General features: G+C 42.3%; 1 protein-coding gene across 1 annotated transcript; it reads left to right on the top strand.

Moving 5' to 3' along the window:
* The first annotated feature begins 47,908 nt into the window (after positions 1–47,908).
* Positions 47,909–117,455, top strand: Jmy (junction mediating and regulatory protein, p53 cofactor). Its single transcript, XM_038323211.2, has 11 exons — positions 47,909–49,331; positions 66,053–66,226; positions 75,934–76,084; positions 81,676–81,845; positions 100,185–100,350; positions 100,725–100,912; positions 101,449–101,535; positions 109,527–109,622; positions 110,509–111,103; positions 112,644–112,954; positions 116,044–117,455. The coding sequence occupies exons 1-10, from the start codon at positions 48,339–48,341 to the stop codon at positions 112,949–112,951; spliced, it is 2,928 nt and encodes a 975-aa protein (XP_038179139.1). The 5' UTR covers positions 47,909–48,338; the 3' UTR covers positions 112,952–112,954; positions 116,044–117,455.
* Positions 117,456–139,971: the final 22,516 nt, after the last annotated feature.

The following is a 139,971-nucleotide window of genomic DNA, read 5'->3' on the forward strand; positions in this document are numbered from 1 at the left end:
TGTAAGGGCACAGTGTGGGGGGGGCGGAGATCAATGGCAGGTGTCATTTTTCTCCATCTTATCTTTTGATACAAGCCTCTCATTGGGTTCAGGGGCTCACCAATTAGCACAGTGAGTCCCAGGTAGTCTATTCTCTCTGCCTGACTGGCACCGGAATTACAGGCAAAGGGCACCATGAACAGCTTTTTCTGTGGGTGCTGAGACTCAGACTTCAATCTCTGTGCTTGCCAGGCAAGCATTTCCCCCCACGGACTGTCTCGCCAGCCTCTTGGCCATCGTTTCTATTAGGCTCTAGTTGGGCAGCTGAGAACACCACAGTGAAGACATCAGGCGGCATACGGATGGCAGTTTCAATACCATTGTCAGATCACTACAAGAATCAATCTCTTTGCCCCAAGTCTTTACTATTTCTTGCATGTTTGCTATTCAGTTAGCTTTGCATGCTAGCTTTGCATATTGGTCTATTTTTAAACAGATTGCATTCCAGAATTCTTTTCAGTGTCTGGTTTATTTTGAATTTGGAATCAAAATTATGGCTTCTTCCTAAGAAATACTGCTATTATTATAGTGTACTATTAAACAAAATTATCCAGTATTAACCCAAAGATGGCAAAAGTATATTTGGAAAACAGTATATCATAAAAATGTATCAAAATTCATAGAACAGGGCTAGGTCTGGCGACAAATTCTTGTGATCCTAGTTTTCAGGAGACTGAAGCAGGATTGCCACAAGCTGAGGCCAGCAGGAGCTGCATAGTGAGTTCCCTTACAGCAAGGCTCTGTTTCAAAACGTAAACTAATATTAGCCATTAACATCGATATATTGGCTTAACCATAAAAATATAAGATATAAAAATGCATCTAAGCCATGGAGTCTCTACTTGACCTACAAATTAGAGTCCCAGGGCTCTCCAAGCTGAAATATCCAGGGGCACTCTGCTATCAACAGCGCAAAGAACCTGGCACGTGCATTATGCAAGAGAGGAAACCGAGCCCAAACGGAGCAGGGAAACAGTGCTGTTTAAATTGTCACACCAGCAGCAACACCGCTGAAAATGACACCCCCGCAGTATTGTTCTCCCCGTAGCGTGAGTTTCACAAGCCCTCTGCACCGCACCATGCCTATGCTTGTGGATTCCTCGGCCCCCGGGCCTCTTCTGACTGTAACAAAGGAAAAGGGAGAGAAGCCCATGTGTTGACAGGCTTGTTGGATTTCCATGGTGTCTGGCCAGCGGATACATCCGCAGGCTCACCCTGTGAGCCAGCAAGGAAGAGAATCAGCTATCTGCGGAGGCCGGCTGCTCCGAAGATGTGCTTGAAGTCACGAGCAGTTGCCGGGGAGGCTGCGGTGGCCTGTGCCTTACACACAGGGTCCGTGAGTGGGTCCCTCCACCCATTAGCTAGCTGTTGGCCCTCCGTGGCTTTCCTCTTGGGCACCTGACCATGGACTTGTCTTTGGGTTTCCTCTCCCACGTTTTCTACAGAAACCAAAACAAAGAGACACACTTAGGAAGAGAGAAAGAAACACAGGGATTTGGGGTTTTTGAAATCAAGTTTTACTCTGTAGCTTAGGCTATCCTGAAAGTTACTCTATTGCCTAGGCTAGCCTCCAACCCAAGTCATCTGCCTGCCTCGGCCTCCCAGCTGTGGATTACAGGCATGAACTACCACAACTGGCTAAACAAACCTTTCCTGGAGGAGGGGAGGGTAGGGTCTTAACATAGTTCCTGACTGATCTTAAAGTCAATATAGACCAGGATGACCTTGAACTTGCTTCAATCTCCCAGCCTCTGCTTCCAGAATGTTAGGATTACAGGCATGTGCCACGACACTCAGCAAGAAGGGGTTTTTATAGCAGAAAATAATAAAACAAAATACATTGTATATTATACATATACACACATACATATATATAGTACATTATGAGTGTTCACATCCATATGGATACATATACATAAATGCACATACACACACACATACACACACTTATAATTGGGTGGTTTTATAGAACACAGGAGAACTAGCAGCTCCCGGTTCCACTGGGGACTAAGTTTCCCATGGGGAGCCCCTGAAATTTCAGACCACACATTCAGTTCTTTGGGTTCCCTCTCTCCACTTCCATGCTAGGAAGTAGCAATATTTTTTATGAAGAGCCTGAGAAGTCCACTGAGCCACAAAGCTTAGCCACAGAATGACAAGGCGAGGAGAAGTAACATATGGAATAGAAACATCATTGCTGATATTCACTTTATATTAAAGAACCAGGCCCGGCTTCGGGGCAGATGCCTTTAATCCCAGCAGTCAGGAGGCAGCGTCAGGGGCATCTCTGCCAGTTAAAGGCTAGCTTGTCTACATAGTGAGTTTCAGGACAGTCAGGACTACTTAGAGAAACTATCTTAAAAAACAAAACAAGCAATAATATTTTTTTAAAAAAAGAGCCAAAATGTATAGACCTTTGTTCTTTGGGTACTGATGAAACCTTGGGCCAGGGAAGCCTCCTACTACTAGACCACACCTCCCAGCCCGCAAGGTTGTTCACTTCCGATAGTCCGGTAAAATATTCAGACGATGGAGGAGACTAAAGAAGCCTTGGGTTTTTTGTTTTGTTTTGGTTTTGGTTTTGGTTTGGTTTTTCGAGACAAGGTTTTCCCATAGCTTAGAGTCTGTTCTGTAACTAGCTCTTGTAGAACAGGCTGTCCTTGAACTCACAGAGATCCACCCGCCTCTGCCTCCCAAGTGCTGGGATTAAAGGTGTGTGCCACCAACAAGAAGCCTTGTTAATAAACAATGGCTGCTTTTCCTCGGAGCCTTTTTCTTAATCAACTGCTGGTTCCTTTGCCCCTTTGTCAGAAAACTCATTGGTAAATTCTTAGAGAAAAGGCCTCTGCACACCGTCTAGACCAGAGGAGCAGTGATGAATACTGGGACATCCCGGATGGGTGTACTGTAAACAAATGTGGGCAGAAGCGGGAAGGGTAAGAAATGCCACCACTGTTATTATTATTATTATGCCCGTCATCCAGAGCTAATCATCCCAGCATCCAAAACAAAAGGTGAGAAGAAAACTCCCTTCCAAGAATCATTTTGATATTAATTAAATTGACAGATACAATCAAAAGTGACAAACAAAAGTAAAACAAAGCCATTTCAGCTCTACTGGAAAGTCAGGGCTCACCAGATAGACACGCCCTCCGTCAAAGCAGAAAAATGCTGCTCAGCCTGTCAAAGGTACTAGACGTGACGACCAAAGACAAACTTCTGCTCCGAGGAGCAACGCGAAGAAAGCAATTTGTAGTTCTAATAAACACTGTTGTCATTTTGAAAGAGAAAAAAATTTTTAATGGTTCATGCTTGCTAGCGATTTTCTGAAATGATGCGCAAATGTCTAACAAGAATATTTCTCAGACTCAGTCACCGGGCAATGGTTGAGCAAGACTGCAAGCACTTCTGCTGCCTGCTGTCTCCAGAGGCCAAGACCAGTCTGACCAGTTTGTAGACAGGAATAAAAAGAAATGAGAAAGAACAGATCAGAGGGCTGTGCAGAGCGGCCCCGCCTGTCAACAGAGAAAGCGGATAATTCCCAGTCCAGGTGAAGCAGAAAAAAAGAAGTCAATTAAAGCTGGGCGGTGGTGGCGCACACCTTTAACCCCAGCACTCGGGTTGCAGAGGCAGGCGGATCTCTGTGAGTTCGAGGCCAGCCTGGTCTACAGAGCTAGTTCCAGAATAGCTAGGGCTGTTGTTACACAGAGAAAACCTGTTTGGGAGGGGTCAGTTAAAATCTCAGCAAAGCAGACAAATTAAACCAACCCATTATTAACCAAGGGTCTACATAGACCTCTTGCGGAGATCACTCCGGATTAGAACTTTAACATTTCCTTCATATCAAGATGTACAGTGTCTTGAGACATTATTTCATTAATCTATTACCACTGTGAAGGATGGGGGTGGGCAGGGGCGAACAGGCAGGTGGGTGATGAAGAGCAACACTTGAGGTGCTAGTTGCTGACGTAAATGCTTCATCGGAGTACGGCTGAGCCAAAATTTGGGAGAATTAAAGTTGGTGAAAAGGGAGAAAAACTGAGTGTTTTATCAGAGATAAACACATGCTTTCCAGAATATTGTTTTCTAAATTCGGGGTTAGTCTGAGGTCAAAGGCTATGTTCAAGTTGTCTTCGTTTGAGGAAATGAACACATCCATGTTTGGTTTTGTTTGTTTTTTTGGAACAGGGTCTGTGTAGCTCTGACTGTCCCGACTGTCCTGGAACCCATTATGTAGCTCAGGCTAGCCTGTAACTGACAGACTTCCCTGACTCTTTATTCAAGGTGTGTGCCATCACACCCAGCTCCTAAATATATCTCCTACATGATCATTATAGTGCAGACTTTATTTTTTTTTAATTATTTTTCTTTTTGGAGACAGGAACTTTGTATTTCGTTTTCTTTTGTTTGTTTGGTTGGTTTTGGTTTTTTGAGACAGGGTTTCTCTGTAGCTTTGGAGCCTGTCCTGGAGCTAGCTCTTGTACACAAGGCTGGCCTCGAACTCACAGAGATCCTCCTGGTTCTGCCTCCTGAGTGCTGGGATTAAAGGCGTGCGCCACCACCGCCCGGCCAGGAACTTTGTATTTCAAAGCCTGGCCTTGAATTTAACATTCTCCTTGCTCTACCTCCGAAGGGCTGTGATTACAGTTATACACCACCGCGCTAGAGTGGGAGTCCCCTTTTGATATTCCTTCCCCCACAGTGTCATGGTATCAATGGGGATTTCATCCTAGTGATGGTGTCTGTGAATGCAGGTTTCTGGTTGTATTATCTTTTGTTTCTATTTTGTTTTGGGACAGGACTCCTCCCTAACCCTCTCTGCCATCTTGATTCATTAATAACTTTAAGGGGTGGCTGGGGAGGGACAGTGACCAGACCCTTCCATTGCCACCATTTCCGACAGAAAAGGCGGTTTTACAAGGCCAGTCAGATGATGACCTCCAACCAATTCCATACCAAACTCTGCAGATACCATCACTCATTGTTTACAATTGCTTCTTTTCCCGACTTTTCCCAATGCTGGGCTGAATGTGGGAATGTTTCTGAGCATGAATCATGACCAGAGCTCCATCCTCAGAGTGACAGGATCATGCCTCTGGGCTGAGGGGCAGAGGGTTGGGTCAGAAACAGAATTCTGACTTCTCCAAGTCTTAAGGCTGGAAGGACCTTAAGAAGAATCCAAGATATAGACATTTCCAATACTTCAAACCTGGCAAAGCTGGAGACTAAAAATCACATTAGATTCCCACAGTGTGTCTTTCAGAACTAACAGTTAACAACGATTGAGTGCCAAAACCCACCAGTTCCCTTCTGGTGGAGCGTGACACTGTAGGCATATCCATACATCTGTAACCAGGTTGATTATGATATCATAGGTGATACAACTTCCCCAGACCCAGACTCGGTCCCTAACACCGTGCTGCTGAATCGCCAGTCTTCACAGTCTAAACCCTCCACAGAGGCAGCGAGGACCATAGAAGGAAATACAAAATCCATGATGGAATTCTGTGTTGGTCTCAGCTCCGCTAATTAGCCCTGCAGTAAAGACACATGTCTTGGCATGACCACCACACAGTCCCCCATCTAAAACCTGTTGACATGACATTGAAGGGTCACAAAGTCAGGCCAGCCTGGGTAGCACACGCTTGTCAACCCGGGACTTGATAGGCTAAGGCAGGAGGATTTTTGAGTTCAAAGGCAACCTTGGCTATACAACATATCCAAGGCCAGCTTGGGCTACACACTGAAGGCCTATTTCAAAAAAGTTTAAGCCCATGTGGTAGTGCTTCACTTTAATTTCAACACTTGGGGCACCCCCCAAGTTCAAAGGCAACCTGGTCTACAGAGTCAGTTCTAGGCCAGATGGGGCTACGGAGTGAGAATCCGTCTCAAATATATATAATTTTTCAGTATGTGTTCTAAAGAGTGTTTTAATTTAGTTTTTAAATTTTTATGTGTAGGCTGGGTGGTGGTGGCGCATGCCTTTAATCCCAGCACTCAGGAGGCAGAGGCAGGCAGATCTCTATGAGTTCGTGGCTAGCCTCATCTACAAGAGTTTATTCCAAGCCGGGCGGTGGTGGCGCACGCCTTTAATCCCAGCACTTGGGAGGCAGAGGCAGGCAGATCTCTGTGAGTTCGAGAACAGCCTGGTCTACAAGAGCTAGTTCCAGGACAGGCTCCAAAGCCACAGAGAAACCCTGTCTCGAAAAAACCAAAAAAAAAAAGAGTTTATTCCAGGATAGACCCCAAAGTTACAGAGAAACCCTATCTCCAAATGCCAAAAAAAAAAAAAAATGTGTATAGGTATTTTTGCCTACATGAATCTCTGCAGCACTTGCATGCCTGCCCACAGGGTCCAGAAGGAGTCAAACCTAGGCCTTCTACAAGAACGAGTGCTCTGAGCCATCTCTCCAGCCCTGGAATTCTGACTTCTCAAGGCTCTCGAGCTTGTGAAAGAACAAGAGCTGGGCTTCAGGTGCACTGGCAGCTCTACATATTCCGCTGTGCGAAACTGAACACTGGGATTGTAGATAGCGTGATACCAGAAGCTAACATTATCCAAACCTGCTGGTACATACCTATAGTCTCAGCACTCAGGATGCTGAGGCAGAAGGATCACAAGTTTGAGGTCACCTTGGGCTGTAAGGCAGATCCTGTCTCAAAAGCCAAAACAAAGTCAAACACTAAAAGCTAACATTGCCAAGTGTTTCCTGCTGGGCTCTGTTCTACAATATCCTATGAATTTATGTTGTCTTATCTCATATGGGGATTATTAACTCGGCTGTACAGGTGAGGAATGGGCACACTGATAAGGCAGTATTCCACAAGGCTTAAGGGAGAACTGGAGATACAAATCAAGGGGTCTTGTTTCAGACTCAAATAGCTCCTCACTGTCAACCCTTTCGGTCTTAACATACAGGTTGTTTTCTGAAACTCAAATTCCATCTTATAGATGGCGAACCCAAAGACCAGAAATGTTGAAACCCGCCCACATCCAGACAACCACAGAATCACCAAAGGAGCCCATCTCCTCAGATTTGTAATAGAAATTCTTCCACCTTTTGCGGACCCTGACTCTGACCCAGATGAGGACAGAGGACCTGAAGGGATGGTGTTCTCATTCTCTTCTTCCTGAAAGCCGTCCCAGGTCCTTACAGTTTTGCTGCTCTTCTCTGTGTGATTCTGGCTTTCCTGTGTTGAGTAACTTAGAACATTCTACAGTTGAACACCTACATCAGTCTAATTCTAGTCAAAGGTTCTCTGTCCTGCCTAAAACAGTTTTTCGGAGGCTGGAGAGATGGCTCAGTGGTTAAGAGCATTGCCTGCTCTTCCAAGAATCCTGAGTTCAATTCCCGGCAACCACATGGTGGCTCACAACCATCTGTAATAAGGTCTAGTGCCCTCTTCTGGCCTGCAGACATACACACAGACAGAATATTGTATACATAATAAATAAATAAATAAATAAAAACTAGTTTGTTGGCTTGGAGGATACTAGTTCAATGGCAGCAATGCGGGGCAGCAACGTCAGACTCTCACAGACGACTGTAAATCCAACTCCAGAGGGTCTGATGCCCTCTCCTGGCCTTTCTGGGCAACTGCACACACACACACACACACACACACACACAGGATCCTGTTGTCAGCTCTATCAACTATCACTGAAAAGCTACCTAACTTTTCCATGCACTGGCTTCTGGCTTACTTAAGATTATTGGCTATATAGAATCATTGTGAGAACCATCCTAAATCAAAAATAACCAACATGCAATGCTAACTGTTATTATAGGTAACAAATATTCTGCAAAATTAACCCACCCTGGTAGACAATTTATAGTTGCACCACTGGGGAAAGATGAGAAACCTCTCCAGCTGGATCAGCGTGTGGCAACAATACATTTGAGAGTTTACTCAGTGAGCGTCAGGCGCCCAAGAATGGAGCTGCTCTGCATTGGGCTCAGGGTAGTCTGAGGATGACGCCTGGCTTTGCTGACGCATCATGGGGTGTGTGATAAGCAGTGCACAGAGCCTGTATCTTCTGAGGATAAGGCACAGTGGCCCACAGGTAAGATGACACGCAGAGACTCAGCTCCCTTGGAGACGACAGGTCACGTCCTCGCTTAGCCATATTCCCTTATGTTTACTGTCCTAGTTCCAAGCTTCTGAATGTTCCCAGCTTATTACCCATGAGCATATTAAGCAAAAAAAAACTGAAATTTTAGTCTCTTCTTGATTCTGCAGCAACACACCTCTCATTTCCTGTGTTAGTTTCTGCAAGGATTGCAAACATGAGGCTGCACTGATTTGTGGCCAGTTGCCAAGGAGCAGGGATGGAGGGGAGAGAGCTGACTAAAGGTATACTAATAGCGACGTATTTGACTGTCATTAACTTTCTTTCGATATGTTTTGTTTTAGTCAAACAAGACATTTACACATCACTATTCTCCTGTGTATTGGTTGATTCATTAAACATAATCATAAATATACCAAATAAAAAGCTGTTGACTCAGAAGTGATTAAAATCCCTCAGTGAACTCACAACTATTCATTTTAACTGCTTTATTTTTCTGATTAAACAGCAGAAATAATTTGATAAATAATCCAAACAATTTGCCACTTGAAATGAATAGGGTGGGTCTTCCAGAAATGAAGCTATGTTTATTTATGAGTGGAAAACAGTAGACGGCTAAATTAAATAAGAGATAGGAAGCTGAAGTCAAACTTATTACATTCCCTCTCCCTCCCTTCCTGAGCGGTAATCTAAATTTAAATAAATTTTATTTAAATCAATTCCATCTAAACTGCCTACATCAGTGCAATCATCTTGAATAGTGGATGGAGGAGAACGGAAAAAAAAAACCCACACACTCAAGAGATTCATAGGATGAATGAAAAAATTAAAAAAAAAAAACACATCATCTTGTTCTAATTAGAAGAAACGCCAAGGATAAAGTACCCATTTAGGGAATGTATGATATCAAAATGAACTCTATGACCCCACAAAAGGGACACAATAGGAAAAGAGCCTTCAGATTAATGTCTCAAAACCACCCAGATTCCCTGGACTTTTTGTTATCAGTTTATTGACACTTATCAATTAAAATTCTTAAAGGGATTACATATGGAACGTGAAAAGATTAAGCTCTGGGATGTTAAGAGGATTGTCAATCGGCATGTTAAAATTTCATGTTGTTCCCACCTCATCAGCCTACCGCATTTAAAAGTCATACGCGCCTTACCGTACGTTGCAGTCTTTTATTCTAAACGCTGCATCGTGCAAATCACTAGTTAATCTGTGTGAAATCGTCACATGAAGTTCTATCTCACAGGACACATTCATGGAGTGACTGATGGAGCCTCACACGTGCCGAATCCCAGAACTTGGAAGGTGGAGGCAGAAGAAACAGAAATTCAAAGCCAATCGTGGCTACTATCCAGAGTCAAAAGCCAGCCTGGGGTACAACAGTTCCCGTCTATAAAAAAAAAAAAAAAAAGTTCCCGTCTACAAAGAAGAGAGGGAGAGAGGGAAAGAAGGAGGAAGGAGGGGGGATGGTGGAAGATGGAGGGGAAAAAAGAGAGAGGGACATACAGAGAGAAACAGAGGCAGAGAGAAGCAGAGACAGGGAGATTAATAGTGAAATGGAGGATATGAAGCCACCACTCTCTTTGGAGGTAAGAGAAGCACGGGTATTTATAAGGCTAAACTAATACGACGTCATTTTTTATCATCAGCACCAGAACCTCACGTCATTAAATTTATTTCCATTCTCCTACTGGCCTGTGACCCTGATCACTCTCTGATGCAGACTCTTTTGTTTGCTCAGGGAGTGGTGTCATATTGAGCCGGAGCAAAGCAGGATGCAGGTGTCTGACTGGACGGAGGACTGCGAGCCGGTCTATGGGTGTCATACCCTGCGTGCTTCATCCTGATTTCCTGTGATTTGGAGCTTTAGAGCTGAACTTCTCCGTTGCATTAGCCAGCAGCTGAAGATCGTGCAGGCCAGTCACGCGCTGAGTCAGTTTCTCCCTCCTGAGGCCACTGTGCACATCTGGAACAAAAGTGGAGCCAGCCTTTATGGACGGATTGCTTGATAAAGAAATGGGTCCTCCTCGGTGAGACACAGGCACTAATAGTTCCTCTGGGTACTTTATTAGAAACTCATGTTTTTGGGGGTGTGGGGGCAGGGTGAGCAGGTTCTCAGTATGTGGCCCAGGCTAGAAGAAAACAGGTTCTCTTGCTTCAGCCTCCCAAGTGCTGATGTTACGAGGTGTCCACCACCACACTAGACTAGAAAGACAGTGCTGGGTCCTTCACCGTAGCTACTGACTCAGAAACTCCAAGAGGCCCAGCAACTGATTAAGAACAAACTCTCCATGTGATTCCCACATACACTGAAGTTCAAGAACTACTGGGTTCTCTCTCTCTCTCTCTCTCTCTCTCTCTCTCTCTCTCTCTCTCTCTCTCTCTCTCTCTCTCTCTCTCTCTCTCCTTTTGGTTTTTCAAGACAGAGCTTCTCTGTGGTTTTGGAGCCTGTTCTGGAACTAGCTCTTGTAGACCAGGCTGGCCTCGAACTCAGAGATCCGCCTGCCTCTGCCTCCTGAGTGCTGGGATGAAAGGCGTGCGCCACCACTGCCTGGCTAACCATTGGGTTCTCAGTGTTAGAATTTATTTTGTGTGTGAGAGAGACTTCATTCTATCACAGCGCTGCCAAAGCCACAACTCCATGTTCCTATTACTTTGTCTCAAGCATGCTTGTTAATTTAGAGGGAGTGAATCTGAAGGAGGGTTTGTGGGACTAACACAGAGCACATTTAACAAAAACCATCATTATGATTCTCGGTAAAGAGTCTTAGTGGACAAGGCCACAAATCTTTTCAATGCAGCTTGCTGAGAAAGAACAGCTTTCTTGGCCACTGCAGGCGTCCCATGATCACTCTTGTGGGCCTTCCTGTTGTCATTGCTGTCTAACTATCAAGACAGTTTCATGTCAGGAAAGGTCCTGAGTCTCAGGGGCAAAGTCACAAGCTTCTAGGTCTGTGGGACACCTGTCCCTTCCCATGCTGGCATCTTGGTCTCTCCTTCTCACCGTGGTCATACCCTTTAGCCAGAACCGCAGCCAAGGAGCACCATACGCCTTCCCCTCTTCACCTTCCACCCTGTCAAATGTTCTCAGCTTCTCCCTCTGCCCTACCTGCGAGCTCCTATCTTCTTCTGGGCAGGGCCAGGTGAGCACAGCACAGTCTCCAGGCCACCTTCAGCAAGACTACCTGTTCCCTCTTGTTCTCCACTGTCTGCCTCTCCTCAGACAAGGAACTGAACAACAGGACCTCAGAGACTGTGGCTAATTGCAGGCCTGCAATTCTACAGGTTCTCTAGAACTCGCTCCTGTAGCCTGCATCCTCCAACTCCCTCCTCCAGAGCCTTCCTGGCTACTCTGCTCCTATCTCCCACTCCTCTCATACTCTCCGCTCCAGAGTTCTGTCCATTAGAAACTTCTAGAAGTTGAGGTTGCTCTGTGCTCTGTGTTGGAGTCTAGGTTGAAGGTGACCACCACAGAGCAGCAGGGATACTGGATATAGGAAGTTATACATTGAATTTCTCGCCTTTGTCGATGTATTCTGGGCACAATTTAGCTCTCCTGTTGGAGAGGTCTCATCAGCCATGTCAGGACTGCCCCTCTGTGTGGGATTTGCATTTAGGGATCCTGGTTTTGGTGGGGTCAGAGTTCCAAGGGAAATGTTTGCCTCAAATTTTCTGGCATTCATTCCCTCTCTGCCTCTTACTCTCCCGCAAGCAAAAGGCTGTTATGATCTTCCCATCACCAGAAGAGAGCTTGACAGAATGAGCCACAGCCAGGACTTCCAGTTGGGCAATTTATACATTCTGAGCTTTGATTACATCTGCCAAGTCCCTCCCAGCAGTATCTAAACTCATATTTGATTGCTTCCACTAAAGAGGATGTGTCCAGTCCTAGCTAGGGCAGGAATAGCCGAGGATTCTGAGTCTCCAGGTTCCACCTGCAGAACAAGAGTCTACAAACAGCAGCCACACTTCTGGATTTCTTTTCCATGACCCTCAAACCCACAAGCAGAGGGAATGCTGGCTGGGCATGGTGGTACACGTAACCCAGCGCTCCAAGTCAGAAACCTGAATAAAGCCAGAGCATCTGAAGAATGTAAGCCCAGGCTACAAACAAGTCAGCCTGCTGCACAGCAATGATGCCCTGTGCCCGACCCCCAAAACAGTGTGGAGGACAAAGTCCCATGATACATAACTGATTTTTGGCTTGGAAGATATTTTCTTCTGCCCGGAGTTAGAGTAATTCAGGCATTAAGGCAATTTCAGTTTTACCAAATGAGACTAGGAATGTAGCTCCAAGGATGAGCCCCTGAAGTATGTTTTATGTGGGTGCCGAAGGCACTAACTTAGCTATGCTTAGAGCATGCACTTCACCCATGGAGCCATTCCCCAGCACCATGAACTGAGACAGGGTCTTATCATGTAGCCTTGGTTACCCTGGAACTCACCATGTAGATGAGGCTGACATTGAACTCACAAAGATTCTCCTGTCTCTGCTTCCTGAGGGCTGTAATTAAAGCACACACACACACACACACACACACACACACACACATATATATATATATATATATACATTTATTTATTTATGGGCCTGATGGAGCATAACTGTAATTATTCCAGCTAATCTGGAGACCAAGGTGGGAAGAGCATAGGTTCTAAGACTGCTTGGGATATAGAACAAGTTCCAGGCCAGCCAACATCATCAAGAAAGGCTCTAATCCCCCTCAAAAGAAAAAGTGAAAATAAGGGCCCGGTTCTATCTCTCAGTGATAGAGCCTGCATGTGGTTCTAGATTTAGATCCTCAGCACTGGAACCATAAGTGTATATATTTGTTCATTCTTACAAATGTTGGGATTAGGTGACTGAGGAAGGACAGAGGATCTAGAACAGGGAGAAAAAGAGTCCATTTGTGCCCAGATTTGGGTATGAAGAAGGCTCCTGTGTGGAACTCTAAAAGGCCTATGTATTGAATCCGAAAGGAGCTGTTAGGAAGTCTGCCTGTATTGGATGTCAAGACCCGCATGAATTTTGAAAAATTTACTTTGCTTTTATTTTAAGACAGGGTTATTTTGTGATGTTACCCAGACTGTTCTCCATATCAAAGATCTCCCTGCCCCAACCTCCCGAGCACCAGAATAGGTCTTTCAACTAACCAGAATACACCGTTACTCTTACAGCTTGGATAAAGTTTTTAGTCTGTCCCAGAAGTAGAGAAAACGAAGCAAATAGAGAAGTGGTTTGTTGGGAATGATGGCATTGGCAGCACTGTGACTCTGGGGGAAGAAAGATGGTGTGTAAATACAGTCATGAGCGAAAAACCCATGGAACTGTGCACAAGGGAATCTGTGAGGCAGCTGGCTCTCGGTCAAATGGCCACACTCCCAGAGACAGGCCCAACCCAAACCTTTCAATCAGCCTCTGTCCTCTGGCCCTGCTTACGCTGCTTTCTCCATACATAAAATCGGGGCAGTGGGCTTTGCTAGTTTCACATGCCAAGGCTCACGGTGAGGCTTGATTAGTGCTTCAAAGTACTGCCCTCTGAGTTTGGGTTCTGTGTTTTCTCAGGACAAAGGCCAGGTCGTGATGGAGTGCTAGGAGCTCGGGGTTGTTGGATGTCTCGAGATGTGCCACAAGGAGAGGGAGAGCTGGGGCTGTGGGGCTGTTGGAGGCATCAAGAAGAACCACACCCCCAAACAAGCAGTAGAACTCCCCAAAGTAGAGAAGGAGGAAGCCTAAAACTTCTGAAAATTCACAAACAGAAAAGTGGGGGGGGGGAGACTCCATGAGGGAGGGCAGAGATCATCCACAAGCAAGGAAAACTGACAAGCTGCAAAAGGCAAATGTGGTTAGCACAATGCACCATCTGCCAACATCTGTAAAACCAGCTCCCGGGATGAGAAGGGAAGCATTTGGCTGAGAAGGCAGGGTCCACGGGTTTGAGTGCTGGTGACAGGGAAGTACAGTGGCACATTGGCCTCTCTGACTTATAGGACAGACGGACAGACACACAGCCGCCACCCACATACACACACAAAGTGTCCAAAGTATCACAGTTTTTTGTTTGTTTGTTTGTTTGTTTTGAGACAGGGTTTCTCTGTGTAGGTAGCCCTGGCTGTCCTGGAATTAGCCTTGTAGACCAGGCTGGCCTTGAACTCACAGAGATCCACCTGCTTCTGCCTCCCAAGTGGTGGCATTATAGGCATGTCCCATCACTGCCTGGCAAAATGTCATAGCTTTTTTAGCAAGATCTCCATGAAGTCCTTGCATGGCTACTAAGTTAAATCTTAATCCAGTGAAGTCATGTGTGCTCATTTACTAGCATTTAAAACTGGAGGCATACAGGTAAAAGCTCAGCTTCTCCAACCTTCTCCGGTTCCAGCAGCTACAGGATAACTGCTGTCTGTGACAGATTGGCATATTTGCAAGAGATCTATTATTGTCCCCAATTTATAGGCAATGAAACAGATGACCGGGAACACTCACTGTTATTGGGATGACTGTCATTGAAGTCTGGGTGCCCTTTTCCCATCAAACAACTATGGGAGAGAGGTGAAACAAGGGAGCTCTGGTGTGACGGCTATTCCTGGTGGTCAGCTTGACTATATCTGGAATGAACTCTAATCCAGAAATGGAGGGCACATTTACGATCCGGATATTGAGACAAGACAACAACGTACCTTTGATCCAGTTCTTGAGGCTGGAAGACACAGGCTTTTAATCCAGACCTTGAGGCTGGAAGGCACACCTTTAATCTTGGCCACACCCTCTGCTGGAGGGACAGTGGAGAAGGAAAAGGGTGTGTTCCTTCTTCCCTTGCTTGTTCTCTTCTTGTCAACACACCCATGCCTTCACTGGCATTGGAGCCTGCATTGTGTTGTCAGGATTCCTGCTTTTACAGAAGACCCCCGAGACTCCCAGTTAGCCATTTTTGGACTCAGCCTGGAAGCTATTCCAATAAATTCATGTGTGTGTGTGTCTGTGTGTGTGTGTATGTGTGTGTGTGTGTGTGTGTGTGAGAGAGAGAGAGAGAGAGAGAGAGAGAGAGAGAGAGAGAGAGAGAGAGAGAGTTCTGTCACTCTAGAGAATCCCGACTAATATCTAATATTCCTGGAATCTGTGGAACAGGACACAGACATGCAAGACCTGGTCAGGGAACTCTAACCTTCACACTTCTGATGCTCACCGCTATGGGTTCAATGCCTCATTTTCTTCCATTGATTTAGGAAGATGGAAGACTAACTGAACACCCCACACTGTTAGCTCCTGGCATAACATTGTATAACACTGAACAAAATATAGCTGTTGAGCTTCAGTACCCCACCCCACCTGACTACTCATTTTCTATCTGCCAATAGAGTCAATTCAAGCTGAACCAGAAAGAGATCTTCCCAAGTATGCCCAGAAAGAATGAAAGTGAATTTGAAGCAACCCCAGTCATGTAGATGAATTTACAGCTCCCGACGTGGAGGCAGGGGAGTTTGAATGGTTACATTAGAAAACAATAAGAACTTGGTGTTGTCATGGAATGATACTTTTGTACACTGGGAAGATTTGTCACTAGGACTGGTTTAATAAAAAGCTGACTGGCCTGTAACCAGGCAGGGAGTATAGGCAGGACAACCAAACTAAGGATGCTGGGATGAAGGAGGGTGGAGTCAAAAGAGATACCAGCAGAGGCAGAGGAAGCAAGACATGTAGAAAATGAGCCATGAGACATGTAGCAAAGTGTAGATAAGAAATATGGGTTAATCTAAAGTGTAAGAGTTAGGTAGTGGGGGCTTAACTTAAGTTAAGTTAAGTGGTTAAGAGCATTGACTGATCTTCCAGAAGTCCTGAGTTCAATTCCCAGTGACCACACGGTGGCTCAAAACCATCTATAATGAGCCGGGTAGTGGTGGTGCATGCCTTTAATCCCAGCACTCGGGAAGCAGAGGCAGGTGGATCTCTGTGAGTTCAAGGCCAGCTTGGTCTACAAGAGCTAGTTCCAGGACAGGCTCCAAAGCCATAGAAAAACCAAAAAAAAAAAAAAAAACTATAATGGGATCTGATGCCCTCTTCTGCCATGCAGACATAAATGTAAGTAGAGCACTCAAATACATAAATAAATCTTTTTTTAAAAAAAAGAGCTAGCTAGTAACGAGCCTGAGCTATTGACCAAGCATTTATAATTAATATTAAGACTCTATATAGTAGCTGCTGGCACAGGAAAGCTCTGCTTACATGGTGTCCCACAAAGCTCCTGAGAAACTCAGGGACTGAAGTTCTGAAACATCAAGAATGGCTTCCTGGACAAATGGGAGGTCAACAGAGCACTAAAGAAGGGACTGAGACCGTTGGACCTGGTGGTGCATTCCTTTAATCCAGCACTCAGGAGGCAGAGGCAGGAGGATCTTTGAGTTCAAGGCAGCCTGGTCTGTGCAAAATGAGTTCCAGGACATGTAGGGCTGTTATACTGAGAAACCTTGTCTCAAAAACCAAAACCAAAAAAAAAAAAAAAAAAAAAAAAAGACGAAGAAGGGACTGAGAAGCAGAAGATGAGGGTATCTAAACAAGGCCATACTGGCAGAGTGACCAAAGCTGTGGGAGGCGGGCTCTGTCCTTGACTGTGAGCTGCTGGGACCCCTGACAGCCTCTGTGTGGACAGAGCTGTACCAACAACTCTTCTAGGTTACCTCTAGCAAAATCAAAGTCTGCTGATCCCTAATCCTGAGACACGTCCACTGGTTTGTACAGGATAGATGACCTTGGATATATGCTACAACATGAAGCAGTAAATCTGAACATTGCTCTGAGGCACCAGGGCAGCTCCAGCAGTTCTAGTCTCCAGCAGATTTGGTGACATTATTTGCTACCTTTCTTGCTCCTGAGACAGAGTGCCTTACAGAAATACAACCATTTTCTTTTGGCTCACAGATTCCAGTGCTTTGTTCCATCACAATGTGGAAAGCGTGGAAGAGCCCTAGGATGCAGGAGAGGGTGATATTGGTGCTCGCGGGGCAGGAACTAGGAAACAGAGAACTCAGATTGGAACCAGGGCTGGGTTATACCTTCAAAGATCAGTGACCTACCTCCACTTACCAGGATCACTTACTAAAGGCTCCACAGCTTCCCTGAAGAGCATCATCAGCTCAGGACATGTCCCAGTCAAACCATAACAGCAGCCATACTACAGGAAATGCACGTGAGAGGGAAGAAGCAGACTTGCTTCATTCACCCTGTAATCATGAGCTGGAAGGGATAGCATCCTTTATGACCATAAAAGAGAAGAGGCCTTTTGTAAGAGGTCATAATGACACAGACGGAGTAGTCAGAAGCCTGGGCTTTTGGTGGCGTGCATCATGCCAACTTCTCTTAGCTCCTCACCTATAGGCAGATGGCCTCTGCCAGTAGAATCAGAGGCTCGCGTGTGCTTGTGTGTGCTGCAGAGATACAGAACTTCCAAGATTCTGACTTCCAAGGCAAACTGTGGCACCTAGCAGAGAGGATCATCACGAGGAACAGCAAAAATCAACCTGGCAAATGGTTCTCCCTTAAGTCTCACTGATATGGGCTGAATCCTAAGACAAGTGTGAAGTTCGGCACTAGAGCAGCCTTGGATCTATGCAAAGTTGAATTCAGATATTCTGGGATCATGGTCTGCTGTGGGATGTCTTCCTGTATATTGTGGATATCCATTGCACATGTGAATACGGTTGATAACTAAAGCTGCTTTGGCTTACGGCAAGGCAGAATAGAGCCAGGTTGGTAATTCAAGCAGAGATACAGGAGAAGAAGGGCAGAGTCGGAGAGATGTCATCTAGTTGCTCAAGGAACATTATGCCAGCAGACTGATAATGCCATGATCGCATGGTAATACTTAGGTCAACAGAAATGGGTTAATTTAAATGTAAGAGCTAGCTAGCAATAAACCCAAGCCATCAGTGAAACATTTATAATTAGTATACACCTCTTGTCAGGAACTGGTGGATGGGAGAGAAATATCCAGTTACAGTGGTCATTCTAGATGTCCCAGATTTGCCATAACTCGGTCTGAATGGTGCCATCTCACTCCCTAGGCCTCTTGCTGGCTATTATTACCCACACCCATCCTGCTGAGGAAAGACACCATGTCTAGATCAGCCAACTAAACAGATTTTTTAGATCATTTTACTTGTTTTATTTTGTACTTTTTGGGTTTTTTTGTTTTTATTGAGCTATACATTTTTCTCCACTTTCCTTACTTCCTCTCCTCTCCCAACTAAACAGATTTTAAAGATTAGGGAATAAGTAATTATCAGAATGTTTCAGAGACAAGAAAGAGGGGAAATTCAAGGTACTGCCTGAAGGTGACCTGATGCTTCAAGGTGATTTGAGAACATAGCTTCCAAAGGGAATCAAATTACCTCAATGCACACAGGAAAACATCTATATCCCTCTCATCTGATACTGGCCACTGTAGGTGGGGAACAAAAGCAGAGCCAGATTTGGGGCATCGAGAGAACCAGTGGCCAAAGAAACTGTGAAAGAGGCTTTCCCAGGAAAGTGTTTTATTTTTTTTTTTTGGTTTTTCGAGACAGGGTTTCTCTGCATCTTTAGAGCCTGTCCTGGAACTAGCTCTTGTAGACCAGGCTGGTCTCGAACTCACAGAGATCCGCCTGCCTCTGCCTCCCGAGTGCTGGGATTAAAGGCGTGCGCCACCACAGCCCGGCTAGGAAAGTGTTTTAAAAAGAGAGCTGGGGCTGGGCAGTAATGGTACAAACCTTTAATCCCAGCACTTGGGAGGCAGAGAGGCAGGCTTTGTGAGTTTGAGGCCGGCCTGGACTACAGAGCGAGTTCCAGGATAGGCTCCAATGCTACAGAGAAACCTTGTCTCAAAAACCCAAAAGAGAGAGAGAAGGAGAGCTGGGGTTGGAATGGAAGGTTGTCCGGATTGGAGGTGGGAGGGGGGAGCAGGAGAGGGGCAGGGACAGCCTGGCAAGGAGCCTGAGCCCCACAGGAAGGCAGGCCAAGCTAGCTAGTAATAGGACTTCGCTAATCATCTTTGCCTGGGAGAGTAAAGGGAATGAATAAAAACAGGCAGGAGAACCACAGCCCCTGGGTTTTCAGTGCAGGGGATCAGAGGGTGGCATGGTCACGGGCTAGACAGTCACAAACAGCAGCGTGCCAACTAGAAGATGAGGAAGAATGACTTGTCTGGGAAGTTAGCTTTGTTTAGGGCCCAAATGAGGATGTGCCAAGGCTTCAGGGAGGATCAACAGGTTGGGTGTGCTGATGCTCACCTTTAATTCCAGCACGTGGAAGGCAGGTGGGTCTCTGAGAGTTTGAGTAGTGTGGTGTACATGAGTTCTAAGCCAGCCAGAGCTGTGGTGAGCGAGACCCTGGAGAAAGAGAGGGAGGAGGAGCAGGAGAGGACAGCCTACTGTCTGAAGGTGCTTTAGGACTAGAAAAGGCTGTACGATGAATAAACTCTTCAGCAGCTTTCTGAGTTTGACTATTTCACTCTCTAAACATATTTCAACATCTCTGCTCTTTGGCCCCACGGTATGCTTCCTTTAGCACGCCTGTTTGAAGGTTAGCTATTTTCTTTCCTGCTATCTGGGAGGTCAGACAAACAGCTTCACTCTGGCTAGATGACATGGATCGTTTCTTTCTTTTTGGTCCAGTGTAGGTTAGTACAAAGCAAGGGCCACAGTTGTTTTTTACTGCCTTTCCTAGTGAGCTATCATTTATAGTTTTAAATACTTTTAATTATTACTTTCTATTTAATGTGTAGGGGTGTTCTGCATGCATATGCATCTGTGTACCGTGTGTATGTCAGATGTCTGAGGAGTCCAGGAGATGGTCAGATCCCTGATAACTGGAATAATAGGTGGTTGTGTCCTGCTGGGAACTGAACCTAGGTGGTCTAGAAGGGCAGCCAATGCTCTTAAATGCTGAGTAATCTCTCCAGCTTCAAATTTTCAAATTTTAAACAATAGTTTCCATTTAAAAATTTTGTTTTTATTTTATGCACATTTGGTGTTTTGCCATAAGTGTTGGGTCCCCTGGAACTAGAATTACAAATGGTTATGAACTGCCATGTGGGTGCTGAGATTTTAACCTGGGTCCTCTGGAAGAACAACCAGTGCTCTTAACCATCTCTCTAGGCCCCAATAGTTTCAAATTTCAAACAATACTCCCCATATATTTATTTTTCCCAGTTAATAAGTCTTAAAGGTCAATTAAGAATTCTTTCATTTCTTTATGTACTTTCTCATGGCATCATAAAAATGAATTAATTATATTCATTTGAAAACTGTTTTTATACTGCCAGTAGATTAATAGCAAAACTAGACAGAAACTGCCTGGTCCCCACATTCGTTCACTGACCACCCAGCCTCCTCCACCATCAGCATTCTGTGCACGTTTTATAACCCATGGACCAGGGCACTGGCAGCCAGAGTTTATGGCTAGTAGTGTTAACAGCTCACTCTTTTTCCTAGAACTTACCATGTAGACCAGGCTGACTTCAAAATCACCTCTGCCTCTCAACTACTGAGATTAAAGGCATGTGCCGCCACATCCAGTATATTAAGGGGACTTGCTCACATTGATCAAGTCATGGATTTTTAACAAATGTAATGTCATGTATTTACCATTCGGTATGGGAGAAATACTTTTGCATTTAATCTTTCAATTAGAATATTTTGAATTCCTTCACTCATTCACTAGAGACAGGTTTTTAGTTTTGTTTGTTTGTTTGGTTGGTTGGTTTTTCAAGACAGGGTTTCTATGTAGCTTTGGAACCTGTCCCAGAACTAGCTCTTGTAGACCAGGCTGGCCTCGAACTCCCAGAGATCTGCCTGTCTCTGCCTCCCGAGCACTGGGATGAAAGGTGTAAGCCACCACCGCCTGGCGTGTCTCTGTTTCAGAGTGTGTGTCTAGTATGCTCAGGGCACTGGGTTCAATCTCTCAAGCACATGCTCACAAAAACTTCAGTCCTGGAGTGGGAACAGCACGTCATCTACTCTTTCTCCTTCCTTGCTGATACACCTTGAAAATGTTTTCATTTGAGATTAGTGAAATTTAAGATTTCTGGGCTATTTTCCAGGCTAAGGAAAAATTCAACATTGTCAGCCTCGCCTTTGTTCCAAATGAATGGTGTCAGCTGTGACTGCGCAACTCAGAGTCATAAAGCTAAGCTGGGTGACATACAGGGGAAAATATAGTTTCCCGGTGACTCCAGCTGCTTTTGTTTCTTTCAAAATCAGTGGGACCATCTCTTAAGGGATGATGGGAAAGGTCAGTTGAGTTAGGGTTAGACGGCTTAAAGAGGGATGCTTAAATGGTTAAGAGCTCATTGGTAGAGATTTGCCTAGTAAAGGCCCTCAGTTCAATTCGTTGTTTCAGAAAAGGGGGCAGTATTTATAAAGTACTCAGTCATCTTCAAAATGAGGTACTGTCTCACAGCTTCAAGGAGCAGGCTCTGTTCAGCACAAAGAAAGATAGATAGATAGATAGATAGATAGATAGATAGATAGATAGATAGATAGATAGATAGATAGACAGACAGATAGATAAAAAGTTTGAAAAAAAGGAGATAAAGAATGTAAAGGTTGTAATAAAATCTAAGAGGTCAATGGGCAAAAAACTTTGGATGATGCAATAGTGTTGGTTGAGTTCCTGGAAGTGAAGTTCTAGGAGATTTCAGCAATGCCACCTACAGTTGTGGAAGTGATGTCTCAGATAAGGAAGGCATGACCAGAACTCCTTGGTGGCCCTACAGTGGCAGCTCCACAGAGAAACCAGGCCCACACAGAGGCTTGCATCTTTTTCCATTTCTGCGTACTTTTTCTTCCCTTCTGATTCCGTGTCTGGCTGTGTAGTTGGGTGGCTGGCCCCTTCTTTCCTTGCTCCTTGCTCTTTCTTGCTTCCTGAGCCCTCTTTCTCTCCTCCTGGTTCTCTCTTCTACCGCTCGTCTCCCGACTCGACTCTCTCCTCTCCTCTCTCTTCTACTCTCTACCTCCCATCCTCGTCTCTATCTCTCTCTCTCTCTCTCTCTCTCTCTCTCTCTCTCTCTCTCTCTCTCTCTCTCTCTCTCTCTCTCTCTCTCCTCTCTCTCTGTCTCTCTCTCTCTGCCTTCCAGCCCCACCCATCCTTTCTCCTGCCTCACTATTGGCTGATCAACTCTTTATTAGACCATCAGGTGATAGGACAGGCAAAGTAACACCGTTGCACAGAGTAACATAAACAGTTGTAACATAAAAGAAAGCAACACATCTTTGCATCATTAAACAAATGTTCCACGGGATAAACAAATGTAGCACATCTTAAACTAATATCCTGCAACAGTAGAGGTTGAGAGCTCTTCTGACAGACTCATCCCTTCCCCAGACTTTAACTCTTGGTGCTCTTTTTGGATCCTGGAGAAAGGCCAACTACACGGCAACCAGGACTTCGTGGCTAATCTGAACAGTGTAAGTACATGACATCCTGTCAGGAAGGAGGTAGAACTGGAAACATTATTTTGGAGGACAATGGCTAGGAGGTAGCAAAGAACTATGGAAATGAATTGAAAATCCGCTATGAACTGGCAGTGGATAAACGATAATGGGATTCAGCCCAGTTTATGAATAGGCATCGCATCTGGAGATAGATGTCCTTCCCATTCATTTGTCATTTGCAGTAAACAAAGGGGTGCTGTAGCGCTCGAACACTACAAATAGGGCAGATCCAGACAGCCCACAATTGTGCCAGTTAGCTTTCTCTGGAATACAAAATACTCATTTCTTAGCAGCCACTCCCTTTCAGTGAACGAGTATCCCGGGAGACTATTAGTTTTTGGATTAAGATGTGAACATTTGTGTCTGATAGCCTAGTTATAAACATCAGGGCAGATTTTCAGAATTCAGCAGCAGCAGCAGCATGGCACAGTCACCTACAGCCTCAGCAGGGCATTGTGAACTCACTAGCAAAAAGGGGGAAAGTGGGGGAGAGACGTGGATCAAGTAAAAAGGATCAGAGATGTAATAATCTATGTTTCCTAAACTCAAACAAACCATTATGATTCCATTAATTTAGAAGAGAAATCTCTCTCTCTCTCTAATTTTTTATTATTTTTAAATTTTTTTTTAGCATCTTTGTGTGTAGACTATGCACATACACCATAGTTTACCTGTGGGAGTCAGAGGGAAACCTTCCAGGCTGGTCCTTGCCTTCCATCTTGTCTAGAGACAAGGTCTCTTGTTTGCTACTGCTATACCAGGCTAGCTGACACACAGCTTCCAGGAGTCCACCTGCTTCTGTCTCTTGTCTAGCAGTGCAGGGCTTACAGGCACATACACCCATGTCCAGCTGATGTGGGCCACCCCCTTACACCTACACAGCAAGCACCTCATCCACTAACCCACTGGTTCTCAACCCTCCTAATGCTGCGACCCTTTAATACGGTTCCCTAGGTAACTCCAACCACAAAATTATTTTTGTTGCTACTTCACAACTGTAATTTTGCTACTGTTATGAATCATAATATAAATATCTTTAAAGATAGAGGTTTGGCAAAGGGGTTGAGACCCACAGGTTGGGAACCACTGTGACTGAGCCATCTCCTTGCCCAGGAAAGAGTTCCTATTGGGTAAAAGACTAAGCAATGTTCTGTGAATCATTTTATTTAGAAGTCTAGGTTATCTTTGTTAATTGTTCTCTAAATCTGCATTCAGCAAATTGAATTTAGGTTTGATTTGTTTTGTTGATGTTGTTTTTCTGAGATGAGTAGCCCTGCTTGTTCTGGAACTCACTCTGTAGACCAGGCTGGCCTCTGCCTACCTAGTGTTGGAATGAAAGACACATGCCACCACCACCCGGCTTATTTTTGTTTTTTGAGACAGGTTCTAGGTACTCCTGGTTATCCTGGAGCTCACTGTATAGTCCAGGCTGGCCTCAAACTCACAGAGATCCATCTACTCTATCCCCTGAGTGGTAGAATTCAAAGTATGTACTACCACACCTGGCTCTGAATAGAATTGTTATTGTCTTCAAACTCACAGCAATCCTTCTGTCTCAGCATGCAGCGTGGGGGCCAGGATTGCAGGCCTGTGTTCTCTCGGCTGCCTCCTGGCCTGGCTTAGATGACACATGTTTGTAGCAGATGCTTCCAGTCTGAAAGAGAGAGAAAAACCACAGTTTCTGCCAGACAAAGGCGCCTCCTTCTGACCAGGCCCACTCTCATGGATTTGTCCTCATCATCGCAGTAATAAATATTTACCATAGTAGGCTTAATTTTTTTTTCAGCTTGTTTTGCAGGAAGTTCCCTTAGGAAACCTGGGAATCAGCTTCCTACCTCATACCTACGTCACATCCTGGACCTTGTAGACATAGCCCTTGTTCCTCTGAGGATAGACTTTTATCTAGAAGTTTAATTTTGAGTTAACATAGGAAGACACAAGCTCCCTTGCTGCTTTCATACATATGTCATTTTATTAGTACTTTGTTTATATTTGTCCTATGACCCATGCCACATACCTTAGAGTGGGTTTTTTTTAATTGTTTTTATTGAGCTTTTTTTCTCTGCTCCCCAGCCTACCTCTCCCCTCCCCTTCTACCCTCTCCCATGATTCCCTTTGCTTCCAATTTATAGAGTGGGCTTTTAAAAGGCAACCCAAAGCATGGAGGCTTCACCAAGAGCTAGACTTCATCTGTAGTACTTTTAGATTTGTATGATGTTCTTTCTTCTGTGTAGGGGTGTGGGGGTGTGTTTTATTTTTTATTTGAGGTAGGGTCTTTTATGTAGTCCTGACTGTCCTGGAGCTCGTTCTATAGACCAGACTGGCCTCGAACTCACAGACATCCTCCTGCCTCTGCTACCTGAATATTGGGATTTAAGGCAAACACCACCATGCCTGACCTAGTTCTGTCTTCTTAAGGTCCCCAAAATATCATAAAGATCCTCCGCATGCCAGAATGTGACCTTCCTTCCTCACCTTTGAGGCTGGGGGCTCTGGAAGCCAGTATCCCATCGTGCCTTTCCTTTGAAAGATTAAAGAAATGTCTGTTTATGCCTGACAGAGAAGGAACCAAGAGACAAAGAAAGGATTCTAGTTGAGTCTAGGCTGGTGAACCATGGAGTTTATTGGGGTTACTTACAGGAGCGTGGGTGACTCAGAAGCAGCTGCACCACCAAAGAGTTCCACCCCCAGTCCATTGTTTACCTCTTACACAAAACTGAAGACAGGTGTTATGGTCTGAATGCAAAGGCTCGGGTATTTGAAGCCTTGGTTCCCCGTCAGTGATGTTTGGGGAGGTGGTGCAGCCTTCCTCGAGGAGGTACATCACCGGGTGCAGCTTTGAGAATTCATCACCTCATGTCACTTCCAGTTTGCACAATCTGCTTCATGTTTGGGCTTGAAGATCTGATTGCTCAGCTTCCTGAGCTGGCTGCCTGCTACCATGTCTTCTTGAACCATAAAAAACTCATAATATGCCAAAATTAACTCTCTCTTTTAGGCTGCCTTGACCTTGGTTTTTTATCACAGCAACAAAAAGCAAAATAAATAAATAAATAAATAAATAAATAAATAAATAAATAAATAAATAATACAGGCCAGGTGGTGGTGGTGCACGCCTTTCATCCCAGCACTCAGGAGGCAGAGGCAGGTGGATCTCTGTAAATTCGAGGCCAGCCTGATCTACAAGAGCTAGTTCCAGGGCAGGCTCCAAAGCTACAGAGAAACACTGTCTCAAAGAAAAAAAAAAGTAACTATACAGGAGCCTCCTCATAGAGCTTTGTGAGTCAGCCGGCTCTCTCCAGGAAGGAAATGTTAACAGGCTCAGCTTCTCAAAGGTAAGAGTCGCCTGTTGGTGGTCACAACTGCTCTGATTCAAGATGCCCATAGTCTGGAAACTGGTGTGCAATAGCCAGGTACTCATCAGATAACCAATGTATCTTTGCTGGTGTTAGCTGCATAAGATTTACTGCAGCTCCTAAATGCGCTCGGTTGTCTTTATCTCTGATGTTACAGCTTTTTCTCAACGATGACAAATTTGTTTGATTTTGCTTTTTACTTTTTGAGACAAAGTCTTTTTTTTTCCCTGTCATCCCCGCCCTGTCCCCCAAGACAGGGTTTCTCTGTAAATTCCTGAAACTCACTTGTAGACCAGGCTGACCTTGAACTCACAGAGAACCACCTGCCTCTGTCTCTCAAGTGCTGGGATTAAAGGCGTGCACCACCACTGCCCAGACAAGGTTTTATTATATATTCATGGCTGGCCTAATACAATGTTGCCCAGGCTATCCTCAAACTTGCATCAATCTTCCTTCCTGGACCTACCCAGTGTTGGGATTATCGGCATGTGCTACCGTGCCCAGTATTAAACTATTGATTTTTTTAAAAATATCTTTAAGTTTTCTGTTCAACCTTTGAAGACTCAAATATGAAGCAAAGACTTAAGAAAAATATAACATTCAAGTGAAGACCCAGTGCCTTCAGGAAGTTGAGAGCTGTATTCGCTCTCATTGGTGACCTTGATCTGGTACTGAGAGTTAAAAATAAAATAAAAAACTTCCATAGCCACAAAGATAGGCCTGTATAAAACTAAACAATTTAACCTCAAACCAGTGAGAAGCAAAATGATAAAATCATAAAATCATGCAACTTTCCCAGAGTCCAAACAGAAGACAACAAATTTCCCTAGCATTATGCCAGAAGAAAAGGATTCAAAATATTTTGCTTTCCAGTTTCCTTTCTTAATTTTATTGTCGTTTGTTTTAGGCAGGCTTTGGCTATGCAGCTCTGGCTGACCTGGTACCATTTAATCCAGGCTTTCTCAAATTCAAAGCAATCCTCCTGCCTCAGCTTGCCAAATCGACCTCTCCTTGTTACTTTTTAAGTGTCTTTTGTGTGGTGTGTGTGTGTGTGTGTGTGTGTGTGTGTGTGTGTGTGTGTTTGGTGGGGGTAATGATATTGGAGACCAAACACAGGGCTTTGGGCATGCTAGCAGAGTATTCTACTACTGTGCTACATCTCCAGTCAATAATGTTTGTTTGTTTGTTTGTTTTTGAGACAGGGTCTCACTACGTAGTGCTGGCTGTCCTAGAAGTTGCTACGTAGCCAGGCTGGCCTCAAACACCCAGCGATCCACCTGCCTCTCCTACCAAGTGCTGAAATTAAAGGCATGCCTTATCGTGCCCGACTAATAAATATTTTTAAATTAATACTTCCCCTTCCACTTTCTTTGACAATAAAGTGGGTTTTTCAAAAAGAATGTTGTATTTGTTCAAGATGTTTTCCTACAACCTTGGTGCTCAAAAAAATTGCCTGTTACATTATATGTGTTTGTTTCTCAACATCAGACAAGAGATGTCTAATACTCAGAGGTGAAAGTTTCAAAAGCTATGTTGTAGACGGAGACTGCTTGTTCATTTCCCTGCTGCCCAGACTCGAATAATCACACAGAAACCATATCAACTACAACACTGTTTAGCCAATAGCTTAGGCGTATTCCTAGCTAGTTCTTACATCTTACATTAACCCATTTCTATTAATCTGTGTATCACAATGAGGCTGTGGCCTACCAGTAAGGTTCTGGTGCCCTCAGTAGCTACACGGTCTCTCCTTGACACCACCTACTTTCTCTCTCTCCTAACCTGGCTATATTTGGCCTTGCTATAGGCCAATGTAACTTCTTTATTAACGAAGAGTAATAAAATATATTCACGATATGCAGAAGGGAATCCCACATCACTATCTCAAGACAGCAATGAAGCTCAATGGTGGGGTGACTGCCTAGCATGTGTAAGGCCATCGTTCTTAGAATCAGGGAAAAAAGATGGTTCTTTTTGGAAAGAGCACTTGAACTATGACGATTCCTCAAGACCAGTCTAGGCAACTTGACAAGCTCTTGTCTGGTAGGAGGGGGAAGCCAGGTGTCACACAGGAGGCATGTTAAGGCAGGAGGGTCTAAAGCTCAAGGCCAGCCAAGGCTGTGCAGCAAGACTTTGTGACACAGTGGGACATCTGGTTGTAGGAGTACTGGGATTACAGCTGTGTGTCACCACATCCAGCATTGTTCTGTGGTCCTAGGGATGGAACTGCCTGGGACATAAAAGAACTGGGACAGCTGAGAATGTGGTGTTTGGACTCCAACCCACCTGCCTTCTAAGTCCCTATCCCACCGGAGGCTGAAGTCAGAGGGCTGTTGTGAGTCTGAAAACCGCCTGGGTTATACAGTGAGTACTGGCCAGTCAAAGCTTCACAGTCAGGCTCTCTCTGAAAAAAATAAAATAAAATAAAATAAAATAAAAAATAAAAAAACCAAGCAAAAAGGTAAAAGTTAAATTTTTTTAAAAAAAACTAGCCTTTAATCTCAGCACTGGGGAGGCAGAGGCAGGAGGATCTCTGTGAATTCAAGGCCAACCTGGACGAACAAATTCCAGGATGATTACCAAAGCTACAGAGAAACTCTGTCTCAACAAACAAAGAAACAAACAAACAAAAAAGTTTAAAAACTAGGGGCTTAGAATGTGGCTTAGTTGATAAAGGCCTTGCCTAGTACGTACGAGGTCCTGGACTCAGGCGTGGTGGTGAATTCCTGTAATCCCAGCACGTGAGAGACGGAAACAGGAGGGTCAGAGATTCAATTTCATCCTGGATTACGTCTCAAATTCAAGGCCAGCCTGAACTGCGTGAGACCCTTGCCCCCACCCATATCCGAGGTCAGCCACTTGGAAGTTTTGCCGCTTTCTTACCTTTAGAGCAAGAGTAAAAATGTGGCTATTCTAAATGTCTTGGCAAAGAATTGGCACTATTATGCATGAAACATCTAGACGGTGTCTACTTCTGAGTGGGCCGTTTCTTGTTATTGTTAATTACTTCACCATATAAAAGGAAGCTGGAAGAAAGAGTCAGGATAATGTTTGGAAAGCTTTCATGAAGAAGAGGAAGTAGACAGCTATAAACGTGTCCAAAACCTCAAAGAAAACGGCTGGCGTTCAAGGAATTGCCAACCCCGAACATGGCACCATGGCGTCAGAACAGCAGAAGGCGGCGTCTCGTTGCCTGTATCCTGTGAAGCAGGTCATAAAACCTTCATTCCTAGGGTGCCCTCCTCATCCTGGCAGGAAAGGAACATGTTTATCCTCAAAGACACAGAGACGCCCAGAAGAATCTGAACAAACAGGCTTGCTGAGCTCACCCTCATTACTAGCATGAGCTCACACTCTTTGCTCAAGCACACCCCTGCGCTCCCCTCCGCTCCTCATCAAACCCAGGCCGACACAGTTTTCTCTTCCTTTTGTTCTTCATGTCTGAAGGCATCCATATCACATAAAATTGGTAGTAACAAATTTGTATGTTTCTCTTTTATTAATCTGTCTTTTGTTATACGTTCCCTAAACACAAGCCTTCTTACCATGAATAAAGGAAACTTTTTCCTCCTTTGCTGAAGCAAAGGGAAGACATTGTAAAATGCATCCCTGGCCGTAGGCAAGGAGGTGTTAGGATGAGTACTTTGGCAATAAGAGTTTGAAAAGATGCCCAGAGAGCTCCTTTATCATGGGCCTCCTTTAAGTGACTAGAAAGCTTTGTGGTAAGAAGGTTGTGAATCAGAATCTAAGATCCTTTTCAAACCCGAGGTTTTTTAGTCTAGCTTCCCGGAGGTACCTCCTCTCCATACACACCACACTTTAGGAACTCAAGGACTGATATAAGTGAACGAATCGCTGAATCAACTCCACCATTCGTGTCCAGAAACGATCCATTCCTTTCTTATCTACCTTAGTTAGGCCTGTAGTCTCAAGGGGCCACTCATTACAGATGTCCACTTCTAATTCCCAGGCTTCTCCATCATTGCCTACAACACCACCTCCAAACCTTGCTACCTATTCATGAATATAGGGGGGATTTCTCCTTTATTTTAGCTTTTTGTTATTTCTTGAGACAGGTTTTGTTTGTAGCTCAGGCTTGCCTTGGCCTGATGATCCAGCTGCCTCTGCATCCTGAGCATTAGGGTTATAGACGTGTGTCACCATGCCCAACAAATACAGTATTGGCTCACCCACTTCCTCCACGACCTTTTAATTAAAAATACCAAGCTAACGAAGTCACATGCTAGACTAGGACAAAAGACTAACACTCAGTGGAGAAATAGAAATGGATATGACTGCAATATGTGTGATCATAAATATCTAAACAAGACACAGGCTGGTAGAGTAGGCCTGTAATTCCATCTACTTAGGAGGCTGAGGCAGAAGGATCAGAAGTTCAAAGCCAGACTGGAAAACTTGGTATACCCTTTAAAAAATACAAACTAAGAATAAAGCTGGGGCTATAGTCTAGTTGGTAGAGTGTTTGCCCAGCATTCGTGAAGCCCTGGGTTTGCTCCTTGGTACCGCATAAACAAACCAAGTGCAGGAGCACATCCCTGCAACTGGGAGGCAAAGGCAAAAGGATGAGAAACCCAAGGTCATCCTTGGTTACGTCAAGTTGGAGGTCAACTCCGGCTACATAAAACCCAAGGGGTGGAGGTTAAGGATGGAGCTTAATAGTGATGCACTCACCCAGCATGAGACCTTAGGTACAATTCCCATTACCTAATAGGGGGAAAAAACTGAACATGTTCCCTTGTCAGCTGTCAACTTGACATAGCCCAGAGTTACGTGAGGGAGTCCCAACTGGGATATTACGTCAATCAGACTGCCCTGCGGACAAGGCTGTAGGGATATTTTCTTGATTACTATTGGTGATTCTTCCTTGGGTTGGGGGTTGGTGCTGGGCTATGTAAGAAAGCTATCTAAAAAGAAATTAAAGAGTAACCCTGTTAACAGCGTTCCTCCATGTTTCTGTTGAAGCTCCTGCCTTGTGTTCCTATAGTGACTTCCCTCAACAATAGACTATAATCTGTAAGATGACATAAACTCCTCCCTCCCTGAGTTGTTTTTGGTCATGGTTTATCACAGCAACAGGAAATCAACCCCCAAAGACATTGGTACCAGGAGTGGGGCGTTTATCAATGCAACGGAAAGCAAGCTAGGACAAACATGCAAAGAAGCCACATCCAGTTCTACGTCATTATTTAGTAGGCTTCATCTCCCTGAGTTCGAAGTTATGCATTCATTTATTTGTGCTACAGGGATCACATCCAGGCCTTTTCTCAGTCTAGGTCAGTGTTTCTTAACCTTCCCAATGTTGTGAGACTTTAATATAGTTCCTCATGTTGTAGTGACCCTCACCCATAAAATTATCTTGTTTCTACTTCAAAGCTGTAATTTTGTACTGTTATGAATTGTGATGTAAGTATCTGATATGCAGGATATCTGATATCTGACCCCTAGAGGGGGTCAGAGCCCCTGCTCTGGTCGTTTGTTAAAATGATAGATTTTTGCGCTGACAAGATGGCTCAGTAGGTAAAACCCTTGCCTCTCAGGCCTGGTGACCCGAGTTCAGTGCCCAGAAGCCAAATAAAAGTGAAAGGAGAGAAGCGGCTCCACAGAGCCGTTCTCTGCCCTCCACCTTGTGCCTTGGCAGGCGTACCTACCCTACGCCATCTCCCAGGGCCCCGCAATTACAGTGAATATTGGGAGAGGGAGAGAGAGGGAGAGAACATTGATGTATTCCTGGCTCTTACTCTGAGGATGGTTTTCATTTCGATGTGACCTGGGAAGCACACACCCAGCAGGTCCTCCAGAGACCTCCGACACACATTGCCATCCGTAGAAAGTTCCTACTGCTGCATGACAAATTACCCGAATTCAGACACTTAAAAGAACACACATTTATTAGCTTTCAGAGTTCCTGGGGCTCAAGAATTTTGGAGAAGCTTGATCGTATGGCTCTGCCTCAGGGTTTCTCATAAGGTTCTGGTTAAACCGTCTCGGAGGATGTGTCTTCCTAGTTCATATTCACTCCTGCTGCTCAGAGGTTGCAGTCTGTCCCATGTGGGCCTCTACATAGGGCAGCTCACAACACAACACCATACTTCTTCTAGGTAAGTGAGCGTGGTGGGAGGAGACGACAGAGATAGAGCAGAGGCAGGGATGGGAGATGAGAGAGGGAGGACTCAACAACCAAGCCTCAGTCTTAAACAACCTAACGTCGAAAGGGACATACTATTACCTGGGAGAGGGCATAGTCTATTAGTCACAGAGATCTCGCAGACAGTGTAGCAAGAGACAGGACATCACTGAATAAAGGGGGCTCCAGGGGCCACCTTGGAGGCTGGCCACCACATCACATTTTGAGAAATCCCCTCCCCCACAAAATAAGATTGCCACCAGCTCACTCTAAGAGCTACTTACTCCTGCAAGAGACAGTGGATAGGAGCAGATGACCCAGTAAGGGTCCTGAGGTGGGGAGCAGGGAGCTCAGAAAGAATCGCTAGGTCAGTGAGGTGGCTCAGTGGGTAAAGACACTTGCTGTCACCCCGATGACTTGAGTTCAATCCCCTGATACCTAACTGGTAAACAAGAGACGTGACTCCTGCGAAGTGTCCTCTGCCCTCCACACATGTCCCATGGTATGCTAGGGTAGGGCGAGACGCGTGTGCACACATGCTTGCACATGTGTGCATGTGTACACACACAATTAAATGAAAATTTAATTGAAGTGGCTGGAGGGATGGCTCAGCAGTTAATAGCATTTGCTGTTTATTGCTCTTGCAGAAGACCCGGGTTCAGTTCCCAGTATCCATATCAGGAGGCCCACAACTGCCTGTACCTCCAGTTCCAGGGTATCTGAAGCCTCCTTTGGGCCTCCACGGTTACCTGCATATGTGCACACATATAGTGCACATACATAAATACACTCAGATACCTGCACAAATATGATACACATACATACACTCCACTGTCGGGAGCCACCTTTTTGGGGTGACTTCTGCTGTGATCCTAGACGCGGCAGGTTCGTACCTTCCAGGGTAGGAGTGTGAGGATTAGAAAACGTTAAGTGGGAACAACAGAGATAAGAAAGAAACACAGAGACACAGGATAGTAAGGAGAGGATAACTCAGGGGATACTGAATTCCCTCGTGTTTGTTTTCCATACACTTTTATACCCCAATACAGAAGGGGGAAGAAAGCAAAGGACCATTTTAATATGATACAAAGGACAACATACTTGAGACATGGAGCAACCATATCCTGAGTTAAGAATTCTGTTGTTTAGCCGGGCAGTGGTGGCACATGCCTTTAATTACAGCACTCGGGAGGCAGAGGCAGGCAGATCTCTGTGAGTTTGAAGTCAGCCTGGTCTACAGGAGCTAGTTCCAGGACAGAACCCAAAGCTACAGAGAAACCCTGTCTCAAAAAACCAAAAACAAACAAACAAAAAAGAGCTAGTTTCAGGGCAGCCAGGGCTATTACACAGAGAAACCTTGTCTCAAAAAACCAGAAAGAAGAAAAAAAGCTCTTGTTTAGCCAGTGAGAACACCTTAGAGCAGGTGTTCTGAAGACAGTCTCTTCCCAGGTCAAATCTATTTCAAAAGAAGGAGCAGAAGTGTGCTTGAATTCTCTGACCTTGGGTCAGGGTGGAGTGGATCTACCTCTTTGGACCATCTTAATGTCCAAAATACCAAGTAACCACACCCTAGGTCAGGGGGTGTAGCCATACTTGTTAACAACTTTGAGTTGTTGAGTGAGCAAAATAAACTCAAACTCTCTGACTTTCAGACAAGGTTGAATAGGCTCACATTTTTTGGGCTCCACACCACACACACACACACACACACACACACACACACACAGAGAGAGAGAGAGAGAGAGAGAGAGAGAGAGAGAGAGAGAGAGAGAGAGAGAGAGAGAGAATAAAATAAACATTTTAAAATGTAATTTTGGAAAAGGATATTTTGCTAAGAGCAAATTTTCCCTCACTTTATACTAGTGACAGAAGTCTGAGCTGAACTGGTATCCTTGGCATGTAATAAAACATAAACTACGTTACATAATAGGCTGGGTAGATTTCAGTATAAACAGTGGGGCTAGAGTTATGAGTGGTTATGCATCAGGCTATTAGGAAAACAGTCTATATGACATACCTTTTGACGTTGTAAGGCAGAGAGTGCACATCTGCACACAATGGCCCTTTGTGGCAGCTCGATGGGACACAGAAGTGGTGCCAGCATTGGGGCATCCTTTTTGACATTATTGATTAGAGAGGATAATGCTTTTCCCTGGGGGCATCAGAAACTTCTGGCTCTGGCCACCTTGTTCCTGCACCCTATTGAGAGATGTCTCATTCTCTTGCTCTTATTTCCTACAGGATTTTAGACAAAATGTCACTATGTGATCCAGGATGGCCTCAAACTCTAGGCAATCCTCCTGCCTGCATCAGCTTCCTGAATGCTGTCACTTTGGAGCCTGTCCTGGAACTAGCTTTTGTAGATCGGGTGGGCCTTGAATTCACAGAGATCCACCTGCCTCTGCCCCACAAGTGCTGGGATTAAAGGTGTGTGCCACCAGCGCCTGGCTTTTTGAAGAATATTTTTATGACTTATTTAACTTTATTTTATGTGCAATGGTGTGAAGATGTCAGATCACACAGGAACTGGATTTACAATCACTTATGAGCTGCCATGTGGGTGCTGGGAATTGTACCCAGGTCTTCTGGAAGAAAAGTCAGTGTTCTTAACCACCCAGCCATCTCTCCAGCCCCCCAAATCAATGATTTTTAAAAATTGTTTTATCTGCCCTTTCATCCATCCATCACCAGTCCATAATTCTAACTAATATATATTCTCTTCCACTGATTGCACATCTGTGCTCTCTTGTCCACACTTGCTCTTCCTCTCTGTGGAGAGTATATTCTGTTTTTGTGGTTTTTTTCTTTTAATCTGGACTTGCCTGCGGCTTGGTCTGACCAATAGCACAGGGCAAAGGTACTAGTCCCTAGTACAGAGCTCCAAAAGCTAGATAACTTCTTCTCTGGCTTTCAAAGACCCAGAGCCATTGTATAAAATAGTCTAGCTCCTCCACTGAGAAAGAAGGCAAAGAGGACTGGAGACATGAGACATTTTATTGAGTCCCAGTTAGTCGGTCCTTACCAACTAACTGTGAGAGCTGTGATCACCACCCACCCTTGCCCAGCCTACTACAACAAAGACAGGGTTATTGTTGTTATAAGATATTAAGTGTCCAGGGCAGTTTGCAAGGGGATAATAAATGCAGACATTAAAATGGGAAGCATAGAAACAACAAGCATGAACGGTGTAGAAAGTTACCAGAGCCAACTGGTATACCTACCACTTTTGGACTACATGGTATTGAATTGAGTCGGAGACGTTAACTGATTTCAAAAAGGCAGTGACTCTGGAGCAGAGTGTGGTGGTCGGTCACGCCTTTAATCCCAGCACCTGGGAGGCAGAGCAGGTGGATCTCTGTACATTCAAGGTCCAGCATGGTCTACAAATGGAGTTCCAGGACTGCTACGGCTGTTACACAGGGAAGCCCTGTCTTAAACAACAAAAAAGTAGTGGCTGATCCAGAAGTAGCTGCATACATTTATTTGTATTCCAAAACTAGGGAGGCTAAAACAGGAAGATTTTGAGTTGAAGGCTACATAGTGAAAGATAGACAGACAGACAGATAGATAGATAGATAGATAGAGAGATAGACAGACAGACAGATGGACAGCAGAGTCTGAGAGTGTACCCCTAGTGGTAAAATTCTACTTAGCCTGCCTGTGGTGGTTTGAATAGGAATGGCCCCCATAGGCTCATAGAGAGTGGCACTATTAGAAATTGTGGCATTGTTATCAGGAGTTGTGGCATTGTTAGAGTAGGTATGGATTTGTTGGAGGAAGTGTGGCATTAGGAGCTGGGCTATGAAATCTCAGATGTTCAAGACTGGCCAGGGTATCTCAGTCTCTTTCTGCTGCCTGAAGACCCAGATGTGGAACTCCCAGCTGCCTCTCCAGTGCTCAGTCTGTCTGCATGCTTCCATGCCTTCTGCCATAATGATTATGAACTACACCTGAACTGTGAGCCTGCCCCAGTTAAATAGTTTATTTTTTTATAAGAGTTGTCATGATCATGGTGTCTCTTCACAGCAATAGAATCCTAACTAAGACAGGGATAAAAGCCCCAAGTTTGATGCTTAGAACCCAGGGTGGGGAAAGCAGAGGACTCAGTCCAGTTTGTAGGGAATTGAGGGAAAACTGAGTCACGAAAAAAAAGAAGAATGACGGTATAGAGCAATGATCCCAGAAATTAGACTAAGTCATTTTAACTCTTGCCGCTATATTAGAATCACTAGAGTTACTTTTGACAGTACAAATCTCTCAATCCCACCCTTGATCATCCTGTCTTAAATTGTGCAGAGGGAAGAGAAGGGACCTGCAATGACCCTGAGGTGGAGAAAAAACTGTGAGGCATAATTAAGGGCTGAGGATGTGGTTCAGTTGGAAAGGTGCTTGCTATACAAGCCTAAGATCTGAATTAGAATTCTAGACGCTGCCGCGAGTCCATAGAATCCCAGCACTAGCGCTAGAGACAGAGACAAGAAGATCTCTGGGTCTTTCTGGCCATTCAGCCTGGCTGAATCAACGATCCGCAGGTTTAGTGAGAGACCCTCTGTTCTGGATAATACAGAGAATAATCTATGGTAGACATACTTTTCCTTTGAATGAATGAATTTATTAAGTATATAAGGAAGCCAAAGTAAAAGAATAGCAAATAGCAGATAGATGGATGGGTGGGTGAGAGGATGGATGGATTGATAGCCAACATCATCAAATCGGGTGCGCGAAACTCCAGTAGAAACTGACTGGGGAAGCCCCGTTGAGACACTCAGCTGGAATTCCCCATAGAGTCCTAGGCAGAGTGTCCCTTGGGTGAGGCTTCCAAGTAAAACAGCAGACAGAACAGGCTAAGATTACATCATCAAATTGGGCTCTCATGACATCTAGCAGAAGTCGAGTGGCAGGGTTGGGACATCAGCTGGTATTTCTGACTGAGCTTTCTCTCCATGGGTGAGCTTCCCAGAACTAAAACCCTGGCTTCTTTGCCCCCTACAGATACTTTTGTTATCATGGGATGAACAATAGTAACCTCTGTTGGAAACCGTTGGCCTTCCAGCAGTTCTCAAGGATACAATGTTGTTACTCTTGGGCTGTTTTACTGTTCTCTTTCCTCCCTGTCACAGAGTTAGGGGGACAGCCTAACTCCAGATAAGGGGGATACTTGACATAAACATAACATGCTTGGATCTGAGGAGACAGGGCAGCTCTGTTTCCAGAACTGCTTCTCAGTGCATTAAAACAGTATGTGATCATTACTCTTTCCTTCAGAGATGAGGGGGAGAGCTGCCCATTAGAGGCAGAGGCAGGCAGAACTCTGTTAGTTCAAGGCCAACCTGGTCTACACAGTGAGTTCTCAGCCAACCAGGGATGTCACAGTGAAACCATTTATACTACTACTACATCAGTGATTGAGGCCTTCACACACATGTGTATACATATGTGAAATGTACACACACACACACACACACGAACAAATGAAGCCAGGTAGTAGCAAGTACAGGGCTGGAAAGTTTGTATTGCCGTGAAAGAGTCAGAGAAAAGAGCTCGTAGAGGGTAGCGCAACAGATTTGCAGAGAAAAGGAATTATCAAAAAAGGAGCTTAGACAAGTGAGAAACGTAATGGGCACAGACTGCAGAATGGGCAGACTTCTCCAGAACTGCTGAATGTACCCAGTGGTTTCCAGAAAGAAACTCCCGCACGCAAGTGCAACACCATGAAGGGTTAAACTTCATGCAATGGGTTATCTTTAGGGGATGTTAGAGGGAGCTTTCTCTTGACTTCTTTCATACAGTGAGAATTAATCTTAGCTAGACAAGGAGAGTTTTTAAAAATTCAAAACCGGCTGGGCCGTGGTGGCGCACACCCTCAATCCCAGCACTTGGGAGGCAGAGGCAGGTGCATCTCTGTGAGTTCAAGGCCAGCCTGGTCTACAAGAGCTAGTTTCAGGACAGGCTTCAAAGCTACAGAGAAACCCTGTCTCGAAACAAAGCAAAGCAAAACAAAACAATTCAAAAACCAACCAAGGCTGACCACGGTGACACACACTTTTAAATCCAGCAAGTTGGGCAGCAGAAGAAGGTGGATATCTGTGAGTTCCCTCAGTCACACAACTCCCCGAAGAATACAATTATTAGGGGGTTGGAGAGCTCATAATTGTAACCCCAGTCCAGAGGAGCCAACACCTCACATTGACATACATGCAGGCCAAACACCAATGTACCTAAAACAAAAATAAATAAATCACTTAAAATGTAATTATTGTGCCATATCTAGACTTTAAAATACCTGGGTTTACTACATCAGGAAAATAAGTACAGTGGATTCTATGCAATTAAGAAAAGCCCAAAACCTATTTTGTAGTTACTTTAGAATAAAAAAAAATCATTGTGAATGGAACAATGAACAATAAACTTATATCCTGGCAGTTAGCCTTGGGATACTCTGCAAATGTGCCATTTTTAATTTCAGGAACTATGCCGCTCTAAGCCATCAGACTGGAGTTGATGACTAGATTGTACACGCCAGGATTGAGCTCACAGTTGTGTCCTCGATGTGGCAGGAATCAATGAATCAGTAGTAGAAAGCCTTTCAAAGCACAGATGGTGTTCATGGCAGCCATGAGAATGGGCCTTGGACTGCCGAACATAAGCAACAGATGCCCAGGCAGCTGCTTTAGGATCTGCCACCCTTCCCCCAGGCTCCCAGACTGTGAATAAGGCACGGGGACTAGGTAGGCCTGCTCCTGTGAGACACAGAAAGCCTCAGACCCCCACGCTGGCCTTGCCCAAAAGTAGCCACATTCTACTCTAGGAAGCTTGGTGAGACTTCAAATCTTCCCTTCTATAGTGATATATTATTTGTATTTTAATTAATAAATCATGCCTGACGACCAGAGGCAAAGCTAAAGTCACTAGCGGTCAGGTAATGGTGACACACACCTTTAACCCCAGGATTTGGGAGACAGAGTCAGATGGTCTCTGTGAGTCACCACCACCTGGATTTATTTCTACATTAATCTTTTGTAGACCAGGGTGGCCTTGAATTCACAGGGATCCACCTGCCTCTGGTCTTCAATCAAGATTTGTTTATTAAAATACAGATAATATAACCCTATACCCTTCCCTTCCCAGCAGTCAGGTGGACAGCTTGGCCTTTCAGCATTCCCTCTTCAGGGTCCTTCCTCCCCTTGTAGATGCTTTCCTTTCGAATCCCTTGCACATCTAATCCCACCTGATGTCTGTTGCCTAGAGGATTTTGAAATAACAGTGTTTAAACGTCTGAGTTCCAAAGGCTCCCCTAGACAGGACTCAAAGAAGGAAAACAGGCATGATTAAGGATGTGCTCAAATCTTAGCTACAAGGACAGGATGATAGCAATCTACATGTCCTACTCTGGGGAGGTGGGGGCGGATTCTTGTTTTGGGGAGGCTAGAGTGATGTCTCAGCAGTTAAGAGCATTTGCTATTCTTGTAGAGAACCCAGTTTGAGTTCCCAGTACCCACCACGGTAAGTTCACACGTGGCACATGGACACGTATACGCAGAGAAAACACATATACATAAAATAAATTACTTAAATAAATAAATAAATAAACATTTACTGTTTAGGGGCTAGAGAGATGGCTCAGAGGTAAAAACGGTAGAGAGTGTGCTCTTTCTTTTTCTTCCTTTTGGGACAGGGTCTCATTGTGTAGCTCTGGCTGTCCCAAACTCACCACACAGACCAGGCTGACCTTGAACTCACAGAGATAACCTGTCTCTGCTGCATCCCCCCCTCCCCCCAGTGCTGGGACTAAAGGTATGTGAGAGTTAACTAGAAAATACTGACCTTTCAAGGATGATAAGAGTTCAGCTCTCTGCCAGGCAGTGGTGGCACAAGACTAATCCTAGCACTGGGGAGGCAGAGGCGGTTGAATCTCTGTAAATTTGAGACCCAGCCTGGTCTACAAGAGCTAGTTTCAGTGCAGGCTCCAAAAAGTTAAGCTCTCAGCAACCAATTCAGTAGGCTTACAAGTTCCTGTAACCCTAGCTCCAGGGGATCCAATGCCCTTTGCTGGACTCTGCAGGCACCGGCATGTATATGGTGAATACCTACACATAGACACACACATACATATAATTTTAAATGATACAAATCTTGGGTCAGGTATGGAGTGCACACCTTTAATTCCCAGGGCTTGGGAGGCAGAGGCAGGTGGCTCTCTGTGAGTTTGAACCTGGCCTGTTCTACATAAGGACTTCTAGGACAGTCAGGGCTATGTAGAGAGACCTTGTATCAAAAACAAACAAACAAACAAACAAACATCTCTATTTATATATCTTTAAAAATAAATAACATTTTGTTTTGGTTTGCTTGTAGTTTTAAATATATTTATGTATAAGACACATTGTGTTTCGCAATACTAGATTTTTTTTAAGCTTCAAAGAAACAGTCTGATTACATATGGTGTTCACAGGCTTTTTTGGACGTCACTTTTCTGCCTTCTAATTCTCCATACTGCTGATCTCCCTAAAGGCATGGCTTGTGTCATCCCAGACTGTCCCATTGTTGTCATGGCTTGTGTCATCTCAGACGTCTCTACACAGCTTAATGGCTGCAGGCTTGGCTCAGGGAACCTCTTTGACATGGGAAGCTCCCTCTCTGACTCCCAGGCTTGGCTGAGATCCTGATCTTCAGGGCACAGACTCTGTCTTCCTGAAGGGTTAAATGTGGGCAGCCTGAAAAGATGCGCTCTTCATGGGGTGAAACTTGGCTTTGGAGAAATAGATGTAGGAAGGAAACAATAAGACACACTCTCCGTTTCTCCTCAATTCCAGTCAGTTCCCTGAGGGCGATTTTTCTGTCATTCCAGTGTCTCCTGCGAGGAGCACAGAGGAATCCCTGAGTATGTTAATTCGTGAGTGGGTGTGTGTTGTTGATGTGTGAGTTGGCCATGCCAAGACCACTGTTTCAGCCCCACAGCAGTGTCAAGAGCCAATGTTTCAGCCCTATAGGAGTGGCAAAGCCTTGCGTACATCTGAGTGTGGATGCTGACAATGTGTGCAGAAAAATGCTTTCTTCCCATGATGCACAACTAACTTTCTCCCTGGGATGCCCAGCTGTCTTCCGGAAATGCACAGCTTTCTCCCTGGGATGCCCAGCTGTCTTCCGGAAATGCACAGCTTTCTCCCTGGGATGCCCAGCATTTTCTCTGGGATGCACAGCTTTCTCCCTGGGATGCCCAGCTTGAGATGCACAGCTTTCTTCTCCTTGTGATATTTACTACTTGAAGACTGCTCCCCTACAGAGATAGCTCCTCCCGAGATTAGGTAAACCTGCCTCTTTTTTTTTCAGTTGTATAAAATGAACACATTGAACTCCCAGGGTTGCTGTGGCTTCTCCATCAGAGGGCCCAGACCTTCTGATCCTGCCTTTTCTGTGTCCGTGTGTTTGCCATTCTGCTGCTGCTTCAGTTAGGTCAGTTCCTGGAACCATGTAGAATGTGGCATTCCTACCCACGTCAGGCATCATTTTTTTCTTCTCTCATCCTGTCATTTGTTCCTCAGTGTTACTACTCAGGAGTTGTAAAATCAGCACCATGAAAGGCCATCAATCAAGGCAGATGTGGACGAGTACTGTGGAGACCTCCTTAAGAAGGCAGAAACTTGCTACTCAGTTGCATGAAGTAAGGCAAGCACTTTAGGATTGCAGGTTCATCCAAGTTCCTTCCTTTCTACTTTCTTTCCTTCCTTTCTTCCTTCCTCTTTCCCTTCTCCTCTCTGTTTCTTTCCCTTCCTTCTTTCCTGCCTTCCTTATTTTTTGATACAGAATTTTGCTATTTTGCTCAGATAGCCTCAAACTTGAGATTCTTTTGCCTCAGCCTCCTGGATTACAGATGGCCACCACTAAAAACCAGCTTGTCTCAACTTTTAGCTGAGCTCAGACTTTCTTTTTCTCTTTGTTTTGTTTTTCCAGACAGGGTTTCTGTGGCTGTCCTGGAACTCACTTGTAGACCAGGCTGACCTCGAGCTCAGAGAGATCCACCTGCCTCTGCCTCCCGAGTGCTGGAATTAAAGGCGTGCGCCACCACTGCCCAGTTAGCAAACTCTTCTTGGCCCTTGGTAAATTGTGACAAAGGCTGCCAAGGTCACATTCTTCTTGGAGTGGTCCCCTGAGAAGACTGAGTGGTGGATCATTTCCATCTAGTTTGCCTTTTCTCTAGCGATCATTGCTACAGGCCTGCCCTCTGCTTTGATTTCTTGCCTTGAGGTCTGGGTACAGGTAATTGCCTTCTCTGCTCAACCCAGTTTCCTTTTTCTTTCATAGATATTCATCTATAAATGCTTATCTTCTTCACTCTCTTGTGGCTTGCTTCCCAGAGAGCTAGCTGCCACATGTGATACTAGAAATGGTCCCAGAAAACAGGGAGGAAGATAGATTTGGGGGACTGATTATTTACCTTCTGGCTGATAGCCACAAATACCCCATTCTTTTTATTTCACTTGGGACAAGGTCACATTATATAGACTTGGCTAATACGGAACTAATTTTGTAGACCAAGCCAGCCTCAAACTCAGAGATCTGCTTGCCTTTGCCACCCAAGGGCTGGGACTAAAAGTGTGCACCACCCTAACCAGCCAAGAACAAAATTCATAACGGTAGGTGGAACATCAACATTCCTGACAAAAGATGATAGTCCCTGGTTGGCCAAAAGAGGTGGCTTCTCTTCAAGAGGCTAGAGTTTGGCTACTAGCACTCACATGGCAACTTATAACCATTTATAACTCTCATTCCAGGGGAACCTCTACCCTTTTCTGGCCTCTTTGGGTACCAGGCACAAAAGGGGCACACACACATACAAGCAGACTGAACATTTATGAAATGATAGTTGCATTTTTAAGTGTTCACTGCTGGTGAGTTGAGACGGTGTCCTAGGGAGAGGTACGCTCTGCTGTGTTGTTTTCAGGTTTTTAAGATGTAAATGGTGCCAAGTGTTGTACAGAGGCTGAGGCAGAAGGATGGCAGGCTCAAGGTCATCTTGGAAACCATAGCTAGTTCTTGTTTCAAAATAAAACTAATGAAAATCAAATTGAGGGAAGTAAGAGAAAGGACAGAGATGGAATCATGGCGTCATTGCTATTGCCCATGACTACATATTCTCCAACATGGATGTCGGTGGAAAATGTGGCCACTGGACCATGTGGTAGTCCCATATGCATCTGCTGGAGAATTTGCTCAGAACGGGTGCAACATGAGTACATTAGAATGTGTTAAGTGAATGAATTAGATGCTTTTTACATCAAACTCTTGAAGTAAATCAAGGGATGATCATGAATGACGGCATGAGTAACTGCGTGAAAGATGCCTTCCCAGCAGGCAGGGAAGTACATCCAGCTGTCTGTCCACAGTGTGAAAGGAGAAACACAGAGTCAAACTGTGTATAGATTAATGGACAGTGATGAGTGATCAGGAACCTAGAAAGAGAAAAATTAGAATATTAGAGACAAGAAGTTAGGTGCAAGGATATGAGAATGGGCACAAGTTAAAAGCTACAGAGAAATGCTGTCTCAAAAAAATAAAAAATAAACAAACAAACAAAAAATCAGTATCTCCTAAGATCTCATTGACCATGAGCAGCAGGAGGCAAGAGATTGATGGGCGCAGGGAGGAATGCATATGGAACTCAAGGGATGCACAGGGGGCTTGAGCCCTGATAAATCTTTTTTGTTTTTTTGCTTTTGATTTGTTTTGTGAAATAGAGTCTCATGAAGGTTAGACTGGACTCAAATTTACTATGTAGTTGAGAGTGACCTGAAACTCCTGATCCACTTGCCAAGTGCTAAGATTGCAGGCATATGCCACCATGCCAGCTTAATTATAACATGAATGGTAATGATATAGGAATAAAATTACCAGGATTTAGACCTCCCAAAAATAAGGATTTGGGACATCGTACCAGGTGAGCAGCTGATATTAGCAGGGGAATGATGTGGGAGGGTCTTCTGTTTGATTTGATTTCATTGGTTAATTAAGAAACTGCCTGGCCCATTTGATTGGCCAGCCCTTAGGTGGGTGGAGTAGACAGAACAGGAAGAAGGAAGTGAGGTAGACGGCTCAGGGGCAATTGCCATGCCTCTCCTCCCTCGCTGGGGCAGGTGCCATACCCCTCCTCTCTGAGACAGACGCGATGAAGCTCCGGCCCAAGATGGATGTATGCTAGTATCTTCCCGGTAAGGCACCACTTTATGGTGCTACACAGATTATTAAATATGGGTTAATCAAGATGTGAGTAAGAGGCTGAAACTAATGGGCCAGGCAGTGTTTAAATGAATACAGTTTGTGTGTTGTTATTTCTGGGGCTAAGCTAGCTGGTGGCTGGGAGCAGGGCGGCAGGAACGCAGCCCCCAGCTCCCCACTACAGGGGAACGGGGGCTCTGGATTGCAGAATGCAGGAGATAGTAAGTTAGGCATGCCCATGAAAGCCATTGAAGTCACAGATTCTGTAAATTGTCCTGACCACCCTCTTCTATGTTTCTTCTAAAAAAAGAGGCTTACCATATCCCTGGAAGAGCAGCTCCCTAAATGCTTTTAGGAGATGGAGCCACAGGGCTCACAGGGAAAACTGTGCTATAATAGATACAAAGATGTGTGAATTAAATCCTTTTAATCCCAGTACTTGGGAGGCAGAGGCCGGTGGATCTCTGTGAGTTTGTGGTTAGCCTGGTCTACATGGTGAGTTCACAGTGAGACTAAACAGGGCTACCCTGTCTCAATAATAAATAACTAGGTAAATAAGTAAATGGAATACCCATTTCCTCACAGCTACTGGATAAATATATGGTGGTTAGCATCCATAATCTCAGAAGGTTGAGGTAGGAGGTGGGTGAGTTCAAGACAAGTCTCAGTTTAAATAGTGTGACTCTGACTCAAAATGAACCAGCAAAGGTTGACCCCAGCTGTAAGACGTGAAAAACCAACAGCACTCAGCAGTTAGGGTCTTCTGGGTCAACCTTGAGTTGTCATCTCCTCTCAAGGTTTAACCATTTCTACCAGAGTTAACTCCTGAAAGATACAATCTTTGTCTGAAGTTCATCAACTTCACCCTCCGGCTCTTGTCTTTTACGTTACTTACTGTTACACACACACACACACACACACACACACACACACACACACCGCCACTGTTCTCCCAAGCCTTTATATTCCTCGTTTCGTTTTAGGGTCTCTTTCTGGGAAAATCCAGTGGGGCTGGCCGTGGATTTAGAGTCCACTTTCTGAACTTGACATTCACTCCTCCACCCTTGGGACTAACCCCAGCTATCCAGAGATCTGTTTTCTCACATGCAAAGTTAAAGTTAGCCATTCCTTTCATACCCACACTGCATGGCACTCTGAGGATGGATAGACCATGTGCGGAAATGCCCTGCTTCTTAAAGTCACAATTAAATTTCTCAAATTTCTATTAAAAGGCCTGAAGTGTTAAAGTATTTCCCAGATCACCAAACAATCCTCAACAGTTTTCAAAGCCTTTTCAAAGTTGGTATGGTGTATGTGCTTTTTCTGTGCTTTGCTTATTCCCAGGGAGTGATTTACACACTTGACAATCAGATACAGACCTAAATAAAGAACCCTAGCGTCCTATAGTAACCTGTCATGGGAATTTGGTCTGTCTCTTTTCATTTCTAGGAGAACAATGACTAAGATAGAGGTAACATGAAACATCAAGACTTCTCTTTGGAAAATGCACAGTGGCCAGAGTGTTAGGAGAAAATACTCAAAACCTCTGCAGCCACGAACCCATTTATTTCCCCTTGCTGGTTTGTGATAAGATGCAATTTTATAGCTGTAGATAAATATTACAGTTAATAAGTATACATAAAATGTTTTGTTTTGTATAAGACAGGATCTATCTCTGTAGCTCAGGCTGGCTACAGGAGGCAATCCTCCTGCACCAGTCTCCCGAATGGTGGGATTGTAGGTATGAGCCACCAAGCCTGGCATAGGTTTCTTCTAAATATACTTAGCTTGTATTCTCCAGATTCATACTTATATATAAAATGTTCTGAACAAGGAGAGCTGGTGATCCTGTCAGTAACTGTATCAGAAGAAAACTTAGCAGCTGTCTTTCTATCAAGATGAACATTTTCCTATAGTATGTTATCATTTGCATCGCTGGAGACTCCAGTTTGCAGCAGGTTTTCCTTCCTTCAGCATTGATTGATTTACTTATTTTTGTGTTGCTGGAGATTGGACTGAAGACGTCATGCATGCTCCCTAAACACACTAGCATTGAGTCATGTTCCAGACCTTACCCCACCTCCACCCCCAGGCAGCATTTAGCTAGCCTGGAGCTGTCTCTGTAGACCAGATTGCCCTTGAACTCACAGAGCTCTGACTGTCTCCAGAGTTCTGGAATTAAGGGAGTAGGCCACCACACCTAACCCTCTTTCAAAGGTATGTTTTTAATTTGCATGGGCGGGCTGACACAAATGCACATGCACGTGTTGAAAATACAGTTTCATACAAAGAACTGTACCGGGCTGAAGTCATTTTCAACTTTTTTGTGCATCTTTAATTCCCCCCACCTTTTAAAATTTGGTAGGAGGCATGAGTTTGAAAGCAAATGTATAAGGTCTAGAATGTTCAGCCAAGTGACAGGGGCTAAAACTTTTGACTATTAATTTAGATGTCAGGAAAATACAAAGCCGATTGTAGATGACAATGTGAGGGTAATCCAGACAGTATTATTCATTCATTCATTCATTCATTTATTTGGTTTCTCTCTGTCTTGAGTTTTGGAGCCTGTCCTGGAACTCCCTCTGTAGACCAGGCAGCCTTGATTTCCAGAGATTCTCCTGCCTCTGCATCTCCCAAGTGCTGGGTTTAAAGGTGTGCACCACCACAGCCCAGCTGCAGAGGTGTCTCACAAGTTTAAGAAATGTGGCCTAAAGTAAAACAACTAATTCCCATTATGCAGATGATTGACCATTGACAGGAAGGAAAAATAACATCAACAATACAAACAGGATTATAGACCTACTAGGTTAGGAATGTTTCACCGTAGTTTCATATGATTAGGGTTTTTATGAAGTTAAGGTCTTTTGTAGCCTAGGCTGGCCTTGAATTCCCAGAGCCTGTTGAAGCTACTCAACAAGTGTAGGGATTACGGTCATGCGCTGCCACGTAGGGTTGATAAAACTTTCTGTTGTTTGCGCTCTGAGGGAACTCAGATAACTGAAAACAACTTCAAGAAATCTTTATCCCTGTGTCTGCTCAAAGAGGTTCTCAGAACAGTACACAATTATGAAAGTTGAAGCAATAAAAGACGGATATATTGAGACGAACGTTCACACTCTCAGACTGAATTTTCCTGTTGTTCTAGTATCCCACTGTGTTGTCTTCTGATACTGGTCTATTTTAAATTTGATCTTAATGATGCGAGGGGAGAAGAGAACCGTTTGGTTTAGCCTTGACAGGCGGAGTTCCCGTTCTGTTTACTGGGTACTTTCTGAACACAGGTGTCCATCCAGATTCCTTCGGGCTAAGGGAAGCCAATGTGCACGTGAGGGTCCCTGGAAAAAGTCTCAGCAACCGTCTGCTTTTGCTCCTCCTGCCCAGGGTTCAAGCTCACCTGTGCCTCCCAGGAAAACAACCGGTTAGCAAGGAAGCTCCCAGCCGGGAAGGAGGAGGCGGGGCTCGGGCCAGGCGCGCGGCCGCGCGCAGGCGCTGCTGGGGGACGCGGAGGGGCGGGGCGCCGCCGCGCGAGCCCGCCGCGCGCCGCCGCCACCGCCGCGTCAGCAGCGTGCTGCACGTGCCCGTGTTTACGTCCCTCGTGGAGCCGCCGACGTCACAGCCGAATGGCAACATTGTGGCGATGCTAAGACGCAGAGTTTAGGAGTCGGCTCTCTGGTTCCGGCTGGCTCGGCGCGGTCGGCGGGAGGCAGAGCGGCGGCGGGGCGATCGGCCCCGGTGAGCGCGGACGCGCGCCTCGGCGCATCACATCACGCAGCTCCCGCGACTCAGGGCGGCCCGGCGGCCCTGGGCCCGGCACTGCAGTAGCGAGCGGCTTGTAAACAGATCCGGCCGCACGTGACTATGTGAACTACCTGCTCCGGGCCGCGTATTGTCTCTTCGGAGAGTCGCGCCACAAAGGAGGCGGTGGGAGAGCGGCCGGAGCGCTAAGATGGCTGAAGGCGCTCGGCAAGGGTGAGCTGGGGGCGCGGCCACCGCGGAGACTCGGCCGGGCGGCCCCCCTCGGCCGGCCACTGGAGCTACCATGTCGTTCGCGCTGGAGGAGACGCTGGAGTCCGACTGGGTGGCGGTGCGGCCCCATGTATTCGACGAGCGCGAGAAGCACAAGTTCGTGTTCATTGTGGCCTGGAACGAGATCGAAGGCAAGTTTGCCATAACCTGCCACAACCGGACGGCCCAGAGGCAGAGGAGCGGTTCCCGGGAACAGGCGGGGACTCCTGTGCCAGATGGGAGTCGCGGGCCCGGCAGCCCGGCGACCCGGGGCCGACCCGAGGCCGCTGCCTCTGCCACGGCGCTCCGGAGCCCTGGGCCGCGGAAGAGCCCGGCGTGGGCCGAGGGTGGCTCTCCGCGCAGCGCGCGCAGCCCGAGGGGGAATCCTCTCCGGGGTCCGGCCGGCAAAGGACCGGAGAGTCCCCTCCGTAGCCCCGCGCGGGCCAAGGCCAGCCCGCTTCGCAGAGGCGCGGAATCCCGGGATGCGGCCGCCGCTGCCACGCCAGCCCCGCCGGCGCCCCCGGTGTCGTCGGTGCGGGTGATGAGTGCCTGCGGGGCGGTCTCCGAGGAGATCGAGGTGCTGGAAATGGTGAGGGAGGACGAGGCGCCACCGCCGCACCCCGACGCGGAGCGGCCGCAGTCCGCCGCGGAGCTGGAGTCACCGGCTGAAGAGTGCAGCTGGGCCGGGCTCTTCTCCTTCCAGGATCTGCGGGCCGTGCACCAGCAGCTGTGCTCGGTGAACTCACAGCTAGAGCCGTGTCTGCCGGTGTTCCCCGAAGAGCCGTCCGGCATGTGGACGGTGCTGTTCGGGGGCGCCCCCGAGATGACCGAGCAGGAGATCGACGCTCTGTGTTACCAGCTCCAGGTTTACCTGGGCCACGGCCTGGACACGTGCGGCTGGAAGATACTTTCCCAGGTGCTCTTCACCGAGACCGACGACCCCGAGGAGTATTACGAAAGCCTCAGCGAGCTGCGGCAGAAGGGCTACGAAGAGGTGCTTCAGCGGGCAAGGAAGCGCATCCAGGAGGTGAGAGTCTAGTGCGAGCAGCCGCCCGCCCTGTGTTTGGTGTCTCACTGTCAAGGGCTGGAGGCTCGGTTTGGGCTGTGCGCCAGTGTGTAAAGGCAGAACAGGAGGGGTTTCTGAGCCGGTTCTCTTCTTTAATCATCTCAGCGAAGGATATTTAGGAAGTCTTTAGGCTTTCTCGACTCCGTTTTATTTCTTTTCCTCCTAAAAGTTTACAAAATATAGGTAGTTTACTAAATATAGGTAGAGAGATAAAAGCATTTACGAAAATAGATGTTCTGTAAAACTTGAACTAAACGACAATAACTTGCCCACACTTCAACTATTCTTCAAATACTCAAAATAGTTGTCTTAAAGGAACAAACTTGATCTACGTTTTGTTCCCCTTGTGTGCTCTGGCAACACAAGCAGGTATGAAATTTTACCTTTCAGTAAAGTGTACCACTGCTGAAAGTGTACCACTGAGCTTCACCCCAGCCCTAAATTCATTTTTAAGTGTGTTGACTTGTCTAAATAAGAAAGAACCAAATGACAATTGATAACAAAATTTTAGACTATCAAGTCTTTACAGATGGCTCAAGTTTCACTCCTGTTTTATGGAGGAGGAAGGTCATGGGCAGGAATGCTCATGTTTTTTTTTGTATGTAGTGTGAAAACTTTTCCATACTCCTTAAATAACAGGAAACAAAGGGGGAGATGCCTGGACGACCATACATAGGGAGCTCTGCAGTGTGTTTACAAAGTCAGGCCGCCTTACTGGCTTCTGTTGAAACTTACTGAAAAGAGTAATTTAAGAGCTTCTTCAAATGGACGGTATATGTAGTTAGCATTTTACTATTTCAGTATTACTATATATCAAAGCAATTTACTATTTTAATGTTATTTTATATCGTAGTTGAATTTGGGATGGAAAAAAACTGCTTTTCATGTGTCATTTGTGTGTGTGTATTATACATGTATCACACACACACACACACACACGCCTCTGCTGTTAAGTCAGGAAGCTGGGATGTTCTGGGTTTCTTCATAGAATATTAGGTGTTTCTCTTTGCTAGACTTGAGTGTTTAGGAAACACTTATTTCTCCTGTGTACCACACACAGTACATTTAAAACTTCCTTTTTCAAGAGTTCACAACTAGGTCCAAGCCTTCAACCCCAGCACTTGGGATTCACTCTGGGAGGCCGGGGAAGGTGGATCTTTGTGAGTTTGAGGCTAGCCTGGTTTGAATAGTGAGTTCCGGGACAACCAGAACCACTTAGTGACACCTTGTCTTGGAAGGAAAAAAAAGGATTCTTCAGGTTCTTCACTCCTTCCCTTTGGTTTACTGTATGGTAACATCACCCACAGTGATCTGATCCTCGAGTTCAAGGGATCTGTTTTCATTTCCCCTTCGTTATCTCGCTTCCTGGAAACTTCTACCTTGATATGTTTTGGACAGAGGTAACTAATGTGATGATATTCTTTCTAGTGTTCAAAGTTATTTCATTTTTTCCCCCTCTTCCCCAACAGCGTTTCTCTGTAGCTTTGGAGCCTGTCCTGGAACTAGCTCTTGTGGACCAGCCTGGCCTTGAACTCATAGAGATGCGCCTGCCTCTGCCTCCCGAGTGCTGGGATCAAAGGTGTGCGCCACCACCACCCGGCCCTATGTTTCTTTTATATAGGGCTTCTGAAGTGCTTTTATTAATTGTGTGTGTGTGTGTGTGTGCTAGTTTCTCAGAAAATTACAAATAGCTACTGTTTATCAAACTAGAAGCTTTTTAATCCCTTAATTTAGAGATGTCTGATTTCAACTTTAAATGATACTAAAAAAGTATCATTTCAAAATTCCCGTGGGTCAAAAATGAGCTTTTAGCTTTTTAGAATTCAATTTTGAGGGCCAATTTTTCGTAAAAGAACACATTTTCCACCGGGCGGTGGTGGCGCACTCCTTTGATCCCAGCACTCGGGAGGCAGAGGCAGGTGCATCTCTGTGAGTTCGAGGCCAGCCTGGTCTACAAGAGCTAGTTCTGGGACAAGCGCCAAACCTACTGAGAAGCCTTGTCTCAGAAAACCAAAAACCAAACCAAAACAAAACAAACAAAAAACCAACATATTTTCTTAGTTAAAATTCTGTTACCTAAGTATTTCATTCTCTTTAAGTTGCCTTTAAATTTTATGTTTGTTTGTGTGCTTGCTTGCTTGCTCATTTGTTTATTTATTCAAGGCAGAGTTTCTCTGTGTCTCTCTGGCTGTCCTGGAACTCACTCTGTAGACCAGGCTGGCCTTGAACTCACAGAGATCCGCCTGTCTCTGCCTCTTGAGTGCTAGGATTAAGGCATACACCACCACTACCCAGCAATTTTTTTTTTTTCATAATGTCTCATTCTGCAGCCTGAGTGGCTTGAAAACTCACCCATATGTGGCTCAAGTTGGCCTCAAACTCTTGATCCTTCTGACCCAACCTCCTGAGTGCTGGAATCACAGACGTGAACGTCAGTTTTATTCTCTTTAGCAGAGGAACAGAATAAAACAATTTTTAAAGAGTCTTTTTTTTGTCTTGGGAAACAAAATATTATAAATTTATTAACAAATATGTAAGCTTTGGTTCTTTCTGAAGTTGATTTGAATGGTATTTCAGGAATGGCTCCCAACAAATTTGTCTATAATACCTGCCCTGAATTATACTGGCAGATTAAATGTAGAGACTAGTAGTTAGTGATGCCTGCAGTGGACATGATGTAAGTTCACTGTATTAAGACTTCTAGCCAGGTGGAGGTGGCTCACACCTTTAATCCCAGCACTTAGGAGGCAGGGGGCAAGTGGATCTCTGTGAGTTCAAGGCCAGCCTCGTCTACGGAGCAAGTTCCAGGACAGGCTCCAAAGCTATCCAGAGAAACCCTGTCTTGAAAAAAACCAGAAAAAAAAAAAAAAGAATTTCGAAGTGACTTACTTAGGTTGTTAAGTGTTCTCCCACAGCTTAGATTCTCTTCTGTATTAGTAGTTTGTTTCTGGGGAGAGGAGTATGTGGAGTGGTTTGCAGTGTCTAATATGTCATCCCTTGATGTAACATTTGGTTGGTGAAGCAGGACTCTGGTCCAGGCTGGCCTTGAATGGCACAAGGACTCTCATGCCAGCCTCTCTAGCATGCGTTGTATGTCACTTCTATTCTGTTGAGTTTATTTTTATTCTACTTAATTTAGTGTCATCTTCCCATATCTCAATTGACATAGCTTGTGGAATTGAACTTTTTTTTTTTTTGAGACAGGGTTTCTCTGTAGCTTTGGAGCATCCCCTGGAACTTGCTTTGTAGGCGAGGCTGACCTTGAACTCAGAAATCATCTGCCTCTGCCTCCCGAGTCCTGAGATTAAAGGTTCAACCACCACTGCCTGACTGAACAAACTCTTTTATGTTGGCTATGTCTGGTAATCACATGTTTAACAGATAATACTTAAAAAATGTAGTTCTTCAGTTTTCCTGCGTCTGTTACCTGTCCCCATAGCATGACTTTCCTAGCTGTAAAGCCCATACTTGTTTTGCTCAGATGATCAGGGATCACTTAAGGAGGTTCTGTCTCCAGGATATTCAAACACAGGGTCTTGTACGCTTGTGAGTCCTCTCCTACTGAGCCAGTCTCCAGTCCTCTCCTTTAAAACAAGTGGAAAAACAACTTCGTAATGAAGGCCACTGACCTTGACTCTGTTGAATTTCCTGCTTTTCCAACCACTAGTTCAGAACACTCAATATTAGTAGATAAGACATGTCATTTTAATGTAAAGTTGTAGATAAATACAAGTTTTTTTGTGTTTTTTTGTTTTTTTGTTTGTTTTTCAAGACAAAGTTTCTCTGTAGCTTTGGAGCCTGTCCAGGAACTAGCTCTTGTAGAGTAGGCTGGCCTTAAACTCACAGAGATCCACCCCCCAAGCTCCCCCTCCCCCCGTGCTGGGAATAAAGGCGTGTACCACCACTACCTGGCTAAATACAAGTTTTATAAGTTGACAAATGTATATTCTTCAGGGAAGATTCTTTAAAATAGATGAAAACTCTCTTAAAATTGTTAGTTTTTAGATTTTAGATGGTCTCCATATGTAACCCAGACTGTCCTCAGATTTATGATCCTCCTCTCTTAGCCTCTTGACTGGAATAATGTGGGTGTCTCAACTCCTGGCTTGTTAAAGTTTTAAATACCAAAAAGGAATGGGGGCTGAAAGTGTGGTTTATGGAGTGCTTGTCTGACATGAAGTTCTGGTTTCAGTCCCCAGCCCTGGAACTTTGGTACCCACACCTGTACTCTCAGCTCTTTGGACTTGGGGGCAGGATGATCAGAAGTTCAAGGCATCCACTGTGTGGCAAGTTGAAGCCAAACGAATACATGAGACCCTGTCTCAAAAACATAAACATGAACAACATTCAAAATAAAAACCACTACTGCAAATTATTTGCTCTGCTATGTAAGGTTGTGACACTTGAATTGGAGTTTAATATTTGCAGTGTCCTTAAGGTTTAATATGGGTTACCAGGCCTGTAGTTTGAGCCACTCAGGAGGGCAGTGTGGGAGAGTCACAAGTTTAAGACCTGCCTGGGTAAATTTAAGTGAATTCCTATCAAAAAATAAAGAACTGGGGAGATAGATAGGCCACTTCTTTATTGTATGTGAGGCCTCGGTTCAGTCCCTAGTACTCCAAAGGAAAGAAGTTTGGTATGGGGAGCTGAAGAAGCCTTCCCATGTGTGTTTTCTACTGCAGGTTTTTGTCCAGATTCACACCTGTAGATTATAGTTCTTGAGGGTTTACAAGTTATACAATAATACAATATTTTTAGACGACATACACATTCTAAAATCATATACTAAAGCCTCAGTCTAAATAAAATGCAGTATTATTTGTAGTTTTGTTGGACTTTTTATATGAGTTTATTATATTATCTATTATTTATACAGCAGGCAATTTTTATATGAATACAAGTGCTTCAAGGCCTCTTTGAAGCGTGTATCGGTAGATCTTAGTTGTTGGTCAAAGCTAAGTTTGTATTACTGTGTGTGCTCATAGATAGCTTAAAGCTTAACTTTGGCCTAGATTTTCAAGTAATGGTTTCTTGTATGATGATAACTATTTTTCAAATGATTTTGGTGTTTCAGCTCATAAACCTCAATTATGACAGACTTACTGAAAATCTGCTTACTTTGGAAATTATTGTTTACATAAATATGCTGAATTCTAACTTTGGAGTTAAATTCATAGAGAGCAGAAAGTGCTTTCAAAGAGGCCACTGAGCATCTCACTAGGGTTTGGAGTCAGAACAGTCTGGATTTTGATTGTGACTCATTACTTCTAATGGCATGTTTAGCTATTTAGTCTATTAAATGAGAGGACTGAATGAAATCACAACTACCTGGCATTTACAAAGATAGATAGCTTCTAATAAGTATGGTGTAAGTATCAAGCTTTAAGTATGCTGGTGGAGCCCAGCTTGAATGCTAGGCAGTACTCTACCATTGAGTTACATCCCCAGTCCAAATGGATGTTTACCTTTTTTTTTTCCCAGACAGGGTTTCTCTACAGCTTTGGAGCCTGTCCCAGAACGAGCTCTTGTAGACCAGGCTGGCCTCAAACTCATGGAGCTCTGCCTGCCTCTGCCTCCTCAGTGCTGGAATTAAAGGCGTGCGCCACCAGCGCCAGGCTCAAGCCAAAAAAGAGGCTTAAAATGGTCTTGGGATCTTGGGTTTGACAGAATTAAACTGTTATGGAGTGACAAAATTCAGATGCAGACCCAGTCCTGTCTTACCAACCTTTTTTTTTTTTTTTGCCATAATGTGCTATTTGTTTGGTTTCTTTTTCTTGCTTCCTTTCCTTTTTCTTTTCTTGACAAAAATAAAATAATTAGAAAACAATCTCAAGTAGCCCAGGCTGTTTCTGCCTCTATTTTCCCTATTCCTACTACCACACTTGGTTCTTTTGGATTTCTTGATCTAAATCAATGGTTCTCATCCTTCCTAAGGGTCACCCCACATGTTGAGAACCATTGATCTAAATGCTTTGAAGCCATTAGAAAGGATTCAAAATTTCATAGCACCCAGTCAGATTATTTTACACATCAAATCTGGGTTTGATTCCTTCTTGCTAAAGTAGGGCCAACATGTACAAATTCCTTAGTTATGTGATGATGTGTATTTGAAAGGGAGAATAGTTATAATGGTTATAGTTGCCTCTTTTGGTTTTTCGATACAGGGTTTCTCTGTAGCTTTGGAGCCTGTCCTGGAACTAGCTCTTTTAGACCAGGCTGGCCTCGAACTCACAAAGATCCACCTGCCCCTGCCTCCTGAGTGCTGTGATTAAAGGCGTGCGCCACCACTGCCTAGCTCTTTTTTTTGACAAGATTTTTCTGTATGATAGCTCTAGCTATCTTGGAACTAACTCTCGTAGACCAGCCTGTCCTGGAATTAGCTCTGAGATGTGCCTGCCTCTGCCTCCTGAGTGCTGGGATTAAAGGCGTGCGCCACCACTGCCCTTTGCCTTCATTTCTAAAGCCTTCACCTATAATTTTATTGGTGTTACTGTTCTCCATTATTTACTTGGCCTTTTGCTGACTATAAGTACTGTTACCAACAAAAAACAAAAAGTGGGCCATCTGTTTGAATATCTGTGTACTTGTTTTCTTGTAATGAGACATTTCTTGTGGCTCTTTACTCTGTAAAAGGCTATCTGTGGTTCCTCTGAATCTGCCTAGTTCTCTGTTACTGATAGGAGGATTGCCTTCCAAGATTAAGATGAGGGCATTGAAGACTTAGTTTTTACTGTATTGCCATGAAGGATGCTTGACATAAACAACTTAAAAGGAGGAAAGCTGTTGGCTTAGTTCATGGTTAACTCTTAATCTGAACAGTCTTTCAAAGCAGAGAGGGAGTGATGGAGCTGGGTTGCCTCTAAGATGGCTGTGGACAAGATAGACCTTTCAGAGTCACACTATCAGTGACCTGCTTCCTTTGGATAGCCTTCACCTTCTCATAGCCCATCCAACTATGAACATATCCAATTAATCCTTTGTGCTCAGGTGTCTGACAAAGCCTTCAACACACTACTTGAGCTTTTAAGTGGCAGGTCATATGCATACAAGAGACCATAAATAGTTCTTGGTGATTTTTGCTTCTCTAGCATTTTGTTACATACAGTATCTAACTTCTGGAACTAGCACGGGGCCAGACATGTTGAGGTACCGGGATTCTGATGTGTGCTGGAGCAAACCACCTGTCAAAAGCGTGAGTGGATGGAGGGATTGGTTTTCTCTTACAGTATGAAGTTGCTGTTTATCATGGTAGTGAAGCCATGGCAGCATGAAACAGTTGGTAGCCCTGTTGCCCTGCAGCTGGTAAGCAGAAGGGGAACGCTGGCACCTCGCTCAGACTGGGGAGTAGAACCACCCACATTTAGGGTAGGTCTTTGTACCTCAGTTCACCTAATCTAGAAGCACCCTCACAGAGGGGCCAGAGGTTTGTTTTTGTGGTGGTTCTAAATGCTAACAAATTTTACAGTCAGGATTAACCATCACATAACTTAATGTTTCTGGAAAATCTTGATTTTTGTACATGTACTGTAATCATCTAGTCCTGGCTGTCCTGAAGCTCCTTATGAAGACCAGGTTGGCCTCACACTCACAAATTCTCCTTGCCTCTGCCTCCAGAAGCTGAGATTAAAGGCATTCTCCACCATGCCTGCCTGGCTTTTTTTTTTTAAATGTGTAATTAACTTTTATAAATAAATATAAAAGCATTCACCTTTCTGATTAGCAACTGCAGGGGAGTAATGTTACTTTTATAGTCAGTCATGGTACTGTAATTGCAGTCATACCTGTAATTGCAGAGTTTGGGAGGCTAAGGCATGAAGGAGGTTCTATGAATTTTAGGCCAGACTTGGCTACAAAATGAGACTCTGCCTCAAATAAAACTCCAACTCCCCACCCCCACCCCCGTATATGTGTGTGTGTGTCTCAATATAAAGCTATAGGAGGAATTTTTTTTTTTTTTTTTTTTTTTTTTTTTTTTTTTTTTTTTTGAGGCAGGTTTCGCTGTAGTGCTAGCTGGCTTGTAACTATGTAACCTAGGCTGGCCTCATCCTCCTGCTTCTGCCTCCTGAGGGTTCGTATTAAAGGCTCACACCACCATGCCTGACTTAATATATTCAAGTTCTGCCTTTGGTTGTTCTGGCCAGGAGTAACCACATCTGGTTTAGATATGGGGATATTTCTCTTTAAAAATTTTCACAAATACATACTATTGGGAAGAAAAAAATACCTTTGTAACAAGCATTTCCTAGTACTACTTATTAGCCTCCAAAGGAGAAGTAGGGAGTGTGCATAGTCTCGACTGCTACTTTACTCCCTTCTCCTTCACAGCTGCACTTAAGCTTGTTCCCTTTCCTAGTGTTTCTTGGTGGATCTGGAAGTGGGGAGACAGATGACCACTTCTCTTGCTTTATTTTTAGTTAGAGGTCTTCCATATTGTTTATATTAAGTATATCTTTGGTATTAGACAACTAAATAAATAGATAATACCAAGTAGGGCTAATGAAGGCTTGAAAGAGAAAATATATGAATTAAATTTCTAAAGGCAATATTGAACATTGAAAGTTTCAGGGGAATAATAGTCATTATTCTGTTAAGGAAATTATGTCTATAGTAACGCTTTTTTTTTTTTTTTTTTTAAACAATTTGTTTCACTTGGTTTCCTGGAATTCTTCAGGGTTGACACTTTTCTGTGTTAAGTTTTGTGGAACCTGGAGCTAGTTTATTAAGGATGTTTTATTTGTCTCAGGGACAATTGCCTGACACAGATTAGATAAAGGAACTTGTCTGAAGTGTCAGCATGCTTAGAGTTTATAGATTAGAACTGGGAGAAATCTAAAAGTATGCCTTTGCTCTTTTCAAATCTTAGTTAACTATGCCATTTCCCAGTTGCCCCATTCAATTTACTATTTTTCATGGAAGTTCATCATGTTTTCAGTCTCCCTAAACTCAGAAGACTATCAGGGTTCTTTGTGAGGTGTACCTGCCAATGCTTAGTATATAGAAGCTCACAGTAAATTAAAACTATTTACTTTCCCCTGAGGCACTTAATACGAGCTGGCTGTTAAAATCCAAACCTATTTCTACTGAAAACCAGGTTGCTAATTCAAAGCCATGTTTGCATTTATAGAAGTTGGTTCCACAAAGATGAATTATTCCCAGACTGATATAATTTCTAAATAAGAATAGCAGGTTGGTCTTGTCTGTGCATCAGCAGAAACTCCTCCATGACTGCTACATATGTATCTAATTATTTTGGTTGACTTTACAGGATATGGTAGTCCTTTTGGTACAGTTGGTTATAATTTTGAATCTCCCCACCCACGTCCCAGAGGTTTTCTCCTGCTAGGCATGTACTCTGCTTCTGAGCTAAGCTCTTGGTGTCCCTTTGATTGTTGGAATTTTAGTTTTTGGTACATTCTCATTGTATTGCCCAGGCTGGCTGTCTTAGTGTCCTGTTGCTGTGAAGAGACACCATGACAGCGGCAACTCTTATAAAAAAAAAAAACATTTACTTGGGGTTTGCTTACATACAGTTCAGAGGTTTAGTCCATGGCAGGAGGCATGGTGGCACACAGGCAGACATGGAGCTGGCGAGGTAGTTGAGAGTTCTAAATCCAGATCAGAAATCAGGCATCAGAAAGAGAGAAACTGGGCCTGGCCTGATCATTATAAACCTCAAAACCCACTCCCCAGTGACACACTTCCTCCAACAAGGCCACACCAACTCTGAAAAGGCCAACCTAATCCCTGTCAAGTAGGACTGTTCCCTAATGACCAACCATTCAAATTTGTGAACCTATGAAGACCATTCCAGTTCTAACCACCACACTGGCCTCGAACTCCTGGGCTCGAGATGGGACCACAGGTGTGCGCTACTGTGCCTGACAATCATTATTCTCTTATTATTCCTTATAAATCTTATCCATCTTTTCTGTATCTTACTTTTTAGTTTTTTTGAGACTCTGTAGTGGTCCTGGCTGTCCTAGAACTCACTTGATAGACGAGGCTGGCCTTAAACTCACTGAGATCTGCCTGGCTCTGCCTCCCAAATGCTGGGATTAAAGGCGTGTGCCACCACTGCCAGGCTCTTTATCTTCCTTTTACTCACAAGCATATCAGACAACTCTGATTACATTTGCAGAGCTACAATTGGAATAGCTGTTAAATTGTAAGTACTGACCTAGAAGCCTTAAATTACATACAGTAATTTATTCATTTAATAGTTTATGGGCTTACATGAGTAAGACCCTAGGTTTGACCTAGTATCTTAATCATTAATAACTAAGCAACTAAGTAATACTCAAAGAGTTCTCCTGTCAGGTATTAGACATAATATAGATGTGGCCCCTTAGCCAGGCATGGCAGTATTATGCCTCTAATTTCCAGTACTAGGAGAGGCAGAGGCAAGTAGATTTCTGTAAGTTCCAGGCCAGCCTGGTCTATATGATAAGCTCCAGACAGCCAGGACTGCATAGAGAGACCCTGTCTCAAAACAACAATTGGAAAAAAAAAAAAAAAAAAAAAAAAAAACAATGTAGCTAGGTGGTAGTGACACATGCCTTTAGTCTCAGCACTTGGGAGTCAGAGGAATGTGGATCTCTGCGTTTGAGGCCAGCCTGGTTTACAGAGCGAGTTCCAGGACAGCCAGGGCTGCACGCTGAGAAACCTTGTCTTGAAAGATCCAAAACCAAACAATCAAACAAAAGGAGCTCCTTAAACTTTACTATACATCCTTTGGGGGAGGGTCACATATTGAATATCCTGCATATCAGATATTTACAATACTTTGCATAAAAGCAACAAAATTACAGTTTTGAAGTAGCAACAAAGTAATGTTATGATTGGGTCATCAGACATGAACTGTATTAAAAGGTCACAGTGTTAGGAAGGTTGGGAACCACTACATTATACTTATCTGTTCTAATTCTTCCTACTTTTCTACTTTTTAAGTGCTGACTGTTTTGGTCAGTATTTTAATACTTGCTCTTGAAAATGTTTTTTTTCCCCATCACTTATACATGTTTACCTCGGTCTTGTGTAGCCATAGATTGTGCAGTCAAAAAAAATATTATCTTTGTGGGAGAATATCAAATGCCTCTCTGGGGTAGGACATGCCTGCTAGTTGAGAACTATTGTATTGGCTTCCTACGACCTTTACTTCATTAGGATCCTTTTCAAATGAGTTGTTTTTTTTAGAGACAGAATCTCATATAGTCAGGAGGTTTCCTGGCTCTGTAAAACTTCTGGTCCTCTTGTCTCTATTTAATTCTATTAGTCTCTAGTTGCTGCTCCACCATGCCCAGCCCAGTTTTATTACTTATGTAGTTAGTTTTCATTATATATGTATATAAGTGCTCTGTATATGTGTGTGTGTGTGTGTGTGTGTGTGTGTGTGCGCACGCGCTTGTGGAGGCCAAAGAACCGTGTTGGGTGTCTTCCTCAGTTGCTCTCCATCTTACTTTATGACACAGGGTCTCTTACTGTTCAGCTATGACTAGCCCTTGAGTTCAGGAATCTGTTGTCTTTGTCTCCCCAGCATTGGGATTATAAATGCATGCCATCATGCCCAAGGTTTTTGTCTGGGCTTTTTTATGGATGCCAGGGAGCTGGACTCAGGTCCTTTGTTTGCATGGCAAGCACTTTACTATCTTTCTCCAGCCCCCTGGAGTTTTATCCTTATGAAGTCAGTTTCTTTGAAAGTATTTATTCCTATTTGGGAAGGAGTGGAAAGTTAACCTGGCATAAGTCAGTTTCATGCACCGTCCTTACATTGATGTAGGTGTTATGGAACTGTACGCTTAAGCTACATGCTGTGATCTGTTGCTTCTAAGTTACAAGGCTGCATAACATTACTGTATGGAATGCAGTAAGCAGTTGTAACACAATGAACATTTGTACATCTAAACAGAAGAGGCACTGTAAAAACGTGTGTCTGTGTAAGGCAGTGTCAATGAATGGGTCTTGCAGGATTAAAAGTTGTGTGTGAGTCATTGATAAGTATGAGAGCTTAGGGTGTGATGGCGTTGGAGCTGTGGTAGGACTGCTGCTATCTGCCAGTTTGCTATCATAGTGACAAAGTGTATCTCATGGAGTTAGATGATCCTAGCACCCATTCGTGAAGAAAATTGGCATTTTTTTCTTTTGCTATAGCTTTTAGGGAGTACATTTGAGTACATTTATTCACAATAATCATGTTTATTAGGGCACTAGGTAATAGTTCGGTACATTTGTATGTTATATATATTGATTTAACCAGGATTCAGGTATCATCTCATATATTCAGTTCTTCAAAATCTTTGTTTTGGATCCTGTGAAGCAGTAGTAACTACATAGTAATGACCTGTGTAATATAGCACGCACTTATTCTTCTGTTACCTTGTTTCCATTTAACAGTTCCTTCCCACCCTCACCTTCTTCCTGTGCTCCTCCTCCTGGTAACCCACCTACTCTTCTGCTTACTGGGCTGTGGCTCAGCTGAAAAAGAATTTTTTTTAAGTTGTTACTGACTCCTTTAAGAAACTAAAGAAAACTATATCCTTGTGTGAGAGAAATTTTTTATTAAGCATACTTTTGTTTTAGACTTAAGGTTGAAAAATCTCTTAGGTTCAGAGCCCATTCTTACCAGGATTACATTGAGATGGAAACAAATTAAAAGATACATAGAGGAGTCTGATGCAACCTGTAATTCCAGCTCCTTAATAGGCTGAAGTAGAATTGCAAATTCAACCCCTATTTGAGCCACAGGAGTCCAAGTAATTTACAAGACTTTGTGGCAGAAAAAAAGTTGGGAAAAGCCAAAATGCCAAACATGATGGTTTGCCTTTAATCCTAGCACTGTTGAGGCAGATACAGGATCTATCTATTTAGCAAGTGCCAGGTTAGCCAGACCAACATAATGAGACCCTTTCAAAAAAAAAAGGAAACAAAGAGCTGGATGTCTCCCACAAAATGCCTTTCTACTCTGCAGAAAGTCCTGGGTTCATAAGGTCAGCATTTGGGAGGTAGGCACAGAAGGATCAGAAGTTCAACTCAAGGTCGTTGAATACTTTCTTAGAGAGTTAAAGGCTAGCCTGGGTTATGAGTTTGTCTTAAGGAAAAAGAAAAGAAGGGTTGGAAATACAGCTTGAGTAATGGAGTATTTTCCTAGCTTGTGTAAACAAGGTTCAATCCTACACACACCATTTGTTTTACTTATTAGACTTAGCGAATTATATGTAATGCTTGGTAAATTTTTACTTTGCATCGTCTATGTTTGTGAAGTAATTCCCTAAAATTGCAGAAGAGCTTTGTCAGAGTAAAAAAAAAAAAAAAAAACAACCAAAGAAACCCAAAACCATTATTATGTTTATAAGTGTTCAGCCTGCACATATGTCTGTATCCCACATGTGTTCAGTGCCTGTGGAGGCCAGAAGAGGGTACAGGTGGTTTTGAGCTACTGTGGGTGCTGGGAGTCCTTTGGGAGAGCTGCCAATATCTCCAGCCCTCTGTGTCAGATCTTGAAGCAGAAATAACACAGAACTTTATTTTCCCCGCCTCCCTTTCTCCACTTATCGCAACTGTCACTGTATTATGATGATTGGTCTTGAGCCCTTAGAAAATAGTTTGAGGGATGTTTTACTCAAATCCAGGTACATCTGCATTCTTAGTGTCTCAGTGAATGCTTTCAAATTTGTCAAGCTTGCATGGATCAGCTTCATTTAGATACGTCTCACGTTTTCTTTATCCCCGAGAGCCTCAATCCTAAATATTCTAATTGTCCTAATTTTTTCTACTCATGTATTATTTATAATAGCATCTTGTATATTTCACAGTTTATAGTCTGTTAGTGTCCAGGGAACTGTGTTTATTCTCTGAGCTTTTCAGTTTTTCCTTAGCTGCGTAGCGATTGCCTCTCTTCGCCTTCCTATGCTAGGTAGGTGGTGAGCACTCACTCCTGTGCCAGTTCCATTGAATTCCTTCATCATGAATTACAGAAAAAGATTTGAAGTCCGTTGAGTAAATTGTAATTTTAAGAACATTTCATTTAAGATTATTTCCAGAGTACTTAGATTAAAAATAGAAGTATAATTGAAATTAAAATACAGTAGTCTTTGCTTTTAAAGATATCTAGTGTTGGAAAAACATGAAACTTTATAGCAAAGACAGATTAATAAATTAGTATTGTTAGGTGAGATGCCCTGGGCTTCTGCAAGAGTATTAAGTTTAGTTGCCGCATAGTTGAGTATTGCTCTGTTGGAGAATAAATCCATGTAGGAAATACTGGATAAGTACTTTAATATTTAAAAACTTATTTCTATTTTAGTTGTTCAAATCTGTGAAACTTAATAGGCATACAGTGGCTGTTTTATTTGGCAGAAAGTAGAGCCTGCAACCATTTTACCACACTGCATTAACATTAGTGTTCTTGAAAGCAGAACTCAAGAAGCCTACTTAGTATCTGAAGTTTTCTAACCGAATTGTTCTAGATTGGTAGTTAAGTAACCATGAATGACTAAGGAGAGCTTCGTTATATGTAGAAATGTTGCTGCCATTTGTTTTTTCTCATTTCTTTTATTATTTTACTGTTTGTGAACTTATTGAATCATTTTAAAGAAAGTTTCATTTTCAAGTAGAATTAAAGATAAGGTTCATCTACTTTTTCTTGCAAGGATTTATTGCACAAATTTAGGACTCCCCCCTCCAGCAAGTCCGATCCTTCCTTACTATTGTTATTATTTCTGCTGTATGTAGCGTGCAGCATGCCTTGGAGTAGTGGGTCACTATAAAGGTGGGCACTCTTGCCTCAAATTAGAGCTCATTGCTGGGATCTGAGATCTCAATAATGAACTAACTGGTCATTTCCTTAGTGGGAGATACTGCTTTCTTTAACTTGACATTACGTGGGTTGCCAAGAGAAGACATTCATTTGCTGCTTCAGAAAAGTTGGGGCACAGGAAAAGAGGCATTTATCATTTTTAGACTCATTATGCCTCATCTCGTGGGAAAGGTATACATAGTTTGGGGTATTAGGTGAAGGGATTTAGTCGTTGTTATCCCCTCCCTCCTTTTTGTAAGCCAGAATATCTTTGGGAAGTAGAGAAAGGAATGGTCTACAAAACGTTTACTTTGTAAGTCTATACAATGTGTATGATGGTGTATACCTAGAACCCCAGCACCCAAGTAACTGAAACAGGTGGGGGGATCTGAGATCAAGGCTAGTCTGGGCTACATAATAAAATACTGGCTTAATAAGTAAACATACATATACTTGCTTGATGGCTGGTTTTTAAAAAGTATGAGTAATATATGCATCTTTGTTTCCCTTCTCTCATTCTTCTCTCTGTTCAGTTACTTCTCTTGAGGCAACCTCATGGGAGCCTTTTCCTTTAAGTAGTTACCACGATCTTAGAAACTTATTTACCCTACTCTATATGTTCTCTCTTCCTTAACAAGCTGTAGTTCTTTTAATTGCTACATATTATTCCATTTTGATATGTCTCTGTGTTATTTTCCAGATTTAAAAAACTTTATTTAAAAAAAGTTTTATATGTATGGGTGTTTTTGCTGAGTGTATGACTATTTACCATGTGTGTCTCCCCAGAGGCCCTGGAGGCCAGAAGAGGGTATGTATTCCCTATCACTGGAGTTACAGTCCTGAGCCACATGTGGGTGCTGGGAATCAGCCGAAATCAACCTGGATTCTTTGTAAGAACAGACAATACAGAGCCATCTTTCCAATCCCTAACTTAAATATTTTAGCATGTCCCAGCTATTGAAATTTCATTGTGGTTTAAGAAAAAAAAAAAAAACAAAACCTAGTTCTGGGTTTTTTTGGGTTTTGTTTTTTGTTTTTTTGTTTTTTGAGACAGGGTTTCTCTGTAGCTTTGGAGCCTGTCCTGGAACTAGCTTTTGTAGACCAGGCTGGTCTCAAATTCACAGAGATCCGCCTGCCTCTGCCTCTCAAGTGCTGGGATTAAAGGTGTGCGCCACCACCTCCTGGCTGACTTTGTTTAGTTTTTAAGACTCTTTTTATGGCCTACCATATCTGTCTGATATTTGGAGGTGGTGGGGTTTTATTGTTACTTGTTTTAGTTTTTAGTTGTGTGTGTGTGTGTGTGTGTGTGTGTGTGTCTGCCGCACTTGTCCTTGTAGTTTTTTTTGAGGCTGGATCTGAGGCATGTAGCTGAGGTAGTTTTCCCACTTACATTATTGATGAAGATGGCACTAAACTTCTCCACAGTCTACTCAGCTACCTTATAAAACCCAGGCCCACTGTCCAGGGATGGAACCACCCACAGTGGGCTGGGTCTCCTGCATCAATTAGTAATCAAGAAAATGCCCCATAGACATACAAGATAGTCTGATGATGTAATCATCAGCTGAGAGTCTTTCTTCCCAGATGCATGTAGGTTTGTGTTAGCAATTAACCAGCATAGTAATAAGTGGGGTTTTGTGGTGGTTTTGTTTCATTATATGATTGGAGAGCACCACTGGGTGACGACTTAAAGGCAGGCAGGTAATGTGTATTCCTTCACCCCTAATGATTAAATCAGGCCGTGGTCTTGTGTAGTGAAACATAAAGTATAGAGATAAGTGACCATGCAAACTGTGCTTAGTAACCTTGATTCTGGGTCAAAAGCAAGTACAGTATTTATTATCAGTTACTATATTTAGTTTTCTTAGTTTTGAAACTTTGTTGTTCACAGCTCTTAGACAAGCACAAGACTATAGAGAGCATGGTGGAGCTTTTGGACTTGTATCAGATGGAGGATGAAGCCTACAGCAGCCTTGCAGAGGCCACAACTGAACTCTACCAGTATTTACTTCAGCCATTCCGAGACATGCGAGAGCTTGCCATGCTGCGAAGACAGCAGATCAAGGTATCATTTTTTTTCTTTTTAAAGCATGAACTGTAGTGACTCTAGTTCTGAGACTGGCTAGTCACACATTTTAATTACAAAAGAAGCTTAGAAATAATGCAGATTCTTGGCCCTTCTTCTCCAAAGTCACTTGTTGGGACAATAAATACACGTATTACTGTACTCTTACTTTCACTTTTGAGAAATACTTAATTGCCAGTTACTTTATAATAAATTTGGCGCTTGGATTAAAGGGTATCAGTAACCTAAGACAGGATATTAGAAGTTACTTCTAAAAATCAACTGTAGACATTTTTGAGACTCTAACCTGAAAGGCAGAAAACTGGAGAGGGGTGTCCACAAACACTGGACTGCTTGTGGTATTTGCAGATATCACCTGTGGTTCAGCATTGACTATTTAAATTTAGGTTCATTTTCAGAGGTATACTAATTAATAACATTTGTTATAGGCTATTGCCTCTGATACCATCAACCAAAACTATTTGATTCTTTGTACTTCTTATGAATACTTGTACAGATAGGCATATATCCTAGTAATTCACTCTACCTAGTTACTGAGTTCATAGTGTATCAGATGAATGAGTATATTAAGTGGAACTATTACACAAATTACACGTCCTTGTCCTTAGCTAGTAATGGTCACCAACTTAGGTGACTGTAATTCCAAATATGTCTTAAAGTTATATTATTATTACTAGTTACTATTAAGTTAGAAAATAACACTTTTAAAAAGGAACTATAATTGGTTTGACAAAGTATTTGTTATAAGTACAACTGAAAACAATTGCTTGTTACTTGTGAATGTGACATAGTTTAGTTAGCAGCATTTCTTTTGCTGTGATAAAACACCATGGCCAAAGACAACTTGAAAGTTTTCAGCTTAAATTTCCCCATCACAGGCCATCACTGAGAGAAGTCAGAATTAAAATAGAACAACAGGACAGGAACCTGGAGGCAGGAGCTGATGCAGAGGCCATGGAGGAGTCGCTGCTTACTAGCTTGCTCAACCTGCTTTCCAGTAGAACCCAGGACCATCAACCTAGGGATGGCACTGCCCACAGTGAGCTGTGTCCTCCCATTCCAATAATCAGTCAAGAATGCACCAGAGGGCTTCCCACAGGATGATCCAGTAGAGGGCATTTTCTCAATTGAGGTTCCTTCTTCCAAAATAACTGGCTTTGTATCAAGTTGACATAAAACTAACCAGCACAATAATTGAGACTTGTATTTAAGGGATTATAGTCAAGCTAGCTATATCAATAAAATTTTAAAACCCCTTTTTACATTTTTTTTTGTTTTTTGCAGTGGTTAATTGAGCCTAAGGATTTATGTTTTAGACAGCCTCTTTGCCACCCTAATTCCTAGAAATTATTTTATCTTAGTTTATGAAGATAAATTAGTGCCTAGAGTAAAGGTAGAAACATGTTTCGCAGTGTATATTGTGTGTAGAGATAATTACCACTTGAAAAATCTTGAAGTAGGGAAAGTAGCAGAATGTATACTTACCATTTTACTATTACGAATGCTGAAATTTATTCTCCAGCTACATTTTCTTATGTATTGTGTCAGACTTGTATTGAGTTGATAGTCTTATAAATACATTTTCTAACTTAACTGTAGTCTGTAGAGATTTTTGGTTAGTCCAGTCTTTATTGCTTACGTTCCCGTGTTCCCAAAGGATTGCCTTGTAGGACCTTCTTCCACTTTAGATGGACTTATTAATGTCTCTGGCAGAACTGATTTCTCTCTGCACGCTTGACAAGACATCTGTTGTGAAACGGAAGCTCAAGAATATTAATGACATTAAGTGTTTGTTAGAGAGGTCTAAAATAACCATTGAAGGTTCTCTCTGAGGACACTGGAAAAAAAGGGTAGAGTTAAGGGATAAGACAAAATAAATTGAAAAAGATAGAGAATAAGTGGGAAACAAACAAAACTTAGACAAAAAAATAAGTGAAACCTAACCCTGGTTACATGAAAGATATGTATTTTAGAATTCATCTAAATCATTTTTCTGTTGTTCTTTTTTAGAGAAAGCAGTAAAGATAGATTGTGTATGTGTGTTGGGTAGAAATTGTTTTGTTTTATTTTATAACAGGGTCTCTCTTTATCTAATCCTGACTGTCCTTGAGCTCACTATGTAGACCAGGCATGAACTCTTTTCTCTTGAGCACTGGGACTAAAAGGGTCACTGTAACATGAATTCTAGTTGGTCTTAATAAAATCTCAGTGCCAGATATAAGGATTAATGCTGAGAAGATCAGAGAAGCAGATTGGCCAGCCACAAGAAGGACCTCCCCTCTCCCATCCCTAGGGTTTCTCCGTAGCTTTGGAGCCTGCCCAGAAACTAGCTCTTGTAGACCAGGCTGGCCTCCAACTTACAGATATTTGCCCACCTCTGCCCTCCTGAGTGCTGGGATGGACCGAAGGGGCCATCCTGTCCTCAGACTTTGTCCTCAGACTGCAGCTGTCTCAAACATGAAACTGAATCTGAGTTACTGTCTCCACCTCCCTAGTGCTGGGATTAAAGGCATGTGACCCCAAGTGTTAGGATCACCTTTGTGTGAGCTCTGCTTCTATTTTAGACCGAGTCATTTTGTGTAGCCCAGGGTGGCCTTGAACTCACAGATCCCTCTGTCTCCGGAGTCCTAGGATTAAAGGTGTGTGCCACCACTTTCTGGCCTGTTGTTGGCTTAGCTCTGCATTCTTTTTTTTTTTTTTTTTTGGTTTTTCGAGACAGGGTTTCCCTGTAGTTCCTAGAGCCTGTCCTGGAACTAGCTCGTGTAGACCAGGCTGGCCTCGAACTCAGAGATCCGCCTGCCTCTGCCTCCCGAGTGCTGGGATTAAAGGCGTGCGCCACCACCGCCCGGCTAGCTCTGCATTCTTATCTTCAGTCAAACTTCTTTTGTCAAAATATCATTACATGTCACCATTCCCAGCTTCCATTTCCATCTTTTCATTCCTTTTTCTCAATATTATTCTCCAGAGGTCTAACCAGTCCAAAAAGTCTGTAAAATAATACATAAAAGTATGATACAAAGAAGTATAATAAAAATACAAAAAGAGAAATAATACATAAATTGGAAAAACTGAAATAAGGCCCATTATTTTTTGGAAGATCACGTAGAAAATTCTAACAACTCAAGAGCTGTTAGAAAGAATATATAAGTTTAATGTATACAGTCATTATGAAAGATTTGGTTGCATATTGTCTTCTAGATGTGAACAATTGAAAATTGAATGTTTTTAAAATGCTACTTACTTTAATAGTTCTTGTACACCAAACTTTCAGTAATACAATTCTTAAGGTAATGCTGAGGTCACTGTAGTAGAGTAACTGTCTGACTGTGCCTGTTGTCTTGGGATGCCGTCCCTAGCAGCACAGGACAAATAAACACCAAAATTTGGCAGAAACTATAGAGCACCTAACTTGAGAGGTTTTACACATTAATAGGTTGAAAGACTCCCAATATTTGTAATTTTTTGTCTTTTAATAATATCCCTTTAAATAGGAGTGAGATCATACCTCATTATGGATTTGACTTAATTTCTCTGATCAGTGCTATAGAATATTTTTTATATACCAGTTAGCCACATGTCTTGTCCGCTTAGGTTCTTTGCCCAAAGAGGTCTGGTAGGGAATCATATCCAGGGTCTTTTAAAGCCACTCAGAGAGTTTCCCTCAGCTCTCTCACTGCCCATTCTGGCCTTGAATTTTGTATCTGCTTTGCTGGCACCCCAGGTAGCTGTATGTATGTATGTATGTATGTATGTATGTATGTATGAGTGCACCGCATGTACACCTGCATGCCAGAAGAGGGCATCAGATTCCACTATAGATGGTTGTGAGCCACCATGTGGTTGCTGGAAATTGAACTCAGAACCTCTGGAAGAGCAGCCAGTGTCTTAAAGTCTGAGCCATTTCTCCAGCCCCTTTTCCAAAGGATCTTTAGTTCCCAGCACCCATAATGGTGGCTCATAACCATCTGTAACTCCAACTCCAGGGCATCTACAGCCCTCTTCTGACCTCCACTGGCACCTTAACACACACACACATACACACGCACACACACACATAAATATAAAACAAATGTCTTTTAAATAGTTCTTGATAATTGCTTATCATTGTACAAGCAACCCCAGTGTCTGGAAAAGTTACATTGTACTACAGTATCAGTAACTGTTCATAAATCTGTGTTGGCATTTGCTTCACTGAAGAAGCTTAAGCTAGGTTTTCCCAGTATCTTAACAACAGATAGAAATAACATAATAAATTCATGATGTACTTTATAATAAGGAGTCTGTGCCAGAAAATTTGTATTTATAAATTAGTTTTATTCTCCTGGCTACCTAAACTAACACACACCTTTTTCCATGTTAAAACAGGCTCTGTTTTCTTTCTATCCTTGGAATTCCAAACAGAGCTGTCATTGTTTTTAAGCACACAATCCAACTGAACAGGGCTGCGACATCTTCAAGTTTCCCAAGTTAGGAAAAGAAGTTAGGAGAGGATTGTTGCTTAGAGCCTTGAGTACAGTAAAATGATGAGGCAAGGTTTTTAGCAGCGGATTGCAGCATTATATATAGCTGCTGAGTTCAAAAGTCATCCACAAAGGAGCAGAAGAAATGCGTTGCAGGAAACTGGCGCACTTGTGTGGTGTGGCGTGGTGTGGTGTGGTGTGTTGAAGCATGTGTGTGTCTGTTGTGAGTGTTGTGAGGTGGGTGGGATAGACAAGTGCTAATCCAGCAGCAGTGTGCAAGTTATCATCAGATGAGTGTTCTACTCTGTTTGACTTGTAACCTCCTCCTACAAAAGCCATAATACAGAAGTTGGGTCTTTTTGGTGTCTATCCCCTCCTTTTGTCTGTTAATGGGTGGTACACCATTTATTCATAGGTGGAAATGATTTCCGTCTTAATGTTCTGAGCTTTGAGTTTGTATGTTCTTTGTGTTTATTAAGTTTTTATTCTGTAGTTAAAATCTGTTGGGGTTTGATCAGAAAATCACGATAGTAATTTCAACAGTGCGTGTTGTAACACAAAGATCTGTTCGCTAGGCATAAAGTAAAGCAGGTAATTAAGATGGCAAGAAAGTAAGCCGCCTCGAAGGAAGCAGCACAGAATAGTCTCCACTCTTAGACATGGAAGAACATGGAAAGGGACTGGATTTATTGAGTTAAACACAGAGGGCAGGGTCCCTGGAGTTACATCCTTATAAAAAGGATGTTGCCACTCAGGAGGCAGAGGCAAATGGATCTCTGTGAGTTCGAGGCCAGCCTGGTCTAAAAGAGCTAGTTCCAGGACAGGCTCAAAAATTACAGAGAAACCCTTGATCCAGACGTCTAAAGATAGGACACTTGGTGTGCTGGTAGTGATTGTCTTAGTGAAAAAGGTAAAGTGTTAATGAGGTGCTGGGGGTGGTGGCACACACCTTTAATCCCAGCACTCCAGGAGGCAGAGGCAGGCCAATCTCTGTGTTCAAGGCCAGCCTGGTCTACAAGATCTAGTTCCAGAACTGGCACCAAAGCTACAGAGAAACTGTCTCAAAAAACCAAAAGAACAAAAGTGTTTAATGAGGCTGATAAAGCTGCAGACTTGATTTTGTTGTCAAGGAAGGAACTGTTAGTGCTGGAGTATAAAAGCAGTTCTGGGATGATGCCTGCAGGTGCAGCCTTTCCATTGACATTACCTGAAAAGGGTTTGCAGATTACAAACCTAGTATTTTTTTCTTTTTTATTATTTTTTTTAATGATATTTACTGAGCTCTACATTTCTCTCTGCTCCCCTCTCTGCCTCTCCCTCCATCATTCAATCCTCCCCCAAGGTCCCCATATTCCCAATTTACTCAGGAGATCTTGTCTTTTTCTACTTTCTACTTCCCATGTAGCTTATATCTATGTAAGTCTCTCTTTAGCATCCGCATAGTTGTCTAGGTTCTCTGGGATTGTGGATTGTAGGCTGGCTTTCTTTGATTTATGTTTAAAAACCCACCTATGAGTGAGTACACGTGATAATTGTCTTTCTGTGTCTGGGTTACCTCACTCAAAATGATGTTTTCTAGCTCCATCCATTTTCCTGCAAAATTCAAGCTGTCGTTATTTTTTTCTGCGATGTAGTACTCCATTGTGTAAATGTACCACATTTTTCCTATCCATTCTTCGATCAGGGGACATTTAGGTTGTTTCTAGGTTCTGGCTATGATAAACAATACCGCTATGAACACATGAGCACATGCCCTTGTGACACGATTGAGCATCCTTTGGATATATACCCAAAAGTGGTTATTACTTACTCTTGAGGAAGGTTTTTTCCTAATTTTCTGAGAAATCGCCACATTGACATCCAAAGGGGTTGTACCAGCTTGCATTCCCACCAGCAATGCAGAAGTGTTTCCTTTTCCCCACAACCTCTCCAGCATAAGTTGTCATCAGTGTGTTTGATCTTGGCCGTTCTTACAGGTGCAAGATGGAATCTCAGAGTTGTTTTGATTTGCATTTCTCTGATGACTAAGGATGTTGAACATTTCTTTTAAGTGTCTTTCAGCCATTTTAGATTCTTCTGTTGAGAGTTCTCTGTTTAGATCTGTGCTCCTTTTTTTGGAGTATGTGATCTTTTGGTGTCCAATTTCTTGAGTTCTTTGTATATTTTAGAGATCAGCCCTCTGTCTGATGTGGGGTTGGTAAAGATCTTTTCCCATTCTGTAGGCTGTCGTTTTGTCTTGTTGACCATGTCCTTTGCTTTACAGAAGCTTTTCAGTTTCAGGAGGTCCCATTTATTAATTGTTTCTTTAGGAAGTTGTCTCCTGTGCCAATGCATTCAAGTGTACTTCCCACTTTCTCTTCTATAAGGTTCGGTGTGGCTGTCTTTATGTTGAGGCTTTGATCCATTTGGACTTGAGTTGTGTAGCTCTGTAGTAGTGTTTGAAGTCAGGGATTGTGATGCCTCCAGAAGTTCTTTTATTATTGTACAGGATTGTTTTGGCTATCTTGGGTTTTTTGCTTTTCCAAATAAGGTTAGTACTGTTCTTTTGAGGTCTGCAAAGAATTTTGCTGGGATTTTGATGGACATTGCATTGAATCTGTAGATTACTTTTGGTAAGATTGCCATTTTTACTATGTTAATTCTGCCTACCCAGGAGCATGGGAGATCTTTCCACTTTCTGGTATCTTCTTCAATTTTTTTCTTCAAAGATTTTTAAAGTTTTTGTCATTACAAGTCTTCCACTTGTTTGGTTAGAGTTACTCTTAAGATATTTTATGCTATTTGTGGCTATCGTGAAGGGTGTTGATTCTCTGATTTCTTCCCCAGCCCTTTTTATCATCTGTGTACATGAGGGCTACTGATTTTTTTGAGTTAATCTTGTATCCTGTTACATTGCTGAAAGTGTTTCTGAGTTGTCGAAGTTCCTTGGTAGAACTTTTGGGATCACTTTGTAAACTATAATATCAGCAAATAGTGAGAGTTTGACTTCTTCTTTTCCAATTTGTATCCCCTTGATCTCCCTTTGGTGTCTTATTGCTCTAGCTAAGAGGAGGTGCAGGGAAAAATGACCGGTTCAGAAAACTGCTCTCTGAAGATGACATCAGTAGCACATTTTACATGCTTTGCCTTTATTTCTCTGGAAATTCATTATGTAATTGAAATTTATTTTATCCGTGATTTGATCTATATTCACCTACTGTTAAATGTTAAAGCATAATTTTGTGTTATGAGAGACTTTGTAAACATTTATTATTAAAAACAATTGGATTCTATAAATTTTCCCATTCCATGTCTGGTGTTCACTCCCCCTTTATCTCAGTTTAGCTCTAGTCGCTCCTCAGAGATCTTCTTGGATGTCTGTCTCAGCTCTTTCTGGCAGTTGTACAATCTTTTGATGTCGGGCACCATTGTCTAGTGGACATATTCTCTCTCTCTCTCTCTCTCTCTCTCCTCTCTCTCTCTCTCTCCTCTCTCTCTCTCTCTCTCTCTCTCTCTCTCTCTCTCTCTCTGTGTGTGTGTGTGTGTGTGTGTGTGTTACACACCTTAGATGACCTCATTTACCCTTAGAGTTTTATAAATACTCTCTTTGTGTTATTGATGCCCAGATTTATATCTCTGGCCATGACCTTTGCAAAATGAATTCTAGTGCACACAAAAGTAAATCCTAGATATTTTCCTTTTTAAAGTCCCATTCCCCCTCAAATTAAGGGTGTTAAATACCAGGTGATTAAATTTTACTTTTTTTAGGTTATTATGTTAATTTGGCTCTTGCATTGCTTAGGGAATATGACTTGTTTTATTTTTACTTTCAAAATTCATTAATGATTTTCAGTGATTTGATACCTGATGTTTTTTATTTTATACCTGATGGGTGAGTTAGATTTACCTGTTTTTCATTTAATATGTATGGGTGTTTTGCCTGCATGTTCATCTGTATACCAGATGTGTGCCTGGTACCCACAGAAGCCATAAGAGGATGTCAAATCCCCTGGGACTGGAGTTACAGATAGTTGTGAATCACCCATGTGTGTTGGGAATTGAATCTGGTTCCTCTAGAAGAGCAGCCAGTACTTTCTCTCTCTCTCTCTCTCTCTCTCTCTCTCTTTCTTTCTTTCTTTCTTTCTATTTATTATGTGTACAATATGCTGTCTGCTGAAGGCCAGAAGAGGTATGCTGTCTGCTGAAGGCCAGAAGAGGGCACCAGACCTCATTACAGATGGTTGTGAGCCACCATGTGGTTGCTGGGAATTGAACTCAGGACCTTTGGAAGAGCAGGCAATGCTCTTAACCTCTGAGCCATCTCTCTAACCTACTTTTTGATGCAGGGTCTTTCTATGTAGCCCTGACTGTCCTGAAACGTACCATGTTTCATTGTAGTACCAGACTAGATTTGAACTCAAGAGATAGGCTGCCTCTGCCTCCTGAGCACTGGGCTTAAAGCACTGCGTGCCAATACTCCAGTTTTTCATTATATAACAGCATTTTAAACTTTCTTTCCCTCATGCTTCAACCTTCTAAGAGCTAGAGTTATAGACATGGGCCACCATACCCTGCTTAAATGTTTCTTATTAATTTTTTTAGTCAATCTTCTGAATGTGATAAAGCAGGATGTGTGTATACATGATTCATTTCTGTTCATTTTGTTGTTTCACCTTCGTTGTTTGTGACCTACTGGTCACAAACTACACAGCTAGCTTGTTATTATTTTTATCTTAACGGAATAGATGCTTGCTTAGGATCTGCCAGGCCTTAGTACTTGAAAAGTGAAAACAATAAATAAGGAAAATTTATTTAGAGTCTTTTCAGTATGTACATGGGTATATTTTTTTACAATATCACCAATCATAAAAATCTCTTTAATATTTTATGGCTTTTAAATATAATCACTGTACAAGTAATTATTAACCTTAAATATTATTATTGTGCAAAAATAAATTGCTCATTATCTCAACACTTAGAAATGACCAAACTCTTTGTGTATTGTTACTATGTATGTAAAAGGGAATGGGAGGGTAGAAGAAGGTAGAAAGGGAAGGATGGAGGGAAGATTCGCATGTCATCACTATTAAGTTACTCTGTAAATATCATTAGTGTCTCTTCTAGAGCAGAATACAAGTAGTGTTTTTTATTTTAGCACCAAGCCTGACTAGTTCCTGGCATATAATATTCATTAAATGTTTGAAGAATAAGTAAAAAGATTTTTTTTTTCCCTTTTTCTCTCTGAAGATTTCCATGGAGAATGATTATCTGGGACCTCGAAGAATTGAGAGTCTACAAAAAGAAGACGCTGACTGGCAGCGGAAAGCTCACATGGCTGTGTTGTCTATCCAGGATCTCACTGTCAAATATTTTGAAATAACAGCTAAAGCACAGAAAGGTAAGTTTTTTGGTAAGATTCCTTAGGCATTTTTTGATGATCAATAGTTTTTTATGTTTAGAATAATTATATAGAGTTGGGTAAGTATCACTCACCCCAACACAGAGTAACTATTATTAGCAAGGCAAGGTCTCCTATCAGTTCCTTTTAGGCACATATGTCTACCCATGTGCATTCTGCAAGTCAAAAGAAAAGCTAGAGAGTACTGCTGTTGGAGGAGCCACCAGAGAAGACTTCTCAGACATGGGTTGAAGTCTTTTTTAGCTGGCTGTCAACTTTACTGGGTATTGGGGATCCCAGTGTAGTCCTGAACCTTTTTTAGAGGGAGCTTTTAAGCACAGAATCTGTGTTCTGGGTTGACATACTTCAGATGTGGAACCACAGAAGACAAAAAGCAAGGTTAGTCCATTTAGAGATATTCTCAATATTAGGTACTTTGGATTGGATCTTTGTTTTCACTTTGGCAGGTGGTACTGTTTGCATGCTGAGTTTTATGGCATAAATGGTTCTCTCATCGTAGAGAGAGATATATTTGATACAAAGCAGACAATAGGGATGTTTTCTTTGAGACCTTAAGATTGAGGTTCAAGGAGATGCTGAGTTGAAAACTTTCAACTCTATTGTTAGTATGCCCATTCATGCTACATTAAATAATAAAAAGGTTCTTCCTCTTAGAGTAGTTTAGACTAAGAGTAAGCACAAACTTGAATTTCATCGCTAATATCTTCTGTTACATCTGTAATATGTTGTCTGTTGTATGTATGATGTTTGTCTGTTGTCTTTCCCTAACAAAGGGTTTTTTCTCCATATTTATTGAACAGTACAGAAAACATGATATGGGAAAGGAATAAATTTTCTTCTATAAACATTTTAGAGTTTTACAAGAGATCTTTTACTGATATAAGAAGACCTAAGATAGTACTCAAACTGCAAACATGTTATCAACAAATATGTTACTTCCAACATTTATAGTGGATGTTTGTTTTCTTTTAAGGTTGAGAGCAACCTGTTGGCCGCTTCTAGCAAATGATTACTACAACACACACATACATTATTTTGGGACAGGGACATGGAAGTGTATATAGTAAAAGATCAAATGTTGGGAGAGACTGCTGTTTCATTTCCTGACCACGCGGCAGCTCAGTCCCTAAATAACCACACAAACTGTATTAATCAAATCACTGCTTGGCCCATTAGCTCTAGCTTCTTATTGGCTAACTCTTACATCTTAATTTAATCCATTTCTATTAATCTGTGTATCGCCACATGGCTGTGGCTTACTGGCAAGGTTCTGACTTGTCTGTGTGTCTGCAGTTGCGGCTGTCTAACTCCGCCTTCTTCCAAAATTCAGTTTAGTTCTTCCTGCCTAACTCTATTCTGCTAAGCCAGTGGCTTAAACAGCTTCTTTATTCATTAGCCAATAAAAGCAACACATACAGAAAGACTTCCCACACCAGCTATATATTTAGCTTTTTTTATAATATGATTACATTGAAAATTGGAGGTATAGTAAAGGTGGGTTCATTGTTTTTTTAAGAGCAAGTTAGACCGGCTGAACAAATAATAAAATAGATTGAGCATATAGTCAAGGCATGCTATTAACATGGTTGTAAGTTCTGACAAAAATTCAGTTTTTGAAAATGAGATATTTTCAGGAAAAAGCTGTTCCCTCACTTAAGATTCACCAAGAAGCCGGGCGGTGGTGGCGCACGCCTTTAATCCCAGCACTCGGGAGGCAGAGGCAGATGGATCTCTGTGAGTTCGAGGCCAGCCTGGTCTACAAGAGCTAGTTCCAGGACAGGCTCCAAAGCCACAGAGAAACTCTGTCTCGAAAACAAACAAAAAAAACCAACCAAACAAACAAAAAAAAGATTCACCAAGAACAACAGTGACTATAGCAACAAAGCTCAGAGAGACTAAGAAAAGGGAGCACATCTTCTATGGAAGCAAACTCCCTATCTCAGGTCGGGAACTTAGGTGATTTTTAAAGACAAAAGTCAAGAAATAGCAGTATTGTTGAAGTAAGCACCAGAGGCTTGAATTAAGGTGGCTGTATTTGAGCATCAGCATAGGAATGGGAGCAGTAGGCATAAGCAGCTGACTTACAATTATCTTTTAACATGAACATAAATTGTTATGAATTCATTTCTTCTTAAAGGAGTTGTGGGGCTGGAGAGATTTCTATTCCAGAAGACCTGGGATCAATTCCTAACACCACATGGGTGTTAGGAATTGATCCAGTTCCAGGAAATCCAGTGCTCTTTTCAGACCACCATAAACACCACGCACACATGGTGTGCACAAACACAAATGCAGGTAAAACACCTGCACATATAAAAGAATTTCTGAAATTTTTATGGCAAAAAAATTGCTAAATTCTTGTCTTAGTATTCTATTGCTATGATGAGACACCATGGCCCTGACAACTCTTAAAAAGGAAAACATTTAATTGGACTGACTTACAGTTCAGAGGTTTAGTCAGTTATCACGGTGAGATAGTAGCATGCAGGCAAGCATGGTGCTGGAGATGGAGCTGAGAGTCCTTCGTTTCAGTCTGCAGCATCAGGAAGTGAACTGGTGCTGGCAGTAGCTTGAGCATAGGAGACCTCAGACTCTACCCCCATAGGTACACACTTCCTCTGATGAGGCATACATAATCCAACAAAGCCATACCTCCTAATAGTGCCACTTCTGTGGGGGCCATTTTCTTTCAGAACACCACATTCCACCCCTTGACCCTCATTATGATAGGCTTGTAGCCATATCAGTGTAAAAATACATTCAGCCCAATGTTAGTCTGTAACATTTCAAACTTAAAAAAGCCTAAAGTTCAGTCTTTTTTGAGATTCATGTAATCTCTTAAATGTATTTTCTTGTAATATCAAAAAGCAGATCACATACTTCCAACATATAATGGCATAGTATATATATTATCATTTCATAATGAAGGAAAGGAAGGATGGTGAGAAAATACTGGACCAAAGCTCAAGACAAAACAGCTGTGCAAACTTCTAACTGTGCAATTCCATATCTGATGTCAACATGCTTCTGATCTCCAACTCCTTTTAGCTCTGTTGACTACAACACATTCCTCTCTTTTGGGCTGGTTCCACTCCCTGTTAGCAGGTATCCCACATCTGACTTCTCCAAGGCAATCCAGGTTTCACCTTTACAGCTTCACACAATGGCCTCTCAGGGCTTTCGTGCAGGGACATCCCTGCCACATGCCTGGCCTCAGTGGCTTTCTTTAGTCTCATAGGAAGATTTCATAACCCCTTTCTTCTATCCTTGACTCTAAAGCCAGAATCACATGACTGAAACTGCCAAGTTCTGGTGGCCTGTGACAGCAATACCCCCAGTTCCTGGTACCAACTTCTGCCTTAGTTATGTGTAGGCAGAGTTTTCCTGTACTGATTGGTCATTTCCCAAATAACCAACACTGAGACTTAATATTACTTATAAATGCTTGGTCCAATAGCTCAGGCTTATTACTAGCTAACTTTTACATTTAAATTAACCCATATTTTGTATCTATGCTCTACCATGTGGCTTGGTACCTTTTCTCAGTATGGTATGCTCATCTTGCAACTGCTGGTGACTCTTCTGATTCTGCCCCTTTTCATCCCAGCATTCTCTCTCTTAATCTCTTAATTCTTAATCTCTTAATTCTTTCGCTTAATCTCTTCCTGCCCAGCTATCAGCCCATCAGCTTTTTATTAACAGTGAGAACAACATGTGTTTACAGTATACAGGATTATTCCACAATAGTTAGGTGTCTACTGCTGTGAAGAGACACCATGACCACAACTCTTCTAAAGAAAAACCTTTAATTGTGCTAGCTTACAGTTTCAGGGGTTTAGTCCATTATCATTATGGTGGGATATGGCAGTGTGTAAGCAGACATGGTGCTGGAGAGGAGCTGAGAGTTCTATATCTTGATCTGTAAGTAACAGGAAGTGAGTGACTCATTGTGCATGGTTTGAGCATATATGAGATCTCAAAGCACATTCCCGCACAGTGACATAATTCCTTTAATAAGGTCACACCCATATCCAAGCCATACCTCCTAATAGTGCCATTTGCCATGGGGGTTCATTCTCTTTCAGAACACCACAATTCTGTATTGTAAAGATGGTTAGGACAAAGTAACAATACAAAATTAATCACCTTTGAAAATATAAAAGGAATGTCGTAGTGAGTATATCTCATTGCATTTTGAACTAATCTAATTACCATGCTTCATTTATTAAAATGTGATTGGGTATAAAGATACAGAGTTAAGGTTTCAGGTGACACCACAGTTAATGCTTCTATCAGTATTTTTTAAATCAACTTTTTTTTTACTTTAATGCATGTGCCTGTGATATATATTTAAAGTGTGTGTGTGTGTGTGTGAGAGAGAGAGAGAGAGAGAGAGAGAGAGAGAGAGAGAGAGCGAGAAAGAGAGAGAGAGGGAGAGGGAGAGAGGAGAAAGAATGAATATGTAGGTTCCCATGGAGGCTGAAGGCATTGGCTCTGCTGGAGCTTGCTTTAATATGTGTTTGTGTGCTGCCTAATGTGGGTGCTGCTAATTGTCCTCTGGAAGAGTGATGGGTGCACCGAATCACTGAGCTGTCTCTCTAGTTCTGTTTTTTTTTAAACTGGAAGACATTAACTCTCTGTCAACAATTAGCATCTGAGTCAGGCCTATGTTATTACAAACTAAAACATTATTCCTTTCTAGGTGGTAGTGTCACATGCCTTTAATACCAGCACTTGGGATGCAGAGGCAGGTGAATCACTGAGTTTTGGGGGAAGGAAGAGGGTTGTGTTATCTTTTCATAGCCGATGGTTGCATTTTTACCTGCTGGATGAGAGCTGAAATAGTGTGTGACAGGATTGAATGTTTAGAATATTTAGGGCTTAGATTTCAACTAATACATAATATGCTATGTATTGCACTTTTAACATGTTTACCCCCATTCCCAAATGTATTTTTGTGATTAATTTTTGTTGTTTTTTTGAAACAGGGTCTCTCTATGTAGCCTTGGCTATCCTGTAACTGACTCACTATATAAATGAAGCGGCCCTCAACTCACCATGCCTAGCTTTAAGTTATTTTTAAAAAAATAATTTATGCATATTTTTTATTTTTGTATATGTATGTGAGTTTGTGTGTTTATATATAACACACGTGCACAGAATCCTGAGGAGACCAGAAAAAGACATTCAATTCTCTGGAGCTGGTAATTGCAGTTAGTTGTAAACTCTGGTCCTCTGCAGGAACAGTAAACATGCTTGTCTTCTCAGCTGCCTCTCCACCCCATGGTGAAGGTCAATTCTTTGTTTTGTTGGAGGCAGTGTGTGTATAGCTCTGGTCTGTCTGAAATTCACTGTGCATACACAAACTTAAGAGGTTTACCTGCCTCTGCCTTCCGAGTGTTGTGTAAAGGCGTGTAGCATTGCTCGAGCTAACAGAGAATGTACATTATTAGACTATATTTTAGAGACATTAAACATAATTTATTGTGGGAATCAGTGAAATCTAGCACCTTAGTTCCTTAGTGTCTAGTAGTTTTGTGCCTTACTATCTGCTAAATTATTATTACCAGCTGTGTATGATCGGATGCGAGCAGATCAGAAGAAATTTGGCAAAGCATCGTGGGCAGCAGCTGCAGAACGCATGGAAAAACTCCAGTATGCAGTTTCTAAGGAGACTTTGCAAATGATGAGAGCTAAAGAGATTTGTCTGGAACAGAAGAAACATGCATTGAAAGAAGAGGTAACAGAAGCCGTCATTGAAATATATAAAATGTAAAACATTAGGATTTGTGTACATTAGTTTCTTAATTTTGATAGAAATATTTTTGATACATTTTTATATAACACTTTATAACACTGATTATACTGCCAGTTTTTTTATGCATTCGTGTATGTGTGTGTGTGTGTGTGTGTGTGTGTGTGTGTGCGTGCACAAGTACAGAGGTTTATGCACAAGGGCAGTCAGCCCCGGTGTGACTCCTTAGCTGATGACCACTTCATTTTTTTGAGAGAATCTTTTACTGCCCAGGAGTTGTCAGTTAGGCGGGGCAGGCCAGCCCCAGGCTCCACCCTCTCCGGCACTGGGATACTCGGCATTTCTATGTGGGCTCCAGGGATTGGGTTCTTAGACTTGCACAATATTTTAGTTTCTTTCTGATGCTGTGATAAAATGTAGACCAACAGAAACTAGGGTGATTTATTTGGTTTATAACTTGAGGTTACAATCCATCCCTGAGGGCTATCAAGGCAGGAGGTTTACCCAGAAGCCATGGAGGAATGCTGCTCGCTTACTTGTTCTCTCAGTGGTTCAGGCTCATGTTCCAATAGTTTGTTTAAATTACCCAGGATGGCCAGGTGTAGTGACACACACCTTTAATCCCAGCACTCAGGAGGCAGAGGCAGGCAGATCTCTGAGTTTGAGGCCAGCCTGCTCTGCAGAGTGAGTTCCAGCACAGCCAGGGCTACACAGAGAAACCCTGTCTTGAGGGTGGGATGGCGACTGCTCAGGGAATAGTACAGGTGATTCTAGGCTGTGTCAGGCTGACAGTTAATGATAGCTAAGATACATGGCTCTCTTCCTATCCCAGTTAGTTTTTATACCTGTGATAAGATACCATGAACAAGGCACCTTAAAATGAAGGGAGTTCAACTTTGGGCTCATGGTTCCAGAGGATTACAGCCCCTGACCAATCACGGCATAAGTACGGCAGCAGTCGAGCAGACATGGCACTGGAGCAGTAGCTGACGGCTCCCACTCAGTCTAAAAAGGAGCATAAGACAGGGAAAGCCAGTGGAAATGGTGACAGTCTTTTGAAACCTCAACACCCATTTCCAGTGACATATGTCCTCCAGCAAGGCCACACCTAATCCTTCCCAAACAGGTTACAAACTGAGGACCAAGCGTTCAAATATGATACAGTGGAGCCGTTATCATTTAAACTACCATACTTTGTAGCCCATTTTCATATCTTTCTGTGAGATGTTTGTGATGGCACCCACTTCAAGATTGCCACCTGTAGAAGATCTGGACACATGGTATCTTTGCCTAACAGTAGACAGCTGTACACTAAGGAGCAAAAAGGTTCATAGAACAAGGTCCAGTGGAACTTCGTTGTTTTTAAAAGCAAGTTTCTCTGCCAGAACTTTAGGAAGAGGTAGTGAATTGTGAACACATTCTGCTGATAGTTTTGTAAGCACTACAATCAGTAAATGTTAAGAACTAGAAGTATGTTTTTGAAAATGAGGGCACTGAGTAGTAACTGCAGATTGAGGGTAGTGTGGGAAGTAAACCCGATCTAGATGCTTACAGTCAGGCTTCATATACTCTTCTGTCAGTATTTAACAGGAAGAAGTGTAATCAAGGGCCAGAGAGATGACTCATTGGTTCACTGCCTACTCTTGCAGAGGATTGTGTTTGATTCCCAACATCCACATGGTACCTTAGGTGGCAGTCACCCCTGTTCCAGTGGATTTGTTGGCCTCTTCCAGCCTCTGTGGGCAATGCATACCTATGGTGCACAGACATACATGAAGATAAAACATCTATACATGTAAATTATTTTAAATTTAGGTATTTATTAAATGTTGGACTTTTCTGCTTGCTTTCCCTTATCAGCTTTATACCTTGGTATAATTGTTTAGTTCACATTATTATTATGTATATGAGCTAGAATCTCCCTTTGCGACCTTGCCTAGCCTCCTTCATTTCTCCAAAGCAGATTTTTTTTAAGTTTTTAAAACATATGTGTGTTTTTATATGCAAATTTAAGTGCCCATGGTTATAAGTAGTTGTAAGCTGCTTGTTGTGGGTGCTGGGAACTAAACTTGGGTCCTAACCAGAACCACTTTTATAGCCCCACAGACCCATGATTTTTTTTTTTTTTCCGAGACAAGGTCTCTGTAGCTTTGGTGCCTGTCCAGCTGGCCTCAAACTTACAGAGATCTGCCTGCCTCTGCCTCCTGAGTGCTGGGATTAAAGGCGTGCGCCACTACCGCCCAGCAGACCCATGATTCTTAAAGGTACTTTAATCCTCAAACTTTGGTGTTCTGTTTAATTCTTCTTCTCCTGATATTTGGAGTTCTACACAACTCCAATTACCCCTTTGTCCTAGTCACTGTTCTGTTGCTGTGAAGAGACACTGTTACCAAGGCAACTCCCTGGTGACTAAGCATTCAGATATATGAGCCTATGGGGGCCATTCTTATTCAATACATGATAACCCCTCAGTTTATTAAAAATAAGTAGTTTCCCCAGAAATTTTAATAAGTGGTAGAGATAAATGACTCAACCTACCTTCTGCCCTGCCTCCCCACATAGGATGCATTTAGAATTTATTATTATTATTGCGTTGTGTGTAGGAGTGCTCATGCCATGGTGTTTCCATGGAGTTAAGACAACTTTGCAGGATCAGGTCTCTCCTTCAACAATTAGGTGGCTCTGGAAATGGAATTTGGTGTTCTTAGGGATAAAACTCAGCTTGCCAGGCCTGCAAGGCAAAAAACCTTTAACTCCCTGGACCATGTCATTGACCCTACACATAGTCTTTTAAAAGATGTCTTTTTGAAAGCATGAGTAAGATATAGTCATTGAATATAGTGATATTTGAAAAGTATATTTGAAAATGACCTGTGAGCTGGATCACATTCATGGTGGACCATTGAAGAATGTAGCTTTGACCAGAGAGTCTTGGGCAAGACGGTTGGTGTGGGAGGAGAGGTAAGAAGCAAAGTTGGAAAAACGAGAGTTATGCTTTGCCAAGAGTCACATTTACAATGTCTCCATTGTAAGAAAAACATGATTTGATTTGTTATGTATGAACAATTGCTATGGCTAACGATAGAGGATAAATTTTAGGGGGATCCTTCTATGGAGAACTCAATTTCACAAACTTGATTTTAGTGTCAATAGTAGATATTAAGTCTTGAATCAAATGAACACACAGTGAGCTCTCTCAGTTTGTACCTTTTGCACAGTAATGAATGAAGACTATTGAAAGCAATGTGTAGAGTTAGGAAAACATAAAAACTACACTTAAAATGTCTTGTAGTCTGAGCATTAGTCTGGTCCAGCTTAGGTCCAGTTTGCAACACATTCATCTTGAATAGGATGGTAAGAATGGCATAATGTATGTTTTTATTGGTTTAGGTAGAGTGAGCTGGACAAAGGTAACTGGAAATTATGTTAATTTATTTTTAAAATTTTATTCATTTTATTGGGCTCAACGTTTTTCTCTGCTCCCCTCCCTGCCTCTCCCTTCCACTTCAACCCTCTCCCAAGGTCCCCGTGCTCCCAATTTACTCAGGAGATCTTGTCTTTTTCTACTTCCTATGTAGATTAGATTTATGTATGTCTCTCGTAGGGACCTCATTGTTGTCTAGGTTCTTTAGGATTGTGATTTGTAGGCTGGTTTTCTTTATGTTTAAAAAACTACTTATGAGTGAGTACATGCGATAATTGTCTTTCTGGATCTGGGTTACCTCACTCAATATGATGTTTTCTAGCTTCATCCATTTTCCTGCAAAATTCAAGGTGTTGTTTTTTTCTGTTGTGTAATACTCCATTCTTTGGTCGAGGTGCATCAACTTGTTTCCAGGTTCTGGCTATGACAAACAATGCTGCTATGAACATAGTTGAGCACATGTCCTTGTGGCACGATTGAGCACCCTTTGGATATATACCCCAAAGTGGTATATTGCTGGGTCTTGAGGAAGGTTGTTTCCTAATTTTCTGAGAAATCGCCGCACTGACATTCAAAGGGGTTGTACCAGCTTGCATTCCCACCAGCAATGCAGAAGTGTTCCCTTTACCCCCACAAGCTCTCCATCATAAGCTGTCATCAGTGTTGGTCATTCTTACTGTTAGGAATATTTCCTAACGCAAGCTTTCCGCCTACGAAAAAATCCCAATCAAGCCAAATCACAACAAGTCGAATTAAAGGATATCCATGTTTAATGGAATTCCTGCACTCTCTGGTGTCCCCAAAGGGGAACCCTAGAGCTGCCAAAGCGACTGGGGCGAGGGAGGGTAAGGATTGGGGAGACTGACTACAAAGGGACTTTCTGGGGAGCAGTTTAAATAGACTGGGGGAGTGGTCAAGATTTGGCGGGCTGCCTTGACCCTCCTTGGGGGAGGGGTCAAGGTTTGTTGGGCAAAGGGGCGGGGCCTCCAAAGATGGAGGACTTAACATTTAACAGGTGTAAGATGGAATCTCAGAGTTGTTTTGATTTGCATTTCTCTGATGACTAAGGATTTTGAACATTTCCTTAAGTGTCTTTCAGCCATTTTAGATTCTTCTGTTGAGAGTTCTCTCTTTAGGTCTGTACTCTATTTTTTTTTTATTGGATTATTTGTTCTTTTGATGATCAATTTCCTGAGTTCTTTGTATATTTTGGAGATCAGACCTCTGTCTGATGTGGGGTTAGTGAAGATCTTTTCCCATTCTGTAGGCTGTCGTTTTGTCTTTTGACCGTGGCCTTTGCTTTACAGTTTCAGGAGGTCCCATTTATTAATTGTTTCTCTCAGTGCCTGTGCTGCTGGGGTTCTATTTAGGAAGTAGTCTTCTGTGCTAATGCCTTCAAGTATACTTCTTACTTTCTCTTCTGTGAGGTTCAGTGTGGCTGTCTTTATGTTGAGGTCTTTGATTCATTTGGGCTTTAGTTTTGTGCATGGTGACAGATATGGATCTATTTTCATTCTTCTACATGTTGATATTCAGTTATGCCAGCACCATTTGTTAAATATGCTTTTCTGTTTTCCATTTGATATTTTTTGCTTCTTTGTCAAAGAATTCGAAGGTGTGTGGCCTAAAATCCAGGTCGTCGATTTAGTTCCTTTGGTCCTCCTGTCTGTTCTTATGCCAATACCAGGCTGTTTTCAGTACTGTAGCTCTGTAGTAGATTTTGAAGTCAGGGATTGTGATGCCTCCAGAAGTTCTTTTATTGTACAGGATTGTTTTGGGTATCCTGGATTTTTTGCTTTTCCGTATGAAGTTGAGTACCGTTCTTTCTAGGTCTGTGAAGAATTTTGCTGGGATTTTGATGGGCTATATTAGTTATTTTAAAGAAGTACTTATGCTTTAAGAATTAGAGAAAATAGAATTTTTTGATTCATATTTTAGATTGTTTTGATTTTTAACCATGTTTTATATATAGCAATATAGTTTATTGTAAACAATGAAAAAACAGAAATTTCAGGTTATAAAACTCCTTTTCACCAAGTGTTTCTTTTTAATTACTTTTTGTAAGTTCATCATGACAGGTGTGTTCAGAATAGTCGTGACCAGTTCTTACTGCTGTAACAGTCAGTGGAAGTGGAAAGTAAGCCCAGCTTTCTTAGTCACTGCCTCAAATGAGTAACACAGGTTGGTTTCCTCTGGAATGCAAAAATGGTTGTTGCTGCTTTAACACCCAGCCAGTTAAAATCACATCTACCATAAAAAAGGAAAGCTACAAAGGAGTAAAAACTAGGAAAAGAAAAAAGAATTCTCTGTAGCCCTGGCTGTCCTGGAACTCACTCGGTAGACCCGCCTGGCCTCAAACCCAGAACCACCTTCTTCTACCTCCTGAGTGCTGGGATTAAAGGTGTGTACCACCACTGCCCAGCTATAGAAATTTTTTTATCATTATCTAATTAATACTATCTTTTTCATCTCCTTTCTTATATTTTCCACCCATATTCAAACCAATGTACATATATATTTATACATTTACAAAGCCATATACATTTAGAAGCCATTTTATTAGGGAATGTAGCTCAATGGTAGAACGCTTGCATAGAATGCACACGATGCCCAGCACTAAAATAATAATGAAACGTTAAAGTCACATAATGTAGAATATTATCTAGCCATCATCGGCTACAGTATTACAGAGAACTACATAGTAAAACAATAATCAAATTTTTATCCCCACTGGCAGTGTAAGATTGTTACAATTTGAAAAACCATGTGTATTTACTTCTAAGAAGCATCTCTTGAAATATTTAGCTGTTTTTTCTAACAATCTTTTTTTTAAAAAAAGACTTTTTTAAAAAGAAATCTGTTTTTTGGATTCTTGTCTGTTATCCAATATAGACCTGCTTTTCTCCCATTCTGTTGGTTTCTCACTTGATTTTAAAGTACTAAATGAAGCCAGGTGCGGTAAAGCATGCTCCAAATAGTCCTAGCACCTTCAAGGTAAGACATGAGAGCTGAGTTCAGGTCATCCTCAGCTACCTAACAAGTACAAGCCAGCCTCAGCCGCGTGAGCGATCCCATCTCCACACCTTCACACCTCGTGTATTTGTCAGGCTGCACTCTCATGCCTACTTTTGATAGTATTAAAATTTTATGTATATGATTGTTTTATCTGTATGAATGTATATACCATATAGATGCTTGGTGCCCACAGATGCCAGAAGAAGGCATCTGATTCCCTGGAGTTGGTGTTATCGATGGTTGTCTACCATGTGGGTCTACGAACCACATTGGCTCCTGTCTTAACTGTAGAGCCATCTTTCTAGGCCGCTCTTTTTTTGTAGAACATGTTGCTTTATCAGGGTTAGAGGGAGAGAGATGGATCAGTAGTTAAGAGAACAGACAGCCACAAAGGTGGCTAACAACCCTCTCTAACTACATTTCCAGATGTTCCAGCATACTCTTCTGCCCCCCTTGAGCACTACCTGCTCTTGGCACATTGATAGACATGCAGGCCAAAACCCCATACACATAGAAGTTTAAAGATTATATTTATCAATCTGGTTTTGGTTTGAGCATACAAAAATGTTCCACAATGGCATCATTAATTTTTTTTAAAATATAGGGTCTTACTATATAGACCATGTTGCACTTGAACTTGATCTTCCTGCCCTTGCCTATTTTTGTGTTGGGATTACCAGTGATGCCAGCACTCTGAGCGTACTGGCACTGCAGTAAGGCTTCTCTGCTGGAATAAACTCTAAACTGTACTCATAACTGTACTTCAGAAAGCAGTCTTTTTGTTAGCATATTAAATCATGATTTTTTTTCTTCCTCTTTTACATTTCCCCCTCTTACCTGTCCTGCCCCACTCTGTTCTTAGGTAAAATTGGACTTGTTTGGGACAATTTGCACTTTGTATTCAGTCTCTGAAGGATGTCAACCCAATCCCATGTTCCCTGAGGCATTTCTACTGCAGTTTCCCTTTAATGAGCTTGTTCCTTCTTGTTATTGGCTATCTGGAGTGCTTTCAGAACCCCGGCCTTATTATTATTGCCTTCCTCTCATTTGTGTTGCCATGACCTTCTCTGGCAGTACAGTGCCAAATTAAAGACTCCTGACCCTAACATTAGAAAGTATGGCTTCTTTTAAATAGGCCTCCAGTGGTAAGAGGGAGAGGCTAAACCAGAGCTCTAGAGTTGGAGTCTGTGGTTTAATAGTCTGTTTTTAAAGTCTTGCGTGATGTGTCTGAACTCTTCATGGGACTTTTAAAAATTGCTAGTTAGTCATTTTGCCAGGTTTATGCTTGCTGTGTATATAATATAGGTATTGTTTTTATATATATTTAACTGCAGTTGTGTGCAATGTTGGTTTTAATACCTTAAGGTGTCTGCATTACTCATAAGAAATGTAAATTTTAAAATATTAAAATGTAAAATATTAAACCCATCCCAGACAAATGCTTTGCCCCTGCAGGCAACACACAGCCTATTTGCGTGCTTTAGAGTAAGGGAAGATCTGTGTTTCTGTGTGTGTGTGTGTGTGTGTGTTAAGATAAGGTCCTACTTTAGCCTTGGAATTTGCCTTGCAGACTAGGCTGGCTTCTTGAGTGCTGAGTTTTATTCTTAAAAGTATCAGTACTGCATTTTAAATTGGGAGGAGACAAAAGAAAGGACCAAGTGATTTAGTTCTAAAACATTTATGTTGTCTAAGGAAAATATGGAAGTAGAAAAATACCTTTTGGAAAGTAAAATTATTGTTAATCATAAACAAGTCATTATGTTTATTTACTTGAGTTATTTTAAAGACAAATTTCTTTGTATTAAATTAAGTAATAAGATTAAAATTAGAAACTAATACAATTAGGAATACTTTTCACAAGATTAATGATGAACTTGAAATTTTTAACATTAACACTTAGATGTTACTGATATCTTAAGTAGTGCTGTATTGGCATTTGAATTTTATTCACATTAAGATTGTGGTGGCTTGTATAAGAATGGCCCTGTAGGCTCATATTTCAATGCTTAGTCCTCAGGACATGGTGCTCCTTGAGAAGCATTAGGAAGAGAGGCCTTTGTTGGAGTGGGTGTGGCCTTGTTGGAAGAAGTATGCCATTGGGTGTGAGCTTTGAGGTTTCAAAAACCCAAGCCAGGCCCAGTGACTCTCTCTTCCTGCTGCCTGTGGATCCAGATGTAGAACTTTCAGTTACTTCTCCATGTCTGCCTGCATGCTGCCCTGCCATGATGTACTAAACCCCAGAAACTGTAAGCTAGTTCAGTTAAATGCTTTCTTTTGCGAGAGTTGCTGTAGTCATGGTGTCTCTTTATACCAATAGAACATTGACTAAGGCAAAGATTAAACAGTTTCTTTTGATTTGACACTAATCTGTCATTAGAAGATACTATAGTTAAGGTGCCATCATGAAACCAGTCAGAAAGCACAGCTGCAGCTCAGTTGTCAATGTACTTTTGTCTACTGTTTAGCAGAAGATGAATAAGAAAACTCCCAAAAGGATCCCAACTTTGTGTAAAAGTCTGCTTATTGGCATTTTCTCTTTTACTACAGAGAGTTTAAACCATCGCTTCTATTGATTCCTGAGCTGTTTCTGTGAATAGCAGTGTAAACAGCTAGCATGTTGAGTTGAATATAATATGCCAATTCTGAGGCGAGCTCATTTATTTCTTTTGGCTTTTTCCTATAAGCATGTAGACAAATTCTTATTAAGTTTATATTTTCCCTATTTTAGTTTTACTTTAATACATGTAATATTGGACATTATGGTATGTGTGTATTTAAGATCTCAATGTATGTCTATTAGAACATCCTGCAATAAAAAAAGTCACATTAAATTAAATTTTAAAACAAACACTTGCAGCTAGTAGCTGCCATGCAGAACAGAACAACTCTGTGGGTCTTAATATTGCAAGTTTATTCCTTACTTCTCTATAAAAGGTAAACCAGATGGTGGTGGCGTATGCCTTTAATCCCAACACTCAGGAGGCAGAGGCAGGCGGATCTCTGAATTTGAGGCCAGCCTGGTCCAAGACAGCTAGGGCTGTTACACATAGAAACCCTGTCTTGAAAAAAAAAACAAAAAAAAAAAAGAAAGAAAAAAGAAATAGAAAAGGGTAATGTCTAGTCTCTGGGTGTCATGATCCCATGAGTTTGTGTATGTGAAACATTTATCACAATGCCCGGCATAGAAAGAGCATAATGTTAACTAGTACTATTCTAATTCTGATAGGCATCTTGTGTAAGTATTATGAAAGGGACCACAAAGAGCAGGAGCCTTAGATGTGTGCACAGCCCAAACAATAGATGGGAAATTGGGGTCCTTTCTTAGGCAAGAAGGCTGAGTTTGTAATGTTTTTCCCTCGTTTAGTCCTGGGGATCAAACCTAGGCTCTCATATGCTAGGCAAGTACTCTGTCACCGAGAACCAAAGAAAAAAGAGAAAGGGCACCTCCTAAACATAAAGAAAACAAATAAAACAAAGCAAACCCAAAAATTTCACATCAGTAGTAAATCATAAACAGTGAAAAAAGTTTTAATATATCTTAACACAAAGCAAACTTTTAATGACTATACCATAGTTCATTCATATTTAGGGTATCAGTGTATTATCATCATCCTGACACAAATCTCAATGGTTTCTCTTCTCAGTTTAGAAGCAGATGCTGGGTTACAGCGTCCCCTTGCCACAATAAACACACAGATGTTTATCATTACAGCAGAGTGGGAGAAACCAATTACTTTCCCAGAATACACACATCAAGGTTTCATTATATTTTGATTTATATTACTTTAATCCTCCCCCCACCCCCCACAACACACTTGAGACAGAGTTTCTCTATTTAGTCCTGGCTGTCCTGGGACTCATTCTATAGACCAGTCTGGCCTTGAACTCACCTGCCTGCCTCTGCGTGTGGCACTATGCCTGGCTCTATTTAATTTTTTTTGCTATCTAGCTTAGATATTCACAGGAGCTACCCAACAAAAGGAAGTTTTTTTTTTAATTCTTTTCAATTTATTTATTTTTATGCATATGAGTATTTAGTCTGCATGCTTGTCTATGTATAATGACCATGACAAGTATCTGTGCAGTTCAGAAGAAAGTGTCAGAACTCTAAAGATTGGAGTTACAAACAGGTGTGAGCTATCATGTGGGTGCTGGGAATTGAACCCAGGTCCTCTTAACCCTTGAGCCATTTCTCCAGCCCCAGGGGAATTAAAAAGATAAGGTTATTATTTTAGATTAAGTGTGTATATATGTGACTGTGAGTATATGCTTGTGAGTACCAGGGCCTGTGGAGTCAGGAGGGCCTGCATCTGACCCCTGGTATAGGAGTGAGTTGTGGGCGCCTGATGTGGGGGCTGAAAGCCTAGAACAGCATGTGCTTTAAACTGCTGTGCCATTTTTCTATCTCCTTCCCTAATGGGAAAATTTCAATGTTTTAGGCCCTTCCTTATTTCTTTATATATATTATCATCTAAGTTTCAGAAACATTCCTGAAATCATTGAGGATGTGTTCCATCATTGAGGAATTCCAGTTATGTCGGGATTTTAGAAGATAATGTTCAGAGCAGCTAACTTCCAGAAAGCTGTTGATTTCATGGTGATAAAACATGTTACATTATATGGAAAAATAAGAATTACATGTGGTTTAATATCAAATCAGATTGTTTTGCTACAAATGTATTCTGAGATTAGATTTGACATCAAAGACACTGAATGAAATGTTGAGTTCTCATAGTTTTGTGAAATGTGGAGTTAGACAATCCTACCTGCTTGTACTCCATATACCCGGATGTGTAGCTGTCATTGGCAGAATCTGTATTTCTGTACTAGAGCCTCTCACATCCCCAGTTTTTCATTGTTCTTTTACCCTTTCCATGTTGAGAGCTTGCCCTTTTGTGTCTTTATTGATTGTCGATTACTTAATAGCTTGTTTATGAAATTTATTGAGAGATTTAACCAGACTTAATTCATGGGGTTATTCTTATTATTTTGGAAACAGGTCTCACTGTTCATCGCTGGTTGTACTGAAACTTAATTGTGTAGACCAGGCTGGCTTCAGACTCAACAGAGCTCTTCCTGCTTCTGCTTCCCTTCTGCAGGTGCCATCATGCCTGGCTGGGGTTATTTTTCAATGTGTACCACTAAACCTAACCATATCTTTTTCTGTCTTACTAAATGTATTTGACATTAGGCAGTAAGAAAAACATTCTAGAACTGTAGAGATGGCTCCAAGGTTAAAAGCACCGACTGCTTTTCCAGAGGACCTGAGTTCAATTCCTAGCACCCACATGGTGGCTCACAACCATCTATAATGAGGGCTGATCTCCTCTTCTGGCATGCAGACAAACCTGAAAATAGAACACTGTATACACAGTTAATAAATAAATCTTTTTTAAAAAGGAAAAGCATGGGCTGGAGAGATGGCTCAGCGGTTAAGAGCATTGCCTGTTCTTCCAAAGGTCCTGAGTTCAATTCCCAGCAACCACATGATGGCTCACAACCATCTGAAATGAGATCTGGTGCCCCCTTCTGGCCTGCAGGCAGACACACAGACAGAATATTGTATACATAATAAATAAATAAATTTTTTTAAAAAAGGAAAAGCATTCTAGTCACTGGGTAATCTGTACAAATGTCCAGATTATAAAGCAAAATCCTTTATATATAATATACATATATATTTATATTTTACATCTCAGCTGCTGTTTCCCTCCTCCTTTCCACCCAGTACCTCCCCAAACTGGTTTCTGTTCCCGCCTTTCAATCCACTCTTCTGTTTCTTAGTAGGAAAGGGCAGGTCTCCTGTAAGTATCAACAATGCATGACATATCAGTTGTTGTAAGACTGAGTACTTCCTCGTGTATTAAGGCTGATCAAGATGACCCTATGTTAGGAGTAGGGTCCCAAAAGTAAAAAGTAAAAGCCCCTTTCACACTATTAGGAGTCCCACAAGAGACCAAACTACACAACTCCAACATTCATGCAAAGTCCTGTGCAGACTTCCTGGTTGTCAGTTCAGTCTCTGGAGCCCCTGAGTCGAGGTTATTTAGTTCTTTGAGTTTTCTTGTGGTGTTCTCGAACCCTCTGGCTCCTAAAATCCTTTCTCTTCTGTAGGATTCCCCAAGCTCCAGCTAATACTTGGCTATGTATCTGCATCTCTTTCCATCAGTTGTTGGATGAAGCCTCTCCGAAAATTGGGCTAAGCACCAATCTGGTCACAGGAGCCAATTCAGGCTACATATCTGCTATTGCTTGGAGTCTTAGTTGGGGTCATCCTTGTAAATTCCTGGGGGTTTCCTTATACCAGATTTTTACCTTACCCCCTTCCAGTAGTCTCTTTCAGTACTCTCCTGTCCACCCCGCCACCTGATCGCTCATGTTCCCATCCCTACCTGCCCTCAGTCAACTCACAAAATCAATTCTATTTTCTCTTTCTAGGGAGATCCACGTGTCCCCCATGAACTCTCCTTGTTGCCTAGTCTCTCTGGGTCTGTGGATTGTAGCATAGTTATCCTCTAATTTATAGCTAAAATACTATAATGTACTTATGAGTGAGTACATACCTCGGTTGCTTCAATCAGGATGATTTTTTTTCCTAGTTTATCCATTTGCTTTCAAATTTTCTGGTATCCTTTTTTTTTTAACAGCTGAGTAATACTCCATTATGTAAATGTACTACATTTTCTTTATCCATTCTTCAGTTGAGGGACATGTAAGTTCTAGGTTCTATTACAAATAAAGCTGCTGTGAACATAGTTGAGGAATTGTCCTTGTGTCATGAGTGTGCATCCTTTGGGTGTATAGAACAGTACAGCTGGGTCTTGAGGTAGGTTGATTCCCAGTTTTCTGAGAAACTGACACACTGACTTCCAAAATGACTGTATACGTTTACACTCCCACCAGCAATGGAGGAGTGTTCCTCTTACACTACAACCTCTCCATTATGAGCTGTCGCTTGTGTTTTTGATCTTAGCCATTTTGACAGTCATAAGATGGAATCTCAGCCATTTTGATTTGCATACCCTCGATGGCTAAGTATGTTGAACATCTCCCTGTTTCTCAGCCAGCAAAATCTAAAATCTTGTTCAAAATATTCTTTTGTGCTCTTATGTGTCCATTACCTTCAAGACAAAAGGGACCATTCAACAGGCCCCTGCCTTTCTGCCATAGGCTTTCCTAGAGCAATGGTCTAGGAGAGTACCTCTCTGAACTGGGGACCCAAAGGATATCAGCCTCACATGAGTGAGGCTTTAAAAATTCCTTTTCTTCTTTCCCTCTGGCTTTTGGTAGTCATGTCTGCAAACATTTTAGGCCAGGGGTCACCTCACCAGTGCTACCAGGATCTCCAGGCACATTGATGTCTATGGAACTAGACTTTTGGGGCAACTAAAGACACAACAGTCGTACTATATTCTAGAAGAAATGTTCTTAGAAGAATACTTACAGTCTGGCGCGCAAAGCCTAAGAAGCCTGATGTGGGAGAGTCTTCTGTTTGAGTTGATTTCATTGGCTAATAAAGAAACTGCCTGGCCCATTTGATAGACCGCCCCTTAGGTGGGTGGAGTAGACAGAACAGGAAGAGGAAGTGAGGTAGAAGGATCAGTTAGATGCTACGCCTCTCCTAAGTTAGTCAGACCGCTGTGCCTCTCCTCAGAGAGAGAAGCCAGACGCGATGAAGCTCCAGCCCAAGATGGACGTACGCTAGAATCTACCTGGTAAGGCACCACTTTGTGGTGCTATACAGATTATTAGATATGGGTTAGTCAAGATGTGAGTAAGAGGCTGGAAGTAATGGGCCAGGCAGTATTTAAAAGAATACAGCTTCCGTGTAATTATTTTGGGGCACAGGGCAGCGGGAAGCCAGCCCACAGCTAATTACTACAGAATGGCGCCAACGTGGATAACTGAATCCACAGAAAACCTGAGAAAGCTTGGGAAAGAATAGAGTAAAGCATGTTTTCTTGGTAGCAGCCTTTTCTCAGGTTTGGCTTTGCTTGCTAGAGGTAAGAAAGCACTCTCATCTAAGAGAGGCTTCCTGACTCAGCTTTAGCTGCAAAATCTTGCAGCTCTTTTAAGAGGTCCTGCCATGAAACACTTAAATGGTGTTGATGAAAAGCTGAATGTTTGTTTTTCGGTTTTCAGCCGTAGCAGGAAAAAAGCTGTGCCGTTTTAAAATGCCAGCTTTGTCCAGCTTTGTCCCACCAGGGCAAACTCTGACTCTTTCAAGCAGGCGGTCCTGACTATGGAGCTTTTGAGTGTTGTTTAACAGTGTTGCAGCTTGCTTGCTGGCAGGGACCTTGAACCGCCACAGAGTTGTGGTGATAAACATGGCTACAACCGGTACCTCTGCCATGAGGCTGGAAAGCTAAGGAATGGGATGGATCTAGCTGGCAAAGCCACGGCTTGAATCCTACCCATATTGCTCAGTAATTTAAAGACTTGTGTGGTCAGAAAGAGAGAGAGAAAGATAAAGTAAAGAGAGATTCAAAAACAAAGAAAACCTCTAAATGATTTATAGTGTGTTAAAAATATATGCATGCTAAAGGTTAAAGTTCTTAGGGTAAAAAAAGGAAGAAAGAAAGTAGTTAGGTGTGGTAGTACACACCTTTAATCCCAACACTTGAGAGGCAAAGGTAAATTGACCTCTGTGACTTCGAGGTGTGGTAGCACACACCTTTAATCCCAGTGCCTGGGAGGCAGAGACAGACAGATCTCTGTGAGTTCAAGGTGTTGTAGAGCACACCTTTAATCCCAACACTGGGGAGGCAGAGGCAAGTAGATCTCTGTGAGTTCAAGGACAGCCTGGTCAACAGAGTTATTCCAGGACAAAGATATACAGAGAACCTGTCTTAAAAAATAAAAGTAAAAATAAACGAAATAGAGGTAAAAATAAAGCTGTACAAAGATGGAAAATACACAGAGAATCTTGATGCTGTATGCTATTATGCTCTCTTTGAATTGTTTAAATGCTGAGGAAGAAGCAATAGCTGCTAAAAGATATTTGTTTATAAATGCTGCTGAACTAATCCAAGAAAGATATTTTGAAAATACCTTGACTTCAAAATTTGGATCTAAGGATATGATACTTTGGAAAAGAGATTCTTCTTTTGTTTTTACAGAAAATGAAACCCTGTGGATTGCTTTTATCCCAATATGGTATGATAAACCACGACCTCCTGAAAGGTTGCTGTGAACACCTTCAGAAAATTGCTTCAGCCAACTGATGACTGAGATGAACCTGGCACACAGGTTACACCAAGAAAGATCTGATTAACAGCGTCCCCATTCAGCAGGAAGCAGTTTGGAGAGAAATAACTGCGCCCATGTTCCCAAATATTGCTTATAAATGTTCTTTTACATTTAAAGGGGGATATGATATAGATATGGATAATTTGCATTGATATGGATTTTGCTTCAGTGATTTAAATTTAAGGTCAATTTTGTTATATGTATATGTATTTCTGATACTGATTAAGGTATTATGATTGTGCAGTTCATTTTAAAAATATAATGTATAATTAAGAAATATAGGTTGTTAATGGATAGTCATCAATAATAGTAAAGCTTGTAGTCATGTTAGTTAAATTTTCTAGATATATAGAGATATTTCAGTTAGATAGGCATTCCTATATCTTTCAAAGACTACAGAATATTCCACTTAAATGTTTTAATAACTTAGGGTTTTTCATGACAATGAGACACGTCTGCCTCTGGCAGCATCAGCTACTTCAAAAAGATGATGGGCATCGAAGAGGATCCTTATGGAGTTTGATAGCCATTTGGGCAAGAAACTGCTCTTGCCTGGACTATTGCATAAACTGGACATAGAGAACCCTCAGAGAGAGGACTGCTGAACTTGCCTAAAAGTGAGATGATCTTTCGGGATTCCTGATTCATGAAAGAGTCTGCAAGACATTCTGCAGGACACAGCAGAAAGTGACTGAACTGTCTTTGAAATTTCTTGCTTTATGGAAATGTCTGCTGGAAACTATGGGCCTGAAGGCCGAAGATGGATGCCCCAACGGTACAGAGGAACTTTGGGTGACTGTCCAGGCAGTGAGATGTCTCTGTCATTTCTAGAGTTTTGTAAGTTGCTTACTTCTTATTTACTTAGGTAATATTATATCCTTCTGGAGTCTTTGATGGAGTTGAAGAATAGATAGATAGTTAAAGTTTTCCTTTGTTATGATAAAAGATAAAATGGATATAAGTATTGTAACTAATTCTTACTTGATAACTATTTTGTTATATGTAATTTTACTATGTTAAAGTTAAAGCCTTTCTTTTATTGTTTAAACAGAAAAAGGGGAAATGATGTGGGAGAGTCTTCTGTTTGAGTTGATTTCATTGGCTAATAAAGAAACTGCCTGGCCCATTTGATAGACCGCCCCTTAGGTGGGTGGAGTAGACAGAACAGGAAGAGGAAGTGAGGTAGAAGGATCAGTTAGATGCTACGCCTCTCCTAAGTTAGTCAGACCGCTGTGCCTCTCCTCAGAGAGAGAAGCCAGACGCGATGAAGCTCCAGCCCAAGATGGACGTACGCTAGAATCTACCTGGTAAGGCACCACTTTGTGGTGCTATACAGATTATTAGATATGGGTTAGTCAAGATGTGAGTAAGAGGCTGGAAGTAATGGGCCAGGCAGTATTTAAAAGAATACAGCTTCCGTGTAATTATTTTGGGGCACAGGGCAGCGGGAAGCCAGCCCACAGCTAATTACTACAGAAGCCCCTGGAAAAGCTGCATCTGCTTGAAGTAGTAGTGTTGGGAAGCAGTTCTGAACCCTCCTTTCTCTGAATTTGATTTTTTCAAATAGCCCTCTTTCAGGGCCAGCCACACAAGCTCATACTAGACATCTACCACTTCAAAAGTATCCCCAGAAATTGTGGGATTCTAGTATAGGCCCAATCTAAGGCCCTGATTTTATTTCTATTAAAGGGCTTTGTTACCAAAAATAACAGTGACTATCATCCATAGGTTGCAAGGACTTGTCTCATCTAAAGCAATTCTCTGAGACTGATTGCTTAAAACATACTCTCTTCACTCTCCATCCCCGCCATGTGGAGTAATTGGTTTCTCCCAGTCTGCTGTAATGATAAACATCTGTGTGTTTATTGTGGCAAGGGGACGCTGTAACTCAGCATCTGCTTCTAAACTGAGAAGAGAAACCATTGAGATTTGTGTCGGGATGATGATAATACACTGATACCTTAAATATGAATGAACTATGGTATAGTCATTAAAAGTTTTGCTTTGTGTTAAGATATATTAAAACTTTTTTCACTGTTTATGATTTACTACTGATTTGAAATTTTTAGGTTTGCTTTGTTTTGTTTGTTTTCCGTATGTTTAGGAGGTGCCTTTTCTCTTTCTTCGTTGGTTCTATGTATATTATGTAAAAGTATCACTGCCTCCCCCACACCTTTATGATAGTGTAAGTGAACCTGATATTGTAGATATAGATAGACTCTCATAACTGAGCTGTCAGCTGCTTTTTTATAACTTTTTTATTTTGAGATAAATGTCTCAACAAGTTGTCCAGACTGATCCTGAACAAACTCTTTAGCAGGCTAGCCTAGTTGACAGTCTGCTATCTTCAATACCCAAGTAGCTCACATGTCTGACTTTAGGCCTGTGCTCTCCAAGCTAGCCTCAGACTACAGTGCCACACACAGCTCGTCAGAAGTCTTACTCTTACCCTCCCCCCTCCCCCGTTTTCTTCCTATCTCCAGCTGTCCTGAAACTCGCCCAGTAAGCCTGAGATTAAAGGCATGCACCACCACTGTCTGGTACTCATTATTTTGGGATTTAGCTTATTGGATTAGTATTAATATCTAGTTGACTTTCTTCACCAGTTAATAGCAGTGCTTTTATTTTTACTGCAGATGCAAAGTTTGCAGGGAGGTACAGAAGCTATAGCTCACTTGGACCAGCTTGAAGCTGATTACTATGATCTGCAGCTTCAGTTGTATGAAGTGCAGTTTGAAATCTTGAAGTGTGAAGAGTTACTTTTGACTGCACAACTGGAGAGCATCAAAAGACTTATATCAGGTATGGTGTGCATTTAACTACAGAGGTCCACAAAAGGTAGAGGATGTGGAGAAAGGACATGGATCCCAACTGTGTTTCTCCTAAGACTTAAAAAATATGAACACAAATGTTTTGAAGGAGTCCTTGAACGTGAATGAACTCCGCAGTTGGACTGCATGTTGGTTTTGAGTATTGTAGCATACCCACTCTGTTAAAGGAGCTCCATCTAGAATTAGAATTTCTGCAGTTTTGCTGCGTGGAGTGGAAGAGTTGGGTCTGCATTTATTGAACACCTCCTGTATACCAGACACTGCTGAAAATTTTGCATAATTTAATCTGGGGTTTATTTCATCACCTTTTAATCACCATTTAATAAAGAACTCGTTGTGTGACAGAAAAGAGAGATGAAGTGGTGTACTATGACACTTACGAGAGCATGGAGGCCATGCTGGAGAAGGAGGAGACGGTGGCATCTGTGCAAGCACAGAGGGAAGAGCTCCAGAAACTGCAGCAGAAGGCACGCCAGCTAGAAGCAAGAAGGGGGCGCGTCTCAGCCAAGAAAGCCTACCTCAGAAATAAAAAGGTAGTGAAACCCTGTTTTCATTCATTACTCCATCCTTGATCTGTGTCTGATAATTCAAAATGTAAAATGATTTATCATCATTGCTTCCATTTTTAAAACTAAGTAGCCATTACCTACTCTCAGCTTCTTACATTAAACATTTTTATTTCTCTTAAAGTTGCCCTCTTACATATATTCCTAACAGCCAGTGTTTGTGCCCCACACGTTCTGAGGGTGACTTACTAAAGGACACTGCCCTGGGATTCCCTGTAGCCCCCATTGAAAAGACAGCTAAAATATCCTGATTGGTGATGTCAGTATCCTTAGCCTTATTTAGTGAGGTTGGGATGTTAAGAGAGTGGGCTGAGGCACTGCTGTCAGGGTTAGACAGATCTTAATGGCCAGGTCTAACCCTGCGGAGATGTGGAGATGGCTTTTCAAGGAGGTGGGAGCTGGTCCTCATTAGCTCTCTGCTTCTGAGGAAAATGAGTCAGATAAACTTTGCTGTGGTCTTTATAAGTTTCATTGTAATGAAAACACATTTTATATTTTTCTAGGAAATTTGTATCGCAAAACACAATGAAAAGTTTCAGCAGCGTTTTCAGAGTGAAGATGAATATAGAACCCATCACACAGCACAACTAGTAAGTGGGGACTCTTGGAGACTCAGAACGAAACCTTACATGTGTCTGAAAAGGGTTAAAAATTCAGAGTATGAGAACTGTGCCACTGGATGGTGGTGGCTGAGTGCGTATGTTTGAATGAATGAATGAATGAATGAATGAATGAGTCGATTTTAGGACAAAAGGAATGGTGAGTAAGTGCCACTCCTGGCTTCACCCCTAGCTTTCTGTTACCACTGAGGTTGTGTGTGTGTTAGCAGCGAGTGCTGGCACATCATTGCTGTCCAAAGTCTGTTCGTTACGCTGGAGTTCTCTCCTGGGGTCGTGATGTCTGCTGCTATTCTTAGGTGTAAAATGACAGGAATCTGTGACTGAAAATCAAACAGGTTAGTTTCTCTGCCCTCTGTTTGGAATATACACAAAGTAGCTTGTTCAAGTTGACTTATTTCACTTAATAATGCACATTTAAGGTTTTGATTATTGGACAGTGGGGGTAAGATTAAATGTGCTAGTTTACACTTACTAACCTTAGCCATAAATGAGAGCTCTGTGTCGTCAGCCCCACTCCAGCTGTTGCTGTTGTCAGCGCAGTAGCTTTTCTAATGGGTGTAGTAGTATCTTCATTGTTTCCGGTCACCTTTCTAAACAACATGGTGCCGAGCATGGTTTTTATATGCTCATGTGCCACATACTTTATCATTTGGGGGTTCTGTTTTGATGGGGTTTTATGTAGAACATGACCCGTGTAGCTAAGCCTCCTGCCTCCTCCTCCCAGACTACAGGAACATATCACCACTCCGGCTTTTGTTCACATTGAACTAAACTTCTCTTTTCTCACTGACTTTGAGGAGTCCTCTATCAGGTGTCTGTTTCTTATCTTCTCATTCTCTAAACAGTATCCTATCCAGAGCTTTTACTTTGAGCAATAACCAACTTACTAGTTATTGTTTCTCATACCATGGTGTATCTCCTACTTTAAATACTGTAGGGGTTTTGTGCTGTCTCTGGCCTGTTCTGTGTTAGTTTGAGGTCTCAGGTCAGTGTGTTCTCTCTTCCTGCACCCACCGGCTTCAGCACCATTGCTTTAACAGTTTGTTTTGCTGCGCTGCTTTTGCCCGTTAGTCAAAGGTCAGGAGGCTTTGTCTCCTGGGTCTGTTTGGGGACTGTTTTATTAACCCCTAAATTACATAGACAAGTAGTAATCTATTTTTATTGAATTTTACTTATACATAAAAGGACTATTTAATTTTCTCATTTTATTTGTCAGAGTTTTTATAGTTTTCTTCATTTAACTTTGGGATGTGGTAGATTTTGTCTTTGGGGATTAGTAGCATTTCATATTTACTTTCAACTTCTAGTTGGTAGACTAGGAATTGTTTATATATAGCATCTCTGCTGTAATTTTACACTGTTATTTTAAGCTGGTTTTCTTTTCTTCTTTGTACATAGATTTCTATGTAGTCTTCCTGCCAGTTTTTATAACTTATTTCCCTTTCTTGTTTTATGGTGTTAGCTTATGACTTCCATTATGGTATGAGCACACTTGGCCTTTTCCGGTTTAACAGAAATCTCTAGCTTCTTATCAAATGTCATGTCATTTTTGTGGTGTTGTAGAAGTGCTGCTGCCCTGTGTGAGGACTGAGAGTAATTAGTTTATGGGAGCTCCCTCAGGAGTCTCCTTCCTTGCCATTGTCACACTGTGCCATCCCTGTGTAATCACTTCTCCGGGTTTGATAGATCTGTATGTAGTCAACAAGACGCTTAGAAATAATTGAATATCAGAAATGCTAGGATGGCTCATGGGAAAGCTTCTCTTCTTTTTTGGCACAACACAAAAGTTCAGTGGACTTGAGTTCATTTCTAGTTCTTTGAGCTAATTTGGCATAGTTGAGCTAAAGCTGCCTCTTCTCATGATTACATGGAGATCACTCACTTATCCTTAAACTATATGACTGTTTCTCTCAGAAGCCAGAAATAGCAAATTAATTAATGCCCTTTGTTTTTCATCTCTGTCTGTGTCTCGTTAGGCAGGGGGTCAGATGGGGAACGAGGATGTCCCACTCCTGTTTGTACCTGCATTATTAGCTCGATTACTGACATGTGACTGTACTGGTTTCTGATAAATGCCAGTTTTTTGGTGGATGAAGTAATTTATTTGTTCCTCAAAGAATTTTATGAGGAGATATAGAGGTTTAAAAAAACAAAACTAACAGGAATCTCAGAGATAAATGATAACTTAAAGTTTGGACAAACATCAGCATTAGGTAGAATACCTAATGAAGACAGATGAAAGCAGCAGCGAAGTTAAGTCGTTCTAAAGCATTTATAACTCGGGGGAAATGAGAGCTGGCTTTAGGCATGTCCATTTTGAATTATCTTTAACAGATTTCACATGCACACACACCACCGTCTCCCCATCATCATGCTATAAGTTTACATTTTTTCGTGTTAGACTTATTTAGAGCTATCCTTGGTGTATACAGCTGCATATGGCCCATAAGCCCCAGGTTGTGTATGCCCAGAGCCTTAGATTACAACTGACTGTCTCTCAAAGCCTGTTTTGAAGCTTAAATTATGTTTATTAGAAATTCTTGGGTGGTATGTTGTTTAAAATGTAACTCCTAATAGATTAATTTTGTTGTTTTAACAGTTTCCATAGAAGCCATGCAAATTAAATATCCAGGTCTAAGGTAGTTTAATAACTAATAGTAACTCAAAAAATGAACTAAAGAAAGCACAAAGTTTACTTGCTGATGACTACCACCCCTGAGCAAATGGTAAACAAGAAAATTGTGGTCAGAGGATAAGTTTTTTTCTCTAATTAAAAGTATCCCTCACAGATATGGTGTGCAACTGTTGTTCTAGCACTTGACAAAGGCAGGAAGATCACTGAAAAACTGAGGGCACCATAGAATGAAATGAAAAACAGACTGTTTTAAAACCAAAGCAATGGGGCCAGGCGATGGTGGCACACACCTTTAATCCCAGCAGAAACTTCAGCACACTCAGTCCTAAATGGCTGTCTTCATCAAAGCTCAGGAAATGAGGAGTCGGAAAGATTCTAAGCCAGAGGTTCTGGAAGACTCCAAGGAAAGTGTCTTCCAGTATAACAGAACTGGTAAGCTTACTAATTCATAGAAACTGTGGCAGCACGCACAAGACACGATTCAAGCCAGATGAGCTCCCAGGACTGAGAGGTGGGAGTGGATTTGGGTCCCACCCCTAACCAAGAAGTCACCTGCATTGAAACCTACTGGGAAAGGAAAAGTCATTTTCCAGTGGAGCCCACGGGTGTCAGCCACACTCTCTGTCTTCTAGCTGTGCCATATCCAATCCCTGACCTCAGTTGTTTTTAAAAAGGGTTTTTGAGGCATGTTTTCTCTGTGTAGCTCCAGCCAGCCTGGAACTCATAAGCTTTCTTTGTTGATCTTGTTTTTCAAGGCAGGGTTTCTCTGTGTATCAGTCCTGGCTGTCTTGGAATTCTCTTTGTAGAGCAGCTGTCCTCAGATTCCCAGAGATCTGCCTGCCTCTGCCTCCCAAGTGCTGGGATTAAGGAATGGCTACCACACCCAGCTCAGGTTCTTTTAAGAGTGCATTCTTGGCTGGCAAGGATGCAGTGGGTAAAAGTGCTTGCTGTGAGTCTGACCTGATGGTACCTCAGATCCCACACTGGAAGGAAAGAATTGACTAAAGTTGTCTTCTGACCGCCACTGGCATTGAGGTTATTCCTCACCCCCAAAACAACCCCCCCACACACACATGCATTGTGACAATGAAAGCTGAATTTTTGTACTCAGTATTCCTAGTTATTTGCACCTAACTTTGCTGCTAACAGAGCCCAGTTTCCTGTGTTAGCAAATAGCAGTCTCCCTCCAGCTCCTTCACGGGTGAACTGGTTTAGTTTTCTGGAGCTGAGTGATTTGACCAAAGCTCTTGGGATAGTAAAGGAGGAAACCGATGTACATTCCAGGTCTGCCACCTAGGGGCTGTGCTCTTAGAGACAGTACTTACCATGTTACTTCCCCAAACACCTTGGCACGTCACATCTCTCCATCCGGGATCTTTTTTGTTTCTTTGAGACAGGGTTCCTCTGTAGCTTTGGATCCTCTCCTGGAACTTGCTCTGTAGACTAGGCTGATCTACCTGCCTGTCTCTGCCTCCCGAGTGCTGGGATTAAATGCATTCACAACTACCCCCTGGCTCATCTGGGATCTTTAAATACTTTTATAGTATACCAGCTGACAGATCAGCTGTATGATTACTTCATTCTCCTGAACTCTGTGTGTCTATCTGACTCATATTTAGAGATGTGGATTTGCAATGGAAGCTCCACCCAAGTCTCTTGGATAATGCAGGTTTTTTCCTAAGCATTTCACCACCAGTGGTGTAGAAAACACTTTCCTCTAGCAGAGAAGAATTTGTGTATTCACCACTCCAGTCATTGCTCCTCTAGAGACTCGAGTCTGTTCTCTTGGGAATCCGTGGTATGTATCTAAATGTAGGATAATGCAAGCACTCCCATATTCCAGGTAGTTGCCAGATGTACTCTAGGCTGGGAAAGTTCCTTCATTTGACCTATTCACCTGGACTGGAGGGTATAAATTTTAGATGTGGAACAGAAGTGTGTTGATCAGGGGGCAGAAAGTGGGGCGTATTCTTAATTCACTGTTCTTAAGCAGCTCTGGGCTTTGATATCTAAGCCTGGAGCTTTATATTTGTTTTTATTGTGGAGCTTAAAGCATGGTTCTCTTTGTTTTCCTAGCTGGAAACCTTGAAGATGATATATTGAGTCTGCATCTGAGATTTAGGATGAGAGCCTGGCTTTTGTATTTAGTAATAATTGACATGTAAGAAGACATGCAAGTGTGCTGTTTTTAATCATTCCTTGTCCCTCGCCATAATCCATGTAACTAATGTTTATCCAAAGATCTACTACCACTAAGAGACAAAGTGTTATCAGGCCTCTCTGAAAGTGTGTGACAGTTCCACCCATCAGGAAGCAGGTGGCTACTCAGGCCTTCTGCAAGGCATTCCCTAAGTCACCTTCCCTCCAATCAGTAAAAAGCACTGCTTCTACTGTTCATCCTCCTGCCAAGAATGTCTTTAGAGTCCTGCCACCGTTCAAAATTTCCCTATACATGCCATCTGCCTGCACCATTTAAGAGCTCTAGTCATACATGGGTTAAAGCCACCATTCTAAAGAATATGTTATCAAAATTCCTTCTGCCACATAGCCAGGTTAGGTTGTCTTATATTTGTCTGTTCAACTCCCTAACCCAAACCCCCTTTTTCTTGCTTTCCCAATCTAAAGGGTAGCATCCCACTGAAATGTTAGTCTAATTAATCTTAATCAATAAAAACCAGGAGTCAGAAATCAGGGTAAAAGCCTGGAAGATCAAAGAACTAAGAGCAACTAACAGTTGCTCCCTTCCTGTCTCCCCCAAAAAGGCTCAGATCCTGTCTGCACCCCTCCTTATCACTTCCCGTCTCCACCTCCCGAGTGCTGGGATTAGAGGTGTGCCACCACTGTCAGGCTTCTGGGCTCGCTCTGCCATCTGATCTTCAGGCAAGCTTTATTTATCAGAACACAAAATATCACACAACATCCCTTCCTCTGCCTCATGATTGGCCGAACTAGAAAATGTGTTTTTATTGCTCCACAGAAATCCCCTCTAGTTGACCATAATGCAGGCCTGTAAACTCAAGGCCAACCTGCACTACACTTCCAAAAACAGAACAAAACCAAGGATTGTGGTTCATTAAAGCCCTGACCTAGCATGAGCCCTTTTCCTGATGTGTGATGTAATGTGTCGTCGACTTATAAATCAAGAAATGACGAAGAATATAGAATTAATTGTTCTTAAACAGCTCTTTCTTACTATTTGATTGTTTGGACATTTTAACAAATTACATGACTTTTTCTAGTGCATGGCCTTGAATGGTTTCTTATAACCAAGTTTTACACCTTCTGTATTTTTATGTCTATGCATAAATTTTGATCATACACCAGATGTTAAATATTTGATGGTGATGGTACACACTTTTAATCCCAGCAGTGGGTTTCACAGAGAAGCCATGTGTAGGGGGGAAAAAGATTTGTTTATTATGAAGTTTTGATTTAACCTATTTATCGTGTGTAATATATAAAGTGATATGTGATTATCATAGAAGAATAAAACAACCCAGAAAAAAATGAATTCCAGAATTAATTGTTGCTACTTTTAGCTAGGCCTTAATCATGACTCTGAAAGAACTATTAGAATTTTATAAATTCTTATGCAAGGCTACTTGGAAAAGCATTGAGCATTGGGATGAGTGCATTGGGCTGTGAACAGTAAAGCATCTGCTTCTGCCCTGCTTTCTCAGTGTTCCCTTCCACTCAGTGTGCTCGGGGTTTGGGTGTGAAAGGGTCACATTTATCTCTCAGTTAAGGCCCACTTCTAGAGTTAAGCAAGTTCATTGCTTATCAGTAGCCCTGCTGTTTACTTCTTTGTTTCTAAGTATATTTTTTGTTCCTTTTGGAGTGGTTAAGGTTTCTTGAGATACTTTTAAAGGAACATGTTGGGGTTTGTTGTTGTTGTCTTGTTGTTGTTTTTTGAGACAGGGTTTCTTTGTAGCTTTTTGGAGCTTGTCCTGGAATTAGTTTTTTGTAGACCAGGCTGGCCTCGAACTTATGAAGATCCGCCTGCCTCTGCCTCCCCCGAGTGCTGGGATTAAAGGCATGTACCACCACTGCCCGGTGTTTTAATTATTTTTTATTTTATGTGCATTGGTGTTTTGCCATGGTTGTCAGGTTCCCTGGAACTGAATTTACAGACAGCTGTGAGCTGCATTGTGGGTGCTGTGAATTGAACCCAGGACCTTTGGAAGAACAGTCAGTGCTCTCAACCACTAAGCCATCTCCCCAGCCCCCACACATGGATTTTCATGGCTTCTTGGGTCTTGTATTTTGCAGTAAGCACTATGCTGATTAAGCCATTTCTGCAGTCTGAATTTTTTCTTTTCTTTTTGTTGTTTCGTTTGCTTGTTTTGAGACAGGGTCTCTACATAGCCCTAGTGTCCTGGAACTCACTGTGTAATCCAGACTGGCCTCAAATTCAGAGAGATCCTCCTGCATCTGCCTCTGCCTCCTGAGTGCTGGGATTGAAGGTGTGTGCTACCACACCCAGCCTACCTCTCGCATTTTTAAAGAAGCAGAGATCTCTTGATTTCTGAGGAGAATACAGTGAGAACTGCCTTTGTTAAAGACAGTGGTGGAGAGAGTGAGGTGAAAGGATGGTGTAGAAAAGCTGAGCGGGAGATCAGCCCCATAAGGAGGCGGCTCCAGGGCGTCTTGTTCCTTGTTTTAGGTGTGCAGTGCTTCCTGAGTTCGCAGCCGTGAGCAAGGCCTCCCTAAGCCGTGCCCATTTCAGTTTTAGTTCATGCGCTGCTGAAGGGAAGAATGTAGCTTTTAAAATTAAGCAGGAAAGTAATAGCCCTTTGTATTTCATTTGTTCACTAAGATATAAGCTGATGAATGAGATTCTGTCATATCGTAGGTGGTTCAAAGCAAGGAGAAAGTTATAACACCAGTGTGGCCAACTCATGCCTGCAAGGTGTGCTGTGAGCCATGTGATGCGCGGATAATGTTTGAAGTGTGTTTTTCTAACTCTTCAACACTAACTGACATGGGTGCTGATTTTATTTCAGAAACCACTTTTGTTCGAGTTAGGGGAATGTGAAAACCATCAATAGACTTATTACTAAATCTGTCCATCCCAGACCCCTGAGACTAAGCAGTGTTTAGCTTAGAAAAGGTTTCATCTTTATCGGTCCAGTGTGATCCTGCAGGAGCTATAGTGTTGCCAGCATAAAAGGTTTTGTCCAGTGGATCTTCCCTTAATCACTTGTTTAATATATTGGGGAAAACAGTTAATATATCTGGGCACAGTGTAATCTAATATCCGTGTCTTCCTTCTTCCTTTTTCCTTCCTTTCCCTTCCTTTTTCCTTTCCTTTATTCTTTTTTACCAGAAGAGAGAAAAATTACACGATGAAGAGGAAAGGAAAAGTGCCTGGGTTAGCCAGGAGAGACAGAGGACCCTGGATAGACTTAGGACATTCAAGCAGGTAATAGAAACACTTGACTGGTTTTTCACTGCTTTTCAGAGAGAGCCGTAGTATAGTCCTGTTATAAGATTCCTGTTTAAAATTACTCCAATCTTAGTAGTTTGATCGGTTCCCTTTCTTGTGGCTGAGTCTGACAGTAATATTCTTTTACCCCTGGTGTGCTGCTTTAGGAATGTAAATGGAGAGAGTAGAGTGTCAAGAAAGCCTGGATTCTTTTGAATAAAAAATGTCGATATCATGAACTTTATTACACTCCCCCCCTTCTGTCATAAAATTGTTACCAGGCATTTTTTAAAGCGCCTTGTTGTACCCCCTAAAGTTTTTAAACTTTTTTTATATAAGTATTTGAAAATAAACTGTAATAGTTTCTTAGTTTCCTGCTACTTACCAGTAAATATGTAAGTATATATGTATATTTGATCCTGTTTGTCTTGAGTTTTATATACAGTTTTTTTCCATTGAAGACTTAAAGTCATTTGACTAGTTTTCTTGTTTGTGTTGTATATGGTCTTGCTATAGTCTTGGCTAAACTGGAATGTATATAGACCAGGCTAGCCTTAAACACATAGCTGTCCACCTATCTCTGTCCCTCAGATGCTTGGATTAAAGGCAGGTGCACCAACAAGCCCTGAATGTGACATTGTTAAGCAACTGGGTAAGAGGGAAGAAGGGCTTGATAGCAGGCAATAAAAGAGGTGGTGATAATTGTTTAAAGGTGTTGAAAGGTTAGGCAAAGGTTTTTTAGTTTTTATGTAGTCTTTTTTCTTGTCCCTTGGAAAAGGTCAGAAAAGAGCCAGAATAATAACATTCTGTTAAAGAGAGAAATAACTAAGCATTTGTTGGCAAATTATTTTAATATACTCATACAATAACTTTGATATTTTAGAGGTACCCTGGGCAAGTCATCCTTAAATCAACAAGATTAAGAGTGGCTCATGCGAGAAGAAAAAGTACAGCAAGTCCTGGGCCCTGTGAGGAACAGTGTGACTCTCTACCCGGAGAGCTGCAGGGAGAGGAGAAGACCGAAGTGGGAGAAGGAAGAAGCATGCTTGGGTCTTCACAGACGGCAGAACCCCAGAGCCTTGTCCATCTTGAAGACACTTCATCAGTACAACTTGAAGCCCCTTCATTACCTCCCAGTGCTGTTACCTCTGAACTGCCGCCTCCCTCATCACTCCCACTTGTGACTAGTAATGACCTCAAACCATCTTCTGCTACAGCAGATCCACTCCCACCCCCTCCCCCTCCAACACCTCCCCCTCCCCCTCCACCCCCACCTCCACCTCTGCCTGTCGCAAAGGACAATGGTGCCACCAGCACTTCAGAGACACTGGAGAAAGATGCACTTAGAAAGGAGGGTTGTGAGAAGAGGATCCCAAAGTCAGCCAGCGCCCCCTCAGCACAGCTCTTCGATAGCAGCCAGCTGGTCAGTGCCCGGAAGAAGCTCCGGAAGACAGCTGATGGTTTGCAGCGGAGGAGAGGTGAGTGAACAGAACCTATCTGACTCTGCTGTGAAGTGCAATACAGGGAAGGAACTTTGTAGCGGAGTTCCTGTGTTGCAAAGCCTAGAAGATTGCTCTTGATAGCAAACAGGCATTCAAGGTCACAGCAGAGGAGTTCTTAGGAACTCAGCAATTGTTTACAAATTGATACCTTCTCTTGAGCTGTTAGGCATGGTTTTTTTTTGTTTTGTTTTCTTTTTTTGTTTGTTTTTTTCTTCCAGACAGGGTTTCTCTGTAGCTTTGGTGCCTGTCCCAGAACTAACTAACTCTTGTAGACCAGGCTGACCTCGATCTTACAGAGATCTGCCTGCCTCCCAAGTGCTGGGATTAAAGGTATGAACCACCACCGCCCAACTACACAAGTTTTTAAAATATCCAAGTGACATTTGGCCTATTTGTTAGGTAGCACTCTTTGTGTGAAGAAAAACAAATCTGACTTTTAACTTGAATGGTAAACTGTTCTGACTCAGGAGTCTTGCTTAGTGGTAGAGCTCATATGCTATTTGATGACAATGATATCATTTGTAAGAAAGGGTATGAAGCCATTAACAAGATCATATATTTGGTCACAGTTTAGTGCTGAAGACTGAAGAGTGTTCTTCATATAAAAAGACAATTCTTTTTTCAGAGCAGGAAGTTCTGTTCAACTTAGCACATGTCCAGTGTGCCTCAGTAAAGTTCCCTCTAAGTAACTTTTCTTGCCTTTGAGGGACTTTCAGTTTGCATGAGGCAAATAATACGGAGCATCTTGCTCTCACATATTAACCTGAGAGTATTCTGTACAGTACTTCATACCACAATCTGAATAGAATCTCATGTGAAATACGTAATGAAAAAGCACAGCGACAGTGAACCAGCATTAAATTGTGTGTGGGGACTGTGGGGTGTGTGTGCGTGTTAGTGTTAGATGCATATGTACTCAGTTCTTCATGTTGAGCCAGTCAATTTGAGTATCTTACTCAACTGCTCTCTGCCTTACTTTTTAGACAGGGTCTCTCACTGAACCTGGAGGTTACCATTTCAGCTTGACTAGCTAGCCAGTAGCCCCACGCCAACCCCATTAGGCTCCACCTGTCACCATGCACTTCCCAAGTACTGGAATTACAGGTATGCACCACTGTGTCCAGCTTTTATATGGATGTTGGGAATTTAAACTCAGATCCTCATCTTTCAACTCCAGTTTTTTTTTTTTTAAAGCCAGGTGATAGCAGCACACACTTTTAATCCCAGCACTCAGGAAGCAGAGGCAGGCGAATCTTCCATGAGTTCAAGGCTAGCCTGGCCTACAGAGCAAGTTTCTGAACAACCAGGGATACACACACAGAGACCCTATCTTGAAAACAAATGAATAAATAAATAAATTGGTTGAAGAACTAACCAATCACTGTCTTACCTTGGGCTCGTAGTGGGTGCGATATGGGAGTCCTTTGGGAATCTCAGCTTTCATATCAAGACCATCTCCCCACTTGTATTAGAGGTCACAAAGTTTGACTAACTCTGTTTGTTTTATTTTCCAAAGTGAGTTCGCCCATGGATGAGGTGTTAGCATCTTTGAAGCGTGGTAGTTTTCATCTGAAAAAGGTTGAACAGCGGACTCTGCCTCCTTTTCCTGATGAAGATGATAGTAACAATATCTTGGCGCAAATAAGGAAAGGGGTAAAATTGAAGAAGGTTCAGAAGGAAGTTCTGAGAGAATCCTTCACACTTCTGCCTGATACAGACCCTTTGACACGGAGCATCCATGAAGCTCTAAGAAGAATTAAAGAAGCATCCCCAGAGTCAGAGGACGAGGAGGAGTCTTTACCTTGCACAGACTGGGAGAACTAGCAGGTAAATGACTGCTGTCTCCAGCAGCAGGAGCCAGCAATCCAGTGTAGCAGGTCTTGTTCTCTGTGGCTGTTCATGATTTGACTCAGCTATGGTGTGGCTAATAGATATGTGCGTTCCAGGTTTAACTCAGAAACATTGTCATCTTTACCTGGATATTTGATTTGCTTAGTGCCTTTTTCTTTCCTTTTTTAAATTCTGTCCCTTTATTCAGCAGTCCCTCTTTTGATGTCAGTGGGTGTGCTTCTAGAGGCCACATTCTGTGTCACTGGTTTATCTTTGTATCATTGTTGCAGATGTGTTCTTTCCTGTATGTGCCTCCAGGGTAGGGTCTGTCTGTATCCAGGGTGGTCTTGGAACTCTGTGACTCTCTAGCCATCATGGTATGCGCTGCACCTGGCCAGGAAAATGCTTTGTTTTTTATGTTTGTTTTTAATTGTACGTATTTGTGTGTGTGTGTGCAGAGGGTTTATGTACATGTGTGCAATAACCAGAGACCAGAAGAGAACATTAGATCCACTTGAGCTTTAGTTACAGGCAGTTGTGACCCCCTGACAGTGTGCTAGGAATCCATTTCAGGTCCTCTTGCAGGGCACCAATAGTTCTTAGTCATTAAGCCATTTCTCCAGCCCCAGAAAGGACTTTTAAAGGGCAATGGCTATGTAAATACTATGCAGCAGGTAATTTTTTCTGTTTTGCTTATTAAAAAAATCTACAGTATAGCTGTATTCCAAGAAAAGAGGCAGTCTTATTTGTATCTTGAACAGAATTTTAAGCTCTTTTTAAACAGATTTTCCAGCCTTTTTAACTGAACTATTTAAATTAGGCACATTAAATTTTGATAATTTAGCTCTCTAATTACATAGCTTTCAAAATACTTAAAATGATCATTCACACTACTGTTTCTTTGTTATCTATAATGAGCAGCTACATTTATAAATATGAACACTTGAGTCCTGCACAGTAAGATTGTATTTGATTACATATATGTATTGTAATATTTGCGGTCTGCTGCTTGTTTGCATATCTCTTTTCTTATTTTAAAAAAAAAATGGGGTCTCACCATGCAGCTTTAGCTAGTCTAGAACTGGATAGATAGGTCAGGCTAGTCTTGCCTCTGTCTCCCTGGGTGCTGGAATTATAAAGGTGCATGCCACCAAGCCCTCTGCTGCTTTTAAATGGCACAAATTACACTAAGTTGAAAAGAATAAAGTGGTTGTGGCATATGCTGTAAGTTACGCAGTGGATTCAGCAGAGTGTATAGAGCATGTAACATGTTCTGTTCTCTGATAGACTTTATGATATTTAGCAAAAGAGGAAGACTGAACTGGACTTGGCTATGCAGTTCTGCAATGCCCAGACAATGATCAGGAAGTAGAGGCAGGAGGAGCAGGACAGTTATGATTGCATATTAAAACAGTAAATTAGCCCCTCCAAAAGGGAACACTCTAGAGGGGATATATACAAGATAGCTTATTTCTTAAAGCCGGGTATGCTGGCATACACCTTTAATCCCAATACTCAGCGACAGTTGCATGAGGATCTGTGTGAGTTCAGTCCAGCTTGGTCTACAGATCTCCAGGACAGCCCAGAATACAGAAAGACCCCATCTCAGGGGAGGGGCCAGGGGAGAGCTTATTTGTAAATGATTTTCTAGCAGAGATATGTCCAGGATAATTACCTTTGGATGGGAGGGTATGCAGTGATCCCTGATCATGTATGATCTTAAGAATAGCCTAAGGGAATTACTGAAAAGTGGATAGTGGATTCCTGCCTTTGACTCTGAATCTAAATGTTTCTTTAATGTACACTCAAGCACACATGGATTTTGAAGACTTGGCACAGTAAAATATGAATTGGTCAAATAAAGAGTTAATATTAAAAGTACCTCCACCTTTTCCTGTGAGCCCAGGAAATGAGGAAATGTCAGGCACCTCTTTCCATGGCTCTGCCTCAAGCTTCAAAGGCACGGTTTCTATCACTGTCTCTATAATATGTGTTGACTCTGATTGGCCTTTTCCTTTACTGCTGTTCAGTCATCTTGCTTACTTTCTAGGTAAACATTGGTCTTTATTTTCCTCCAAGAAATGTAAAGGAGTATAATTAATATCAGCATATCTAACTGATAGGCTATATTCAGACTCAGGTCGTCTTCCAGGGCCTTTTCCACAGTGGATACTTGCATGTTATCCAGTCCTGCTCCTTCCCCTGCAGCAGCTCAGGTCAGCATTTCTGTCCCACTAGGTCTGCCTGACACACAGGACAGGACAGCATCGTTCTGTGTAGCTAAGCTGCAGTGGATTCGTATGTCTGGGCACTGATTGAGAGATGGGAGGGGCTGATAGTTCTTCAGTGTTGAAAGAAAACCAGGAAACACTCAGCAGATGTATGACCTGGAACCTTCGGAGTTGCATTTAAAAGATAAATGTATGTTCTGCATCATCCTGCTGAGACTCCCTGCAGACAGCTGTGGCTCACAGTAGCCCTATGTAGCTCTCTCTAAGCATGAGTGAAAGGAATACCTTTCGCAAATTTGTGTTAACAATGTAACAGTGGAAAGAGATGCGAGGCATAAATGTCTTTTCAAGAAAACTGATGGTGATCCTGTTTAAAAGGTAAAAAAGGATATATGAAATTGATTTTTTTCTTATATGACAAAATGGTACCTTTCCATATACAGTTGCCATAAAGTTGTGAAATAGTTTACCTCCATGCATGCAGCCTCTGTAGGTACCTTCAAGGCTTTCAGACCCAGGCTTTGAGTCTAAGTCAGTCTTTATATTGTGTTTCCTAATAGCACATCTCAGTGAGTTAGCCTATCAAAACGAAAATGTTCTTATTGGAAAACGGTTTTGTTTGAGCTTTTTAATCTAAAAACTAGAAGATATTTTCTCACTCACACTAGCTGTGTTTCAAGACCTCAGTACCATGTGTAGCTTCACGAGTAGAAAACACAGAACTATATAATACGGAACATCATGTTTTTTTTTTCTCCCATCTATATAAAGAATAAAGGTCTGAGGGAACAAGCATATACCCACCTGTAAGAGGTATTTTATTCTAACACATTGTGTTATTTTCTTTACATACAGGTGACTTAACAGAAAGAAGAAAAATACCCACGGATTAAGACTGGTTCTGATTCTTTTGGGAAAAAGTTTAAGCTCTTGGTCCCAAAATTGAATTCCATTCATTGCTAAGTATTCTGGCAAAGTGGTATGAAAAAGAAGCACAATTGGAGGATATTACTGTTCAGTCACTCTCACTGGGAGCGGTGACATCAGTTTTCTATGTGCAATGTTCCTGACTGCCTTGTGAAGGCCTCCTGGAGACAGACGGCTGCTCCTTACACACCTCTTCCCGCCCACCCTTTCACAACCTCATAGTGGCCAATTACACAAGGGGTCACTATGAATTAGAAGAACCCTGGGCTGGCAGAGTTCTACTGTGTGAGCTGCTTTGGGAGTCATCTTTCAGTGCACCGAGAAGATATCTGCTGAAGCTCAGCTGCTTCCACATCAGCTTCTAGAAATAGAGTGACATGCTAAAGAAGACATTTATCATGGTAGTCACAGTCAGGAATGAAAAGAAAACCGCATGGAACGCACTTAAAAATCCCCACATTTTTCATCTCCAGAGATATTCAGTGTCTGAGAAGCCAATGGAGATAGACCTAGTAATGTGTGCACCAAAACACAACACATTTAATAAGGCATATTTTTAAGAGGCCACAGTCTTACATTTTGTAAGAGTTTGAAGTTAAAATTTCCATGCTTTTAAAATAGCATTTCATAATTCTGAATTTAGAATAGTTTGAATTTTATGTGCACCCTGTTGATGAGAAGCAGTTCTTCGTAATTTGATAATGTTTCAAATTATTTTTAGTCTTTTTGTTTGAACTACTGCTTGATTACTATAACTCATGACTTTCCTATTGAGAATCAAAAATCAGGATTCAACAGTAGGGTTACAGATGACAGCTGTTTGTATCGTGCACCAGTTTTAAGTTTTTATTGTTATGATCCATGGTGAAGCGCGTGTGTTCAGTAAAGGTCCAGAAGGCAGCCATTCCCGAAAACCTGCAGCTGGCATTTCACTATTTTCTTATGCTTTGGATAGAACATTGATAGCATTCGTTGCTGTCACTAAATCTTGAAACTTACATACATAGTTGTAGTACTGACTTAGCTGTATCGTACAGGGTCCATTTATGAATGGAGCTGTCTTGGATTGTCAGTTTACTGCACGGTGTAGTGTGTGCTAATGATGGAGACAGATCCTCGCTTTATAAGGAGGAATTGAAATCTAAAAAGAACTTCATTCCCAGAAAGTTCTTCGCCAGCTTAGCTCAGAAACCACCCTGAAGTGAGAGCACGTCATTGTCCACAAATGGCTTCTTCTAGAAACACAGCTTTTCTTCTTGTCAATATTGAGAGATATTTTTCTTTAATTATGGAAAAAATTCTGGTAACAGGTTAAAGTAAACCAAATCTTTGCACTTGAATATTTGTTGCATGTTTATTGATGAGACTGGGAGCTTTTGTAACCTTTTATATATTGGTTTTAGTCCTAGCACAATTCCCAAATCTTGTCCAGAAGAATTAAAACAGCTTCGATGTACAAACCTCACCCCAGGATAATGTGTGGGTCCTTCATACCCAAAGATCCATTGGCTAGATAAAAATTACTGAAAAATTGCAAAGTTTACAAACTTTGTAAAAGTCACCCATCATTTATGCACTTCTAATATTAAATATCCATGTATCAGTATTCTACACATCTAGTTTTTTTACTTTTAACATTTTTTAACTGATTTATTTTCTGTGCATTGGTGTGAAGGTGATAAGTTCCCTGGAACCAGTTATAGACAGTTGTGAGCTACCATGTGGGTGCTGGGAACTGAACCCAGGTCCTCTGGAAGAGCAGCCATTGCTGTTAACCACTGAGCCATCTCCCCAGCTTTTATTTGCTTTTGATAATGGTCCTGCTCTGGAGCCCTGGCTGGCCTAGTACTTGCCGTGGAGACTGGATCCGCACCACTTGTCCTGCCCCTGTCCTTCCCGTGCTGGGTAGGACCGCAGCTGGGGGCCAAGATAAGGTTGGCTGCGGTTTTGTTTTTGTGGGGTTTTTTTTCCTTTCCTGTTTTTAAAGTTTCATTTTTTAAAAAAATTACTTTAAGTATGTATGTCCAAGAGGCTCTTGCCTGGAGCTAGATCTACTTACTCCTCCTCACATGGTTGCTGGGAATCAAACTTGGATCCTCTGAAGGAACAGTGCATGCTCCTAATCCCTCAGCTATCTCTACAGCCCGTTTTTTTTAAACTTTAGGAAACTATGGACTATAACATTAACAACAGCCATTGTGTTGTGGTCAGTCTTGGCATCAAACTCCTGGCCTTTTAGGTGGGAAAGCAGGGGATCACGAGCAGCTCTTAGTACATCCTGTCTTAGCTCTCCAGGAATGACTGCATTCTTGACAATCCACGGCTACAGCACGGAGCCTTGAGCCCGTTTTTAATGCCAGTTTCTCTGTCTCAGGTTTTGTGCTGGAGTGTGGTTCAGAGTAGAGTTCAAGACCTTATGTTCCGTCAGTAGTGTTGCTTCCTAACCTCCAACTGTTTCTACAGTAGCACAGTCATTAGCATACAGGTGTTCAAGAAATCTCTAGATGAACCTGCATTAGTTTAAAGTGGATTTAGAGCCCCAGAAAAATGATAATAAGCATGGTGGGTTGTCTTTTCTTCCTCTGTCTTAGTTTCCTAAATAATAGTAAAGGGTTTGATGAGGTCAGTGGACCCGAAGTGATGAGCTCTGGCCTTCCCAGTACATTCGTGTGTTTAGTTGTCACACAGTGCCCCAGTTCCCAGTGTGCTCGTACAGCTGCACTCCTGCTGTCACCCCGTCCTCAGACCCTGCTTGTTCGTGCTGTTCCCAAATACGGTATAGCCAATAGATCACTTGGGGACATTAATGTTCACACTTGAATGTCATGTTCAAATACTCCCTCAGTACAACCAAAATTGTGTCTAATAGCCAATGTAGTATGTATAGAAAAGGATATCTCATGATTTAAATCCGAATTGTAAAGAAAGTGCTGGAGAAGGACTTCGAGAGGATATGCAATGCCCTTTATGGGGGCTATTGAGTATAGAGAGTGCTTTATAGGTAGGGTATGGAGTTCATTAAAAACAATCATTCCTTAGGTGTTCATTGTGCACTCAGACTTTTTTTTTCTTTTCCTAAGACAGGGTTTCTCTGTGTAGCCCTGGCTGTCCTGGAACTCAGTAGAATCAGGCTGGCCTTGAACTCAGGGATCCACCTGTCTGCCTTCCTTTTAAGAGTGCTGGGACTAAAGGTGTGTGCCGCAACACGATACAAATCCCATTTTTAAGAACAGTGGTGTGGTGGCCTTTCCTCTAGTGAACACTTGGTGGAGTGTGTGTGCCCACAGTGTATCGTAGAGTGTGCTGATTGCACAGTGCATAATAGAAACCACACACTAAGAATCTAAAGCCCAGTGGGATGCAGCCTTGTATGCAGCGTCCATGCCACACAGGGACACACACATCGATGCAGCTGCATCTCTATACTCCCTGAGACTTCTTTTTGGAACTCATCACAGGTTGTATTTGTATTTATTTAAACCATTGCTTTTAACCTAGCTTTGTAATACGCTCATCACCAGAAACCAACCTGCATAGTGACTTTGGGTCTTAAGCAGACCTTTCAGGGAGTTTTGAGTTACACTTTTTACCAGGTAAAGCAGAGTAAATTCTGAGCAACTGCAGAACATTTGGACAGTTGCAGACAGCTTAAGATGCCATTTGGCAGGAGAAGTGGAGACCTTTAGTTTTCCCTCATTTTTGCACTGAATATATATGATGATATAAAGCTAAATGTGCATATTCAACTTTTTATTTGTGCTTGGTGTTGCCAGTGACCATCAAAACTTCTTTAGATTGAAGAGGTGAAAAAAATAGAAGCACCTTACTGTTGAACATACAGCATTTATGTCTTGCTACTAAATCCATCAGTAGTCATGCCTGAACTTTTCCTTTTTTGTTAAAGCACATTAAAATTCTTCCTAATTGCTTTGTAAAGTGAAGCAATGGTATTTTTATCCTATAAATATAATGTAACTTAAAAAGTTTTCATACAAATGAGTTTATATCATTATCTAAATTGTCATGTATTTAAACAGAAGTTTTTAAAAATGGGAGGCAGTCCTGACCCAGAGAGAGAGAGAGAGAGAGAGAGAGAGAGAGAGAGAGAGAGAGAGAGAGAGAGAGAGAGAGAGTCTACTAAATGTCCCGTGAGTTATGTTAAAGATGTTCTTATTGTAAATTTTCGTTTTGCCCACAGTGAATGCACAGATGGGCATTTGTATGATTGGATTCCAAATTTAGAAATGTTCCCTGTCTTCAAAGCACTACTGGGTTACTGCAAGGTGCGTGTACAGAAAATACCTTTGAGGTTAACATGCTAAGCATTCATGGATGCTGTTTCACACTGACTCTTAAAGCAATCATTTGTTTTGAGAGGAAGGGGAAGTTTCATTTCTTGTGTTTGTTTTTGTAGGTACAGTTAAAAGTGGTTCAGAAAGTATGTAGGAAAAACCTTGAGAAATTTAAAAGCAAAAGGTCTGTATGTTGAATTGAGTTTTAATGGGAGAAAACATTTTTACTTGCATGTTGTATAGTTAACTATCAAAGGGTGCAATGCGTTGTTTTAGGTTTCTCCTTGCAAAGTCCATTGTCCTTGCTCCAGTCTTCACAGTTACCAGTGGCATTCCCTTTCTTGTGATTTCCCATCATTTGTGTGATGTTACAAAGGTTGGACGGTGCATCCCATAACAGTGACACACAGTGTCTCTGACACAGCCCCACTGCCTTGTTGAATCTCTCTCTGTACCGTATGCATTGCCAAGTGTGAAACCACAATATGTAGTTTATTGAGAAATGGAAGGCTGCAGATCATTTTGCATGAGTAAAGCCCATTGGGGCTAAGAAACTGACACTTCTTTTCACCTGTTTTGGGCATATGAAAATTAAAATGGCAAACTGACTCAGTACTATCAGCTTTGTGCAATGTTATAAAGGCAGAAGCAAAACACTAGTGCACTGTGCTTGGCTTTGCAGGATGACTTTCCCATCATTACATTAAGTGGATTTGTCTGCAGCGTACTGTAAATGCCATCTCTTGCAAATTTATATACTTCATTCACATGCTCAATTAACATTCTAAAGTATTAAAAATACAAAGAAAATACTAAGCAGGCATTTATAGCAATACTATGAAATTTCCAATAATTGTTTTGACTATTGCCTTTTGCTCTTTAGTGCAACTTTCTGCATCGTTATGTTGCTTTTTCTCTTTCTATCATTTCACACTCCTGACTTAAATACTGTTCACCCAATATTGCACTCACCTTTCTTATTGTACATGCAATGTAACAACACACAGTTTTGGTGCTTAACAATATTCTTTTTTTTCTTTAATAAAGGATATTTATTTGAATTAACTTGATTTGTTTGTTTAAACACATTGGCGATATTTTCATTTCAGAAAGGAGCAATATTGCACCTTTGTTTTTTAAAGATGTATTTATTATGTATACAGTGTTCTTCCTGTATGTGTGCCTGCAAACCAGAAGAAGGCATCAGATCTCATTGTAGATGGTTGTGAGCCACCTTGTGGTTGCTGGGAATTGAACTCAGGGCCTCTGGAAGAGCAGCCTTAGCCTCTGAGCCATCTCTACAGCCCCCAATATTGCACATTTTAAATAGTATTTATTATATTAGTTACCTTGACTAAATACCTTGAGAAGAGGCAACAGGGAGATTTATTCTGACTTAGAGTTCTGGGGACCATGCATGACAGCATGGTGGTGAAACCAAGCACCCTTGTGTTCAGCTTGCTTGCTTTTCATTCAGTCCACGTAACCAGGGGTGGTGTCCCCACATTCACAGTAGGCTTCTTCCTCAGTCACACCTTTTCAAAAACACCCTCAGATATTTCCAGTGCTGTGTTTCCATGGTGAGTCAAGTCCAGTAAAGTTGATGATTCACGATAAAGCATCTCAGTTCCATAGACCCTGAGACATGGGCTATCCATGGCTGAACTGCTTCTTCCTGTATGCTGTTGAGGATTTCCACGGCAGCTTTATTTGAGCTGTTTATTATATGTGCTGTTTGTACACATATGTACAAAGCTTCAACATGCTTCCAAAACTCGGAGATCTTTAAATGCTTTTGTTTTTAGGAGTTTCTTCATGATTATCTAAATTGAGAGAGATTGACCTCATACTTGGAAAGCCCTAACTAAAGGCCAGCAGACACTGGCCAGTTTCTGTCCGCATAGTTTAATAGCATGGACAGGTGAAAAGCTACTCATTCCCCAGGGTATGGAATGTGGATTGGTAACAGATGCTTTGTGTAATCGAATACTAGATTCTGTCAGAATTTGGGATAACAGTCTGAGGCAGAAGAGTCTAGCTTCCTGGAGTACAGCCCTGAACAGTCTTGCTGTGGTTTCTGAGGTCAGGTTTGTCCAGTGGGCAGCAATTGTTCATAAATGGATCTCTTCATTTATCTAAACCTCTGATAAACCAGGTTTTCCAGCCATTCAATTCCTCACTGTCTGTTCTCCCACAGGCCAGGCTTGACCCTCTGTTCACACACAGGTTAGCTTCTCTTCACACACAGGGCTCAGCTCTATAATCTTTGAGCCTGGACATAACTCTGCAGCTCCCTAAAGCAATCAGAAGAGGGAGCCATGCTGTTTTTGTATTGTTTGTGCTCAATACCTGGAAGGTTCTTTTGCCTGACTTGACTTTCTCATTATCTAAGCTTTGGAAACTCCTGGATATGGGCCCTCCCACTCCCCGGCTCATACCTGTAGGAGGGTCATCTGTCTATGTGTTATTTTCATTGGTTAATAAAGAGACTGCCTTGGCCTTTTATTTAATAGTGCAGAAAATTAGGTGGATGGAGTAGACAGAACAGAATACTGGGAAGAAGGCAATGAGGCAGACACCATGGGGCCAGCCGCCAGGTCAGACATGCTGAATCTTCCCGGTACCTCGTGGTGCTACACACATTAATAGATATGGGTTAATCAAGATGTGAGAGTTAGCCAGTAAGAGGCTAGTGCTAATGGGCCTAGCAGTGTTTAAATGAATACAGTTTGTGTGTTGTTATTTCAGGTGTAAAGCTAGCTGTGTGGTAGCCAGGCGGGACGAAAAGCAGGCCTGCTCGCCTCTTCACTACAGAATCATTTCCCCTTTTTCTGTTTAAACAATAATGAAAGGCTTTCACTTTAACATAGTAAAATTATACATATAACAAAACAGTTATCAAGCAAGAATTAAAGTTACAATATTTATACTATTTTATCTTTTATCATAACTAAGGAAAACTATAACTATTCATTCTTCAACTCCATCAAAGACTCCAGAAGGATATAATATTACCTAAGCAAGCAAAAAATAAGCAACTTCCAAAACTAGAAATGACAGAGACATCTCGCTACCTGGACAGTCACCCAAAGTTCTTTTGTACCGTTGGGGCATCCATCTTCAGCCTACAGGCCCATAGTATCCATCAGACTTCCATGAAGCAGGAAATTTCAAAGACAGTTCAGTCACTTTCTTTTGTGTCCTGCAGAATGTCTCTCACTCTCTTTCATGAATCAGGAACCCCGAAAGGTCATCTCACTTTTAGGCAAGTTCAGCAGTCCTCTCTCTGTGGGTTCTCTGTGTCCAGTTTATGCAACAGTCCAGGCAAGAGCAGTTTCTTGCCCAAATGGCTATCAAACTCCATAAGTAGCCTCTTTGATGCCCATCTTCCTCTTGAAGTAGACTGGTGCTGCCAGGAGCAGGTGTGCCTCATTGTCAGGAAAAGCCCTAAGTTGTTAAAACATTAAATGCCACATTCTGCAGTCTTTGAAAGATATGAAGAATGCCTATTTAACTGAAATATATCTTTACATATCTAGAAAATTTAACTAACATGACTACAAGCTTGACTATTATTGATGATTATCCATTAACAACCTATATTTCCTAATTATACATTACATTTTTAAAATGAGCTACACAATCACAATACCTTAATATCAGAAGTACATATACATATAACAAAATTGACCTTAAAATCCATACCAATGCAAATTATTCATATCTATATCATATCCTCCTTTAAATGTAAAAGAACATTTATAAACAATATTTGGGAATATGGGTGCAGTTATTTCTCTCCAAACTGCTTTGTGTTGAATGGGGGCGCTGTTATTCAGGTCTTTCATGGTGTAACCTGTGTGCTAGGTACATCTCAGTCGGCAATTGAGCAAAGTAATTTTTTGAGGGTATTCACAGCAACGTTTCAGGAGGGTGTGGTCTCTCATACCATATTGGGATAGAAGCAATCCACAGGGTCTCATCCTTGGTGAAAGCAAAAGAAGAACTTTTCCAAAGCATTATAACCTTAGATCCAAATTTTGAAGTCAAGGTATTTTCAAAATATCTATCTTGGATTAGTTCAGCAGCATTTATAAACAAATATCTTTAAGCAGCTGTTGCTCCTTCCTCAGCATTCAAACAATTCAAAGAGAACATAATAGCATACAGTATCAAGATTCTCTGTGTATTTTCCATCTTTATGTGGATTTATTTTAACCTCTATTTCTTTTATGTTTACTTTTATTTTTTGAAACAGGTTCTCTGTATATCTTTGTCCTGGAATAACTGTAGACCAGGCTGTCCTTGAACTCACAGAGATCTGTCAGTCATTCTGTAGTGAAGAGGCGAGCAGGCCTGCTTTTCATCCCGCCTGGCTCCCGCATGGCTAGCTTTACACCCAAAATAACAACACACAAATTGTATTCATTTAAATACTGCTGGGCCCATTAGCTCTAGCCTCTTACTGGCTCTCACATCTTGATTAACCCATTTCTAATAATCTGTGTAGCACCACACATACCAGCCTTGTGAATATTAAACTTTGGCTTTCCTGATGACTGAACCAAAAAGTCTTAACACTCCTCTTCACACCCTTTCCCCTGACTCAGTACTTATGCTGGACAGGTGGATTTCTTCTGGTCTGTGACTCTTCTTGGCTCACCAGGGCTGTGTCCAGCTTCTCTGATCCAAAAATGGCTCCCTTGACTATCCCTGTCAAAATGAACCTGACTAGATCTCTCCACTTCTTCCCATCTTGCACAACTCATGAGCAGTTGCCCTTAGACCTTTCAGTCTCTGCCCATGTCCCACCCTCCATCTTAGTGAAGTTGACTCTGACTTCCGCCTGGCAGACAGCCTGGCTAGACCATCTTTCAGCTGTTCTTTGGCATTAGCTTTTATATGGTCTTTGCACTGCTGGCCTTGCCTCTGCATGCCTTTGCACAGTTGCTTCTCCCTGTGTTGCTCTTGACTAGATGACAGGATTTCTGTGGACTTTTATTGCTGGAGCAAAGTGTCTCTTCCTAGCACTGTCCACGGCCCCTCTTCCCAACTGTGACCAACACTGTATGTCTCAGTATATAGTCATGTCCTAAAGCCTTGTATCTGAGCACATGTGCTCAGGTTTTTCATCGAAAGGGAAGGGATTGCTATAAATCCTTCCCTTGCTGCCTTCATAAGGAGCCAGTCCTGCAGACATCTGACTTTTAAAATTGTGAGATTTCAAGCCGCCAGCCTGTGACAGCTGGATCCAGCAGCCCTAGCAAGCCAAGGTGGCACCTGTCAGGTTTCCACCATGGTTACTCAAGTCTGCCCTGTTACCGTGTCTGCCAGTATGATGAATCCAAACCAACCAGTTGTCCCATCAGGTGCCCCCGCAGTTGCTCAGTGGAGCCAGGTAACTGTACCCAGTGGATGAGAAGCAGTAACACTGGTCTCCTGCCTGGAAAGTGCAGATCTGCTACGGGAAGTAGTGGAGACTCCTTTGAGACGGACCAGGACACTATCACGGATTCGTCTGAGTTGCTTCTGTTGAGAGCTAGGCAAGAAAGCGAGGAAAAGACAGGAAACACTTGGCGAGGCTATGTGGAGAACGCAAAGTACCCAAACTACCATAGTTAACAGTTCTGTTAAACTATAAATAGTTCAATACTACCAGATATGACATAAAAAGTGAAACATCTTAAAAATGTCAATCGAGAAGTGAGAGGAAAAACAGTACAAAAGAAAAACATTGGCATGGCAAGCTAAAGAAACCCAAATGCTAGTGCACCTATGGGAAAGGAGTTGACCTTGGTAACTAGAGTTCACACTGGACCAAGACCCATGCTCATGAGTTGTTACCATTTAGACAATTTAGACAATCAAGTGTAGACAAGTCTTGGAAAATAGTTCACCCACGATGGTTCTATAATTGGGCATGACAATGGAAAATTACAGGATATCCTCAAAGACTGGCCAGGATGTTCTCTTGAGACACAATTTTCTTATGTAGTGGATGTGTGTAGAATCAAATCAGACGAGTGCTCGTGGTAGCAATCTGTAATAGCCAACAACTAAAGGTAACCCAGGGCTCTATCAACAGGTAGCTGAACAAATTGTACTCTTGAAATGCGAATGCACTAATGGGGACAGCAACAGGAAAGGCGCAGCCTAAGAAGGCAACTTGAGGAATCTCACTAAGCAAAACAAAGCCAAAAGTATACGTATGCTTCTAGTCATGGAAGTTAAATACAGGCAAAACTAAACTAGTGTTTGGGGTGTTATTCAGATAGTAAAATTATAAAGAAAAGAAAGTAGTTGCCATAGAAATCACAGTTGTCACCTTTAAAGCAAAGTACTAGGAGGCAGACAGACCCAAGCCATCTGTAGACTGTCAGATGCCTCAGATGGTAGTTTGATACGGGGTCAATAACCTGTTTGATTAGGTCTATGCATTTTAAAAATAAGTAATACATGTTGTGCCTTTCTAAAATGTTCTCTTAGAATTACAGAAAATTGCTTCTAGAATTCAGTTGCCTCCCTCTTTTGAAATGCAAAATAATTTGCAAGCTCAGAACCCAGAGAAGCATGGCTGCTGCAAACACGAGAACCATGGCTGCTGCACTTTGATTGGCAGAAGCAGAGCGGAATTGAGAGCTCTAGTGGCCTTAGCAGTGCAGGCTTCTGGAAACAGTTCCCTTGTTTTACTAGTTCTACGGAGGGCTTAACTCCTGCTATGGGTTTAGTTTTGTTTTAATATGCAGATTTGAAGTAGGTGAGACTTTTAAGAACAAAACCTGCTTTAAGGAGTGAGGATTCCCGGAGCCTGGTCCTGCAGCTCAGTGGTGTAAATGAGGCAACAAGGGCTTATCTGCTCATGGCTGTGATGTGATCTGAGAACCCCCCCCCACAAAGCCACAATAGAGTCCTGGCACACAGGACTGCTTGACATCACCTGGAAGAGAGTTTATAAATAAAAACATCCATGACTAGAAAGATGCCTTGTGATTTTTAAAAAGCAGCAGTTGGTGTTGATTTCCACAAAATGAACACTATCAGTCACATTTTAAATGAATAAAAGATCCATAACTTTGACACTGTGGAAGGAATTGAGTGCAGACATTCACACACCATCTGGTGGACCTTAAGAGTCATCCTGTAGAAACAGCGCCAAAGAAAACTCCATGGGTTGCTATTTGTGGAGGGACATTGATCGAATGCCAAAGCTGGCTTCCCACCCCATTACTCTATCCTAAAGTCACAATCACACACTGTGCAGCCTCCAGTGTTCCCTCTGTAGAGCAAGAATGAGCTACTTAGAGACACTGTTAGAAGTCTCCACCCCACGGATGAGACCAAAACATGATGAAAGTAAAAAAGAACAACAAAAACAAAAACAAAACTCAGAAACTGGGAAGTTAAAAATCACATATCTAAGAAAATAAGATAATCCATGAAACAATGTGTTGTGATAATAAGAACAAAGGGGAAGGCTTGGAAACCAAGTCTATGGCAGCTAAGATTACAAATTTGGGCACGGGGCCAGGCATAGTGACACACCTTTATTCCTGGCAAGAGGAAGGCAGAGGCAGAAGGATCTCTGGTTTGAGCTCAGTCTGGTCTATGTAGCGAGTACCAGGCCAGCCAGAATTACATGGTGAAACCCAGGCTTGACACTGAATAGCTGAAGAAATGAAAGCTGGCCAGAGTGAACAATGGACAATTTGGAGAATTAATCCCACCAGGATACACCTCATTCTTGCCTGGAAGAGGAGAGAAATGATTAAGGGGTGCAATGATCAGAAGCACACTGTCAGCCGCTTACTGTCCTTGTTTGAAAGAATTCAAGTTGGGATTGCTTTCCTACATAGCAAGTTACCTGTGGAACACTCCAGGAGGTGAGGACTTCAGAGTGCTCCCAGGGAGACCCATACAGGGGAATCTGGCCAGATCTGTGGAGTGACGATATTCTGTGAGAACAGGGCTTTAAGAAGTTCTATAAAGAATTGGGTAGGATATACTTAAGGGGAAAAGCACTAGAGTATGCTTGTGTGATGGTTAAAAAAGAGAGCCAAAGTAACAGGAAATAGCCATGTGTTCCTGTTTCTTAGTTTGTAATTAAGAAATTGGAGAGCCATTCATAGTGGCACAGTATAGGCAGATTTTTGTGTCCTTCCTACCAGCTTCCAAATCATGACATGGAGACTATTATTAATTATAAAAGTTGGCCAATAGCTCAGCCTTGATTCTAACAAGTTTTTATAACTTAAGTTAGTCCATGTCTTTTAATCTACATCCTAACATGTGGCTTTTACCTCCATCCTATTTTGTGTGTCTGAGTCTGGCTGATGGCTCCTCAGACTCCACCCTTCTCCCCAGAGTCCGTCTAGTCTGGTTCTCCTGCCAATCTCTTCTTCCCCAGCTCTAGGTCAGTCGGGTCTTTATTAACAATGAGAGTAATCCATATTTACAGTGGGCAAAGATTGTTACGCTGCAGCAGAGTTGTAATTCAGCACTCAAGGGACTGAGGAGAATCTCAACTTCAAGGCCATCTTGGGCTAAGTGGCAAGACTGTCTCAAGAAAAAAGAAAACAAGATGCCCCAACGCCTTTGGTTGTAATACTTTCAATTCAAGGGAGAGATAAGGTGGGGAGACTATGCTTCCCTCCCACATGCCTATCTCAGTTCTCTGTGGAGTCAAAGGGCTACTGTAGTCATGGAAGTATCTTCGGCGCGTGCATGTGTGTGTGTGCGTGTGTGTATGTGTTTAATATCACCAGTACAGGGGTCCTACTGGTTCACATAAGAGCAATTGGTTTCCTGCTATTTTCTGATGGCTCCACAGAATGCACTATGCACCTCAGTATATGTGTATCCAGAGACACCCACAGAGAAGGTCATCTCTTCTCATGATGACCAACAGAGTGGAATGCTGGCCATCCATAGTAGATATATCTGTGTTTCCCACAATGCCAGGAGACCGATCTTGCTTCCTTCTGTCAGGCTGATTTCCAGTCCTTGAAGTCTTCCTCCGAAGGTCCCTTCCAGATTACTATGCTAAAAATCGGTGAGGAGCACTCACCAGATTACCAGAGCACAGCTTCCAGCCTGTGTCCTAGGTCCATGTTCCCTGACCTGCAAAGGGAGTAGCCTGCCCTGGCCTGACATCCCAGACAGTGCTGGGAGGAGGACAGAGCTATGGCTCCCACTGGTCTTGCTAAGCCGTCACCAGGCAATTACAAAGACCCAATTTACTCCCTAGCCATGACTGATTCACTGCAAGAATTCAGTATTCCTTCAATCAAGAATGTGCTGGCATGAAAATTCTCTGTGTGAAATACTTATTTCAATAGCCACCAAGAAGAAAGAAATGGAAGAAGAGAAAGCGTTGACAATGGAGCGACATTTCCCAGTTAGAGATGGTTTCTATCCAGGAAGTATTTTGTTCTATTTTTGCACATTAAATATGAATGGAAATTTAACTGGCCATCTCCACCGTGCTCTTGCAACTGCTGCCAAGTTCTGCAGTAGTCTAAATGCTCCACTCAGCCATGGCAGGCAGGGCTGAGAAGACGCTACCCGCCCGTCACTTTACAGGTTACTCGGGCGCATCCAGAGCACAGTGACTTTAGACCTCTTGGGCTGTAAGTACAGACCTGCCACTTTCCTTCACTGTGCCTCAGTTTGCTCTCTGAGACACAAGGCTGGACAGAATCAGACGTTTTCAAATCTTGAACTGCAGGCAATGAATAGAGTAGGAGCTACAGCCCGTGGCCCCTGCCTACCAGCCGCAGGGGAGCGGACCGCACACACAAGTGAAGAGATGCCACCTGGGAAGAGTGAAGGACGACCATAGCTGCCTGCCACTCTCCACCCACTCCTCGCTGCCTGGGCAGCGAGCTCTTGGCATCCACAGGGCCTGGGAGAAGGGGGAAACACTGCATCAGCTTGGGACAGATTTTTCCCAAGGCATATCTTTGTTTTGGGGGAATTTTACCCCAACCATAAAATCCATTCGTTTCCTACAAAGTCATGTGGGTCTGGCCATAGCCAGAGGCCCAAGGGGTCTCCAGGCTGGTCAAGATGATACTAAATGGTTGCTTCACCAATACTCTTGACATCGACCCCACAAAAGTCCCTGCGCATTGTATCTTTGCTCCAGCCTCAGCTCCAATAGCTTACACAACACCTCAACACCACCCTGAGAAATAATTTACAACTAAGCTGTTTTCACCTAGAAAAACAAACGGATGAGTTTGGACAACTGTATACACTGACAACATGCCATCGCAACAGAATGTCCACAGCATGGCTTCCCACTAGAGTTCTCCCCTCCCTCTACTGCTCCTCATTTTTCTCTGCTGGGGATGGACCCAGTGCTTTAGCTGAGTCCCACACTCTTTTTTAGTCTATGCCTATCCTGCCCGCAACAACCACTGATTTGCTCTTTGTCACTAGAGAGGTTGGCTTGCCTTCCTTTGCTCAGCATGGGACTCAACATAAACCATTTCCTCTTTCAATTGTTCAGTAAGCAATCCACTGTATGGATACAGTATTGTGTCTGTTAGCTTACACTACAACAGGGACTCTGGCACAGTCTCTAAGTTTTAAAGTTCTTTCTCTGGGCCAGCTTTGGGAGTTGGGAGCAGTCCCATAGCTTTATGGGGACACCTCATGCTGGATGGATTATAAGATGGCACTTCCCATTGCAATAAAACAGAATCAAATTTCTACATGACACAATAGTTTTCTTAATCTAAAACTTTAGCTAAAAATCTCCTAATATTAAAATCAAATTTCAGTATAAGTAAGATTCTAGTTGAAATCCAACGTTTTTCTCCATTGTGGTTACTGTGCATTGTTCAGGGAAGGATTGTTTGTTTTGTGTTTTTGAGACAGAGTTTCTCTGTGTAGATTTGAAGCCTGTCCTGGCACTCACTCTGTAGACCAGGCTGGCTTCAAACTGCCTGGCCAGGGAAGAATTTTTAAGAGCATTTTTAGTGATAGCACAAGTATTTTCTTTAAGCTGAACACGTCTTAAAACATGGCATTTTAACTATTCCAATTGTCTTATGGATTCTGAAGCTCTGAAGAGACATCATGGCCATGGCAACTCTTATAAAGAAAACATTTATTTGGGGCTGGTTTATGGTTTCAGAGGTTTATTCCATTACTGTCATGGTGGTAAGCATGGTGTGCAGGCAGACATGGTACTGGAGAAAGAGCTGAGAGTTCTACATCTGGATCTGCAGGCAAAGGAAGAGATTGCCACACTGGACATGGCTGGAACATCTGAGAACTCAAAGCCCGTTTCCATAGTAACTCACATCTTTCAACATGACCACACCTCCTAATAGTGCCACTCCCTCCGGGCCTTTGGGGGCCATTTTTATTCAAGTCATCAAAAACTAAATATTTTGAGGACAAAAAAAAAATCAAGTTGCTTGAAAACTTAACCATAATCTCAACAACAACAAAAATATTCCACTTCTTATTCTGGCTAGTTTTGTGTCAACTTGACACGAGCTAAAGTTATCTGAGAGAAACAGTACCTCCACAAGATCAGGCTGTAGGTAAGCCTGTATGGCATCTGCTTGGAGATGGACGGAGTGAGGGGAGGGACTGTGGGTGGAGACACTCCTGGAGCTGGTGCTCCTGGATGGTGAGAAAGGCTGAGCAAGCCAGGAAGAACAAGCCAGTTAGCAGCGCCCCTCCATAGCCCCTGCTTCAGCGCCTGTCTCTAGGTTCTCATCTGACTCTGGCTGTGCGAGCCACTCCCCCCCCCCCCCCCCCCCCCCGGCTGCCTCTGGTGACTGTGTTTCATCACCATGGCAATCCTAACTAAGACATCCAAAGAAGAACTGGGAATTTGAGATGTGAAAATAATATATTGGTTCATTTTTTCTTGGTTTATTTTTCCTAATACTGGAATTAAATTCACAAATTCTTTGAACCAAACAATAAAAAGAGTAACAGCTTGTTGAGAGCTGTGAGCCTGCTCTTGCTGTCACCTGCGTCTGTTCACCTAACGAAAGCCGGGCTCATGGAGAAACAAAGGCCTTTCATCACTGTGCTTGTTGTGAGCCCCAAGATCAAGTTGAATCTCAAAAGCACGTTTGTGGCTTTCATGCTGCTCACTGCTGTTTTATCTATATAGTTAATTATTTATTTAGGGACAGGGTTTCTCTATAGAGCCCAGCCAGGACCTAGAACTCATATGTATCCTGCTTTAGCTTCTGGTTACTAGGATGACAGATGGTATGCCCAGCCTAGTATGTTTATCCCCATCTCTGTGTGTGTGTGTGTGTGTGTGTGTGTGTGTGTATACATACCAGATACCACCAAACCAATATAGTAAAAGTAAGCTATTCATTAAATAAATAGAAAAACAGAAACAAGGCCAGGCGGTGGTGGCACACACCTTTAGTCTCAGCACTCAGGAGGCAGAGGCAGGCCGATCTTTGTGAGTTTGAGGCCGGCCTATGTTGTAGGAGGCTATTTGTTCATTCCTGGCTGCCCAGACTTGAAATAATTACACAGAAACTGTATTAATTAAATCACTGCTTGGCCTATTAGCTCTAGGTTCTTATTGGCTAGCTGTTACATCTTAATTTAACCCATTTCTATTAATCTGTGTATCACCATGTGGCTTACTGACAAGTATCCCCCCTGTGTCTATCTCTGGCGAGGCTACATGGCGTCTCTCTGATTCCGCCTTCTTTCTCCCAGCATTCAGTTTAGTTTTCCCCGCCTAGCTCTGTTCTGCCCTGCTATAGGCTCAAAGCAGCTTTTTTTATTCATTAACCAATAAAGCAACACATAGACAGAAGGACCTCCTACACCAAGCCTGGTCTACATAGCCAGTTCTAGGACAGCCAAGCCTACATAATAGAGAGTTCCTGTCTCAGACAAAAAAAATCCCTCGAATAACAAACAAAACCAGAAATAGAAGCATCCCTTCAACCTAAGGTTCAGAGATTATCAGATAAGGGAGCAGTAAGATTGTAAGAGCCAGAGGAAGTAGACGACTCTCTTGAAATAGTGTTCTAGGGACAAAAGGATACAGCTGTATTCATGAACTCAAAGAGGTTGTGACTGACTGCATGTACAAGACCCACACAAGTCAAGCCAGACACAGAACCAGCATGGAGTGGGAAGAGTGATGGCATCCTACCAGGGCCTGAGTGCTATTGGTAACGAATGGTATGTTGTTTCTGAGAAGGTACCCATGCTCCAGCAGATAATATCATGCCCATCTACATAGTGGCAGCATTAAGGGGATTGACACTGGGTGTAAAAAGCCAAAAACCAAAACCAAACCTTATGAAGCTGGTTGGGGGAAAACTGGAATGAAGGAAAATGGATAGATTTAATAATTTGCTTTCTAATTATAAAAATGTTAAAGAAATAGAAAAACAAGGGCCAAGAGAAAAAAAATGTAAAAACAAACAAAAACAACCAGAACTGTCAACTGCACTGTAGCAATTAAGGTCAAAACCTGTTTCTCCCCCTGTTATTATTCTTTTTTTTAATTGCTATATAGCCCTGGCTATGTAGATCAGAATGGCCCTGAACTCAGAGATTTGCCTGTCTCTGCCTCCCAAATGTTTCCACCACTGCCAGGTTTTAAAACCTAGTCTTGAATTTTGATCAGGACAAATGATGTGATATACAATATGTTTATGGAATTCTCACTGCCTAGAAGGAGCAATGGCTCAGAAGAGAAAGCTTATTCAGCCCTTACCTCAGAAAAGCAAGCTTACCTAGTCCTTACCTCAGATGAGCAAGCTTACCTAGTCCTTGCCTCAGAAGAGCAAGCTTACTTAGTCCTTGCCTCAGAAGAGCAAGCTTACCTAGTCTTTGCCTTAGAAAATAATGAGATGAGGATCTTTTCTTACAAGAAAAAATTAGGCACTGCATTTAAATTATTTCCCACAGCAGATCCACAAAACCTCACAAAGCCAGTAGCAACTCTCCTTGACATGAACCACACTCTTCCTTGATGTAGAGTGGAGCTACACAGGTCACACATAATCAAACATTAGTCCTGGGGGTTTCAGAATCCTGGCATCTGCACATAGTCACAGTTTGGCCACATTCATGTGGCCCAGAACTCACCTCAGAGTGGGCTGAGGCCTGGAGATGTCTGCCCAGCAGTGCGCTCCCTACAGATTCATGGTAGCAGGTACACTTCCTCAAACTCCAGCTAGGAAATATGAACATCTAAACATGTACTCATGGACTCAAGTTGGTTGCACAAGTGGACCCCCAACCTTATCCCTGGAATCCACATAAAGATAGAAGGAGAGAACACAAATTTTCCTCTGACCTTCATAAAAAACAGGCTTTCCTTACCCCAACAACAACAGCAACAAATCTATTTTAAACGTTTATTCTGCCTTCTGTCAGCTCAATATTTAGGCTTTCTTTACGTTTGCTGTCATTTATTTATTTTCCATGTTAGGGTAAAGGTTCCTGGTGGGAGGCTTGGCATGTGGTGGGCCCTATCCATGCTGCCCTGTGCAGGAACCCACCAAGAGGCCCCTCTCTGTGTCCTAGACCCACTCTAGTGACCGTGTGTGCCGTGTCCTGACCTCTTTGCCCCTGCTGCTGCTGGAATAACCGCACTGCCGTCCCCCCTTCACGGACAGTTACTGTGTACCCCAAGGCTCTCTGCTTTACTATTTATCCTTGAAGAAGCCTGTGGGATGGGAGGAAGCCTATGGCTGGGGCTCCTTCCTGGTGACCTCCCAACCCCAACAGACTTCCCTTCTGCTGTCCTTCATCACACTGGTGTCAGTTTAAAAAAAAAATCTCAGCTGACATGAAAACTCCAATGTAGAGAACTAACCTCCAAACTGAACAGCTCTTGTGGGTACTGGACTGCGGTGGGTGTTAAGGAGAGTAAAGAATAAATGTCTCCCTGTCACTTACCTTGTGACCGATTCCCATGTTTTGTTCAGCTGTTTGCTCTTTCCAGTTCTTTCTAGACTGCTACAGTTAAAAACCTTCGTGAATCTGGCCTTGCAGAAGTTCTGAGCCTCTCTTGACTGTGTAGTCCAATGACTGCTCGATTTCTCCTTAGTCAATTACGGTCATGATAGTCAGGGTTTCACTGATTCTCCACTTGGGACGTGAGACAAGCCTGCAGTCTAGATCTTCCTCCATGCTGGACCACTGATCTGTGCAGTCAGGGTCTCAGACCTGAACGTGTTCTTACTTCTCCCTCATCGCTTGGGTTTTCGGGGAGCGATTACTCCTCTTTGACATCAGCTCAAATGCTGCCTCCTCCAGGACACCAGCTCCTGCCCCACATGTATCCCTTGCCTTGCAGCGCTGATGTCAGATGGCTGTGCAGCTCTCTCACCAGTGCGTGTGCTCTGATGGGAGGACTGGTCCTCTGATGCACATCTCATGGGTGTTCATAAAACGATGGGTTACCAGGCAACGGGCATGAGATCCTCCTGACACGAGAGGCAGACACGGTCCTGATCTGCCACAGCACTATTCCATCTTGTCCCATCTTCTTGTTTAAAGATTATAAATGAATATAAACCAAGGCTATGAAGCAGCAGGGGCATTAACCTGCCTTATGTTTTTTCCACTAGTACCGTAGTATCTCCAGGACTCAGCGACTGGCCTGGTGAAGAGCAAAGGAAAATACCGGCCTTCTACAGCACTGTGTTCACCCATGGCAGCATGCTTGAAAAACAGCCTGTGAATACTTTTTAAAAGGCAGTATAAAACTTAGGATCTTGCAAAATGTGGTTCGCTGGGGACAGTGCTTTCCCTGTAAGCCTGCAGCTCTGAGTTTGAGCTCGCGACCACGTAAACGTGGAGGGCAATGGAGGCACTGGACCACAATGTGTGACAGGCCTTTCTTCTAAGGCAGGCAGTATGTCCAGTGCGTCGAGTCACTGAGTACTCTGTCGAACACATGTTGCTGGACAGTGCGATAATTCTGGAGTTTCATCAATGGAAGTCAAACATTTATTCTTTAGCTTTCAGTAATGTTCTTTTCAGAGTTCATGCTTTCTAACGATTATGGGGTTTTAGAGGCACTGGGGGATATTTGGTAACTAGGTACGAACTAACCCTGAATACTCCTAAAATTTAACAAGCAATCTCTGGGTAAGGAAAAAACATATGAAAACATATAACCTGATTCCTGAAATAGAGAACTCTATGAGAAAAAGAATAAGACAGATTTATATGTACCAACTTAGACACATCTAATAGCCTCAAACAAGGAAACTGATGCAGGAGAAAACCCAGACCTTATGATACAATTTGCCCCACAAACTAGAGGTCTCAACAGCTGTGTGTGTGTGTGTGTGTGTGTGTGTGTATAATATACATAGTATATACACGCATATGACATACTGAAAGAATGACATTCAATGCATCACAGCAATGATGTCAAAAGACGAAAAGAGCATCCTAGTGACTTTGGCTTTATCTGTATTGTTTTACAAATAGAGAGAAAGCACATGATTGGGTGAGATGGTTCAGCGGGTTAACAGTGTTTCTCCTGCATCTGCTCTCCAGAATCCATATAGGCAGAACTGACTTCACACAAGCACTGAGGCCCACATGCCCCCCACACAATAATAAAAGTTGAGTTTCATTGAAAGCATACATGAACCACTGTGTAATTAGGACAAATTTCCTTTGTTTTAAAAAAGGAAAGAGGTTAGGGAGGTCAGAGACACAACAGCACAAGGGATGAAAAACAAGCCATCTGATTCTTCTTAACAGGCTGATAAGCGTTACATATTGATAAATTTTTATACTTACTGCCTTTTAAAAATGTATTTGCATGGCACAGTTCAAGCATGCTGCCAGTAGAAGGCCTGTGTTTTCCTGGTTACCTCTCACCAGGCCAGTCCCCAGCTCCCCATCTTAGAATCACGAAATTGCTGTGATAGCTGCTGTGTAGAGAGGGCCACACACCGTGATGCAGCAGCTGTCTGTTTCCACCCACACACAGCACTGGGATGTCACTGCACGGGCAGACTGTAAAGTAAAGGTTCTATGGGAGACCAAAATTAATGAGACAGAAAAAGATGAACACGAGTGACTTCAAAGTTATTGTTTATTTGACAATTCCCAAGTTGACTTGAAAATTTTATAGGATATTTTGAGCAAACTGTGAACACTGGTGGCTCCTTTTTCCTTCCTGCAATGTCAAACATGCTCAATCTATTGCCCAAGTGACAAATAATGTCTACTCAAGGAATTCCAACTAATTTTAAATGTAAGTCAAACTAGAAATAAAACTTAAATACCATAGCAGACTAAAACCAAGTACAAAGAATAGTTTTTGTTGATACCATTTGAGATTATTTTATAAGAGAATAATTTGTAAGTAGTTATGCTTATGAATTAATAAGAAAGAGGAGTACTTAGAATAACAGAAACAAACTTTCTAAAGCAATGCAAATATACAAATACTTGGTCATGAATTCAGTATCAAATTCACAAACCGAAAGACACAGAACCTCAGACTCAAGCCCCAAGAACTTAACCCCGATGAGGCTGGGGGGCGCTACAGAAAGGAGCAGTAAAGCTTCTTGTGGCTGTAGCCTCAGTAACCCCCTCCCTATAACAACGTGAAGCCCAGTAATACACAGACAGTGGTTCAGAGCATTGAGTCAGCACACCACTAGAGAAAATAAAGCTGTTTTCGTTAAGTGTTAAAATGGGTCTCTAGAAGACATCACCTGCAGACGCCATTTCTGGATTTTTATTTCAGCTGGCACATTCAGGAAGTCCCAATCCCCACAGAGACCAGCGGCAATCCTACCAACTTGCCTTGCCATTCCAGGAAAAAAAGTGTTAACCCGGATTTCTTTCATGTTTTTAAAGGTTATACATAGAGAATCTGAGTTTGCTAAAGTACATATTTCAGTCTGTTGGGTTTTTTTAATTCCTTTAAGCCTAAAATATCAAATAAAGGATCTCAACAGAATGTATTTTAAGCCATCACCCTGAGACATGAGTTGATTTGTGGCTGTATTTTCATGTGAATTATGGCTTTCTAGAACTCCACGCTAGGCTCTCAGAAGGCCCACTATTCTGGCTGACCCGACCCCCCCTTGTAACTCTTCTTCAAACTGCATCTCGCCTAGATCCTTTCAGTTCGCATTCTCGCTATTTCCAGGCCCTCAACTGCTACCACACACAGCGATGATTCCTAAGTAGCTATTTTTGGCTCTTGTTCTCCCCCCACCCAAGTTTCATACCTAGACTTAAAATTTCACTTGGGTATTTTTCCATGCTCACTAAACTCATTCAAAAGGAAACTCATTTGTTCCAGCAGTCCCACCCCTACTCCATCTATACACACAAGAGGAACAGAGCCTAATCCACTCATCTGATCTCTGCCTTCCAGCTCCTCCTCATGCTGAACTCAGCCTGCAGTTCAAGACGCGTTCTCCCAAGTCACCTACCCGAGATAGGAAATCCTACCTCCTAAATCTACCTCCTAAATCCTCTTCAAACACATCATTGCATAGTTACCATCCCCAGCGCCATAGCTGTCAATAGTCTCTCAGCAGTGATTATTGCCATTCATGTAACTGCCTGGTCTTATAAAACATATTTTATTGCATTACTTCTTTGCAACAAAATCCCCTCATCTCTCCATTACCCTCAGAATGAATAATGCCCCAATCAAACCTTGTAAATGAACTACAAAGTTCCAATGTACCTTTTGCCCCTCGTTGTCATGCCCTTTCCTATGTTCTATGCTTCATCTGCACTGACCCACTCTAACCTAAATGGCCCCAAAGTTTTTCTGTCTGAGTCTTTGCATATGAAACACTCTCAGTAATTCTTATGCCTATTACTGGCTAGTTCTAGTTCCTCCAGCAAGAATTTGGGAAGGTTCCCTTCCTTTGGAAAAGACCCACTCCCCTTTCCTGGGATGATGTCCCCTGCAGAGTCGTCTTTTGCCACAGCATGTAGAGTATAAATAACTTGACCTAGCAAGCAACCATGGCCCCCTTTCTGTTGTTTCTATCCCAGTACAGAGCCTGGGCCATAGCTGGTGCTCAGTAAGTGTCTTAGGAAAGGATGTGTAAAAGGCATATGGACTGGCTGGTGAGACGGCTCCGGAGGTAAAAGTGCATGCAATGCAAGCCTGACAGCTTGCATTTAATCCCCACAACTCAACAGGAAAGGAGAGAACCAACTCACAAAAGTTGTTCCCTGACTTCCGCATGACATGCACATATACTTTAAAACAAGGCACGTGGGTCATATATGAACCTATTACAGAACACCAGCCTGGAGACTGGAATTTCCCTGCAAGCTCACACCTTATCCTAGTCTTTTTTGCATTCACCCAATTCAAACCTAATCTTCTGCTTGTTCTTCAAAAAGTTAAACCTAGAATATCACATGAAATTCCTACTTATATCCTAGGTTTATAGCCCCCCAAAATGTGACAGAGAGACTCAGATTCACGTACACAAACGTTCACAGCAGCATATTCACAATGACAGAAACAACCCAATGTTCATTCACAAATGACTGGATAGGTGAAGTCAAGAATCTTGTCAGCAACAGAATGCCGAGA

Source organism: Arvicola amphibius, chromosome 3, assembly GCF_903992535.2.
Source record: "Arvicola amphibius chromosome 3, mArvAmp1.2, whole genome shotgun sequence".
Lineage (NCBI taxonomy): Eukaryota > Metazoa > Chordata > Mammalia > Rodentia > Cricetidae > Arvicola > Arvicola amphibius.

Coding starts and splice junctions, on each gene's coding strand:
- Jmy (XM_038323211.2), top strand. CDS start 48,339: ATGTCGTTCGCGCTGGAGGAGACGCTGGAGTCCGACTGGGTGGCGGTG. Junction 49,332..66,052: donor CAAGGAAGCGCATCCAGGAG/GTGAGAGTCTAG, acceptor TGTTGTTCACAG/CTCTTAGACAAGCACAAGAC. Junction 101,536..109,526: donor CCCATCACACAGCACAACTA/GTAAGTGGGGAC, acceptor CTTTTTTACCAG/AAGAGAGAAAAATTACACGA.